The sequence below is a fragment of the Vigna angularis genome, chromosome 11, assembly GCF_016808095.1.
Source record: "Vigna angularis cultivar LongXiaoDou No.4 chromosome 11, ASM1680809v1, whole genome shotgun sequence".
Taxonomy (NCBI): domain Eukaryota; kingdom Viridiplantae; phylum Streptophyta; class Magnoliopsida; order Fabales; family Fabaceae; genus Vigna; species Vigna angularis.
Window position 1 is genome coordinate 26,458,413 of NC_068980.1, and position 116,789 is coordinate 26,575,201.

Genomic DNA, 116,789 nt, shown 5'->3' on the forward strand with positions numbered 1-116,789 from the left:
CATGATATATAAGGGTATTTTTGTCTACTAAAATCTGGTACACATTGCTAAAATGTACCAACTGAAAAATAGGCGTACGCGCGTTAGCAAATATATATATATATATATATATATATATATATATATATATATATATATATATATATATATATATATATATATATATATATATATATATATATATGTGTGTGTACACATGTATAAAGCAAAACATTTAATTTGTTTTCTAGATTTTTAAGATGATTAAATGTCATTTCTCCTCTTTAAATATTGCCAATTAGAAGACTATAAATATTAGTTCAAATTTACCTCATCATAATTTTAATAGTTATATATATATATATTTTTGTTCAAATCCTATTTTCTTTTTTCATTGTATGGGTGAGTTATATTCTTGTATATGAGATTTGAAAGATGAATCTTTTGTTAGTATAAAATAATGATGATATGTTTGGTTCTTGGATTAGTACTTTTAGGAACAAGTTAGGACATCCCTAACTCATATTCTCTTTAGAATAATTATTTGAAAAATATATGAAATTTAAAATAAGAGGAGTTTACCTAAACTCATAATTGGTGTGATTAAGATATTGAGAAGTGTTTGAGATATTATGAAAAACATTCATTACTTATGGATGAATTAAAATGTTAGAAATGAGAAAATATTATATTAGAAATATACAAGTGAAAGGATATATTTGAATAGTTAACATGATACTATTTTATGCATTTGTAATTAATTCATGTGGTATATATAAACCCTTTAGTTTTGTGGTTGATTATTTGAATAAGAATTATTTCGTGTTATTGCTAGACTGTGTTAATTTTTTACACTATATTGAAGGTTCAAAACCAATAAAATTATGAGAGATTTATATTAAAGTAAATAATTAAAGGAAAATCTTGTCTTAATTCATTTGGATATTAAAACAGTGACTAATATTGTGACAAGTACCATCACTCAAATAAGGAGGATTGTGTATTAGATTCTATGGAGTGTATGTGTAATAAACCAATAACATGTATTTGTTATGGGTCGTATTCAACATGAGTATTCTAGAATATGTCTTAGACTTTTATATTTTTATGATGTGTGATTTTTTAATTTTGTGGAAATTAAGAATGTGTGTTTACATATCTTTGTGGAAAATCAAAATGCATCTGTAAATATTATATAAAAACAAGATATGTGTAATCATCATAATATAGTCTATATCCTTTATAATTGTTATGAATACAATATTTTTATTCATTTATGTGATTTAAACCAACATAATGAAATTATGAAAAATATTAGAAAAACATTTGACATATATGGTATTGGAGAAGCTTGCTAGTAATATGTGATAATCTCATAACATTAATACTCATGATATTGGCTAGTATTAAAAATATTGATTTTACATTGATAAATTGTATAATACTTAAATATTTGAAAATATATTATAATTAAAATTTATAAAAAAATATATATCATAACTTATAAATGGTAGATAATTTATATCATGATACAAAGATATTTTAATAATTGATGATTTCTTTAATTGAATAAAAATAATAATTGCAATGATTGAAGACCACAAAAATATCTATGAACAGATACATTGGAACTAGCAATGATTTTTGTAACCAGTTTAGCTCAGTTTTGTTGCAGAGAAGATAAAATATATGTGGATCTGCAGAAGCTGCGGATTCAACACGTGGGGTCTTCACAAAAGCTGTTTTTAATATCTTTTTCTATACATTTTTATTTTATAATTATTAATTTTCATTCTATAATTTCGTTAATAACTTTTAGTAATATTTTTTTAATTATACTTTTGTATTCTCAATGTTCGAATTTAATATTAGAAAATGTTACTGGACACTCTCAATTTTTCTACACTTATAAAACACCTATTAAAAGTTAATATTTTTATTTTTATAGATATTTTTTCTAAATTAATGTATATTTTAAAATAAAATACTATATTTTAGTGCTGAATGAGACTATTTTACAAATTCAGATGTCTATTTATCATCACTCTTCATTAACTATTTATGAATATATTTTTTTCTATAGATATTTTTAAATGAAAAGGTAGATTTCTATAAATTTAAATTATATTAAATATTAGTTATTTAGTACAAAATTTTATATTAGTTTTTATAACTTGTTAACTATTGTAATTGATTTAAAAATATTTTAACTTTTTTTCCTTAACTTAATTCTTTTCAAGTGTGAAAAATGTGTCACTTTATTGTGTGGCCAAAAATGAGTCTAAGTTGGATTCAGCCGCCATAATTAGTGGATTGAGAGCCTTTACCATCCTTTCAGAACTTCGATTTACATTTTTTTATAATATTTAGTCATTTTTAAATCTTTTAAATATATATATATATATATATATATATATATATATATATATATATTTAATTAAGTAGATGCTTTATAAAATTTTAAAAAGTTAGTTGATATATATATAACTTGATAACTTAGGACAGTTAATTATTTTACATGTGAGTTATTCAATTACAGTCAATAATCTAATTTTAATTTGCAAATCTTTAAAACAACATAATAAAATAAATTAATCCCTCAAATTACATTTTTATTTGAGAGAAAAAAAAAAGGTGAATGGATTAGTCCCACTTGCCTAACTCTAGACATTTATGTTTTTTTGGAGCTTTCATTTCTAAATTTTCTTCTTGCCCTTTCACGTTTTATTGAAATGATAGAATTAACCTTTATATATATATATATAGAAATATATATGTATTATATGGTTTCTATGTAACTTCTTAAAAGTATTAAATTAATTTTGTTGATAAAAATACTTTTATGTATTATAGATTTTAAATTTTAAAGTTAAATATATTGAATAATTTCTAGTTCTTTTATTTTTTATTTTAAATTAAAAATAAAAATAATTAAAATATCGTTGTATTTAAAATATATTTTATGTAACATCTTAAAGTATTAAATTCTAGTTGATAAAAATACTTTTATAATCTAAATTTTAAAATTAAATATATTGAATAATTTCTAATTTTTTTATTTTTTATTTTAAATTAAAAATAAAAATAATTAAAACATCACTGTATTTAAAATATATCTTATGAATAGAGATTTTTTTATCAATTAAAATTGGTACACTTTATAAGAAGTTACATATATCGGAAACCATAAAAAAACACACAAAATAAATTAAATTAAAAAAAATAACAAAACCATAATCGTTAAAAGTAAAATATAAACAGTAATTAAAATAAATAATTAAATAAATAATTTTAAAAAATTAAAAAGCATACATCCTAAACAATAAAACACAATAAATAAAGATATCAAAATTAAATTAAATAAAAAAATATAAAAAGTAAAAATAACAATAATATATATATATATATATATATATTATACCGAATTTTGAAATTAGATTAAAGAGTGAGGTTTATCAGATTTCAAAAATTTGGTAGTTAGTTCAAATTCAGTAATCTCTGAATCAGATTTTAAAATCTGAAGAAACCTTCCACCTTTCAAAATTTTAATGAAACCCTTAATTAGATCCTATTTTTCTAAATCTTTGGTCTTATATCTTAGATCTCAATTTCTATGTTCTTTTACACTATAATAAATATTTATAAACAAATGCAAACGAAGAAATTTAAAGGAATGTGCAACACTTAGTTAGAAAAAAGAAAGTATAAGAGTAAACGTGGGTGGGTAATTATAGGAGAGAGAACATTTCCTTTTAGTTACTCAGAAAGAAAGGTAATTTAGGTATTTAAAAATTGGAGGTGCATGAAGGAAACTGAGAGCTGCAAAAGGAAAGACACTTTTTTTCGTACCTCCATAACTTTCTTTTTCAGCCCGTAACATTTTTTTTTTCATTTTTTTTCTAAAGTTTTTTTATTTTCAGATTAAAAAAATAATTTAAATTATATAATTCAGAAAAAAAAAACTTTCGAATTGTATTATTGTATTTCAGATTACACACAATTAAAATGACGTACTACTAACATTATCATAATTAAAATGACGTAAAATATATTTAAATATACTTAAATATATTTAAATTTAATGTACTTAAATAAATTTAAATTTTAAATATAATCGATTTTACTATATTTGGACAGAAAATGAATTAGATTTATTGTAATGACTCCATTATAGTAAATAAGTCTATTAACGAGGTTACCAAATAATTAATATTAAACACGCCGTTTAAGTATAGACAGTATAATTATAGCATGTACAATATGCTTTATAATGTAATTTAGGGTTATGCATTGTAACAAACATGCATTATATTTGAGATAAACTAGAAAGTGGGTAAGAAGTAACAACTAGCTATCATGACTTTTAAGACTTATGTTTTTTTAATATTAATGACTTAAATATAGAACACTACCAAAATAATGTATTTTAAGGGAGGTTTATTTTTGGCGGTTTTGAAAACCTCCAACAAGTTCAGGCAGTTTTTATAAAAACCATAGTTAAGTTATGAATTTTTAAAAAAAAAAAAAAAAATTCGGCCCTTTGGGAAGGAAGAGCTGGAAAGAGCAAAATAATTGTTTTTTTCCCCTAATTTGGCCTTCCACGCGCACATTTTCATCTTCCTAATTTCTCTAATCTCATATACACTTTGGCACGCCTCTTCCTCATGGTTCACCGCAAAGCTGCTGTTTGACACCGTTCTTTGTCGTTCACTACACTGGCCTGAGTTCTCATCGTCCGACTGAGTCGCGTCCATCGTCTGACTCTTCATTCATTGTCCGCCATTGTTGCATGAGCTTCGTCCGTCACAGTTAAGTTCTCTCCTTTTGCAATTCCTAATTCTCTCGTCCTCTTAGCCTCATCTAAATTCTCTTTTCCATCGTCCTATACTCTTTCCAAAACCCTAGAAATTGGGAAACCTCATTCCATTCAAATTTAGTGGTTATAATATCATGTAAATCGTTATGGTTAAATTGATTGATTTTTGTGTTATATTGAGCATGTTGTGATGTATGGTCTTGGTTGGAATGCATATATGTTTTAGAGTTCTTGTTTTTCTTTCTATGTTAGGTATGTTAGGTACTAGGAACGTAAGCTCGTGTTGAATCGCGATTTCTATAATCCTGATTCAAGAGAAAGACATCAGGAAGTCCAGTTTTAAAAAACATTGATTTCAGAGCAGAGCCAACAGAGAGAGAATTAGAAGCGTGAAACAGAAATATAAGTTCAAGAAGTTTGATATTTTGGTACAAAATTTAGAAGCATACACGATTAAAGGTCATTTTTCAAAATGAATAGATTAAATACTATCTAGAAACAGAACAAGCATCTTCTTGTTATAATGCACAAAATAACTTAGATTCTTAAGGAATGCTTCCTTATCTTCATATTTGAATTCAATTACTTATTCCAGTGTGGACCTTACATAGAGATCTGTATCTTAGTAGTTTTTGTTTTATAGACCGGAGATTCACGTCTTGAGGTTCGTGAGCGTGTGTAATATATCAGAGATAAGCTTTTAGAGCTTCACGAGGTAAGTATTTGCTACTGTAATTTGCTACTGTAATTATTTGGATGGATGATTTTTATTCTTTTTCACACTTGCAGATCAATAAATAGTTTAACACTTGTACTGAAAAATTTGATTTAATTCCCGTTCAATCTGGAAAGTAGAAAAAATGTTAGCCATATTGTAAAAAAGATACAGAAGAGGAATGAATGTCATTGTCAAATGAAATAGGTTATTGTGGTTTTGATGTATTATAGCTTACTTCAGGCAGTATGTCTATTTCATGTGTATCTTGAAATGTATGTTTTACATCCTATTTGAAATTAAATATGATTTGATATTTTCTTTTTATTGGAATGCATATTGTTTTCCTATTTGATATTATGTATTATCATCAATTCCCACGTATCTCAGACGTTTGGGTTCTGGTGTCGTATTTTGTTCTGATCAAATATTAAAATGCATGCAGCTTCTTTTCTTTCTGGGGGAAAATTGACCAGACTTCTAAGCGCCACATGTCTAGGGAGAAGACAGATATAATTTTGAAAGTAGTTGTAAAGCATTTCTTAATTGAGAAAGAGGTCACTTCTACTTTGGTAATGGACTCCTTGCATAGTGGATTGAAGGCTCTTGAAGGCCAGACTAAAAACCAAAAAGCTAAAGTGAAATGGCTGGATGCTGAAGAAATACCAGCACCAATTGTTCATGTTGAGAAAGACATGTTTGTACTGGTGGATTATGTTTTACTGCTACTTGAAAGGGCTGCAATAGAACCATTGCCTCCTAAAGATGAAAAGTGCCCTCAAAACCGGACAAAGGTAAGATGTAGAATTATGTTTGTAATAGTCACTGTGGAATTTTGTGTTGATGCCTGATCTGATAACTGGTGACATGGTTGAGCACTGATCTCTATGAAATGTGATGGTATTGGGCTGAGGTTTTTAGAAGATGTAGTTGACAAATAAGAGCATAACAGAATATGTTTGAATGGGGTCTAGACTAGGGAGAAAAGAAAACTGAAACTCTGCTATTATATTCTGAATAGCATTATATTTAGGATTGATTTTCGCTCAAGTACTACTACTACATCAGCTGGTCATCTGAACTATTAACCTTTAGAGTTATTTGATTTATGCTTTTATGCTTCAATTTTTTTGCTTGTTTCTTATTTTGTGTGTATTTTATTCTGTCATTTTAGAATGATTACACGTGTTTTAGAATTGCTTTGAAAATTTATAATTGAATAATAACAATTTTGTAATATTTTTTTTTTCAAAAAATGTCTCATAGTAAACATATATTGGTAATCATCATGTATTCAATTACTTTAATTTAAAAATTTAATGAGATTTAATAATAAGGGCCCTGCTTGTTTAAACTTTAAAAAAGTGAGTTATTATGATTTTTTTTTTAATTTAGCTTGTAGACATGTGTTACACGTCTTGCATGAGTAACCACTACAAAATTAACGTATTTTAGAAGGGGTTTATTACTGGGGGTTTTGAAAACCTCTCTTAATTCCTACGGTTTTTGTCGAAAACCGCAGATAAATTGTAATTTTTTTTAATAAAATAAATTCCATGGTTTAATAAGAAACTGCCATAAAAGTATTTTTTCGTTTTGCCGCGCTCATAATTTACATTTCGTCTTTCTCGAAAATAACTTTCATTCTCACACCGTGCCCATGTTTCATCTTCTTCTTGACCAGAATCACTGCGAGCATGGTGGCGACGGTACTGGTGCGGCCAGCTCCACTCTCCACTCCTTCTTCTTCTTCTGCACCTTCGTCAAACGGTTGAAGCTGTCGTCATCCAGCTCTCCTTCATCGACGACAGTAGTTGCTTCTGGCCTGACCGGCATCGTTGTGAGCTCCCTCCCTTTCTTCATTCGATTTTTTCATCTGGTGGGAGGGGTTTTGCTCTTCCTTCTTCATTCTTCCCAAATCTGGTTCCCTATGAAGGATCTAGCGAGGCGTGTCACCGCATTCGGTATCGGTCAGAGTAATCGTCGTGCGATGCAACATAGGGTTTTCATCCTCCCTTTCTTGTGCTAGTAAATTTAAATTTGATTTGAGTATAATGTGATGGTGAAAAGGATATATATTTGGTAATGGAGACAGAGAGAAAAGAAAACCTTGTTCCTTTTGTGATATCCTCTGTCATGGCTTCCTTGTTGAGCATTCTAATTTTTTTTTTTTACATTCTTCCATATATTTTAGAGTATGAATGAATTCATAAACTTGGTTTTGTTTTTTGCAGCTCAACATCAATCACGGTATTGAATAGTAATTCTTATTAGATAAAAAGAGCTAAGGTATTGAATAATAATGCTTATCAGATAAAAAGAGCTAAGGTATACTAATTATTATTATGCAAGACATATTGACAAACAGGTTGTGTTCAAACCATGTGGTTAATCTCATTTTACAATGGTAGTTTAAAAAAAGACTGAGAGTTTTTCCTGATGCCAGTGGGAAAGTGAAGATAAAGATATCAAAGAAGGAGTTGGCATAACTTTATGAGAAGCAACACCCGAGAGCTTCTGCAGAACAAGTTCTGCTTCGCTTGATAAAAGCCAGAAATGATGTTAAAGTAAAGGCCCTGTATAACGAGCTTAATCTTAAGGTTTGAACTTCATCTACATCTACCCCATTAATAATTCCATAGCCTTCTTCTCTTTGCATCACTTGGTTTCTGTCTTTTCAAAAGTTTGTTTTAAAGAATATTTTTTTTTAACATCAGTCAGTATTTTATTTTAAAATGTACATTAATTATATCAGTAATATGAACCTAAGGATAGTGATGCTGATAGAGAATTTGAGGTGATGGTCCTTTAGAATTATACTTGAACATGTATTTCCTGGGATATGATATTTCTCTATATTGTATTTCCTGGGATATGATATGATATTTCTCTTTATTGTATTTCCTGGTATATGATATGATATGATATTTCTCTTGATTCTCTTGATCACTTTCAAGATTAATTGTTACAAGCCCTGGAACTAACAAATAAGATAATTTCTGAATGCTTGTTGTGCTTGTCTTGTTTCTCCTATACACACTTCTCTTCAGTGGAAATCATGCTGAAACTGGTATTTATATGAGAGCTGGAGGGGAGCTGGTAATCCAATGGAATCTTGGATAGAACCAATAGAAAACCCAACTTAATCCTTGTGCGGTGACCTGAAAATTAGATATTATTCTTTCTTACTTTTGTTCACCAGTGGACCCCATTTTCTAGTTCCATTTTCCATTCTCAGATAGTACTTTCCATTTGAGTTCCACAGCAGTAATAAAACTTCGGAAATAGTCTACTTTTATTTCCATGCACAACCTTTTTTCCACACACATCATGGGTTTCCTGTGCAGGAATTGCATATAGATCAAAACATTTTTAACATTTAGATATGTAAAAAAAGTTATGTGAAAATATCAATTTCTAAACTGCATTAGGTTCCAGAATTGATCCTTCAAATTTTAACCCAATATGCATTTTTATTCGTTTGCCAGGTAAAAGTGGGAATCATATGCTCACATTTGAAGGAGTATTTCCTTTTTTTTTCTGACTTGGTTCTGGAGAATCTGATATCCCTCTCGACTTGGAACAACCATTATTTTTGTTTTAGAGGAAGATTCTTAGAACTTAGAAGCCTAAATTTGTTTGTTTTCATAAGGCTTAACTAGTTATTCTAACTTTTAAGATGTATGTTTCCAAAAATTTAATTGAGAGCCATTATTATCGAAAAACTATAACTTTACAAATTTGTTTTTAGTGTGAATCATATAAATTTTCATTTTCATTTGAGATTTTTGTTATATTAAAATAAATATTAGATGTGTCCTATACTTTGGACATTAGCCATATCCTGATGTCCATGTTAGTTTGTGTCTGGTGTCTAGATCAGAGTTGGTACTTCATTATAGTTGTACCAGCTTTAAATTTATTCCCTACATGAGAGAATATTAAGTACTAGTCCCTACATTTGTATAAAAGATAAGTTTTTGCCTTGTACCCAAAACTAGAGATTTTTCTTGCAGTGTAAATCTGCTACTAAGCCTTGCATTGTTTAATTTTCTTCAAAATTTTATTAGGGACTAAAAATTACAATTTTCTCGTATAGACTTAAACTTAAAATGAGGAAACGGTTGAGACCCAATGAATAGTTTAAATTATTCTTTACTGATATTTGCTTTCCTATTTTCTATTATTTAATTTCTTACATGTATTTCATGTGTCTCCTTTAATAGAGATAAGGCGTTTCTATGGGGTGGAGCATGGTGGGGGATATGATGCTTGGAGAAAAACTTCAGCTTTAGCTACCCCTTTTGATTTTGACAAAGCACAATCCACAAAGCCAAAAGGTCATTGTGTGGCTGTGCGAGTGACTAGTGAGGACCCCGATGATGGCTTTAAGCCTACGAGTGGCAAAGTGCAGGTTAACTACCAAGTCCAACATCAATATCATCTGTTGCTTCATTCATCTTGTAACATGTACTAAGTTCAAGTATTTGTGCAGGAGCTTAGCTTTAAAAGCAAGCCAAATGTGTGGGCATACTTCTCTGTCAAGGTAAGCCAAATGAGTTCATTCTTTTATATTCATCATTAGATATTGAAGCTGCGTTTTAAAATATTAACTAATTATTGTTTTATATTTTAGGTATTTGAAAAAGGAAGCATATCAAATGATGGAAAAAATGAAGAAGTACCAAATGACGAAGACAATGAAAAAGTATCAAATGATGAAGACAATTGAAGAAGTACAAAACTATAATTATTATTCATAACATGTTAATTTTAAATTTTAAGAAACATTAATTGTATTTCTAATGTTTACAATTTATATAATAATATTTTGGTTTATATTTAATGTTTACATTTAATTTTGGTTTCATATTATTTAATTTTGGTTTATTAATGATAATCAAGTCATTTGAATAATAAAAAAAATTAAATTATTTACATTTCCGGCGGTTTTGGAAAACCCTCAAAAGTACCGGCGGTTTTCATAAACCCTCAAAATTACCGGCGGTTTTTTTAAAAACCCCCACTACTACCGGCGGTTTTTCAAAACCCCCGCTAATTGCGGCGGTTTTTAAAAAAACCGCCGGTAATTACTTAGCGACGCAGGTTTTCCCAACGGTTTTCCTAACCGCGGGTAACATATTTTCCGGGGGTTAAAACCGCCGGAAACGGAAAAAATAACCCCCGGTAAAAATCTAATTTTTTGTAGTGAACTTGGGAATTTTAAGGGCAGTGAAATATATGAATATGGCGCTTTTGGCTTTTCAGTTTTGGTTAAAGATATACTTGGATTTAGTTTCTATTATATCATATTTTAATATTTTTCAACCATCAATAGTTCTTAAATTCGTCTAATAATTTTTTTAAAATATTATTAACTAATTATTGTTTTATACTGTAGGTATTTGAAAAAGGAAGCATATCAAATGATGGATAAAATGAAGAAGTAGCAAATGATGGATAAAATGAAGAAGTAGCAAATGATGGATAAAATGAAGAAGTACCAAATGATGAAAATAATGAAGAAACTATAATTATTATTCATAACATGTTAATTTTAATTTTTAAGAAACATTAATTGTATTTCTAATGTTTACAATTTATATAATAATATTTTGGTTTATATTTAATGTTTACATTTAATTTTGGTTTCATATTATTTAATTTTGGTTTATTAATGATAATCAAGTAATTTGAATAATAAAAAAATTAAATTATTTATATTTCCGGCGGTTTTGAAAAACCCTCAAAAGTACCGGCGGTTTTCATAAACCCTCACAAATTACCGGCGGTTTTGCTTAACCCCGGTTATTGCCGGCGGTTTTATTGAAACCTCCACTACTACTGGCGGTTTTAGTAAAACCCCCACTATTACCGGCGGTTTTTCAAAACCCCCGCTAATTGCGGCGGTTTTTTAAAAAACCGCCGGTAATTACTTCGTAACCGCGGGTAACATATTTTCTGGGGGTTAAAACCGCCGGAAACGGAAAAAATAACCCCCGGTAAAAATCTAACTTTTTGTAGTGGAAGTAGGATCGTTAATTACGAAAAACATTTTCTAAAATAAAAAGTAAGTTGTCTATTTCATTTATTTCAAATTTCTTATACTATTTTATCCTTAATATTAATTGTAAGATTGAAGTTAACAAAATTGATAATTGATCAGTGAAAAATAATACACTATTTACGCATGCAGTTCATAACATTACAAGTATGTGTGCCCATAATATTCATGCATGAGAAAAGACACGATTGGATTGGATAATAGATAAAATGATAAAAATAGAAATAGATTGGAGAGAAAAGAGAGATGAAAGTGAAATTGTTTCGTTTAAGAAAACTACACTAGATAGTACGTATAAGGAGATAAAAAGAAAATTTAGAAGTCTATGATTGATGCAAATAATAATAAAAAGTGTTTCAATGAAGAAAATTTGACGATAACCAAATTTCGCTTTGATATCAATTATTTATTATTATTTTTATTAACATAAAGTATTATTATTAACATTTTAATTATTTTTATAATTATAGCTATTATTTTATTATTATTATTAGTAATAGTATAATAATAATTATTAATAACCAAATTTCGCTTTGATATCAATTATTTATTATTATTTTTATTAACATAAAGTATTATTATTAACATTTTAATTATTTTTATAATTATAGCTATTATTTTATTATTATTATTAGTAATAGTATAATAATAATTATTAATATTAGGTTTAAATCCTCAGACAGTCCTCATATTTGTTGAAGAATTTTACGTGGATCCTCTTGTTTAAAACGGTTTCGATTGGTTCTTAAATTTTATAAAATCATAACAATTAAGCCATTTTACGTGGATCCTCTTGTTTAAAACGGTTTCGATTGGTTCTTAAATTTTGTAAAATCATAACAATTAAGCCATTTCCGTTAAGTGGTCAAAACCAACGTCAAGAGATGCTGACGTGTTGCATAATAAATATGCTAATGTTAATGATTTTATTATGTGAAATTAATATTTAAATTAAGATGGTCTATTAGATTTTTCCATGGCGTTATGTATTTGGTCATTGTAGTTAAAATAACATATTAGGGATTTTCTGCAGTTCAGATTAAAGATTTGTGAACTGAATAGGGTTTAGAGAAAGAGAGATTTCAAAAGGGAATTAGGGATTTCAGATTCGAACAGGAGACAAACATCGTGAAGACATTTGAATGCGAATCAAAAAGAAGACGAATACCTTAGACTTTTGAAAGACGTACTGAACATTCATGGTAGTTGAGGTTAGTTTGATTTCGTGCTTCGTTTTCTGTTGCGTTTTCATTTTAGGGATGGAAAATGGGAAATGGGGTTTTGCGTTATGGTATGAGTATTTATTTGCAATGTTTTATGCAGTGTAGTCCCGATATTGGCTTTTGAAATGTGTATAAGTGTAGATGTTGTGGTTCCTTATTTCTTTTTCAATTGTGTAGAACCAGTGGTCCCATGTTTGACTGTTTCGGTGGTGGAGACATTAATTTATCCCCCATTTGCGTGTTTGAGTGGTAGGGAATGTAATAATAATAATATTTTCTGGGCATAATGTATCGTTGCAAAGACTTTGTGAGATATATATAATATAAAATGGATGAGGAATATATTCAAGTAGTGGTCCACCATACTGGACACTTTGTAAGGGATGAAAATGAAAAATTGAAATTTGATGGAAAACAGTAGAATGGTTTTGTGATCCAGACATGTGGAACTATTTTGGGATCTTAGCTTCAGTAAAAGACTTAGGACATATAGATGAGAAGGAGCTTTGATACTCTTTAGGAGGTCAATCAGTGTTAGAAGATAGGTTAGAACTATTGACTAATAACCGTGGTGTAATGCATATGCTTAACATAGCCACGTTAAATGATGTAGTTCATCTATATGTAGTTCATGATACCATGGAACCAGAGATAATAAAATTGATTGATTGGGGTGAGTTAAAGGAAAATGAAGGTGGGAAGGTGGATCATGATGGTAAAAAAGGAGTGGAGGAGGGTTGTGAGGTGGAAGGTAATGGTCATGTTGAAGTTGCAAAAGAGGTGGAAGAGGGTGATGGTGGACAAGATTGTAATGGTGAAGTTCCAAGAGAAATGGAGGAGGTGATGGTGCAAGAGAAATGGAGGAGGGTGATGGTGAAAAAGAGGCAAAGAAGAGTGGTGGTGATGTTGAAGGTGCAAAAGAGGTGGATGAGAGTGGTGCTGCAAAAGGGGTGGAAGATGTAGTTGGTGATGGTGATGGTAATACTAATGATGTACATGATTTTGAGATACATGATGTACATGATTTTGAGTTACAAGATGTAGATAAGGATGTAAGTGAGGAAGTTGAAAGTGAATTTCTTGAAGGATGAAGGAGAATGAATTGGGTGAGAGGAGCACTACGGTAATAAGAGCGGGAAATGAGATAGGAGGAGGAATTAGTGGGGTTTGTTAGGAGTTTGGAAGAGGAGGTTGAGGTTATCTATGAACAACGTAGTCAACATTTTGGATAGCATGACAACGTTGGAGAATTAATTCTCTTCACCATTGAACATATGTAGAACCAATTCTCCTTCAACAAAATGTGTCAAAACTAATTTTTCACCACTAATAACAGGATAATCGATTCTCCTTCAACAAAATGTGTCTAATTCTCTTCACATAGAATAGTCAATTCTTTATAATTCAACAAGTTTAGGCAGTTTAGAATAATATATTTATCATCCAAAACTAAAAAAAGCGCAATTCAAGGTTTATTACATTTTAAATGCCAATTAGCACGTTTAAATGCTTCTTAACTATGGATATGAGTTAAGTAGGTTTGATTTTCGTTACAATTATTGACTCCATTATTAGGCTGCATTGTTTGACTATCATTTGTTGACAATAAAGCCATATGTAAGATAAAAGGGTTTTTTATTTACTCTTAATAATGTCTTAAAATTACAACATAAAAAAAGAAAGTAGTAAAGAAAAATTACCATTTGTACAAAAATAGCTGTGTACACCTATTTATATTTATCTTTTACTATTATAATTAACACTACATATTCTTATAGATTAAGACAATATACCAAATAAAATATCCTATTATATACTAATACATATTATAGATTAACAGCGGAGTAAATCTAATCCGTCACAACCATAATTCTACTTTATCTTTCTTCCCCTTTGTTTGTGCATGATTATTAGTTATAAATCAGAGTGAAAAGTGACCATTATTTGTCTGAACAATGAAAATATTAGCATATTTTATTCTTAATACAATAAAAAAAAAGTTAATCTCCTTAATTTTAATTGAATTTTATTAATTATTGAGATAATTAAATATGTTTTACGTTAACTTTTCTTTAATAAATATATGTGTCAATTAATAAATATTATACACATCTTTAATTATTTGAAAAAAAAAATGTCAGTAATTATTATAACTGGCTATTTACTTCATACAATAATATATATATATATATATATATATATATATATATATATATATATATATATATATATATATATATATATGATTTAAATTTAAGAAACCTAGTTTCCATGGTAAGTTACAGCTTTTACTTAAAAGAGATGGACTGTTTTTTTTTTCTTGATAATAAAGAACTTAAATATGAGTGAGTTTTGAGGGAGTGATGTTTCATACTGCTAAATGAATTTTTGAACTTTTAAGTATAAATGAATCCTTTACAAGAGAACTAAATTCAATTTTCTTCACTTATAGTGAATCAGATTTCAATTTTATATTTTCTTCCTATTATATTAATGTCCACCAGTGCAATTTTATATTCTTGCAGTCCAAAGAAGAAAAAAAAGCAACAAGAAAAGGAACTTAATTAACAATATCTAAAACGACAATGCGAAGACTAATATCAAAAGCTGTTGACAAAATGTACAAAGTGTAATTAATTCATAAAGTATGATTTAATTTTTAAGATGTGTTCATACTTTTTTGAACATTTCCCATTTTTTTTTATCATTTATCATGTTATATTATTTTAGTAAATTAAAATTAAAATTTATATTAATTTTTGTTTCATATATTTATTAAATAAATTGGTTCATGTTTTTAAAATTTGAAGTATAAGATCATAGATCACATAATAACAGCGGAGTAGATCTAATCCATTACAACCATAATTCTATTCTATATTTCTTCCATATTGTACAGTATGATTATTAATATAAATAAGAGAAAAACATAAACATAATTTGTGTTAACGATGAAAACCAAATCAATACAATATTATATAATTTTTTTTATGGAGTTGGAGGACGACGAGGAAGAAAGTTGTGGCCTATGGGATCACCACCTCCCAGGAAGCCAACTTGATGGTACCCAAAAAAAAATTGAAAATGAATAATCAGTAATCCACATAAATTAAACATTGATACTAAAGAAATATAAATAATGAAATTAAAGGTTTTTTATGATAAAAAATAATATAAGTTTTAAATATAAATCATTTTTAGCATTTCTCTTTAAGATGTTCTTATTTTTAATCTCAAGCATCTTCATTGATAAGAGAATCAGAATTAGCAAAATCATCTTCATCAAAACCTTCTCGTAATAAGGCATCTTAGATAGAAACTTTTTTCAAATACGTGAGAATATAAGACGAGAAGTAGATATAAATAGAGAAGAAAAATCTTGTGTGTGCTTTACCTGTCAATTTCATGCATAGAACATAACACTAAATTCGCTTATAATTATTGAAGGTCTGATATGACTTTAAATATAATGTACGATATATAATGTATTATCACTACTAAAATACAGTATTTTAAATTTATCGATCTGTTTTCAAAATAATAGACTTAATAAATATTTAATAAATATGTAGTCATATTTTTATAAATAAAATTTTATATTTTAAATTTTTTAATTTTGTGACATTTAAATTTTGATTTTAAATTTGTTAAAATATAACTAGATTTAATATTTGTATACCATATTTAAATTAATATTTTAAGTCTTTTCGAATAAAACAAGACTTTAATTTTATATCAATTAAATCTAAATTTATTTTTAACTTACTTTTTCTTTGCATAACACATAACATTTCTTTCTTCACTCTCCCGTTCCATGTCTCCTCCACACCTGTTCACACCCTTGATAATGCTAATTCTTACCATTATTTAAGCATCAATTTAGTAGCAAAATCAATTCTTTTCTAGCCTGTAACTTGCTTAATCCTCTCTTTTATCTTAGTTTTATAATAATTGTGTTTTGGGTTACTTTGATGTAATTTCATTTCTAATCCCTTATTTTGTAGCTAATAATGTGTTTGGAAGAATCTCCAACAATGTATAGAGTTGAACCAACCACAAGAAGCAAGCAGATCAGTAGAAAAAGAGAAAAAAAATGCAGTGCCGAAAAATAGGCTGAGGGCCCTTGGTTCAGGGGAGCTGAGCACCACTTGCACAAACTACCAAAAGCTGATCTCTAGTGTGCTCGCGCTGAGCGCCCCTTAGCAGAGGGCACTGAGCGCCATTTTGCTGTCAAAATTTCTCCCTAGGCGCCCCTCTAGGGGCGTTAAGCCCTTCCAGGGGCGCTGAGCGCGACCTTCGCTGATGTGTCAATTTGAGTTTATTTAAACCTAAAACGCGAAGGGGTTTGGGTCTTTGGTTTCTTGGAGGCGCGAATTCACTATTTGGAGCTCTTGGAGGCTGAGTGGAGCATGTGGGAACATCTTCTTCTTCCTCCTTGGGTCTCCTTCTTCTTCCATCTTCCATTATTGTAAGCTTAAAGGCTCTCCATGGAAATGGAGAGCCAAACCCATCTTGTTGGGGTTAGTTGTAGCCTTTGAATCTTGTGTAATTGTTGAATGATTTGAATATATATATATATATATATATATATATATGCCTATTTTATCAATTGCTAGTATTCTTGTTTCCAATCTTAAAGTTTGCATGTAATGGGGATGTTCATGACTTGATTTTGGGGTTTCATGGGTTATGGGGACGTAAGATGGAACCCAGAACTAAAACAAGAGTCCTTGTGGTTCATTGATTCTAGGGATGGAAGAGAATTCACATGTTGTCTTAGATCCTAGTTCTTAATGTGGGTTTTGCTTGTTAATTAATCAAGGGATTAATAGGTAAAAGCTAGGCTCTTTCACCTAAGGGATTAGGGCTAGAGTAATTTTGTGAATTGACTTTAGTAATTTAATGGAAAGGAGATGAAATTGTGTATGCACAAGAGTAAATTGGTGAAACCTAACCTTAGCAATGTCACTTCATATCATTTCTAGTCTATTCCATTCTTAAGACTCTTCAAGCACCAAAGTCCAAACTTGTATAGTTGAAATTTTATCTTCTTTGCACTTGTTTTTCAATAAATGTGATGATCTTGAGTCTATATGAGTTGTTAATAGCCATTAACTAGTATTACACGAGTCTCTTAGGACGATACTTGGTCTTACCATTTTATATTACTTGAACGATTTGGTACACTTGTCAATGAGTTTAACAACCCTCCACCTTCATCTTCGCGAGATCTCTCTGCCTCTGCGTCCAAGGGCACATATGTCATAGTTGTCGCTTCGTTGTTGCCAAAGTTCTACCAAAGATACAGTCCCTTATCTGAAATCTCTCATCCTTAAAGAAAATATTCCAAATCCAAGAAGAAAATTTATTTAAAACATAGGATCATAGACTAAGGTATCCAAAGATAACAAAAATTTAATCAAGTTGTATGATATGACCGTCCGGCCAACTTAGGACTAGACGGTCCCACCAATCAAGAACATCTGGTAGACCGGTCGGTCAGACAACATGAACCGAGCGGCCAACCTTAAACAAGAATTATGATTGATGATGATTAACTTAGGCTAAAGCACGACCATTACCAATTGGGCCGTAACTAGGCCAACACTAATCCAAAGCTCATTCCGAAATTTATAAATACAAGTTTGAGGTATTATGATAGGTTGGTTGCATTTAATACACATTTATTGCTAAGACTGTCAAATCTTTGCTAATTTTGATATCAGAGTACCTTATCAGGTAACCTCCCAGGCCGAACAAAGTGAATGATCGAACAATGATCTGTGCAAGGATTTGGAAGAACAAAACTTGGAAGACTTAGAACCTTGACTCCACAAACCAAAAGACATGGTCACTTTTTTTCAATTGATCCACTAGGATTGATGACAAAACAATACTAAAACTAAGAGGAGAAGAAAATCAATATAGAGTAAATAAAAACTTAGTTTGTTTGAATTTGATACTAGTAGACTTAGAGTTGGGATGATCTCTATACGGAATCTGTAACACCCCTTACGGAGTGCTACTAAAAAATAACAAATCCAAACTTTTAGAATGAAAAGTTTAAAAAAGTTTAAAAAATATCTTTTGAAAATATCTACCGAAACAACTTTAAAAAAGTTTAAAAATAATTATGGAATTGAATAAATCAATATAACACAAAAATATTGAAACAAAAGAAAAAAAATGAAAATAAACAATTTTAGAATGAAAAGTTCTTGTTGGATAGTGGGTTACTTACGTGGTTTGTGAGGCTCTCAAATCCAAAGGGGCATATTAGTATTCGAGCCATGCTTAGAATACAAATTCATGGATGGAAATCATTATTATGTTAAACCTTTGTTAATAGTAATTGTGTAGCACCTCTTTATCATCAAATTCAATAAGAACAATTAAAAAAATAATATTAAAATAAATTATAAAATAAAATATAAATTTATACGAGTAAATATACTATGGTGATAAAATATATTTATATGGATCAAAATATATAAATGATATTATTTTTATAAAAAAATAAACCCGCTCAAATTATTATCTCTATGGATTGCATAAGAAAATAATAGATTATCATGTGCCATATTATCTTAATTTAGAAAACTAACATGTCCATATATACAAATGAGTATATACATGCAAATGAAAACATGCAACAAACATATATACAACAAACATATATACAAATGAAAACGACAAAAACGAAAGACTTGTAAAAAGACTTGATACAAAAGCTACAAAAACGTCCTTATTCATCTTTTAACATTTTGCAAAGACCTTGACTTAATAAAAAGGTACCGTCATTAACTTCTTAAATCTATTACTCTATAAAACTTTAGTCATTACATAATTTTCTTTTCCTGTATAAATCTATACCGGTACACGAATCATGTTCTTAAATTATTATAGATGTTTTGTAAATTAAAACTAATAGAATCTATATTTTTTTTACTTCAAGTTCAATGGTATCTAAGGTATTGTTATTTTGAAGTTTGTGTTTTTTTTTTCATTTAAAAAATATCTTGAAAGATTAATAGAAAGAATAATACATATAAATTATTATTGACATCGACTCTTATATAATGTGAAAATATTAAAAATATCAAAATAAGTCATTCAATTAAGATATAAGTAGTACGAAGATTCATCTTTAAACTAAGAGACTTTTAGAACCGTTTTTTTTCCGATAGATAACACTTATATTTTGATCTCAAGTTTGTTGAGATAACATCATAATGTCAATCATCATATAAAAAACATTGTCCACTAAACTCAAACTTACATCACAATTTTTGTTCTCATAAGATTGAGAGAAGATAATGTAATGAAATTATTTTCAACCTCATCGCTTAAGAGATGTAAAACTATTAAATATATGAAAATCAATGTCTATTCATAATTCATAATCTAAAAAGAATGAGTATTTATTTTTAGAACCATATTTATCTCTATATATAACATCAAATATTTCTCATTTAATATAATATCTTTAGTTGAAAAGTGTATTTGAAGAAAAATCTTCATTGTCTTTATGTATTAACTAAGTTACTTGTTTTTGTATATCCAATAGTTTGATATTATATTGGAGACGAAATTAAAAATAATCTAAATACACATTTCTCTTTTAATATAGTCATATGAAGTTCACAATTACAATAAAAACATGTCATTTTAACCTTAATGACATGCAATTTGATTTAGTTTACACTAATTACAAGAAAAAACTTCAACATTATTCTATTATAGTATTTATAAAATAAATAAAAATTCAAGTGTTAGTATTCTATTCTAATTTCTAGTTGAATCTGATGATATTGAGTTCATTTCTAATATTTTTATTATTTTATCCAAGATTGATGTTAATTGTAACATCCCAAAATTATACAGTCATCAACCATATACTTAGAATAATTACACGTATTAATAACCCAAAACAGTTTTAAAAGAAAAGGGAAAAGATAATAAACAAATGGCCGAACGGCCTTTCATACATTAAATAACGAGCGTTTACAAAAGAATAAGGACGAACGGTTTACAAAATTGACCGAACGTCCAAACTATTACAAACAACCAAAGAGCGCTCGCTCACAGCCGCTCGACATCCTAAATACACTAACTAGAACCGAACGTTCACTGTTCGGCCTTCACTTCAGCTTCGACGAGGTTGGCGTCCTCCAAATTTTCTTCTTCCAGCGTTTCTTCAAGTAACGCCTCACCATCTGCTCACATCCACACGGATGATCATTGCATTCGACAAGACGGGTATGCATAGACGGGACAACACAATGGAAAACGCAAGGGTAAGCTTATTGAATTTAATTCAAGTCAAACATACAGTTCATACATAACAAACATATCAATTTATTCGTAACACATGCATTCAAATCATACATTAACTCAACCAAAATCCTGATACTAGACCGACCGTCCGGACTGTATGAAACCTGTGTAGCTAAGGCGTCCATGCACTCAGGTGGGGTAACTGGAATGCTCATCAGTATCCACCTGAGGTTAGTCTTTTTGCCAAGTTACAGTTATGGTCTAGACCTCCTGCCATTCCCACGCATGACCTACTCCTCTCTACTTGAGAACGAGCACTCACGGAATATCAGGATGGATCACCATCTAAGCTTACCACGTTCATACAACAAATATCAATATCCAGTCAAGAGTCGTTCCACCCTGGAACGCTCGTTCAAATTCCAAAATCATAATATCAATTCATATATGGTTCGCACATTTTATACTTCCCTCAACATCACATTTTCATTCTATGTTCCACTTTCATAAAAAGACGAACGTTAATTCACTGTTTGGACGAACGCTATTTGAGATCAGAACGAACGCTATTTGAGATCAACGCTCGACAAGGCCGAACGCTATTAAAGACTAACGCTCGACAGAGGCCGAACGCTATTAAGGATGTACGCTCGACAAGGGTCGAACACTATCAAAGACGAACGCTCGACAAAAGAACGAGCGCTATCACGAACGAACGCTCGACATAAGGTCGAACGCTACCAAAGACGAACGCTCGACATAAGGACGAGCGCTACTAATCGTTTGCCTTTTTGAACGAGCGTTCGGTCTAAGACCGAACGCCACTTAGGACGTACGTTTTTAGGTCAAGGCTCTTAGCTGAATTCAAAATCATAGAAATTGGAATTTATATAAGATGAGATATTTAAAGTTCATGTTTTAATAATTTGACTAAAAGTTCAAAGGAATATTATCAGACTTCTCAATTCTCACACAACACTCGTGATGTTTACGTCTGGCCGAAAGCACAACGTAAAACTATATAAGAGGGCGTTCGTTCTCAAAGGAAGTCCTTTCCAAATGAAAGGGTCCGACTAATACAAGAATTTACTGATAATACCGAACGGTCAATGACCGTATCGATACGAACGTTCAATTTCATGCACTTTTCATATAAATCTTCTTTTACAGTAACTCATTTTCCAGTATAACTTTCATGCATTTAATCAATCTTCACATAGTATTTTTCCATGCTTCTCATGCTTTTAATCAACATCATATACTAACATTCAAACAACAAAATCATCCACATACAACGTAACAGACCATTCATACACTCAGCATATAATTCCCAGTACATACATGCAACATTTTCATATATCATCTCAGAGTCATATTCCTAAACTCAAAAGTCAAATATCATAAATCATACTTTCAAACATTACGTAACGCACATGCAGTACAGAGATCATGTGAATTAAATTCTAACAAGCTTCCCTTACCCGGATTGTAGTGCGCGTTCTAAGATGAGTGGTTTCTACTTGTCCAAGGTGACTTTCTATTCTCAACGTTCCTCTTAGACTCTTCCACTAAAAAGTTACAAAAAGAAGACGAAAGAACTGAGTTCACGCCCATGCATGCAGTTGGATCAAAGTTTGCAGAGATTCCAGAAACGAACGTCCAAGTGAACTTACCAGAACTGGAAATGGTTCGGTTTGATGGAAAGCTCAGGACGTCTGGATCTCCTCTACGATTTCTGAAATTGGATCGGAGAAGGAGAACGTGAGTTATGGTAGAGAGAAGAATGGAGGTTCTAGAGAGAAGGTAGAGAATTTTAGAGGTCAGAGAGTTTGAGGAAGGAGATGAAGTGTGCAGAGAAGGGGAAGAGTTTTCCAGAAATTAAGTTTCTCTTCCCAGGCAGGACGAACGTCCACTCGCCGGCTGCCACTTGGATTCCATTAACGCTTTGGAACGTTCCAAAGTGACACTTGTCAGCATGCATGCATTGTGAACGTGAGTGCGTTTTAAATGAAGGGCGTGCGTGTCAAATGGAGGTGTACGCGTGGCAAGGTGCATTTATGGAAGTAGAGAGGTGAATGAGCAGGTTAATTAATGGGGCGTGACAATCCCCCTATCTACAAAAATTTTCGTCCTCGAAAATTGAAGACTTACCAGGGAATAGATGAGGGTATAGGTCCTTCATGGCATCTTCAACTTCCCACGTAGAGTCACCAGTTTTGTCGTCCCACACCACTTTCACCAAACGAACGTCCTTCCCTTTATGCAACCTAGTGCGTTCGTCTTCAATGCGAATTGGCTTCATCTCCAGCGTTCGGTCTTGACGAAGACGAACATCTTCCAGTTCCAATATATGCGAGGGGTCAGACACGTACTTTCGGAGTTGGGAGACATGAAATACCGGATGAAGGTTGGACAATTGAGGAGGCAAAGCCATTTCGTATGCAACTGGTCCAATCTTCCTTGTGATCTGGTACGGCCCCACGAACTTGGGAGATAATTTCTTTGATCGTAACGCTCTTCCTACTCCAGTAGTTGGATTCATCCTGAGAAAAACATGGTCGCCAGCCTTGAACTCTAGTGGTCGTCTCCTCTTATCTGCGTATGACTTCTGCCTGCTTCTGGATGCCTTCAGTCTCTCTTGAATTAATTTCACCTTATCAGTTGTTTGTTGAACGAGCTCTGTTCCAGTCAATATGCTTTCTCCTTCTTGAAACCAACAAAGTGGCGTGCGACATTTGCGTCCGTATAGTGCTTCGAAAGGAGCCATCCCAATGCTGGACTGGAAGCTGTTGTTGTAGGTGAACTCTATTAACGGCAGTACATCATCCCAAACGCCCATGTGATCGAGTACGCACGTCCTCAACAAGTCCTCGAGCGTCTGGATTGTTCTCTCGGATTGACCGTCCGTCTGAGGATGGTACGCTGAACTCATTTGGAGTTTGCTGCCCAGCTCGCTTTGCAACGATTGCCAAAACCGAGAGGTGAATCTTGTGTCTCGGTCAGAGATGATGCTGGACGGCACTCCATGTAGACGAACGATCTCTTTGATGTAGAGCTTGGCCAAGTTAGTCATGGACATCTTCAAGTTGACAGCTAGGAAGTGAGCACTCTTTGTTAGACGATCCACTACTACCTAAATAGAATCATGATTCTTGACCGTACGGGGCAAGTGAGTCACGAAGTCCATTGAAATGCTGTCCCACTTCCATTCAGGAATATCCAAAGGTTGTAGTAAGCCGCCCGGTCTTTGATACTCCGCTTTAGCACGTTGACAGGTTAAACATGATGCCACAAATCGTGCGACATCACTCTTCATTCCTGGCCACCAGAACGAACGTCGAAGGTCTTGATACATCTTAGTCATGCCTGGATGCATGCTAAGACGGCTGTGATGACCTTCTTCTAAGATAATTCTCTTTAGCTCGCCATCATTCGGAACGCACGTACGACCCATGTAACGTAACATGCCGTCCGTTCCAGCGTTAAAATGCTTGGTTTGATCCGTACCGAGCGCACTAAAAATCTTCACCAATTCCTCGTCCTCTCGCTGTTTCCTCCAGATTCGGTCGAACACATCACTTGATATCCTCAAGGTGCAGCATTTAATACTATTCGGCTCCAACTCGAACTGCAACCTCAGGTCTCTGAAACTCTCCACCAAACTTAGCTCTTTAACCATCATTGCCGAGATATGAACCGCCTTCCTACTTAGAGCATCCGCTACAACGTTCGCTTTACCAGGGTGATAAAGCAACTCGAACTCATAATCTTTTAAGAACTCAAGCCACCTCCGCTGCCTCATATTCAACTCCTTTTGATCAAAGAGGTACTTGAGACTCTTATGATCACTAAAGACTTGGAAGACGGATCCATACAAGTAGTGTCTCCAAATCTTTAGAGCAAAGACGACCGCTGCTAGCTCTAGGTCGTGCGTTGGGTAATTCTTCTCATGTATCTTCAACTGCCGTGATGCGTACGCCACTGCTCGTTTCTCTTGCATAAGAACGCACCCCAAACCTTGGTGAGATGCGTCACAGTACACTTCGAAAGGTTTGGCAGTGTCCGGAATTACTAGCACTGGAGCGCTCGTCAACTTCTGCTTCAGCTCTTGAAAACTAGATTCACACCGATCGGTCCAAGCGAACGGGTGATCCTTCCTGGTCAGCTGGGTCAACGGTGCTACTATCTTAGAAAATCCTTCTATAAAGCGCCTGTAGTAGCCCGCCAGTCCAACAAAACTCCTAACTTCAGTAACCGAGCGCGGACTCTCCCATTCCAAAACCGCTCGTACCTTAGCTGGATCAACTGAAATTCCACCCGCGGACACAACGTGACCCAAGAACTGCACTTCCTTCATCCAAAATTCACATTTAGATAACTTAGCGTACAGTTCCTTTTCTCTCAACACTCCAAGTACCACCCTTAAGTGTTCCTCATGCTCTTCACAACTCTTGGAGTAGATGAGAATATCATCAATAAACACCACCACGAACTTGTCCAAATACGGCCTGAAGATGCGGTTCATATAGTCCATGAAGACTGCTGGAGCGTTCGTCACACCGAACGGCATGACCACGTACTCATAATGTCCATAACGCGAACGGAAGGCTGTCTTCTGGATGTCTCCTTCCTTGACCCGAATCTGGTGATAGCCTGACCTCAAGTCTATCTTAGAGAAAACGCTCGCTCCGTGCAACTGGTCCAGTAAATCGTCAATGCGAGGCAGTGGATATTTATTCTTGATGGTCAGCTTATTCAATTGACGGTAATCAATACAAAGCCGAGAGCTGCCATCCTTCTTCTTCACCAATAACACGGGCGCTCCCCAAGGTGACACGCTTGGACGGATGAACCTCTTGTCCATCAACTCTTCTATTTGCTTTTTAAGCTCCACCAATTCAGCAGGTGCCATTCTATACGGTTGAACGGATATAGGAGCTGCCGTAGTTACCAAGTCTATGGTAAATTCAACTTCACGAACGGGAGGCAATCCAGGCACCTCATCCGGAAAAACGTCCGGGAATTCGTCCACAACCGTTCGTCCTTCAGCGTACTTATTGAACGAACGTTCAAAACTCTTATCCGCCAGCTCTCGGTCTTCATGCGTCATGATCAAGAAGCAACTGGCGCCTTCCATTATATCTTCTTTAATTTGAATGAGCGTCACTCCTAACTCTTCTTCACATTCCTCAGGAAAAATCAACTCCTTAGCCCCACAATCTATGAGGATGCGATTGGTATTCAGCCAATCCATTCCCAGAATCACTTCTAATTCCTTGAGAGGCAAACATATTAAGTTTACCTTGTATCTACGCCCCTCTACTTCAACAGAACATCTAACGCACATGGTAGACGTCCTAACCTCTCCAGCCGCTGGGGTTGACACCACCAAGTCGAACTGCATCTCACTCTCGGTTAACCCCAACTTATCAACGCACGCCTTCGAGATGAAGGAGTGTGTTGCCCCAGAATCATACAACACACAGCAAGGAATTCCATGAACTAAGCAGGTACCAGTGACGAGCGTACCTGAGCTCGCTGCTTCTGCACCAGTGATCGCATATACTCGCCCCACAGCTTGGGCTCTTCCACCTCTTCCTTGCTGAGTCCTCCCAGCGTTCGGCGGCCTCATCACTGCACGTCCGCCCATATTACACTCGTTCTCCAGGTGACCATTTCTTTTACAACGAGTGCAATATTTCCCTCCAACCAACTGAGGGCATGAAGATCTAAAGTGAGGTCCTCCGCACTGAAAACATCTGACCGGCCCTTGTTGATTTGCTTGTCCAGCAACTACCACAGCTTGCGAACCACTCGACTGGGCTGGACGAGCGTATGGGGTCCTGTTCCGATTTACATTAGGTCTCGTCATGACTGGTCCTCTCGACGCCTGTTGTTTCTTATGTTGTTCCGCCTCAGCCATATTTTTCTCTAACACTTTAGCCCTCTCAACCATGGCTGGAAACGACCGAATGCACAAACTGGAGATCAACACCTTAAGATCACTTCTCAGTCCATTTTCAAACTTTCTACACTGCCACTGCTCACTCGTCGCCATAGTGTTGAACCTCACCAAGTGCTTGAACTTATTGGTGTACTCGGAAATGGACATACTCCCCTGAACCAATTGTAGAAACTCAACTTCCTTGGCAAACCGGACGCTATCTGGAAAGTACTCCTCATAGAACTTGCCTCTAAATACTTCCCAGGTGATCGGTTGTTGCGCGTCCGTAAGAATAGCTCTAGCGCTCGACCACCAATGACTCGCTTCTCCAGTCAGTAAATACTCAGCGTACGCCAACCTGTTCTCATCCGGGCATCGTTTGGCGTTGAAGATCTTCTCTATATCCCTCAACCACTGGTCCGCTTCGTCTGGGATACCCTTTCCACTGAACTTAGCAGGATGGTGTTGGAGGAAACTCTCCAAGCTCCATTCGGCAGTAGGCGGGGCAGCGTTGGAAGAGGACGCCCCTGAATGATGCCTAGTCGCTGCTAGGATTTCCATTAGTTGTCTTTGCGTGGTTTCAGAGTTGGCACGTGAAGCTTCCAAACTCTGCATGGCACTCTGATTCTGCTGCATTAGGGTGGCATTTTGTTCCATCAGTGTATTGTTCTGCTGCTGCAAGCGGTCTATTACTGTCTCCAACAACCTAGCGTTGTTGGACGCATCAGGCTCGTTAGGTTGGGGTGGAGGAGGGAGTCTAGGTGCCATCGTTTCCTGTACCAGAGAAAACGAACGTTAGAAATGTTTAATAGTTAAAACAGTAACTTATTAAACATACGATAAGTACACAGCAAAAACGCAATGCACTCATAACCTACAGCGTTCTTAAGAGAACAAAACTGCTCTGATACCAATAATGTAACATCCCAAAATTATACAGTCATCAACCATATACTTAGAATAATTACACGTATTAATAACCCAAAACAGTTTTAAAAGAAAAGGGAAAAGATAATAAACAAATGGCCGAACGGCCTTTCATACATTAAATAACGAGCGTTTACAAAAGAATAAGGACGAACGGTTTACAAAATTGACCGAACGTCCAAACTATTACAAACAACCAAAGAGCGCTCGCTCACAGCCGCTCGACATCCTAAATACACTAACTAGAACCGAACGTTCACTGTTCGGCCTTCACTTCAGCTTCGACGAGGTTGGCGTCCTCCAAATTTTCTTCTTCCAGCGTTTCTTCAAGTAACGCCTCACCATCTGCTCACATCCACACGGATGATCATTGCATTCGACAAGACGGGTATGCATAGACGGGACAACACAATGGAAAACGCAAGGGTAAGCTTATTGAATTTAATTCAAGTCAAACATACAGTTCATACATAACAAACATATCAATTTATTCGTAACACATGCATTCAAATCATACATTAACTCAACCAAAATCCTGATACTAGACCGACCGTCCGGACTGTATGAAACCTGTGTAGCTAAGGCGTCCATGCACTCAGGTGGGGTAACTGGAATGCTCATCAGTATCCACCTGAGGTTAGTCTTTTTGCCAAGTTACAGTTATGGTCTAGACCTCCTGCCATTCCCACGCATGACCTACTCCTCTCTACTTGAGAACGAGCACTCACGGAATATCAGGATGGATCACCATCTAAGCTTACCACGTTCATACAACAAATATCAATATCCAGTCAAGAGTCGTTCCACCCTGGAACGCTCGTTCAAATTCCAAAATCATAATATCAATTCATATATGGTTCGCACATTTTATACTTCCCTCAACATCACATTTTCATTCTATGTTCCACTTTCATAAAAAGACGAACGTTAATTCACTGTTTGGACGAACGCTATTTGAGATCAGAACGAACGCTATTTGAGATCAACGCTCGACAAGGCCGAACGCTATTAAAGACTAACGCTCGACAGAGGCCGAACGCTATTAAGGATGTACGCTCGACAAGGGTCGAACACTATCAAAGACGAACGCTCGACAAAAGAACGAGCGCTATCACGAACGAACGCTCGACATAAGGTCGAACGCTACCAAAGACGAACGCTCGACATAAGGACGAGCGCTACTAATCGTTTGCCTTTTTGAACGAGCGTTCGGTCTAAGACCGAACGCCACTTAGGACGTACGTTTTTAGGTCAAGGCTCTTAGCTGAATTCAAAATCATAGAAATTGGAATTTATATAAGATGAGATATTTAAAGTTCATGTTTTAATAATTTGACTAAAAGTTCAAAGGGATATTATCAGACTTCTCAATTCTCACACAACACTCGTGATGTTTACGTCTGGCCGAAAGCACAACGTAAAACTATATAAGAGGGCGTTCGTTCTCAAAGGAAGTCCTTTCCAAATGAAAGGGTCCGACTAATACAAGAATTTACTGATAATACCGAACGGTCAATGACCGTATCGATACGAACGTTCAATTTCATGCACTTTTCATATAAATCTTCTTTTACAGTAACTCATTTTCCAGTATAACTTTCATGCATTTAATCAATCTTCACATAGTATTTTTCCATGCTTCTCATGCTTTTAATCAACATCATATACTAACATTCAAACAACAAAATCATCCACATACAACGTAACAGACCATTCATACACTCAGCATATAATTCCCAGTACATACATGCAACATTTTCATATATCATCTCAGAGTCATATTCCTAAACTCAAAAGTCAAATATCATAAATCATACTTTCAAACATTACGTAACGCACATGCAGTACAGAGATCATGTGAATTAAATTCTAACAAGCTTCCCTTACCCGGATTGTAGTGCGCGTTCTAAGATGAGTGGTTTCTACTTGTCCAAGGTGACTTTCTATTCTCAACGTTCCTCTTAGACTCTTCCACTAAAAAGTTACAAAAAGAAGACGAAAGAACTGAGTTCACGCCCATGCATGCAGTTGGATCAAAGTTTGCAGAGATTCCAGAAACGAACGTCCAAGTGAACTTACCAGAACTGGAAATGGTTCGGTTTGATGGAAAGCTCAGGACGTCTGGATCTCCTCTACGATTTCTGAAATTGGATCGGAGAAGGAGAACGTGAGTTATGGTAGAGAGAAGAATGGAGGTTCTAGAGAGAAGGTAGAGAATTTTAGAGGTCAGAGAGTTTGAGGAAGGAGATGAAGTGTGCAGAGAAGGGGAAGAGTTTTCCAGAAATTAAGTTTCTCTTCCCAGGCAGGACGAACGTCCACTCGCCGGCTGCCACTTGGATTCCATTAACGCTTTGGAACGTTCCAAAGTGACACTTGTCAGCATGCATGCATTGTGAACGTGAGTGCGTTTTAAATGAAGGGCGTGTGTGTCAAATGGAGGTGTACGCGTGGCAAGGTGCATTTATGGAAGTAGAGAGGTGAATAAGCAGGTTAATTAATGGGGCGTGACATTAATAAAATCGATAAAATATTTATCATCGAAAGATAATATAATATTTAGATGAGTACTATAAAGCAAGGATAAAATATCCATGCATGAAAGTAGACATTGGATAAGGGATTGAAGAAAGACTCTAGGAAGGTAATTTTGATTATATTTGATATATATTTTTAATATATAATGGATATAAAATTGCATCTTATTTTTGTTCGCTATATATAATAAATATATTTGTATTTGTTTAAATATTTATTAAGTATTTTATATTAAAATTATAATAAATAAAATTTGATTTTATCAAGTGTACATGATTTTCTTTTAAAAAGTAATTTTAAAGATATGAGAACAGTAGATGATTTTTATTGCAATAATTGACTCCATTATTAGGATACCAGCCTGCAATGTTTGACTATCATGTGTGAACAATAAAAGCCATTTTTGACATGTTACCTAATGCCTACAATGGCTCAACTTTCTTTTTCATTTGGTGTTGTTCAAAGTCCAAAAAAAAAAAAACGAAATTTCATAATTTTTAAATTTTAAAATACATGGACTTTTTAACCATTTTCAAATAACTCTTGTAAACTTTTATAAATTCTTTTAAAAGAAAGTGTGAGAATCTAAAATTTGAATAATATTTATTCTAAACTTGTGATAATTAAGACAATTGATCAATACGTGTTTAGAATAGTGTTTAAGTTAATTGTACCATTTTTGACAAGTTTTAATTTAAATGACAGAATGAAATATTAGTTAGTAAGCTAAAAAAAACATTATTATATGTTAAAAAATTATATCCACTTATTTTTAAAGTTTAAAAAATAAAATATATTAAAATTTGAGAAAAAAAAATTATTTTTATATATATAAATCCAGAGTACAAACATACCTAATATTATATTTATATATTTCTTAGAAACAGTTATATTAACTTTATTATTTAAGGGTAGTCGATATTGTCTAATAAGCTAAAACTGAATTAGGATTTCTGATCTTGAGTGGTCTTAAGTCCACTACCAAAATTAAAATGTAATAAATTTCTTGTACTTATTTTAAGATTAATTATCTTCAATGGATCAGTTTTAATAATAATGTTTCAAAAATTACAATATAGAACTCGTGTGAAAAATAAAAAGAAAGAAGAATAGAAAAATTACCATTTGTTCTAAGAATAACTTTTTACACATATTTTTATTTCTCTTTTACTCTTATAATTACCCCGTGCACACACACACAAATAAAATTAAAATACTAATATTAAAATAAAATATAATCGAAATTGCAATTGCACATACGTACTAAACAATGCTTATGTTTTTGTTATAGATAAAACAGAAACGAGGTACCCGTTGAATTTATTATAACAATGCACACTTATATATTTACATTTTTTATCATGTATGTATTTTAGTAAATTAAAATTAAAATTAAAATTTATTTAATTTTAGTTTCATATATTTATTAAATAAATTAGTTCATGTTTTTAAAATTTGAAGTATAAGATCACATAGTAACAGCAGAGTAGATCTATTCCATTACAACCATCATTCTACTATATCTTTCTCCATATTGTACAATATGATTATTAATATAAATAAGAGAAAAACATAAACATAATTTATATTAACGATGAAAACCAAATCAATACAATATTATATAATTTTTTTCATGGACTTGGAGGACGACGAGGAAGAAAGTTGTGGCCTATGGGATCAGCACCTCCCAGGAAGCGTCCATCTTGATGGTACCCAAAAAAAATATTGAAAATGAATAATCAGTAATTCCACATAAATTAAACATTGATACTAAAGAAATATAAATAATGAAATTAAAGGCTTTTTATGATAAAAAATAATCTAAGTTTTAAATTGAGGGCAATATGGAAAAGTAATGAAAAAAAAATAAATTTAAATTAATATTTTTAATGAATGAAAAATGGTCGTTTAATTATACTTGAATTCAAAGGTAGAAGATTAGAAAAATTTATGAATTAAAGATGAAAGATTAATAAATTGTTGTAAGGATGGTAGGTGACTTACTTGGTTTGTGAGGCTCTGAAATGGAAAGGGGTACCCTTGCAGTTGCCATATTCATTGATAAGAGAATCACAAATAGAAAAATCATCTTCATCAAAACCTTCTCATAAGATGGAAACATTTTTTCAAATACGTGAGAGTGAGAATATAGGACGAGAAGTGGATATAAATAGAGAAAATAAATCTTGTGTGTGCTATTCCAGAACCTGTCAATTTTATGCACAGAGCATAACATTAAATTCGCTTATTATTATTGAAGGACTGATATGACTTTAAATATAATGTACGATATATAATCTAATATATATATATATATATATATATATATATATATATATATATATATATATATATTTGAAAGAGAAAGGTTTAAGAGAAATAAGGGAGGTGAGTAAGGGTTTGGGAGTTTCTTGTGTTTTTTTTAGTTTTGAAAATAAAAATTATTCAAATACCTTTGTCTTTAAAATTTAAAATACATAATATATAAGAATATTTTTGTTTATTAAAATCCGGTACACATTGCTAAAATGTACTAACTGAAAATATATATATATATATATATATATATATATATATATATATATATTATGATTTTAGTGTTTAAATTTATATATAAAATTGATTTTTTTAAAAAATATTTATATAAAATTTCATTTACAAAAATTAACTTAAAGATTCATGTAAAACAATAAGTCAAATCATAACATGTTCGTGCAAACTACTTTAAGAAATAAAGAGAAAAACATAATATGATTTATTCATAATACAAATATAAGAATGTGTCTGGAATCATTTATACTAAACTAATAAGTAAACTCGTATAAAAATGAATTAGTTTGATCAAATTATCACAATAAAACTTAACTCATTATAATTAGGTTAGAATGATCAAATAATTTGAACCAATAAAAACTCTTAATAAAATGATGGAATACGATAAATAATTTAATATATACTTATATAATTTATTAGTAGAATTTGTGATGGATATTTAGTGAGATTTTTTGTAAGTTGGTAAGGTGTAGTTTGTTTTCCTAGCTTCTGGTTCTTAAGCGATGATGGCAATCGTTCTGACCAAACGTTTCCAAGTCACCATCCATTGCCGACACTTCCCATTTTTCTACATATTTCATTTTCAAAAACTCCATTACTGTACCAACCCTGATGGTTACTCATAATTAATTATTCATCTTCCTACGTAATTAACCCTTTGTTTAAGCTCCTTCACACCCAAACATCATCCCTCAAACCCATAAACACACCCACAACACCAAATTATATTATTTACTCGTAAACTAAAATATTAATTAGTAACTGCAACGCTGTCTTCATTGGGCCTGGACTCGGTTTGTTTGTTGCACCTTTATTTTGATTTCTTGCACCCTATTTTACAATTTGACCCTGCCTTTAATTTACTCCATGCACAAACTTATTCATATACCTCCATTACCTTATTACTATATTGTTTAATGACTTTTAAGTCATGACCCACCATATTCACTATGATGAATGTTATACTTATTAGTTGTGGTGCATCTGATGACCTTTAGGAAGAAGTCTTGCTTACTGCATGTTTTTTAATAAATAGAATACCTATAATATTGTTATAAAAATTATGCCGTTGCCGTTATGCGGATATTGCAAAATTTGTAGTGTTGATTTTTTGATTGTGCATGTTTCACAAGAATCGTTGGATCATTGCAACTCCAACCCTCGTACTTCCAACAAAATTGTTATTGTCGTTTTTTTGATTCGCAATGTTTTAATTTATTAAAAACATCATTTTCTCAAAAGATATTTTGACAGATATTTTGAATCTTTTGGATTATGGGCTTGATTCACGAGCTCTATAAATAAAGCAATTCATTAAGTTCAAAACACATAATCAGAAACCATTCTTCTCTCATTCTCTCTTCTCTTGGTTTCATTCTTTCTCTTTTCTTCTTTTTCTAAAAATATTTTGGGTTTATTTTATTATCCTTTTAGAGATCCTTGTTAATTCTGAGATTCTCAAATTTTTTTATGGTATCTTGCACAATACAAAGACAATGATCTACACACCTCAGAAGATCCTTTTTCGTAATCTTTATTCTTTATTGTTAACTTCTACAACAAAAACTTTACACTTCAAAGGAAAATAATAAATTAGTAATAATAAAATAATAATATAAGAATAAAATAAAGTAAAAAGATGGTTTAGACCAATTCTTGTGGACGAGAAATCGCTACATATTTGACTTTGAACAAATGCTCACCCATAATAACAAATACCGACTGCATGAATATTCCTCGTATTTTTAGTTGTTCCTAAACTCCATTTTTCATAAATATAACAATAAATAATACTAGTTGAGATTCTGGAGTCGGATTTTTAAGGAAGAAGGGAAATATTAGTGATATTATATATAAACTTCGTTTGACTATAGTCATATGTTTTAGTTTGTGAATGTTTTTTTTTTTATTTATCAACTTCTCTTAGACTCACTTAAAAATAAATAAATAAATAAGCTTATAATCCATATAAAATTTTTTATTTAAATTTTCCATAATTTTATTTTCATTTAAATGTAAACTATATTTTTAACCCATATTAACTTCGCTATTTCTATAATATAGCTGAAACAAGGCACATCAAGAAGTTCCCAGTGCAGTACTATTTTTCTAGTCCATTATTTGTGTCCTCATAATAAATTTTTGATGGAAAATGTTCATATGCAAATGCTAACCACAAATTCAATAATATCCATTGTTGAAATTTAGACACACTTATTCTCTTCAAAGTTTGGTGTCATAGAAGTCTTAATCAAGTAATACAGATATATATATATAAAAGTTATTTGTTATAAATCAATTATTTACAATACATATATAAGCAGTTATATCTATATGCTTCTGCATTGCAAGTTTTCCTTCAAACCATGGATGATGAGCATAATAATTATGGTGTTGTGGATCATCTTCTCTGAGGAGGAGGCGTATAAAGATAATAATTATGGCCTTGTGGATCATCTGCTTTCTCAAGGAGCCGTCCATCTTAATGGTTCCCAAAACAAAATATCGGTAATCAAAATTATTATACTAATTAATCATAATTTTAAACTAAAACAAAATAAAAGAACTTTGGAGAGAGAAGAAAGAAATAGTTAAAACTTGAATCAGAAACATTAACTGGTTCAATTTCAAAAGATTAAATGTTACTTACATGGTTTGTGTTGGGACATCCAAAAGGGCACCCTTGCTGCTGTCAGATTCAATGATAAGAGTAGCAGAAATATGATAACCATGTTTAAGATAAGCTTCTTAAAGTAAGCCATTTTAGTTTCAAAGGAAAAAGGTATTCACAAATTGTTGCAGTGTGTGATGGTTTAATGGAATGTAGCATGTATTTATACTATACACACAAAGACAGAGATAAAAGAAAAATCTTGTGTATACTATTCTAATAAATTAAACAAATGTTTATTAAATAATATTTAATATTATTTTAAGATATTTGTCTTTGAACCAATGCTCACAAAGAATACCATTATAAGATGCCAACGACATTATGATACGAATCCTCATACTTTTTAAGGTTTGTGAAAACTCCACGTTTTTCAAAAATATTACAATGAATAATACTCGTTGAGAGTGTCAAAGTTTGAATTTTTTTAAGAAGAAAAGAAGAATGAGTAGCATTATATATAAACTTCGTTTGACCGGCGTCTACTATATGATTTTAATTTATGAATATTTTTTTATCAACTTCTCTTAAATCAATTTAAAAATAAATAAATAAATAGATTAACTTTATTAATTTATATCAAATTTTTATGTAAATTTTCTAAATTTTGTTTTAATTTATATATAAACTAATTTTAACCTATATTAATTTTTTTTTTATAATATAGTTCGAAAACTATACACAAGTTCCTTGTGCACGTGCTATTTTACTAGTCCATTATTTGTGTACTGATAATTAAATGTTGATATTTAGACACGTATCATCTTTTGATGTCATAGAAGTCTTTTTTCTGAACTGCTTTTTCAACTTAATCTATTAATAACTAGAGCCTTTTATAACCAAGATTCTTTGAAAATATATTTTTAATTAAGATTATTTTATATATATATATATATATATATATATATATAAAATTTTAACAATTTTCATTTCAAAAAGATACCATAATAATAGGAATACTTATTATTATTTTATAAAGTTATATATACATTGCAAGATTTACATATTCCTTTTTATTTTGTAACATATAAATGATAATATGTTTATCTATATTGTTTCTTTTCATACATAAACAAGAAAAAAAGTTATATGTATGTGTGTATAATTAGTATTGATATAAAATTAGTGTTTTAGACACTATTTTGAACAATTGGTTAGCATTGATAAGGAAACAAGTAATGCAATCAATTTTGAGCTTTATATTTTATATGTATAAATAATTCAATGTTTATTTATATTTATTATTACCAAAACTTTATATTGTATGAATCATTTTTAAATTATAAAATTAGACCAATTTAATAACCTTCCATTTTAATGACAAATATAATAAGTTTTTAATTGATTATTTATTTACCGAAGTATAAGATATAAATGGGTAGTTATCATATATATAATACGCCTTGCTTTACTGTACATTATACACAAATAAATAAATATTAATTATAAAAATTCTATGTTTTAGTTTATTTTCCTTATTGGTGAAATTTGGTAACTTAAAAGGTTCAACTTTATTTATGTTAAAATAATAATTTAAAAATATGAAAAAGATGAATTAAAGTGTGAACAAAACACAACTACATCAAGTGAAAGATAAATATTTTAATTTGACAAAATTATTTATTAATAAATTGTAAATGGAATAATTAATGACAAAATTATGAAGGTTTAATTAGCATTATTTTGGCTCAATACAAGATCAATGTGGTGTTCCAATTAGAAAAATGAATCGAATTGACCAAGCCCAATTCCCTTAAAAATTTTACTAACCAGGGTAAAACAACAGTAGAAACAATTTCTTTTTTACTTTGATATTGATAACAAGAGTATATATATATATATATATATATATATATATATATATATATATATATATATATAATTGTTTCTGCATTGTGACATCAGCTGAGACTCTTTCGTCACGTCTTGCACAAACTGAAGGAGAGTTACTGCAAAAACATGGTGAGGAAGAAGAACAATGAAGTGTTGACTATGTGTAACAGTGTTGGTGGGAAAAGGGAATTGGAGAAGGAGGACGCAAGTGACGTAGGTGTATAAATTAGAGAGGTGTAGTAAGAAAAAAATGGGGTGCAGAAGTAGCAGCCCAAAGAGCGACATGACAGTACATAACAGTACCGAGGAAAAGTGATATTTTTCGTAGAAAAAGGAAAAGTTAGAACAGTAACTTTGCAGTTAGCAGAGAGAGAGGAAAAGAAAGTGTAGAATGGAGTCGAATTATGCAGAGGAGGAAAAAGCATGCATCTCTGCAATGCAGCATTGCTTTGGTCCAATATATTCTGCAGTTTTGAATGCAGCGATTGAGCTAAACTTGTTTGAGATCATAGCAAAGGCATCTCCAACAGGAGTTGGTGTGACAGCGTCTGATGTTGCCTCTCAACTTCCAACACAGCACCCAGAATTGGCTCGCAGGATTGATCGCATGTTGTCTCTGCTTGCTACTCATTCTCTTCTCACTTGTTCAACTCGCACAAACGAAAATGGTGAACCTCAGAGGTTATACCATCTTTCTCATGTTGGTCACTACTTCGTCAAAGATCACAGCAAGGGCTCTCTGGCTCCCCTATCAACTTTTCTTAGTCACCCTTCCATCGTCCATGTCTTGTAAGTATTGCAGTTGCGCAATATAATCTGAGAAAATGTTTTTATAACAATTTTTTTTTAATAATTCTTTTACCACATATATGCAGTAGTTTGTGATTGTTTTAAATATTTTTTTAGAAATAAATTTAAATAAACCAATAAAATAATGATAGATGGTGTATTGAAAAAAAATTATTATAAAAATTATCCAACGTATCAAAGAGTCTTATAACGTAATGCATTCCTATTCTTGTTTTCGTAATGTAGTAATTTTTCAGCTGAAAAGTTCCTCTTTTGAGTTTATGTGTAGTTGAAGTTTACAAAATTAACTTGACGTAACAGCTTGAACTCGAATAAGATAGATTTAGATTTTGAAGGATGTTATTAACATTTTACTAATTAAGTTTATCTCTGATCTGACTTTATAAAAAGCCTAGCTTCTAAGGTCAGTATATGACTCACTTGTACATTTGATACCCATCAAATAAAAATAATTCATTTCACAGCTCAAAATAATAACCAAATAGATCTTGTAAAGATATTTTTTTTTGGGCTGTCCTCTATACTGTCAGGTATTCGTCTTCTACTATCCGGTTTCAATTTTTCAACACTCCAAACACTATCATACAAGCAAAATGTTCTTTAAACAACTTTTTTTTGACAACTTTTTTAAAACAGTGACACGTAATCTATTATCAAAAAGTTCTTAAAAAAAGTTGTTAATATATCAGGATCCATCATATAAGAGAGTTACTCCTTACACCACTCCACATTGCTCCCTGCACCATTACATTTTTTTTAAATTCCAAAACTATCCTTTATATTTTAAAATATCCTAAACTTCCACATCTTTTTTTAAACGGATGTCGATATCCGTTGAAGAAAAATTAACGAATGTGGCACATCTGTTGAAGTTTTCTTTTCTTTTTTTAAATAAAAAAATAAAAAATAAAATATAAAATATGTAAACGAATATCAACATCCGTTCACGGATGTCAACATCCATTGAAGATGAAACGTATGTTGACATCCGTTTTATAACAATGGCAAATTAGGTATGAGGTGGTACAATTGGTCAGAACCTTGAAGTTAAATCTCAATTAATGCAAAATGTGAAAATAAATTATCATTAATATCATATTTATAGAGTTTTATTGACTAAGGATTCAACTAGATAGTCACACTTCTGTGAACCCATCAACTGAGAAATTTATTGACTAAATTATCAGTTTCAGTCCAACCATAAGCTTTAATCATTTAAACCATTACTCCATGCTTTTAGTTAGAGGACACTTATATTAAAGATAGGTAATTTTGACCGAATTTATTTACATTGGTGTTTGGTTTTTTGATTAGGCTGAACTACAAGGAGGCACTTTTGGACTTTGAGAAGGGCTTGTACCAGAAGGTTCATGGAGTGCCTATTTATGAAGGCATATGCTCGGATCCCACACTGAGTAATATTTTTAATGAAGCAATGAGTAATCTTGGCACAATCGAGATTAAGAAGATTATAGAAATGTATAGAGGATTTGATAAAATATCTTTGCTAGTTGATGTGGGTGGTGGCATTGGCCAAAATCTTAATATGATAATCTCCAATTATCCTTCTATTAAGGGCATTAATTTTGATTTGCCTCATGTTATACAAAATGCTCCCATATATTCAGGTATCTTTCCTTTTTCTCTACTTTTCCATTATGCTTTAATATTCACTCTTATAAAACTAGCTATTTCAGATGGAATTTATTGTTTCATTTGTTTATTTACTTTATGCTGAGTGAAATTAATTAAATTCTTGTGAAGGGATAAAGCAAGTTGAAGGAAACATGTTTGAAAGTGTTCCACAAGGTGATGCTATAATATTAAAGGTTAGTCTATTTCTCAAATAGTTTATCTAAATTAAAATTTTTAAAATATGAGTTGTTTATATAAAACATGTACACTATTTTTAATATCAAATATTAAAATTTAATGTTTATAAATTCCTTTTTATATCTCACTTAACTTTTTTTATTTTTATTTAAGTTTGAATTTGTCACTTGAAAAACTGTTTACTTTTGCATAGTTTGTTGATAATTGTAGGCAGTGTTACACAATTGGTCGGATGAAAAATGTGTAGAAATTTTAAAGAATTGCTACAAAGCTTTGCCAGAAAAGGGAAAGGTAATTGTTATGGAGATGATAATGCCTGAAGCAATTGACTCAACAGATGCAGATAAAATGGTCACTGGCTTTGACAACCTTATGTTTTTGGATGCTGGCACTGAAAGAACTGAGAAAGAATTTCATAATTTATCCAAACTCTCAGGATTTTCTCATTTTCAGCTTGTTTGTCGTGTCTTCTCAGCTTTGGGAGTTATAGAATTTCATAAGTGATTATATGTTTATGAGTGTGAGCTTCTTATGTGAATTGCTTTGTGGTTTCTTATAAGATAATCTCTAAATGATAAGAATTATTGTTGTTGTTCACTAGTGCCATAGATAGTAAGTTTGTTTAGCTTTATTTCTTGATTGTTACTTAAAACAAATTTTTTTCCGCTGCGCATGGTAAATCAAGTGTTTAGATCGCAAAACTGCATATCCTGTTACAACGTTATGGTGAATCACTGTTATTTTGGAAAAGAAAATTGAAAACCCCATTTAAGGTGAATGACCTTCAGTTTTAAATTGAATGCTTTAATTGTTAGAAGTCTCACATCGAATAAAGATAAGACTAATTCATAGTTTATAAGTAGGTTTAAAATATATTTGTTGCTTTAGAGAAAAGAATTATGATTTCTAGTTGTTTAAACATGTCCATGAATCAAGCAAACTATTTCTCCTTTTTCTTTCTTAAAAAAATGAACTTACTAATATGGAAGAGACTTTACTACACCTTTATCTTTGTTTTTCTCCTCCTCTCTTTTCTTTTTAACTTTTTTCTCATATTTGATCATTGTTCTCTTCACTTATTTTTTCTTCACTCTCATTCTATTTACTATCTTTTTCAACCTCTCTCTCCTCCATCACCCTCAGAGTTGGTTGTTAAATTTGACTTCTTCCAACTTCTGTGCTAATTGATCCACTTGAGTCTCCAAATTATAGATAAAAGCTTTAGTGTTTTTGTGATTAGAGATGAAAACTTAATTGAATTGTTGACGTGTCTCTTCAAGCTTTGATGTCATATCATGTAAGGAAGGTTGTTGTTGTTGTTTTTGTTGATGTGATGGTCTATTTGAAGATTCAGCTTGTCCCATACTTGGGTAAAACTTTCACCTTGATTATAATTTCCATAATTACCTTGGTAAACTTGATTATCCATATAATTAATTAATTTCTTCTTGAGATATATTTTTCATGGCACATTATCCATTAACATGATCTCCACCACATAACTCACAACTTTGTACTTGTTGTTAATATTGATCTTGACATATGTTTCCAAACTCATGAAAGAAGTGCTGAAATTTTTTCCAGAAGAGCTTCCAATTGTTACGTACTAACTTGTTTTGAGCTAACAATGTATCTTAAATTTGAAGCTTCAATACACCTTTTTTTTGCACTTGAGTCACATACACACAAATACGACAAACATATACTCACACAAACACATAAAGGCATACAATCTCACACATCCATACACACTGAGAGCTTCAGTTTTTTTTTGTTCTTTAACTCACATTAGTAAAAAAATTATCATAAAATAACATTGGACAATGACATTGTAAAAGAAACTCTTTAACTAATTTTAACCAAAATAATCGTAGTCAACATTAATTTTAATATGTAAAATCAACATTAATTAGCTAAAATAATTTAACTAGTATATCAATGGAAAAAATTCATTTTCTAACATGAACTAAAAATTACAGATAAACTTTAGATGAACAATATTTATTAAAAAACATTACCAATTCATATTTTTTTAAATATCAATTAATACGAAAATAATTTTCTATATTTTAGAGTAATGAACTTGATAAAAATATTAAAATTCAAAACTTTTATATTGTTATTTAAAAATAAAATAGCTTAAATTGAAAAAAAAAATCTACATATTTTAATTATCTTGTGAAATTAGTTATCAAAATTTAAAGGGTAATTGAATCTATATCATTCTGAATGGCAAATAAGATGACACTTCTTATATCCATGTTCCAACACTAAAATGCTTCTACATCTTGAGGCATGAGACAACTGTTATGCTTCTCAAATACATTGGTACGTACCAATGTCCAACCCTAGTTTTTATTTATTTATTTTTTTGTATAATTGATCAAATAATTGTCCACTACTTCAAATTTTAGTACATTTCGACATGACAGCTTTTACATTATAGCAAATCTTCATTTTTATAGTCATCACGAACTAGTTGCAATTTTTTTTTAAGTTACAAAACCAACAAAAAAATATATTTTTTTTCTCACCGTTAAGGGAATAATAATAATAATGATTAGTGGCTCAAATAATTTATATCTCCAGAATCTCCTTTGCATGAGGGCAATGACATAATCAAAGTAAGAATGAAGACAAGACCACTCATGACTCATCCCAAACCATTGGAAAGTATAAACATAATAGTAAGAAACATCATTGTCAACCTACACATAATAACGTTTCTTAACTTTGTCTAATTTCCATGGTCCATCAATTATGTTTCAAACCAAGTACTCATCTTAAAATGTAGAAACAAGATTAGACAAATCAAAACCCTAATTAATAGATATATGTATTTGATAAAAGTTTGAATGTGTGGAGCATGTGCATTGATTATATAATTAGTAGGCACGTGATGTGAACCCAAGGGAATAAAGGTGACACTTGAGTCACCAAATCTCTTATAGGGATATGGTGGGGGCATGACAAAGAAACAATGAGCTCATCTTCATAATCATATTATTCCTTACTTCTTTCTTTTGCAACTTGGATTAACTTTTTTTTTCTTATTATTTTTTCATCAACAAAACAATATGGAATAAACTAAATTCTAATTTCTGGTTACTTTAATTTTCATACATGATTTTAGCTAACAAATCTTACACAATCAACAATTTTCATCTTATTGGAAGTCAGTCCCACATCGATATTTATTGCCATTAACTATAACGATATTTGTTGTTTGTTGGACATATTGTTCCATATGCTATCAGACCGTTATCGAACCATCCATTAATGTCTAGTCGCACGTTCAAGATGATATCCATACCTCGGCGTAAGAGGAGTATGTTGGAAGTCTCACATCGATTAGAGATAAGGTCAATTTGTAATATATAAGTGGATACAAATCTCACCTTACAAGTTAATTTTGTGGATTTTAAGTCACTTCTTAACACATCTTATATCTTCAATCATTTCTGTTTTATTCCTTTTTCTTTGTTTTACTAAATTATTTATATCTATTAATAAAGAGGATTGATTTTGTTTTCATTTCAAAATTATTTTTTCATGTACAATATTTTTACCTATTTTATCCCTATTAATAAAGTATCTATTATTTAAGAGGTTTGATTTTGTAACCACCTCATAACTATTTTTTGGTATACATATTTTTCTGATGGATTTTATCCTCATTAATATAAACTATTTTATTATTTTATCTTTTAAATTTTATAATTATTTTTTAAAATTTAATTAATTCGTTTTATTATCACAATAAAATAGAGGCATGTGTTACTACTAATAAAAACAATATTCATTTAAGATAATGACAAGAGATAATTAATTGATTAAAATGTAAAAATAAAGTGTAGAAAATTTAATTTTGACCAAAACTTTTATTTTTTTTAAATAAAAGCTAAATTTGGAGAAAAAATAAATAGGAAGACCGAAATTACACCTAAAGAATAAAAGGGGTGAAAATTGTAATTTAATGTTTTTATTGTGAATATATACTTGTCCATGCCCGATATACTTTGTTTTTTTATAAATAGTTTCGAATTTTCTTTCAATTAATCTATTTTATGTTCTCAGTGAGATAAATAAGTGGTGTATGCTGTTACAATTTCTTTTTTCTTTTACTTTATTTTATAAAAGTAGGGGTGATCATAGGCAACTGTGTCAGAGATGAACATGACTAGTTTAAAGTCTCAACTTTGTTGGAGACAAAAATAATTGAGTTGTGTCTTTTATATATGTCTAAAAGCTATTTTTTGTGATGACGTCTTTCCTTTACTTCAATTTTTTTTTTACTTGCAAATGCTAGGTTTGAGAAAGTTGATGAATTTTTGTAGAATTTCACATTATTTAAAACATTTTTTTATAATGGTGATAATATATATATATATATATATAATAATAATTGTTGGAATAAATGGATATTCCTAGATTTATTATATTCTTGATATTTTTTCATGAATATCAAACAAGTAACCGTTCAGATAATTATTTAATGGATAGATATTATTTGTAATCAACTTGTTATTATCACTGAGCTTTTGGACATGCATGTGTTTTCTTATATTCCAAACTTATTAGATATATTTGCCTCATAGTGATGAGTTAGTAATGTATTACTTTTTGGAGGCAATTTATGTAACATCTTTAGCAATTTTGTGAAATTTTTATCAATTCACATATTTCTTGCTTTAAGATGTTAAGATATGTCAAATATTCTATTAAGGAATATTAGGCTGAAATAATATATCAGAATTATTCTTTAAACCTTTTATTATAAGATTAATTAATTAATCATAATACTCTCAATAAACTGTGTAAAACTTGAACAATTGGGATACAAAAGTTTCTCTGAGTAATTTTTTAGGGTGTGTTCACTTGAGGGAATAGAGTTGAGAGAGAAGGAGTGAATGAATTTAAAGGGATTTGAGAGTAAATTGTGTATTTTTTTTAAGATATTTGGAGGTGATTGAAAATGAATTTAGAAATAAAATTTGTGAAGGATTTGACCTATGTGATAAATCAAAAAATGTTAATTGATAAAATATGAAAATTACAAAATTATCCTTTGTTTATTATAATTAAAAAAATTGATATACTGTTGAAATCTGTATTAAATTGTAAATTAAATACTATAAGATGTTCCTATATAAGCTTGTTACGCTGAAACCTTAATCGGTTACGTGTGAAAACCAATAAAAACACTGTGAAGGTCGCACATAATAATAAGAAAATATATTATTATTCTTATTAATATTATTATTTTCCTTTATTATTTATTCTTAATATTACTTTTATTATTATCATTATTAAAACCATATGAAAAATAGACATAAGCAAATTTACTCGAGGCGGGGCAAAGCCTTGGAATTTGCAGATTTGAAGCTTGCCGGAAGACTCTCCGATCTACCACACTCAGTCGTTCGGATCTCGCAAAGTTTTCACACTCAGAACTCTCAGTGCTCAGATCTCTCTCTCAGATGCTCTCAGATCTCAACGTTTCGAAGTGTCGCCCATCGCAGCTAGCACTCCGTTTTATAGCCAAGGAACCTCACTGTGTCCACAGTTCCGGTCATGCATACCGGAGTCTTCAATAGTACCGGTTAAAAAAAAAAACTGTAGCTTGCGATTTTTGCCACATTGTGGGAGTATGAAACGTTCAATTAGAGAAGATCTCTTGCTATGTGAGTAAGTGAAAAATGACCTGATTTTGGTGTGAGATGTGATATGTATGTTGGCATAGAATTGTCTCTTGGTATGTGGTGGGAGTTGTCCTGATAAGCTCTTTGAGCGGTGGGAACTGCCTGGATAAGTTTAGTATACGAGTTGTAGGAGGCAACTCTACCTAAGAATTAGAGGACAAGATGAGAGAGATGTATCTCAGCTGGTTTTAAAAAGCTTAATTTTCGAGGACGAAAATTTTTGATGTATGGGAGAATGTAAGAACTTGTTATTTCATTTAGTTGTTTTCCATATAAAATAATAATAATAAATATTGTTTTTATTTAATTCTTATCCTTATTATATTTAATTTAGAAATGAAAATGTCTTCTACTTAAAAGTTTGTGTCTGCCACTTGTGAGATGTTCACATGGCCCATTTCTTTATCACCGACGTTTCTTTTCTTCTTCACGAGATGAACTGTTTTACTTTGATTGGTATGTGGGGAGGATAAAGAAATGTAAATTTGGGACAATAAGAACGGGAGGTAGAGACCTGGAACTTGAACTTGATTATTCGGAGAAAGAGGAGGACTCTACAAGGGCGTGGACGATAAAGGAGAAGAGACACAGGATCATGGAGAAGGATGCTACAGTAAATATTAAGAGGTTGGCCATTGAATCTGAAACTTAAGTTTGCTACCTAGATGTGATTTATGTGTTTGATCTTGGCTAAATGAGTAATGTGAGTGTTGAAGTTACGTTTTCTTTCATTATATATTCATGGTTCGTATCACTACTATACCAACTGTAATTGAACCCAAGAAACCGTATCCTCTGTTCTCCATCTTCCTCCCCGGCATTCACCGCCACTCATCTCCTCCACATCTTCCTTCTTCTTCTTCGTCGCGCTCAAAGGCGAGACACAGCATTCTCTCACGTTCTCAACCTCGTTTCCACCGTAACCACTTCACCATCTTCATTTCCTTATCCTCCACCCCAATCTCATTTTCTTCTGCATGCAACCATCAAGCTGCCTATTTCTGCCGCACTTCTATCTCACAGCCCATCACTCCCACCTTCTTCATTTTCTTTTCTCTTGTTGGAAGTCCCACATCGACTAGAGATAAGGCCAAATGATAATATATAAGTGAGGTGCAAACCTCACCTTACAAGCCGGTTTTGTGGGGTTGAGTTAGGCATAAACTCACTTTCTAATATGGTATCAGAGCCAGGTCAGAGCCTATCCTAACGAGTTCTAAGTGGGCATTCTATTCTTCTCTTCCACCCGCAATCGGGCCGCTATCGGACCACCCAATTTCTACTATCACGCACGAGATGTCTATACCTCGGCGTGAAGGGGGTGTGTTGGAAGTTCCACATCGACTAGAGATAAGGCCAAATGATAATATATAAGTGAGGTGCAAACCTCACCTTACAAGCCGGTTTTGTGGGGTTGAGTTAGGCATAAACTCACTTTCTAATATCTCTTCCAACCATATAGGTAGCCACGGTCAACACCAGAGCTTCCTTCATCTTCATCATCACTGTTCATCGCCACCTATCATCAACCACCTTGCCGCAACCACGGTCTTCATCTCCGCCACTGCTACTCAACCTTACCACCCCAGTCATGTTCCGCGAAACCCTTACATCGCTCACGAGCCGCGGGGACTCGCCTTCGCCCGTTGCTCCAGATGTCGCCACCTCCTTCAACCTCACTGCTACGTCGCGCCGCTCGTGCCCAGATTCACGTTTGTTCCTCAGCCGTCGAAGATCTATTAGGTTGGAGGAGAATATCTCTCCCGTGACCGTTGAGGGAGTGAATGGGAGTAACTTTCTCTGCTTCTGCCAACGTGTTGAATCCTCTAATGAAGAGGCTTGCTGAAGCAAATTTGGGGCTCAGCCCAAGGAAGAAAAAGGAATGTTTGGGGCCGTATCTTATGTCCAGTAAAATAGAAATAGAAGCCTGGTTCTCTTTGTTTTTTTTTAGAAAACAAGAGTGAAAAATATAAAATAAATAATAATATAAAAATATAAAATATTCAGAAAATTCCATATATATCAAATTCTCATCAAAGAACCTGAGCCAGAACTACGTAGGCCTTGATTCTCCACCGAAAATGGAGATACGTAGGAGCAAGGCAATGCCTTGTCAGGTTCTTTCCTCACAAATATCTAAATGTTTCCTCAACATCTAAATCATGATCTCTGTTGTACTCGTGATGTACTAGTGTTCTTCTAGAGCTTATAACATTCGGTCTGTGTAGGTCAGAGTGTTTGTGGTTTACTCATTAAGTATTCGATTGATGTTTTATTCATGCCAGTATACTATTTTAATTGATTATTCTACGTGGCTTTAAGAGTGTATGTATGCATTATCATTGTTGGCATTACAGTGAAAGAGTATGTGATTCAAAGTGATGAAAGTGTATGGTTATAAGTGGTTTATGATGAACTATATATGAGATAAAATGAAAGTATGAATGATTAAATGAGCATTCCACGGAGGAACGACTCAGAATTTGATTATTGAGATTTGTAAAGAATGAATGTGGGAAGCTTAGCCGGTTGTTCATCCTGATGTTCCGTGAGTACTCGTCCTCACGTAGAGGGGGTACGTCATGTGTGGGAACGACAGGAGGTCCTAGTCCTAGGGTATCTGGACAGATAGGACGAGTTCCAGTTACTACATCACCCGGGTGCACGAACATCGAAGCTACACAGAATTCATTCTAGTCCGGACGAGTCTGTCTATGAAGTAACGAGTCGGTCTATAAAGTAACAAGTCGGGGTATAAAGTAACAAGTCGGGGTATAAAGTAACAAGTATTGTAATGTTGGTTTACCATGCTTGGATGACTTTTGCATGTTATATGAGTGGATGGAATTATGGTTTAATGAATATGCTCTAAGTATGATTATATGACTTACCTATGCCATATGTATAACATGCTTCTATATCTAGCTCACCCTTGCATTGTTTTTGTTATGTGCTGTTTGGGTATGTTTCTTTGGCGATGATCATCCACTTGGATGGGAGCAGATGTTGTTGCGGAGATTTCCCTTGGAGCAATAGCTGGAGGTTGTTGATATTGCGGAGTAATCTTCTTAGAATTTCTTGATTAAACACTTGTAGTGTTTAATCCTTTCAACTGTTTAAGTTTAAATTTTCAGTTTCTTTTATTTCTGGATGACTGTAATACTACATTTAATTACACGTCATACTCCCACTGTTCTCTATATTTGAATGTTAACGTACTTATTATATAATATTGATTATTATATAATTGGGATGTTACATATATACCCTTTAACCCAAAACCAGTACGTTCAACATGTAATTATAAATCATAACAAAAGACAATAAAAAAATAACAACAAAACCATATTTAAAATTAAAAAGTCTAATATGCAATATTTCAAATTGACATATCTAACTTAAATACTAAAGTTAAATATATTCTTAATACAAAATTTCAAACTTTAATATAAGAAACAACTCTAATTATAAGGTTAAATGTACATATATTTTAAAATTAATTAAGAACTAAAGCACAATACTAACCTATATGAAGATTGTGGTTGTTTTGGGAAGAGGAGTGTAAAAAACCAGTGCTACCAGGTAGAGCAAAGAGGAAGACTTTGGGGTTTGATGACCAATTAAGGAGAAGATAAAGTTAATTAAAAAGTTAAATATATTTTTACTACGAAAATATAATTTCTTAAACTTTAATATATTTTAATTTTTAAATTTGAAAAATAAATAAATTTAATTTTTTTAATCTAATTACATCAATTTTTTTTCTTACGAATAATATGATCTTATATGTTAAAATGTATTAAATTGTATAAACAATTCAAACGTTACTTCAAAATGTCTTTAATATATCAAAAAAAAAATTCAGAACAATTGAGTTAAATTTTTATTTTTCAAGTTTAAAAATTATATTAAAGTTTGGAATATACATAAATTTTAATTTTATATCCAAATTTAAAAATTAAAAATATATTTAACTCTTAATTAAATTATGACTATATCTTTTTAGGAAAGTAACTTTAAAACCTTCCTTAATTGGAATCACAATATATAGATTTTGCACTATTATCCTCTTCTACTTTCCACAAACACCTCCTGCACTTCTTCCTTTATGGAATTATTCTCTGCACATATGTTTCCTTGTCCTCTTAATGAACCTGTAAAAGAAAAGGCTGAAATGTCTCTGTCATGCCTATCTTCATATCTTCACTTCCTTCAACTTTCCTCTTGGATTCTCATTCATTCAATCTACGAAACATCATTAAACATTTACAACGTAAATCTTAGTTTTTATCTCTTAATCTAAGTATATTATCTCTTCTTATAACTAGTAAAAAACCAAGAAGCATTTTCATTTATTACATTATTAATAATAACTTCAAAAAAAAAATACAGATATACTTGATGAGATTTTTCAACAAAGAATAGATAAATTTAGATAGTTGCGAAGAATGGCATAGTGTGAAAGAGAAAATAGTGGCATAATTAAATGATTGAAAGGTAAAAGTTCAAACAAATATTGATTGAAAATCTGAAATTGCAAGTATATAATTAGAGGGAAATTTTATTTTCAACGACGAGCATAATTAAAAGAAGATTTGATCCCGTGATCGTTGTGGTATGTGATGATTCCAATTGAAACGAAGAATAATTAGGTTTTGATTTTGACTTCACAGTGTACCTCACCCAAAAGATTTTGGAAAAATGCATATATATCTCATAAATTAAACAGTATACACAGAATTAAAAGTTAAAAAATACTTCTTTTCAAATAATTTTAATATAATAAATAATATATTATCGAATAAAAATTAAAAACTAATTATATATAAATAAATATCATATAATTATAGAAAATTATAAGGTGAAAACAAAATGTTATGTTGAAAGTCTCATATACAAGTGAATACAAATCTCATCTTTCAAGTTAGTTTTATGGGTTGAGTTAGGTTTAAAATTATTTCTAATATTGTATTATAATCATAGTTAAAGTTTATTCTAATAATATATATTATTTGATGGACATATATTATTTTTAAACAATTTTATAATAAGTGCCTGTCTAGCAATGGAAAGATGAGATTAAGTTGAACGTGAGATGACAGTGCAAGATTATTGCATATAAATAATTATGAAAATCTAAGCACGTGGTCTGCCCATTAAGGAAAGGTGACACTTGAGTCACCATATCTCTATATTTCGGATCTCAATCTCCTCATGATGCTATAACAACTATATAAATATATATAGATAAGATAGATAGTCTAATACCAACTATGTTTAGAGCAATAGACAAACACTATATACATCCTTCGTTAACTTCTCTAAATTTATATGCTTTTATATTTCTATTTATCTATTAATTTATATATATGTTATGAATCTATGTGTATTTGTTATAAAAATCATAGATTGTTTTTAGCCCAAGTTTAAAAATGAAAAATCTCCTGCTCAAAATTTACTTATCGAAAATGAAAGAGAAAATGCACTAAGTAAAATATGTCGATATATCTTGTTCGCATAAATCTAATCTTTAACTTGTTTTAAATTTAAAGGAATATTGGAGTTGGGTTTTCGAGATGAAAAAACATTAGCAACTTCGTTCATATGAGTAGACAAACATTCTTGCTAGTGTCGGAAATTTTGACTAGAGAAGACCTCAATTTTTGATACATATGAGAATGGTTTTGCAAAGACTATCTGAGTTTCAGAAATAATATTTTGATTCTCCAGAATTAGGTTGTTGATGGCAGTCAAAAATCCTTAATATTGTTGTAAAATGTTCACGATAATCACGAACAATAATTTCTTAAGATATGTAGATCCATTATTCTTAAGGTTTTATCTATTATGTGTTATGCAAGTCTCTCATAATATAACTTAAACTTCACGAAATTTTTTTATGAATATCAAAATTAGTTCGGAAAACAAAATGAGTTTTCATGCGCCTACAAAACTCCAAAACTTTGGCAAAGCTGTTATTCAACTTTTATAACAAGCATGACATTGAATTGGGTAAAAAAGTTTTAACTGAGTTTCCTCCAAGACAGGGTGAGTTGGAGTTTTTATACAAACAAAAATTTTTAACACTCATCTTCGTAGCTATAGGATTTTACCAAGTACAAAGACACCTTCAAGAAAGTCATCACATCATTTTTTATAATTTTAACTGCATACACTAGTGCAAAATAGTATATAACGTCACGCGTTCAACGTCCAACAACTTAATAGCCAACTTTAAAAATGACCGGTGACATTTTTGTAAATAAATGAAATTATTAAACGTCGTTTAGAATTGTAATTCGACGTCAATTTGTTATATTGTGTAAATTTTATGAAAATGTTTGCCGCGATGGTGAAAATGTATTTTCGTATGACGTTGAATTCCCTAAAATTAGACATCAAAAGTATATAAAACGTCGAATGCCCCCGCGTTAGACATTAAAATGTTAGTGAATTCAATAAAAAATTGAGCGGAAGATTAAAAATTCATTCACTTTATCTCAACGCTCGATATTTTCTTCTCTACTCAAACTTTTTTGGAACGAAGTTTGACGACCATCAAATGTAATTTTTCTTTCATTTGTTACAAATGCATGTTAATTAACTACTTTAGGTATTATTTTCCTTTGTTTTGATCGATTATTTTCGTGTTTTTGTCCTTAATAGGTGGTTCTGTCGTCTCTCTCACTGGTGACAACACTTTATTCCGACAAACCCACCTTTTGAAGGTTAGTTTTCGTTTTCGTTTTGAAGAACTTATTTGTTGAACTTATTTGTTGTTGTTTTTTTGTTGGATTTGTTTGTTGTTCACGATAATCACGAACAATAATTTCTTAAGATATGTAGATCCATTATTCTTAAGGTTTTATCTATTATGTGTTATGCAAGTCTCTCGTAATATAACTTAAACTTCACGAAATTTTTTTATGAATATCAAAATTAGTTCGGAAAACAAAATGAGTTTTCATGCGCCTACAAAACTCCAAAACTTTGGCAAAGCTGTTATTCAACTTTTATAACAAGCATGACATTGAATTGGGTAAAAAAGTTTTAACTGAGTTTCCTCCAAGACAGGGTGAGTTGGAGTTTTTATACAAACAAAAATTTTTAACACTCATCTTCGTAGCTATAGGATTTTACCAAGTACAAAGACACCTTCAAGAAAGTCATCACATCATTTTTTATAATTTTAACTGCATACACTAGTGCAAAATAGTATATAACGTCACGCGTTCAACGTCCAACAACTTAATAGCCAACTTTAAAAATGACCGGTGACATTTTTGTAAATAAATGAAATTATTAAACGTCGTTTAGAATTGTAATTCGACGTCAATTTGTTATATTGTGTAAATTTTATGAAAATGTTTGCCGCGATGGTGAAAATGTATTTTCGTATGACGTTGAATTCCCTAAAATTAGACATCAAAAGTATATAAAACGTCGAATGCCCCCGCGTTAGACATTAAAATGTTAGTGAATTCAATAAAAAATTGAGCGGAAGATTAAAAATTCATTCACTTTATCTCAACGCTCGATATTTTCTTCTCTACTCAAACTTTTTTGGAACGAAGTTTGACGACCATCAAATGTAATTTTTCTTTCATTTGTTACAAATGCATGTTAATTAACTACTTTAGGTATTATTTTCCTTTGTTTTGATCGATTATTTTCGTGTTTTTGTCCTTAATAGGTGGTTCTGTCGTCTCTCTCACTGGTGACAACACTTTATTCCGACAAACCCACCTTTTGAAGGTTAGTTTTCGTTTTCGTTTTGAAGAACTTATTTGTTGAACTTATTTGTTGTTGTTTTTTTGTTGGATTTGTTTGTTGTTGTTTGGTTGAACCTGTTTGTTGTTGTTGTTTGGTTGAACCTGTTTGTTCTTGTTGTTTAATTGAACTTATTTATTGTTTGTTATTGTTGTTTACTTTTGATACTACACTACACGTTCATACTTCATGTTTTATAAAATACTAAAAACTGAAATTTGTTGCTTTTCAGGTCTCATCGAATTGTAAAAAAGAATCACAATTAAACAAAAAAAATTAATTTGTGAACGTCCAATTGTTCTATGTTCGACGTCAATTTAACGTCTTTCGATATGACGTCGATCTCGAATTCGACTTGAAAGACTAGAAAATACTGACGTTATACGGTGTTTTTGTACTAGTAATATATATTTTAATACATTATATATAAATTTATAATTATATTATAATATACTAAAATTAGTTAATAACAATGAAAAATTACACTTTTAAAGTAAAACTAAATTATATTATTTTAATTTGAAGTTTGAGATGGATACATGCAGTTCTCTATCTTTACTTTTAAAAATTGGATAATGCACAACTTTATTAAATAGATATTTTCATCAAATTGAAAAATATTAATTATTAATGAATTATTTTTTATTAGTAGAAAGACCAAAACTCAACCTATTCAACTCTTTATTTTTTCTTTTCATTTTTTACAGTAAAATAAATTTAATATCTCTTATTTTATGTTAAAGTTAAAGCAAATTTTGGAGTAGAAATTCAAAATTTCATTCCATCTCTATATCATATATAGTACTTTCTTTCTGTTTATTTTTATTATTATCTCTCCTATTTCACTTTGAAGTGCACAAATATCAAAACTCTCTTTTGTTATATATATATATATATATATATATATATATATATATATATATATATATATGATCCACTGAAAACTACCTTGGAATCATCGTGGGATAATTTTAGGGTTTGTGCCAACACATTCGAGAGGAAAAAAACAAAAGAAAAAGAAAAATTATGATCATCTTTCATAACCTTTAAAAACATTTACGATTTTGCCAAAAAATAAATGAAAAGTTAAGACAGGAAGAGAATTTTTTTGGTGTATGCATATAGACAGATGTATTTAGAGTTATTCAACCTATTAGAGGGATTTATTATATATATACACAAAGAAGAGAATTGTAATGGGGAAGAATATGTTTCATAATCCATATTCCATACACTTTTAATATAAACTTAAAAAATTATACACTTCTCGTAAAAATAAAATAATTCTATAAAAATGAATCCCAAAACTTTATAATTTCAATAGTCTCTCAAGTCACTACAAATATTGATATCAACATGTGACGTCAAATTATAATAGAAGTTGCAAATTTTGTACAGAAATGATGAACTTCATACAACTTATATCTTATTTTTTTCTTTTTTTTATCAACGAAAAGAATATATATAAATTAATGTCCCTTCCCTCGTTTATCCCATTAGATAATTGTAAATTTTCCATGATCAACACATTCATACAAATTGGGCAACAAACAGCAAGTAATAAACAAAAAATTATACAGGTTTCTAATTTGGAGATACAAAACACATGGCTGTCCCTAGGATAAGGTGGTCCAAGATGTCTTTTGGCCATCCTACAAGAAAACATACTATTTGTATTTATATAAATTTTATTATTAGTTGGTTATGTGTATTAATTAATAACTCAAGTATTTTTTTTTAAATAGAGTTCAAACCCTGCTATATTTTAATTTTCTAGAAGGCTCTTAAAAGCTTTTAGAGAATTGATACTCGTACAAAATTTTATATAATATCTGTTTCTTTTTGTGTGTGTGTGTACGTGTTTATGGCTTCCCAACATTATGTATAACATGTAAAAGATGAGCAGAAAGGTGAGATATAAAACATACATTCATACAATGCGGCTGGACAAATAACATTTCTAAATATTAATTGGTTATTAATTTTAATTAAATAATTTGTCTTTTAATTTACCAAATTTAATATATAAAACATTATTCTCGAATAATTGGAATCAGGTTTCTTATAGTAAACAATATAGTATTATTATTATTTTTTTATAACTATTTTATTTCTTATTAGAAGTATTATTGATTTTTTTTTAACGAATGATCTCGTTAAAATATTTGACTTGTAGTAAGTTATATTTTGATGACTAATACCCTTATTAGTTTAAAATGAAGTATTTCATTTGAGATTTATCTTAAACCTAAAACTATGTTAGAGTTAGCACTTTATCCTAAAATTAGGTCAATTCAATGGTAAGGACACTATGTCCTACAAAGAAATGAAAAAAGAAAGCCTAAAACTATGTTGTGTCCTTCCATTAACTATTTAGTCCTTCTTCTTACCACTTTTCATGAATGGTCCACCAAAGAGGGAATATTTTGACATTTCTTCATTACTTTTCTTTATCAATTAGGCGTGCACCAATGGCCTTCCCTTATTATCATGGACCCTAATATTAGAGGTGTGGTGACCACTATAGTAGATTCAATCATCTCTAATTGGTGGGACAATAGGGTTTCATACCATCATTCTAGATTGGCCAATGGCCACTTTAAATCCAAACAATCTAAGTAAATGAGGCTTAATTAAATGTTTTTTTCTTTTTTGGAAGGTTGTCATCCAAATTTCTTAACTCATTAACTCCTAAAGTATTTGAAGTTCAATTTTAGGCTTTAAAGAAAAAAAAATTCTTTATATTTCTTTAAATTTAAAATATGTTACTTTTAGTCCTCTAAATAACTTTTTTTAAAAGAATAAAATGGTTTGGATAATGCTTAAAGGACTAAAAATTAGTGTCCTTCAGCAGCATATCTTACCCTAACTAATTTTATGTAATTGTAGCAACCATCCTTGAAAACACCTTTTTATCTTGTTTCATATTCAATGTAAAGTAACATGTGTAGCTTATCATTTATATAACTATTTATATTGCAATTAGTTTTAGCTTAAATGTTATTGGAATATGGAAACTTTTATCACCTTGTCTTCTTCTTCTTTTTAATCCACTTAACTTACATATTTAAAATAATCATATTTCAAATGCATTATCTTTTTCGATTTGTAACAAGACACATTCTAATTCAAACACCAAATAAAATAAGAAAATAAAGTAAGAAACTTAGGAACTTATCATTTTGAGATTTGTTTTATTTTTCCTTTTACTTTTAATTAAAAAAATACTAATTTTATTTCCTATTTAAAAATTATATATAGTTTTTGTTACATACATTTCTTTTTAAATCAATGAAGCGAGAATAATGCATAATTTATAAATAAATATCAGTATATATAAAAAAATGGAATAAAAAACATTTTCTTGAATTAATAAGATATAATGATTTAACGGAAACACCATCATCACTTCAAAGAACTTATTAAGATATATTTTGATATTATCTTAACCGAATTAATTCAATGTAATTATATTTTATAATTATACTTTACTAATATATTATACTTTGATTTTGTTTTTTTTATCGATATTCAACTATCATATTAGATGACCTGAAATATGAAAGATTGAAAATAAAATGATCTTTAACATTTTTATAATCTTGTTATGCTGCAGATTGAATTCAGAATGGAGAAATACATTACATTCTAAAACTGTACTCATTTTTACAATTGAAGATAATTCGAATCTAAACATTATGAAAATGGACTGTTCCAGTTAAAATATTTGCATAATCAAGTAGATATTCATGGGCTTGACTTATAAATGTTCATGCCTCAATAAAAATTAATTAGTTATGTACATTTTATTACTATTATTATTATTTCCTACTGTCTTGTGCCTAATAAACCAAAAAATATAATTTTCTAACCTAATTAAATAAAAAGGGCATTGGAATAATTTGTAGGTTACAACGTGCTTTAAATTAAACTAAAAGATTAAAAAATTAATTTTCTTATAAAATATTAAAAATATTCAATGATGATTCTATCAGTGCCCCCAAACAGGTTCACGACCCTTAGATCAGATATTATTTCACAAACTGACCAAAAAAAAAAGTAGAATCTGGCCAAATATGAATTAAAATATTCTTTTTTTCACAAACGATTTTTTCTTTCTTTCTGATGCTGTCAGATTACTTGCATCAAAAGATCAGAATGAGAAATATTTGCAATATTTTAATCACTCACATGATCGTGCTCCAATTATAATATTTATCATTTAAAATAATAAACTTTGACCCCTGAAAGAAAATTGGAGATTAGAGAGGCATAATTTGAAAGCAATTTTATATATATGCCGGTGACAAAACAATTTCTGAGGCAGAAAAGACAAAATGGTATTCTTTTATATGACAGCATATTTCTAAAAGGAAAATTTTGGAATATGAAAGACTTGTAAGTTGTAACTACCCTTTTTTTTCTAAATTATTTTAATTAAGTTTATGTTCCTGTTAAACAAAATAAAAATAGGAACAAATCAGAAAAGAGCTTAGAAACTATATGTGAAAATATAAATATAGTTTGACAAATATAAGGGATTTTTCTTTTTTCTTTTATTATGATTTTGATTCTATACGCACAATATTAAAACCTTAGAGCTATATCTGATTTTGTATATGGATTAAGATCGATAATGTCTACATATATTTTATAATCATATCTTTCCCTTTTCCGATATAAAAAAATAGTTTTGCAACACTATTTAATTACAAAATCATTGTACACATTTTAAGATGTTTAAAAGTAATTGCTTAAGATTTTTTTATAATATAGAAAAATGAAACATTAAAATCAATTAAAAAATAAACAGATATATATACAAATCATCGTCCTATGTTAATTTCTTGAAAATATAACTTTAACTTACAACAAACTAATTTTAGTTTACAGATAAATTTATTTGATATTCCACTCTTATTTTCTTTTCTTTAAAGTTATTATGTGAAGTTCATCCAAACAATTTCTTAGTGAAAGGCACCATATTGCAAGTGTATGACATATATATATATATATATATATATATATATATATATATATATATATATATATATATATATATATATATATTATGATTGAATAAATGAGAATGTTCGAAGAAAGAGCAACAGAGAGGAGTTTGAAAAAATTGTATAAATAATTTAGGTCAATATTGGCTCTTAGAAAAAGAGCAGAGACAAAAGATTTGATTAGTAAAAAGAAAATAACGTTTTGTTTGTATATATATATGGTAGTGGTACGTGGGTGTAATAGTGGTAAGCATGTAATGCACGTGCATGGAATAGAATAGAGTTCACACGACTCTGAACAGTGAGAAGAATGACGACAACAACGTTTGATAATTAAGAATAATAGTTTGGTCTGATGAAAGGGTAATGGATTAAGGAGAAGAGAAGAGAATAGTTTTTTGTCTTTAACCCTAAGCAAAAGGGTGAAATAGAATAATGAAAAGAATAGTAATAATGAACAAGTCAGATTTTGATGTGTTTGGTACAATAACAGCACTTTCTTTGCTTGTTTTTCAATTCAAAAATCAACCCAAAAGATCCGCCAGATTCTTGATGAAATCTGTCGGATCTTGCTTTCCAAACTGTCAGATTTCCTTCGTGGATTTTCTATCTTCTTGACCATGATGTGCCCCCTTTTAAAATCTCTGCATGCCACCCTCTTTCATCACATTTCAGCACTCTTTTCATCTTTTTCCCTTCTTCTTTTCTTCTTATTCTTCTTATTCTTCTCCTGTTTTCGCCTGCAACTGCACACATCGTTATCATAATAATCATGGGTATGGCTGCAGAGGCACAGTTTCATGTTTTGGCTGTTGATGATAGCCTTATCGACAGAATGTTGATTGAGAGACTCCTCAAAACCTCTTCTTTTCATGGTAATTTTGATGTGTGCTGTCCTTTTTTTGAAAATAAGGTTTTTTATGTTTGTTTATCAGATGGGGTGATTTGGTTTTGCTTGATGTGAAATCCGATTCATTTTGGTATGTTTTGTGATTACAGTTACTGCTGTGGATTCTGGTAGTAAGGCTTTGAGGTTTCTTGGTTTGGTTGAAGATGAGAAGAGAACTGAAGAGCCTCCCACCATTGCTTTACAAGCCAATCAGGTTCAGTTTTACTGCAAAATTTATAAAAGATGACACATAGTTAGAATGATTTATGAGATCTAATTAATCCCTTTTGCTTATTGTAATTGCAGGATGTAGAAGTAAACCTGATCATAACTGATTACTGTATGCCAGAAATGACAGGATATGATCTGCTGAGAAAAATCAAGGTAAAACTACTTGGTTTTTTTATGGGACCTGGTTTCAGAAATAACATGTTTTATGTGCCTTTAATGATGGAAAATCTGAAACCAATCTTGTGATTTGTATGTTGTATGAATAACAAAAAGTTATTGATTTGCAGGAATCTAAATCTCTTAAAGACATACCAGTGGTGATTATGTCCTCAGAGAATGTTCCATCAAGGATCAACAGGTGAGGGAAAATACCTCTTATGAACAAAATCTTAACATCAAGATATTTGTTTGAAAAAAAGAAGTAAACAAATTTTAAAGGCATCAAATTGCAAGATATTTAACAGAATGTTCTTTTGCTTATGGCAGATGCCTAGAAGATGGAGCTGATGAATTCTTTTTGAAACCAGTTCAACAGTCAGATGTGAACAGGCTGAGACCTCATCTGATGAAATCAAAAGTTAAGGATGAAGAAGAGGAACAGATCAATAACAAAAGGAAGGAAACAGAAGAAGAAGAAGAGCATTCCCCAGATAAAACCAGGACAAAAATGGAGCCTCAAAAAGTGGTTAATTGAAGTTAAAAACTTGATGAAACATCATAGATTGTACCTAAAACATTTACCTCTCCTCTGCCTCACCAGCTAACAAGTGAGAAGAGTAGATCGCACCTCAATCATACTAAAGAAATCTCTAGTATAGCACCTGACAAAACAGATTTCATTTTTCATTCAATTTTCTGACACATAATTTATACTTTTTCTCTTATATCTCCAATTCACCACAAGATTTCTTTTTTCTTGCCTGTTAGCAACCCCTTTCGGAAGGTAAAATGTTTACATAATTTATATAAATTCTTAGATTTTCACATTATTACCGTTATTGTTGAAAGACCAACGGTAGAATGATATATTTTTATATTCATTTGGTATAAAGTATAAAATTAAAATAGTTATAAAAATGTAAAGTTTTAAATTTTTTCAAGAAAAAATAGAATAAAAATAAGTAAAGACAGTATCAAATGAATGTAAAATGTTTAGATTAATGGTATTATGATATAAATTTACATTTATTTGACACCGTATAAAGGTAAAATAGTTAAAGTTTTATATTTCTTTTTAAAAAAAGAAAAAATAATTAAAAATAATGTTAAATAAATATAAAAAATTTAAGTATGTCAAATATAGGTCCCAAGTCATAATTCAAAACTAAATACAATGTGTAAAAACACCAAAAATAGGTTGCCAAATCATAATTCAAATCAATCCGAATCTTAGAATTTCAAATCAATATATATAGACTATTTTTTTTAAAACAGATCCTGTTGAATGGCAGTTTAGTTTACAGAGAAAGGGAGACTGTATTTTAAAACCAATTGATAAAAAATAACCTATTTAAAATCAATGTGTTAATATTTTAATAATATTTTTTAATTTAATAATAATATACGTGTAACTTTTTTGCCTGAAATATTTCACTTTAAATACAAAAGAAATTTATATATAAATTTTCTCATAAAGCTTATAGAAATGAGAAACATCATTGTCACTATGAAGTCTTTCTATATATGCGGTGGTAACAAGTATGAGACGAAGTATTACGTAAGAATCAACTTTTTTTCAATTAAAACGTGTAATTATATTTTTGTTCCCTATAAAGTAAGTGAGATTTGATTTTGGTTTCATGAGTATCAGAAAATTGACTTTTTAGTGTTGGAAAAAGTCTTCCACTATAAATAAATAATCCTTGGATAAATTTATAAAATAATTGATATGGTAACCATTTTTTCATAATAACTTTTTCATGTCGACTTATTATTCTATTATTTTGTTTGAATGTATTTTTAAAAAAATATTTGAAACGAATATGTGTATCTTGTATCAAAATGTTATAGAAAAAGTTATTAAAAAAATATTTTTCAAATTTATATACATACACTTTATGAAAATGTCTTTTTAACAATTTTTGACAACATACATATGATGACCTGTGATTGGTTTGTTTCAAAATAAATTCAAATAGAACAATAAAATTATAACAAATAGCTATTGTCAAAAAATTGTTATAAAAAAATGGTTAACATTATGTCAACTTTTAAGATATGTATTGTGACTCTTACTATTAAGTTAACAAAAGTTTTAGTTACGCAGAATTTTCATCAACAATTGTATTAGTCGATAGTAATTAAAAAAACAGTATTTTTGGTTTAATATATCTTTTTCGTAATAATTGTTGAATATTTTTCTTAAATATTTCTTTGCTCACTTTGATTCACATGAGATTAATAAGAGAGAAAGCATAAAATTGGAGGATTAGAAAAATCCCTCTTATTATCTTTATAATGATAAAAATATACTGACAACAATAAGATAAAAAAAATAAAAAAGACTGCATTAGAAGCCTAGTTACAAAACTAGGAACTACTCATAAATACAATAAGTAGTAATTTCCAACATAATTACTTTTTACTCATAATTAATACTAACATTTTCCCTCCAGTTATAATATATAAATTGTACATTTCGAGCTTGTAACATATAAACCCAATCTAAAGTCTTCTTCAAAACTTGGCTAACACATCAACAAGTTAATCGCTACAAATAATTCTGTATTAAAAGTACACATAGGTTAAATATGTGCTGTGAACATTACGTTTTGGTAATAAAAGAATTAAAAGTACCATTTATAAAACAAAATAGACAACTACTTATACTTTTCCAAAAGTTATTTATGTACGTTTTTTTTATGATAAAAAATTATTATTATAATTATAAAAATGAATAAAAATTATTTTAAATCATTTTTATTTATTTTATAGATAATTATTTTATTATAATAATTTTTTTAGTTTAAAATATAATAAAATTTTAGGAAGAAAAATTATCAAATTCAAAGAAATGAATAAATTTAAAAAGAAACAGTCACTTAAAATATTAAATTAGTAAAATAATTTTTTTATTTAAAAATAATTAAAAGATAAAATAAAAAGGTATGTATACTAAAAGAGATAATTACATAGATATTTTTTTATTAAACACATTATTTTTACAATTGGTTTTTTAATCTTATTAATTAAAATAGGATATTATTATTGATTTGAAAGTTTTTATTTGTTGCCTCTAATTTATTTTCTAAAATATAGTTCTGTTACCAACTACCTACAACGCTATTTTTAATTTAATAAAAAAAAATTATAGAATATTAAAATTAAAAAGGTTTCGTAAATTATATAATATTTTTAATGTCATAATTTTTAGTAGGGTTAAATATGTTTTTAGTCCCTGAACTATCAGGCGATTTTGTTTTTAGTCCCTGCTCAGAACTTTGATGGTTTTTAGTCCTTATAGTTTTGAAACTCTGAGTATTAGTCCTCAAAAATGGACGGTGTTAAGTTTTTGTGAATGTGGCAAACGGAGATGCCACGTGATCACTGATCTCTCTGCTTCACTCTCTGCCACGTGGGATGTTTAACTGTTGAACCGAGATTAAGTCAATACGCTCTAATCATCCTTTCAGGATCTGCTTCACTCTCATCCACCACCCAATGCTACTCCGTTCGCGGGTCCAGGCCCAAACCTAGGCCCATCCAATCCGTTCAAGCAGCCGACAACTCCGTCAATGTAGTAACCGACGGCAAACAGCAGCAACCGAGGCACGAGGCCAAGTGGGCCGTGGACAGCTGGAAGTCCAAAAAGGCTCTCCAGCTCCCGGAATACCCGAACCAAGAGAACCTCTGGGCGGTGCTCAAGAGCCTGGAAGCGTTCCCTCCCATCGTCTTTGCCGGAGAGGCTCGCAACCTTGAGGAGCGCCTCGCCGCCGCCGCCGCCGTGGGGAACGTGTTCCTACTACAGGGTGGTTCGTGGAGAAGTTTCCTGACTAAAAGAGAAATGTGGGGATAGGGGTTTAGTGGTGCCTTGGTGTGACCCATTGTGGGTGGAATTCCACTCTGGAAGCTGTTTTTGCTGGTATTCCAATGCTGACATTCCCTCTTTTCGTGGACCAAGTTCCAAACAGTAGACAAATTTTGGAAGTGTGGAAGAATGGGTGGGAGTTGAAAAGATCAGTGCTGGGCAGTGAAGAATTGATATCAGAAAAAGAAATATTGGAAGTGATTGGAGAGTTTATGGATGTTGATGTTCGGTGGCCAGATGCCCGTTATTAAGGTACCATCACACCAACTCCACTCTCTCGTTTGTTTCTCAAGACGCTTCAAATAAAATACAAAATGATGATATATAATAATGGGGTTGTCTTGGAATGTTCGTGTTAGGTGGGACGTATGGCGGGTCAGTTCGCGAAACCGAGATCGGAGCAGTTGGAGGAGAAGAACGGAGTGAAACTCCCCAGTTACAGAGGCGATAACGTGAATGGAGATGCGTTCGAAGAGAAAGCCAGAATTCCAGATCCTGAAAGGATGATTAGAGCGTATTGACTTAATCTCGGTTCAACAGTTAAACATCCCACGTGGCAGAGAGTGAAGCAGAGAGATCAGTGATCACGTGGCATCTCCGTTTGCCACATCCACAAAAACTTAACACCGTCCATTTTTGAGGACTAATACTCAGAGTTTCAAAACTATAAGGACTAAAAACCATCAAAGTTCTGAGCAGAGACTAAAAACAAAATCGCCTGATAGTTCAGGGACTAAAAACATATTTAACCCTTTTTAGTAACTAAAAGAAATTATCATTAATTATAAAGTTACTATTAAAAAATATTTATAGTTTTAATTACAAAATAAAACAGAGCATAAATTTGGAATATATGATTAAAAATATTTATTTTTAGTAAAATTACAAAAAAAAAAAAGAATATCACACCAATAATAATATCTTATTTTAGATTTAGGTAAAACTTTTGATACTTATGAGTTGGGAGGTTTCACACACACATATGTGTATATCTCCATAGTGATAAGATGTTGTCCACTTTGGGACAAGCCCTCACAGATTTGTTTTTGATACCACTCCAAAAGGTCTCTTATCAATGGAGGTATGTTATGTGTATATAAACTCATGTTCATCTTTTATTTTATCCGATGTGAGACTTTGTTTGTACCCAACACCTTTAAATATGAAATTTCGAAAGATCATGTTAAAGATGATGATCCTAAAAGAAGTAAAGAAAAGAAAGGTAATAAGATTTTAAAGAAGTGGAAGGTTTGTGATTCCAACTCTTTTTTAAGTTCTAGTGATTTAGAGGAAGAAGTCAACAACTGTTTGATAATAGAAAATGAATCAAGTTATAACAAAGTTAGTAAGTTACATGATTATGATGAGTTCATTTTTGCATTCCAACAATTATATGTTTAATCTGAAAATTGTTTCCGCAGCTTAAGTTAGAGTATAAGGCTCTAGAAAAGAAACTTGAAAAATCTCGAGAAGAAGATCTCTTGAAAAATAAAATTTCAATTCTTAAGGAAGGAAGGATTATTTTTATTGCTTGTGAAGCTTACAAGACTCTTGAAAACATAATTATTGATCTTAAAAAACTCTTGCAAAGTTTTCAAAAGATTAGAACAATGTTTTGTCAAATTCAAGAAAAAAAGTTTTCAAAAATGAACAAGGTTTTAGAAACTAGAAAGTCTTATAAGCTTGTTTTTGAAAATAGAGAATATTCGTGTAGGCCAAAAATTCCAACTTGTTTCTACTACATGACAATGAGATATATATAGAATTAAATATTTTGATGTTCCAATTAAAGGAAGATATAATTGAGTTTCAATAATTAAGTAATATCTCTAACTCCAAATGCCTAAATAAGTTTTTGGGAACCACAATTTTTCTATTTTACAGGTTAATTTCAAAATCAAGAAAGTTTTTATTGTATCTTGATAGGTTTAAAGATCTTAAAAGGAATTTAGGCATATTTGATGTTTGTAATGTGTCTTAAATGGTGAAAATAATCACTTTTTTCTCATATTTCGAAAATCACCGTTTAACATTCGATTGTGTCAAGTTGATAATTGATTATTGATTGAATTAAAATTTTAAAATGTTGTCGACAATAATCAATTATTTCAAGTCACAAACTATTATCATTTTGGAATAATTGATTATTGTGCAAATAATCGATTATGTGGGAATTTAGAAATTTTTGAAAAATATGGAATGAACTAAAATAAACAATTATTATTAGTCATAATCAATTATTTTACATAGTAAGATTTGTGTTTTTAAATTTTTTTTATTGTTTAAGAGAGTTTTGGAAATTTAAACAATTTGCAAACAACTAGATGCTTCATAAATAAAAATTAGAAAGTTAAAGATAATTTTTTAAATGATGTAACCTTCCCTTAAATAAACTCTTGTTTTCTTTAATCTTTAGAATCACTCTTAGGTCTAGGGGAAGTCTTAGATCTAGAGAGGAGTACATGTTCTTGAAAGGTTTATTTTTATAAAAAAAAAATATTACACGTAGGGAGAGTTTTTATTCTTAATTATTTTTTTTATTATGAGAAAAGAAAGGATTGAAAAACTTTAAAGCTTAAATGTCTTAAGAAATAGTTTATTCTTAGTATGTGTGTTTATAGGTTCATTACAAAGGCTTTAAGAAAAAATTGGCCATCATAAAAAAATATAAGAAATTATTGACAAAGGAAAAGATGAAAATAGAATCTAAGGATTATTTGGAAAACTAGTATTTTCTTTGGTGTAATGTTTTGCTTTTGTAATATCTTTATAATAATTTTGTAATAATTATTAAAGTATTTCAGGTGAAGTCTAAGAAGTCACAAAGTAACAACATTAAAAGACTTGAAAAAAAGTTTTTTTAATATATACAATTGTCTTATGATAATAGATTATTATAAAAAAAATTATTTTTGAAAAATAGCTTTCGAAAGTTATAACTCGACCTTTCATATTCTTAACTTAATTTCAAACTATATTAATTAGTGTTATTAGTCTCTTATTTCAAATCTGAAAAAAAAAATGAAGTTAAAAAACTTTTCAAACACTCGGAAACACTAAAAAGGGACTGCAGAGACTTGAAGGCACCTTCTTCATATTTTCTTTTTATTCATTTTTCTTCTTTAATTCTTTGTTCTAGCTGCTGAATCAGTGAGGAGTAAGAGAGGACCTCATGTTATACAGATCATACCATATGAAAATCAGTAAGTCTTCAGGGACTTCCACCAGTAAATCAATATAACAGTGCCTTTTTTTTTTACAGTATCAAATCACATTGAGATCGAATTTTATTGGATTACAGTTTTATCTTAAACTGTTCATGGATGACGCGCTGCCATTTACCATCAAAATCTGATTTATTATGCAGCCAACAATTTGCAATTATTGTCTATCAATTGGGTCCTTCCACATTGTCATTTTGTATTGCAAACCGGAGAAAAAAAAAATTCAGAAGATAAGGCAATACACAGTAGATGGGTTTCTGTCCCACTTAAGTGATAACTGAAAGAAACATGGATTACAATCTAAAGGGAAAAAAAGGGTTTCCTGTTTTTTTGTTTTGTTTTTTATATTCTACACCAAAACTTGGATTCTCCTTTATGCCAAACATCATGAAAAAGGATTGACAAGTAAAACATAATGTTAAAAGTAAACTTTAAACTTAACTCAATTCTATAAAACCATAATCGATATTAAACTTCCAATATATCCATTCACATTAAGATATATACATATCGAAATAAACTTTAAACTTAACACGACCAATTTACTAAATAAGATTTGCACCAGTTATATACTATAAATTGTCTTTATTTCTAGTTGATGTAAGACTTTTAACACATAAAATACATCTTACAATTCTTGAAGCGACAAACCATCAATCCCAAGCAAGAAAATAAAGATACAAAATTTAAATAAAGGGATGCAAAAAGTGCAGAAAAACTTGAATATCATCACAGATTCAGAACTTCTTGAGAAAAATTTAGACACGTGAAGAGAAACTTACTTCCACAAGCAATATGAACCATGGAGCCATTGCTAGAAAATGGTGATTGACACAAACAAGTGGTTGCTGCCTTCTTCCCCAAACATAAAAAAATAAGTCATGCAGAATAAGAAAGTGGAGCTAGAGGAAAGTGAAGAATGGACATTGAATGATGATATCTACGTGAAAAAAATAAGGCAAATGATAGGGGTGGATTTTTAAGCTTTTTGGTAATCTAAATGAAAAGAATGGGGAGGCCAGAAAACATGCACTAGAGAATATACACGGAAATTGGATTAGTGAACTACCACCAAGTCCTTGGCTCAATTAATATACCTGAGATCATTTGGATTAAAGGCAGAGACAAGAACTAATGGGATATGGGCAATTTTTGACCATTCTCCACCATGTCCTCTAGCACATCTTCCTTCTAGCCTTGAGCAATTATATATGCAGAGTCGTTGTAAAGATACAAGGTTCCGAAATCCATCAGGTATTGATTTCAAACCATAGCAATTACTGATTTCAAGACTCAAGAGTGATGAGAGATTCCCTATCCAATCTGGTAAACTGTTGCCACAATATCCATCTATTACTAGTCTTTTTATTGAATGATGTGGCTGCAGGCCTTGCAATATCTTTTCATCCTTCATTTGATTTTCATCTTCCACCCATCTGTTTTTTTCCTCCTTACGTCTTTTTTCAATACGATCCGTCCAATAATTAGTCTCACCGAGCCCCCACCGTAATTCCAAATCTTGAAGATGTTGCTTCTCCAGTAATATGTTTGCAGACTCAACCACTGCAGCATTTTCTCGTAGGGAATTCAACCTTTTAATTACTAATTTCCCTCTAAGGTTGTTTAGCGCACTCAATGCACTTATATCAACGTTTTTACTTTTAGAGTCCAATAAAAAATGTGTCAGTGTTTGAAGATTGGTCAATTGTCCCAACCCACATGGCATACATCTCAATTCCCCACAATCATTCAATTCAAGATGCCTAAGACTTTTGTTGATATCTGAGGGTAACTCTTCAAGTTTGCCACATCCAGAAAGTTTTAAAGTCTGCAAGTTATGTAGGCTAGTAACATCTGGTGGAAGACTTACCAGAAACCTATTCATTGAAAGATCAAGATATCTCAATTGCTTCAACTCTCGAATACTATGTGGAATTGTTATCAAATTCAACCAACAGAGTGTTAACACCCGTAGGCACTTTATGCTTAAGAGAAAAGGAAATTGAAGACTTGGCGGAGGACCCAAATTTTGTCTTGCATAAAGTGACTGTCCAAGAAAAATAAATGTCCTTAACTTGTTGGAAGATGATGATGTTTTCTCTGAAAAATGTAATGAAGTACAAGAGGACAAATAACGTGTTCTGTTTTCAATGTGCTCTCTTTTTCCTTCAACAAAGGCGTATTCTTTTCCAACCACTAGCTGTGCTAGATCATGTATCAGGTCATGCATTTTACAAGTAAGAATGTCACCACAATCATCTAAAGTCACATCTTGGAAAAGTGACATTGACAGCAAATTCATGAAGTACTCATGACCAACATCTTCTTCGCATCTATTGTCTCGTGATGGTTGAATGAACCCCTCAGCCACCCATAACTGAATGAGTGTTTTCTTGTCAAACACAAAATCTTTTGGAAACAATGAACAATAAGCAAAACACTTTTTCAAAAATGAAGGAAGATGATCATAACTCAGTTTAAGGATTGCAAAAATTTTGTCCTTGTGTTGATCTATCTTTGAAAACTCAACTTCACTAAAATATAGCCAATCACTCCGACCCAAGTTTCGAGAGTACAAGAGGCTGCCAATAGTTCTTATGGCCAGGGGAACCCCAGCACATTTTTTAACAATATCCCTTCCCATGGCTAACAACTCCATATCATTTGGTTCTTTCCTCCCATCAAAAGCCACTCGAGAGAAAAGCTTCCAAGATCTTTCTAAATCCAGACCTTTCAAGAAAAGGGGTGGATGTGTGGCCATTATTTTCGCCACGGTCCTACTACGTGTTGTTACAATTATGGCACTTCCTTTACCTCCTTCCATTACTAAGCTCTTGAATTTAAGCCACAGTTCCCTATCCTCATTCCACACGTCATCCAGCACAAGTAGAAACTTTTTTCCACCAACTTTGTTTCTGAGATCTTGCTGCAGTTGCTCAATCTCACTATTCTTATCATTCCCAATCATCTTTTCCGCTATTTTCCTCATGTCAAATTCATCTGAGACACACACCCACATTTTCTGCTCAAAAGAGCATTGGATAGCATTGTCATTAAAAACAAGTTGAGCGAGGGTAGTCTTACCTAGTCCTCCAAACCCAACTATGGCTAATACAGACACATTGTCTATCGCACTCACTTTGGTGTCTAGCAAATAACTTTCAAGAAGTTTCTTTTCCTCCTCTCTCCCAATGACATCATCTTCTCTCACAAAAGAGTAAGTTTGTCTCTGCTTCCTATATGCTATTGGAGTCTCCATATGGCGGTCAGTCAATTGCAAAGTAATCTTGTTTTTAGCAATAGCATCTAGCCTCTTCTGGATTTCTTTCATTTGATGACCTAATTTAAAACTATAGACAATTTGGTTTTCTTGGGAGAAGAAAACCTGTATCTTTCTCAAGATTTTTCTAGCACCTATCACTTTTCTTTTCATCGCTTCAGAGGAGATATCATTGAGAAGGTCATCTGCATCATAAAGTACATCTTTCAGCTCCTCCAACCAATTACTGATTTGAAGGTTGTTGGCCTTTCCCTCTGCATCCACGAGTACAGCCTTTATTGCAGATACTGTGCGCTTCATTTGCTGTACGTCATCTTTGAGATTCCAAATGATTCCAAACTCCTCTTGAGCAAAAGAGATCAAGTTTTGTAAGACCATCTGAGCAATTACTTCCATCCTTTGCCAGATGAAGTTTGGTACCAACATTAGTAACAACAATGTTAGGGATCAAACAATTTAACAGCCAAATGTAGTTTTGGACAGCATTAGATATCAAATAATTTCACAACCATAACAACAACAAATGAATCCTATAAAAAATAAAGTGCGGCCAGCTACATGGGTGACAGCCACCATAACGTTCTGTTATAAATCATATCATTTTCATTGTGAGCAATATCCTCATAGTGTGGGTGTTACCTCTCCTGAAAAAATCTTCTCCATACACACAATCAGGGAATCAAACCCTTTAATTTGCTTAAAGAACTCAGTTATCTATGATTTGTGTTGATATGTTATAAATCAGATTTGAGGACAAATCATTGACCTTAAAAGTCAAATAGTCTTGTTGCATTAACATGAAAGGAGCAGACAAAATTCCAGTTATGATGATAATTAGTTGCATGCTTTATAATGAAATTAAGTGGTGGTATCTACAATAGAACATCTTAATGGTTCAATACCTAAGAAAGTTAGAATTAGAGAGACAGAGAGAGAGAGCTGACCTGCTTTGGAAAAAAGGAGTGTAAATGCAGAGGCAACAGTTGTGGGCAAGTGTTGAAGATATTAGAGGAGCCACCTATATAAAGGAAATAAATATAATATAATATAATATTATTTTCACACGTAACAAATTTTTATACATACTTTAAATTCATTGGGTTACCTTTTAACTATAATGGTTTAAACTAACACCTAATCTGTGCATATGTTTAAGGGAATAAATTTTTAATAAAAAGTATGTAATTAAATAAAAGTTAAATATTTATAGTATCATACTGTTTTATTATATGTTTTTTTTTTCAACATTGAAATTTATAAATAATACTACAAAATAGACAATATCCAATAGATAACGTTTTTTTGACTATATTAATGATATTGACTTCATTGTGATTACTACATTGCTTGATTGATGTTTGGATGTATTTGGATTCTATGATTTTGATTTTTTATGATTGTCCAGATACAATGTGGTGGGAAACAAATGTTATCCACTACACTTGAATCTGTTTTGCATATTACTGGCAGATCACCGGCAAATAGAGGTCATTGGTAATTACGACGAATATAGGTCATCATTAATAACCGGAAGATATAAGTCGTTGGTAATTACCGACGAATATATACTGTCGGTAATTACCACAAATCATTCTGTCAATAATTATTGGCAGCATATATCTATCAGTAATGATTTTTGACAAGACATTACCAACGGATCTGAGTTAGTTGATAATTTGTCAGAAAACATGCAATACCGACGAATTTTGGACGTTTTTAACGGCTTATATTTATCGATAATTGCAGGTTTTTGTGGTGATGGGATGAACTAATAATCAATTATCATTAGTCATAATTTCTTATCTTACAAAATAAGACTTGTGTTTTTAATTTTTTTTATTATTCGAGTGAGTTTCAAAAATTTATAATAAACAACTAAATGCTTCATGAATGAAAATTAGAAAGTTAGAGATCATTTTTTAATTTTTTAAATGATGAATTCCCTTAAATAAACTCTTATTTTCTTTAATCTTTAGAATCGCTCTTAGATATAGGGAGAGTCTTAAATATAGGGAGAGTACATGTTCTAGAAAGGCTTACTTTTATAAAAAGGAAAAAGAAAAATACTACATGTAGGGGGAGATTTTATTCTTAATTATTCTTTTTTTATGATAAAAAAGGGAAAAAAAAGTTTAAAGCTTAAATGTCTTAAGAAATTGTTTAATGCTTTCCTCTTTTGTAGTATGTGTGCTTGTAGGTTCATTACAAAGGTTTAAAATAAACTTGACCATCATAAAAGTTGACAAAAGAAAAACATGTTGGACATTCTTCTTCAAAAAGTTTATCATGAAATAGAAGTCAAGGATTATTTGGAAGACTTGTATTTTGTTTGTTTAATGTTTTGCTTTTGTGATATCTTTATAATATTCTTGTAATAGTAGGAATGTGATAATCAATTATCACTTATGATGATCAATTATTGTAGAAAGAAATTATTTTTAAAAATAGCTCTCCCCAATTGTAACTTAACTTTTCATATTCTTAACCTAATTTTAAAATTTGGCTTTATAAATGAAGTAGAGAGTTCTCTTTCAAAATATAGGAGTTGAGTTATAACTCTTTGTGGAAAAGCATTGAAAACCTAGTATGAGTAGAGAAATAACTTTCATCAAGTATGATTTTGAGTGATTGAGTGCTAAAGTTGTTGCTAGGTGAAGCTATTTATCTTTTGTGTGACTTAAAAAAGTGTTCATTCCTTGTGAATTTTAAGAGAGATGTCTTTCATCTCTTGTGTGACTTAAGAGAGGTGTTCCATCTTTTGTGGGATTAAAAAAAATGTTTCATTCTTTGTAATTTCAAAGAAAGTATTCTTATTCTCTTGTAATTCTTCAAGTGAAAGTATGTTCTTTTTTAAAATATTCATTCAATAAGTGTTTGTTATTTAAGTTATTTTTAATGTTTAGTTAATCCTTACTTTAAGATTGATTAACAACTTCGTTCCATTCCATTATAAAATTTAATGTTATTATACTATTAACTTTTGAAAGTTGTTTTTCTCTTCTGTTAAAATTATATAATATTTTTAGTGTAATAATTTTTAGTAAATACAAAAAAAAAAATATTATTGTTTCTATAGATACTATGAAAGAATCATGTAGTTTTAACACAAAATGAAACTCAGCATAAATTTGGAATATATGATTAAAAAACTACTTCATTTTTATTGGAATAACAAAAAAATTATTGCGTCAATAATGATAACTTGCTATTTTAGTAAGTAAAAAAGGTGACAATAAAAATACAAATTTATAAATATATATTTAATTAAGCTATGATTAGGATTACTAGTATTAACAAAGTAGGGGTTAGCGATTATAAAATTTGACAGTATTAACTTTGATACATATAACAAGTTAATTAATTAGAGTCTTACAGTGGTATCGTGGTTAGTCTTAAAGCATAGTTTTCAAAGTTGATGTTGAAGATCGTGTCTGATAGAAAATGAATGAAAGAAGAAAAAGCAAAGAATGATGAAAGCATAAAAGACATTTTATATATGATGAACTGAGAGTACAAAAGCATCATGTTCTGGTTACTGATTGATCGAAAGAGAGACAGAAGATGCTATAATTTAAGAGAGATGATTGAAGGTGCGAAATATTGATGGAGGCTACAAAGATGAAAGTCTTTATTCAGTACATAGTTAACGTGATACGTTGCATGGTTTAGAAGTGGCCATTTTCTTCAACGGGTGGGTGCTTACCATAAGGGGGCTTGTAGTATGGCTTTGGTTTGGGTTTTGGCTTGTAAACTGGTGGCTTTGGCTTGTAGACTGGTGGCTTTGGCTTGTAAATTGGTGGTTTTGGCTTGTAGACGGGTGGCTTATACTTATAGGGTGGTTTGTAGTAGGTGTCAGACTCAGATTCAGCAAGGCCTTGAGGGCTGAGGATCAGAGCCAAAAGGACCAACACAACCAAACATAAGAGGGAATTAGCCATCTTCATTCTCTTATTGCTGCTGCATCTTACTCACTCAATCATCTGCTTTTATAGTCTGCCTTCACGCACGTCTCAATCCAATTCATTTATTGTTCACTCTGTCACTCTGTCAAAATGTCAAACAGTTGGTGTGCGTTTTTCTATGGCCACTGGTCCCATTTTGTATCTCTCGCTCTTAATAATACCCTCTATGTTTATCTCTTCCACTTACTTTTTCTTCATTATTAATACCATTCTCCAATTTTTATCATTAATTCTCATCTAAATTCGACCACTGTCGGATACAACAAAACAAAACACTTTCCACTACCCTATTACTCATCCAATATACTCTCTAGTACATACATTCACTAGACTTAGTTGTTTTAATGGTTTATATATGTACTTCATAACTTTTTGAACTAAATAACACATGTACGTATGCAGAGTTGGCTTGACCCTATTCTAATAACATATTTTTTAGATCAATGCTATCTAATGACCTACTCTAACAGTATATTATTAGATTAATCTCCTGCATAGAAGCAAAATCGTCTAAGAAGCAAAATCATTTAAGAAAAATTATACTATCTAGCAAATTATATTTTGAATTTTATTAAACAATACTCAACCACATATTGTTATAGGAATATAACGTCTTATGCAAAAAAAAAAAATATATATATATATATATATATATATATATATATATATATATATAATCTAAACGTTATTGAAAATATACATAGAACATAGCATTTATCTAGATAAATATAGTCATTTGATTAAACAAAATGCTAGCTCAAAACTTATGTTAAACGATCTAAAACTTCTGATTGAATATATATACTCTATACCTTCTGAACTAAATAACACATGGTTGATCTAATATCAAAGCAATAACCTTGCTTGAACATAGACGCAAGTTTACACAAACACTCTCATAAGACAAGCGTCTAGAAGAAAGTTTCTCTTATTAAGATTATTTATTAGAATATATTACAAAAACAAGCTAGCATCTTATGAAAACAAAAATCTATCTCTTATATAACATTAAGGTTAAATGAAACCTTTATTCAATAAAGTGTTATATCAAGAAAAGTTTTCTAGAGAAAATATCATTTGATGAATGACTATTAAACGCTTTAGCCTATGTAAAAGTATCTTATATTGATACCATCTTATCAAAACGCATGTTATATGTTTTACCATCAAATGATGCTTTAAAGTGATTTGACATATATAAGAATGCTTTGAACATGTAATGTATCGTACGATCATCAACCGATAAAAAAATTTAATGTAGTATGGAAAAATAATTTTGTGCTTGCATACATTGCTCTATTTATCTGTGTAGGAAATGACAACACATAACTTAACTCAGAAGCTCTGCAAAAAGCCTTAGAAAGACGTTGAGAGATAAGAAAAAATTCTTAAAATGTTTCATCAAAGCTTCTTATACAGGTAGACCGTACAAGCTATTTACACGAAAATGCTTTGCTACTCTAGCAAAAGAGAATGAGAAGAGTGATGAGCAAGAGTGAAAAAAAGAGCCATCATCACATATTTATCATGTTACTCCATCTTGAAGCCTACAACATCTAAAGCTTTCAGAGAAGAGAATAAAAGAAGGCTTTATTGAAAATCTACTCTGAAGTTTCTCTCCGTGCTCATAACTTCTAATGTAAATACACAAAAAAAAGAGAGAAAACTATAGAGTCAACAAAAATCAGTAATACATGTTGTAAACCTCATACATACAAGTCTCATGAAATTTTTTCTTTTCTTTCACCTATTTCTCTCCTATGCCTCCAAAACCTTCTAACATCTCCCTTTTATCTCAATTTTCACATCTAATTTCTCATATTTTTCAAAATCAAATTGCATCACAATGAAATTGAGGAGCTAAGGAACATTTTGTATCGATGAATTTCATCTTTTGACTAAGTTCAATTTCTACCCCTTTTTCATCAAAGCAATATGTTTTCTCTTTTAAATGTGTCAATCATTTAGTCTATTTTTAATTTGTATTCATAATTATATATATGGAAATCTACGATTCACTAAATTTGATTAAGAAATTTAAAATCAATTGTAATTGTGATTGATGTAGTAGACGTATGTAGAATTGTTTTGGATGTTGGCTTAATAAAGAAAAGCTAAATGTCAAAATTGTGAAAGTATTAAAGGAAGAAGAGAAATTTGGTTTTTGGTTGTTTTAGGTTCTGTGGCAATGTATAATATAATGGTATTGAGAAGGGTTGAGTTTTAGTTGGACCTTTCTATCTATCAATTATTGAGAAATTAGTACATCTTATGTAATTAAATTTGTATGTGATTGTTGCACTAGGTCTAGAATCATTTTAACGTGTTTAAAATGTTAAATAACTTTAGAATATATATTATATTGGTAGTTACTGTTTTAGCGTGTGTGTATGACTTGAATTATTATGTTACATCGAATCTTGAATGAGATAGATTATAAAAGTATCATATACCTTTGTGAAATTTGTAAGTGTAAGGATATTTTATCTTATTCAATTTTCCCAATTTTAGTTGTTGGGGTTTTGGGTGAAAGTTGGTTATAGAAAGATTTGAAATGGATATTATCAGATGAAAGTTAGATTCATATGAGATATGTGTTATATTGGAATCTTTTGAATAAGGTTTGATATCCTAAATAACAATATGGATATCTATGTTTGTAATGATGTATAATTGATAGATGGTAACTTAGAGTAGATGAAAGCAGGACATTGATGTGGTTTGAGAACACAAAGTTAATTAGATTGATAAAAGTGGGTGTGTGATCTTTGGTATATTGACATTTAAAGCATTTAGATGTGTTTCAGTTTTGTTTGTGTTGGTATTGTTGGGTGTTAGTGTAAATTTCTTGAGAAACCAGTCATTGACTTGCTATCACTGGGTTAGGCCTTGAACACCGTTGAGCATCATAGTTAGTGACATTATCCCGACTCTACTAGTATCCAACTCACATAGTGAAAGATATATCTACATGGTGAGAGTCAAAGGTAGTTTCACTTCAGACTAATATGAAATAGATCACACTTAGGAAACTAGTGAAGTTAACTATGTCATGACTAGATGAAGAATATTGGTTTTGTATATGGTTATAGCAAGAAGAAATTGGTAGTAAGTATGACAGGTGTAGAGTCTCACGAGTCTATTCAAAACTAGTTTTCCAGAAGTAGGATCTAGATGTATTTCTTTGTTTGAACCATTTGGGTTATTATAAACTTGAAATTTTGGATAAAATCGTGTAAGCTGAAGTTGGATAGTTGATTTTAATAAAGGTAAACTGTTTTGTGTTTGAGATTTTAGATAAAATTATGTGTACGGATGAGATAGTTGATTTTAATAAATGTAAATTATTTAAGTATTTGGGATTATTTTTTATTGACAATATTCACTGAATATGAATAAGTATTTAAAGGTAATATATGAGAAAAATAAGAAAAGTTAAATTAAGAATTAATTTCATCTCAAATATAAATTGATAATTTTTCTAATATATAATAATTTTGTTTATCTTTATTTTATTTATTTTAAATACATTACTTTACTCTTGTTTTATTTTTATATTTTTGTATTTTTTAATTTTATCCTATACAATGATTGCATATAGAGACAAGAACAAATGGAGATGGTAGGGAAGGCCTATAATAGTAATTAGCTCACCTGAAGAGATATATTATCTTCTGGACAAATATATAAATTATAGTCCATTTATTTTGAAGTATATTAATACTTGCTTTTATTTATTTTTTAAATAATTATAGGAATATATTTTACATAAAACTCTCTTTTCAATACTTAACAAATTATTAACACTTATGTTAGTATAGCCTGAACATATAACTTAATAAAATTAGTACAGAAAGAAAAAACTCTGATAACGAAATTACTAAAGTTTTTCAACGACTACACAATCAGAATGGGACTATAGTCTTTAATATGAGAGTAGCAAATTTCATATTCTCTACCTATCCGTTGAAATTTCAAACGCTGTCGAAATTTAGCCAAACAATGAATAATATACTCAATATGTTGTGGCCAAAAGCATTGAGCAGAAATGTCAAAGCACATGAATCAGTCTTGAAAAGTTGAAACAATTATACAGTTATGGAGGATGAGTTGCAGTCGGCTTCTTCTACTGTGATATTATTGCAAAATTATGTGATGGAAATGGCATAAAGCAGAAAAAGACACTTTCATCTTATACCGAAAGCTTTTCAATCAGCAGGAAATATATTAATTACAAATATGTCTTCACATTTAATTTTGTCTGTTCTTTACACGTTTTTTAGATTTTTTTTTCTCTTTTATTAGTTTTATATATAATTCAGTTCAATAATTGAGTTTCTGTATTTTAGGATAAATAATTAGTTTAATATAATAATTGTTGATATATACTCTTTTAGTATAATAAAAAAATTATAATTTCAGTATAAAATTTTTAGTCCTTTTAATTATATTAATGATTAAAATAACTAAATAGTGTTTGTTTTCTTACAAATTATTATAAGTTTATTATGAAAAATTACTTTTAATATGTAATTAGTTATAAAAAATTATTAAAAGTTTAAATTGTGTTTAACCATATTAGCAATCAATAAAATTCAGATAAAATTAATAAATTTAAAGTTGTTATTGATATTATAATTTTTTACTATTTCATTTTTTTAAGTCACAATTTTGATTCTTTTTTTCTATTTTTTTTATCAATTTTAGTGTTTAATTCTTAGAAAATTCATAATATTGATTAACTTTAAATTGTTCATATGTTTAATTATTTTATTTTTGTGTTTTAATTAATGTAAAATAAATAATATTTTTTTCTCTCCAAGACGGGTGTCATACAACCATCATTTCCCCCCTTTCTATTTCTCACACTTGGTATACTTCAGAATTTTAATTTTTATTTTGAGTTTTAAAATATACAATTTGAATATAGTTTAGAGTATAAAATTTGTATTTTGGATTTTGTAAGTTAAAATGTATTTTTTAATTTTATAATCTAAAATAATTCAAAATATAAAATATATATTTAAAATTGTACATTTCGGAATAGAGTGACACAAGACCCATTGTGAACCATGAGGCTAAAAAGAAAAGCAAAAAAGAACATGTTTCAAAAAGAGGTGTGAACTCCTTTATAAAAGAAAAAAGAGAAAGCATGTAAAAAGGAAAAAGACATGGATGAGGTTGCATGTTCAGGATACCAATGTATCTACTTTGATTTTTTGTAATTTTGTATATTGTGTCTATCTCAATCACTATATAATCAAATATTAGAAAATAAGAAATAAAATGTATCTTCTTTCTTTTGTAAATTTGTATATTGTGTTAATCTACTTTTGTATATATATGTAAAGAAGTTGATTTTTAAAATTTTACATAATAGGATGAAGTCATACATGAGTTAAAATCCTTTTAGATGGTACGATTACAACTAAATTAGATTTCTTTTATTTGAAGTTGTATGAAGTGACACGACTTATGTTTTTTTTTTTTTAATACCCTCTTTTGTTCTCAGTTGTGTTCGGTTGTATCAATTTGATCATTGATTTTAAAAAAGTGTCTACTTGATTCTGACTTAGTAAAATTTGTGTCAACGTTATCCTAAGTTAGGATTTTTGAAGATGGTGATGACATGGCGGCCAAGTTTATACTGTAAAATCCACCTCAACTCTCATTGACACGTTACCAATTTATACTACCATATCATCAATTCATTAACACCGTTAATGTTTTTTAACGGAAGGGACAAAATAGACACAAAATTTTTCAAGTCAAGACCAAGTAGACACTTTTTTAAAATCAATGACTAAATTGACAAAACGGAACACAAGTGGAGACAAAAGAGGCTATTAAGCCTTTTCTTCTTTTTAAAGTGAAATTATTATATGAAGGTTTCCTTAAAAACATTTTTTTAATATTATAGTTGAAGTCATATGAAATGGTACAACTTCAACATTTTTTTAAGTGCAGTCTTCATTATGAAAACTTCAACTCAAAATATTTTTTTATATCGAAATAGTTTTGATTTTGTTTGGAGTAAAGTGATATTTTTTTATTTTATTATGTTTAATGATATTTGTTTTTTGTTTTTATTTAATTAATTTAATGTTTAAAAATAATGTAGTTAATTGAATACAAGACAAAGATAATAAAATATGTAAAAATTATAGTAATATTAGAAAGACCTTGAAGAAAATTAAAAATGCATTATCAAATAATCGTCTTAACATAAGCATTCATCCGTTTGAATCAATATCACATGATAACAAATACTGTATTAACCTAATGTTTCATAACATATAGAAACTCTGCTGTTTCATATCCTAATAAAATGTGTTGTAAACAATCACGAACATTAACTATTATTCGTATTCATAATAAAATGAATTAATCAATTAAGAATAAACTAAAAAAATATTTTTACCATAAAAACGAAAGTCACAATCACAAAAATTGTCCATACAAAAGTAATAATCATTTTGTATTATTTATTTATACACTTTATTAAATTTTTTATATTAAATTTTATCACAGTGATAACTTTGTCATGAATTCAGTAAATTAGATGTGTCCTAGGGCCAAATAGTGTTGTCGGCAACAATCCGAGATGGTTCTGTAATTATTAGAGAGTATACTAGAAGTGTTTTGTTTGTTTTGTTGTATCCGACAGTGGTCGAATTTAGATTAGAATTAATGATAAAAATTGGAGGATGGTATTAATAATAAAGAAAAAGTAAGTGGGAGAGATAAACATAGAGTGTATTATTAAGTTGAGGAGATACAAAATGGGACCAGTGGCCATAGAGAAATGCACACCAAGTGTTTGACATTTGGCACAGTGACAGAGTGAACAATAAATGAATTGGATTGAGACGTGGGTGAAGGCAGACTATAAAAGCAGATGATTGAGTGAGTAAGATGCAGCAGCAATAAGAGAATGAAGATGGCTAATTCCCTCTTATGTTTGGTTGTGTTGGTCCTTTTGGCTCTGATCCTCAGCCCTCAAGGCCTTGCTGAATCTGAGTCTGACACCTATTACAAACCCCCCCATAAGTATAAGCCACCAGTCTACAAGCCAAAACCACCAATTTACAAGCCAAAGCCACCAGTCTACAAGCCAAAGCCACCAGTTTACAAGCCAAAACCCAAACCAAAGCCATACTACAAGCCCCCTTATGGTAAGCACCCACCCGTTGAAGAAAATGGCCACTTTTAAACCATGCAACGTATCACTTTAACTATGTACTGAATAAAGACTTTCATCTTTGTAGCCCTCCATCAATAATTCGCACCTTCAATCATCTCTCTTAAATTGTAGCATCTTCTGTCTCTCTTTCGATCAATCAGTAACCAGAACATGATGCTTTTGTACTCTCAGTTCATATATAAAATGTCTTTCATGCTTTCATCATTCTTTGCTTTTTCTTCTTTCATTCCTTTTCTATCAGACACGATCTTCAACATCAACTTTGAAAATTATGCTTTAAGACTAACCGCGATACCACTTTAAGACTATAATTAATTAACTTGTTATATTTATCAAAGTTAATACTGTCAAATTTTATAATCAGTAACCCCTACTTTGTTAATACTAGCTAGTAATCCTAATCATATATATTTATAAATTTCTGTTTTTATTGTCACATTCTTTACTTACTAAAATAGTAAGATATCATTATTGACGCAACAATTATTTTCTCATTCCAATAAGAATAAAATAGTTCTTTAATAATATATTCCAAAATTATGCTGTATTTTATTTTGTAATCAAAATTACATCATTCTTTCATAGTATCTATACAACTAATAATTTTTTTACTTATTTACTAAATATTATTACATTTAAAATATTATATAATTTGTTCAGTCTTAACGAAACCTTTTTAATTTTAGTATTCTATAATTTGTTTAGTATTAGATTAAAAATATCATTGCAAGTATATTGGTAATAGAAGTTAATTAAATATTAAAAATAAACTGAAATTATAAGCACTAATAGAATAGTTAAAAAAAGAACACAATCCGAATAATCATTAAAAACTAAAAACACTTTCTTTAAAACTACAAAAAAATAAACATTATTTTTTTAATTTCACAAAAGAAACATTTTCTTGAGTCACACAAGAGAGATGAAAGACACATATTTTAAAATCTTCAAGAGATGAACACATTTTTTGTGTCACACAAAGAATGAATAATTTTATTTAACAACAACTACAACACTCAATCACTCAAGATCACATCACTTTATCCAAAATAAGTTTTTAAAACTTTCAACATAGAGTTATAACCTAACTCCTGTAATTTTGAAAGAGAGCTCGCCACTTCATTTCTGAAGCCAAAATTTGAAATTAGGTTAAGAATATAAAATGTCAAGTTGTAACTGCCGAAAGCTATTTTTCAATTTTTTTTAAATAATCGACTATTATAAGTGATAATCGTATATATTTAAAAATCTTTTTTTCCTTCAAGTGTTTCAATGTTGTTACTTTGTGAATTTCTAGACTTAGCCTAAAATACTTTAAGAACTATTACAAGAGTATTATAAAGACTTTACAAAAGCAAAACATTACCACAAAAAAATACAAGTCTTCCAAATAAACCTTCACTTCTATTTCATCTTTAGACTTGGTATCACCATCAAAATAAACTTTCTAAAAAATAATGTCACTAGTAAAAAAACAGCGTATAACGTCACTAGTAAAAAAACAGCGTATAACGTCACACGTTTAACATTTAACCACGGAATAGTCAACGTTAAAAATGACTGGTGGCATTTTTGTAAATAAATGTAATTATTAAACGTCATTTAGAATTGTAATTCGACGTAAAATGATATAAAACGTCGAATGCCCCAAAAGGCTAGTGAATTCATTAAAAATTTGAGTGGAAAATAGAAAATTCATTCACTTTATCTTAGCGCGCGAGACTCTCTTCTCTTCTCAAACTTTTCTCGAACGAAATTTGATGATCATCACATGTAATCTTTCTTTCATTTGATACAAATGCATTTTATGTATAATTTTCGTTTGTTTCGAACGATTATTTTCATGTTTTTGTCCTTCATAAGCGCATTCTGCTTTCTGTGTCACCGGTGACGACATTTTTTCCCAACGAACTCACCTTTTGAAGGTTACTTTTCGTTTTCGTTTTGAATAACTTATTTGTTGAATTTGTTTGGTTGAACTTGTTTGTTGTTGTTGTTGTTTAATTGAACTTGTTTGTTGTTGTTGTTGTCTGATTGAACTTGTTTGTTGTTGGTTATTGTTGTTTGTTCTTGATACTACGTTCATAGTTCTTCTTTATAAAATAGCAAAAACTGAAATTTTTTGTTTTTCTGTTTTTCAGGTCTCATAGAGTTGTAAAAAAGGATCACAATTAATTAAAAAAACAAAAAGGTGATTAATATCGTATATTAACAAAATTCGACATTAAGTTAGCATCGTATATTGACAAAATTTGATGTTAACATCGTTTGCAAATTCGCTGTAAAAGCCCAAAATATTCGACGCGATTTTTGTACTAGTTAGTCCAATATATTTTTTTTTGTCAACAATCTTTCCCTTTTTTATGATGGTCAAAATTTTGCTTAAAGCCTTTGTAATGAACGTGCAAACACACATAGAGGAAAACATTAAACAATTTCTTAAGCATTTAAGCTTTAAACTTTTTCTCTCCTTTTCTTTTATCATAATAAAAATAGAATAATTAAGAATAAAAACTCCCCTACATGTAATATTTTTATTTTCTTTTTATATTAAAACAAACATTTATAGAACATGTACTCTCCTAGATCTAAGACTCCTACTAGATCTAAGAGTGATTCTAAAGATTAAGGGAAAAAAATTTATTTAAGAGAAAGTTACATCATTAAAAAAATTATCTTTAACTTTATAATTTCCATTTACGAAGCATATAGTTATTTACGAATTGTTTAAATTTTTTAAACTTTCTCAAACCGTTAAAAAATTTAAATTGCTATTAAAAATGACCTTTAACTTGAATATGTATTTCTTTTTTTTTTGCAATAGATAGCAACTATGTATAATAAGGTATGATATTTAAAATGTTAAACTAATTTTGTGTATTTAAATATCAATTATAGTTTATCTTATCTTTAGTTTTTAAAACATTACATTGTTTCAAAATTCACAAAATATTTATAAAGTTCAATGTTGAAAAAAAAACCAATATATAATAAAACAGTATGATAGTATCTATATTTAACTTTTATTTAATTACATACTTTTTATTAAAATATTTATTCCTTTAAACATATGCACAGATTAGGTGTTAGTTTAAAACATGGTAGTTAAAAGGTATCACAATGAATTTAAAGTATGTATAAAAATTTGTTACGTGTGAAAATAATATTATATTATATTTATTTCCTTTATATAGGTGGCTCGTCTAATCTCCTATCTTCAACGCTTGACGACAACTGTTGCCTCTGCATTACACTCATTTTTTCCAAAGCAGGTCAGCTCTCGATCCCTGTCTCTCTAATTCTAACTTTCTTAGGTATTGAACCACTGAGATGTTCTATTGTAGATAACACCAATGAATTTCATTATAAAGCATGCAACTAATTATCATCATAACTGGAATTTTGTCTGCTCCTTTCATGTTATATGCAACAAGACTATTTGACTTCTAAGGTCAACGATTTGTCCTCAAATCTGATTTATAACATATCAACACAAATCATAGATAACTCAGTTCTTTAAGCAAAGTAAAGGGTTTGATCCCCTGATTGTGTGTATGGAGAAGATTTTTTCAGGAGAGGTAACACCCACTACTATGAGGATATTGCTCACAATGAAAATGATATGATTTATAATAGAACGTTATGGTGGCTGTCACCCATGTAGCTGGCCACATTTTATTTTTTAAAGGATTCATTTGTTGTTATGGTTGTGAAATTATTTGATATCTAATGCCTGTACAAAACTACATTTGGCTGTGAAATTGTTTGATCCCTAACATTGTTGTTACTAATGTTTGTACCAAACTTCATCTGGCAAAGGATGGAAGTAATTGCTGAAATAGTCTTACGAAACTTGAAGTCTTTTGCTCAAGAGGAGTTTTGAATCATTTGGAATCTCAAAGATGACGTACAGCAAATGAAGCGCACAGTATCTGCAATAAAGGCTGTACTCGTGGATGCAGAGGGAAAGGCCAACAACCTTCAAATCAGTAATTGGTTGGAGGAGCTGAAAGATGTACTTTATGATGCAGATGACCTTCTCAATGATATCTCCTCTGAAGCGATGAAAAGAAAAGTCATTGGTGCTAGAAAAATCTTGAGAAAGATACAGGTTTTCTTCTCCCAAGAAAACCAAATTGTCTATAGTTTTAAATTAGGTCATCAAATGAAAGAAATCCAGAAGAGGCTAGATGCTATTGCTAAAAACAAGATTACTTTGCAATTGACTGACCGCCCTATGGAGACTTCAATTGCATATAGGAGGCAGAGACAAACTTACTCTTTTGTGAGAGAAGATGATGTCATTGGAAGAAAAGAGGAAAAGAAACTTCTTGAAAGTTATTTGCTAGACACCAAAGTGAGTGTGATAGACAATGTGTCTGTATTAGCCATAGTTGGGTTTGGAGGACTAGGTAAGACTACACTCGCTCAACTTGTTTTTAATGACAATGCTGTCCAATGCTCTTTTGAGAAGAAAATGTGGGTGTGTGTCTCAGATGAATTTGACATGAGGAAAATAGCCGAAAAGATGATTGGGAATGATAACAATAGTGAGATTGAGCAACTGCAGCAAGATCTCAGAAACAAAGTTGGTGGAAAAAAGTTTCTACTTGTGCTGGATGACGTGTGGAATGAGGATAGGGAACTGTGGCTTAAATTCAAGAGCTTAGTAATGGAAGGAGGTAAAGGAAGTGCCATAATTGTAACAACACGTAGTAGGACCGTGGCGAAAATAGTGGCCACACATCCACCCCTTTTCTTGAAAGGTCTTGATTTAGAAAGATCTTGGAAGCTATTCTCTCGAGTGGCTTTTGATGGGGGGAAAGAACCAAATGATTTGGAATTGTTAGCCATGGGAAGGGATATTGTTAAAAAATGTGCTGGGGTTCCCCTGACCATAAGAACTATTGGCAGCCTCTTGTACTCTCGAAACATGGGTCGGAGTGATTGGCTATATTTTAGTGAAGTGGAGTTTTCAAAGATAGATCAACACAAGGACAAAATTTTTGCAATCCTTAAACTGAGTTATGATCATCTTCCTTCATTTTTGAAAAAGTGTTTTGCTTATTGTTCATTGTTTCCAAAAGATTTTGTGTTTGACAAGAAAACCCTCGTTCAGTTATGGGTGGCTGAGGGGTTCATTCAACCATCACGAGACAATAGATGTGAAGAAGACGTTGGTCATGAGTACTTCATGAATTTGCTGTCAATGTCACTTTTCCAAGATGTGACTTTAGATGATTGTGGTGACATTCTTACTTGTAAAATGCATGACCTGATACATGATCTAGCACAGCTAGTGGTTGGAAAAGAATACGCCTTTGTTGAAGGAAAAAAAGAGCACATTGAAAACAGAACACGTTATTTGTCCTCTTGTACTTCATTACATTTTTCAGAGAAAACATCATCATCTTCCAACAAGCTAAGGACATTTATTTTGCTTGGACAGCCACTTTATGGAAGTCAAAATTTTTGTCCTCCGCCAAGTCTTCAATTTCCTTTTCTCTTAAGCATAAAGTGCCTACGGGTTTTAACACTCTGTGGGTTGCATTTGATAACAATTCCAAATAATATTCGAGATTTGAAGCAATTGAGATATCTTGATCTTTCAATGAATAGGTTTCTGGCAAGACTTCCACCAGATGTTACTAGCCTACATAACTTGCAGACTTTAAAACTTTCTGGATGTGGCAAACTTAAAGAATTACCCTCAGATATCAACAAAAGTCTTAGGCATCTTGAATTGAATAATTGTGGGGAATTGAGATGTATGCCATGTGGGTTGGGACGATTGACCAATCTTCAAACACTGACACATTTTTTGTTGGACTCTAAAAGTAAAAACGTTGATATAAGTGAATTGAGTGGGCTAAACAACCTTAGAGGCAAATTAGTAATTAAATGGTTGGATTCCCTGCGAGAAAATGTTGCAGTGGTTGAGTCTGCAAACATATTACTGGAGAAGCAACATCTTCAAGATTTGGAATTACGGTGGGGGCTCGGTAAGACTAAATATTGGAGGGATACTATTGAAAAAAGACGTAAGGAAGAAGAAAACACATGGGTTGAAATTGAAACGATCCTGTATATAGAGGAGACAGGTTTTGAAAATCAAATGAAAGATGAAAAGATATTGCAAGGCCTGCAGCCACATCATTCAATAAAAAGACTAGTAATAGATGGATATTGTGGCAACAGTTTACCAGATTGGATAGGGAATCTCTCATCACTCTTGAGTCTTGAAATCAGTAATTGCTATGGTTTGAAATCAATACCTGATGGATTTCGGAACCTTGTATCTTTACAACGACTCTGCATATATAATTGCTCAAGGCTAGAAGGAGGATGTGCTAAAGGACATGGTGGAGAATGGTCAAAAATCGCTCATATCCCAGAAGTTCTTGTCTCTGCCTTTTATCCAACCGATCTCAGGTATATTAATTGAGCCAAGGACTTGGTGGTAGTTCACTAAACCAATTTCCGTGTATATTCTCAAGTGCATGTTCTCTGGATCACTTAGATATCATCATTCAATGTCCATTCTTCACTTTCCTCTGGCTCCACTTTCTTATTCTGCATGACTTATTTTTTTATGTTTGGGGAAGAAGGCAGCAACCACTTGTTTGTGTCAATCACCATTTTCTAGCAATGGTTCCATGCTTCATACTTGTGGAAGTAAGTTTCTCTTCACGTGTCTAAATTTTTCTCAGGAAGTTCTGAATCTGTGATTATATTCAAGTTTTTCTGCACTTTTTGCATCCCTTTATTTAAATTATGTATCTTTATTTTCTCTCTTGGGATTGAAGGTTTGTTGCTTCACGAATTGTAAGTTGTATGTTATATGTTGAAAACTTACCTCGACTAGAAATAAGTAATTTATAGTATATAAACTTTATTTTGTAAATTGGTTTTGTGTTAAGTTTAAAATTTACTTCAAAATGCATATAAAATATGTGTTGAAAGTACAATATTGATTACGGTTTTGAAGCGTTGAGTTAAGTTAAAAGTATACTTTTAACACTACGTTGTACTTGTCTTAGTTTGACAATCCTTTTTCATGATGTTTGGCATGGAGAATCCAAGTTTTGGTGTAGAATATAAAAAAACAAAAAACAATAAACCCTTTTTTTCCCTTTAGATTGTAATTCTCCTGGTTCTGCATTCAAAACATTTCCATGTTTCTCAGTTATCACTTAAGTGGGACAGAAACCCATCTACTGTGTTTTGCCTTATCTTCTGAAGTATTTTTTTTATCCGGTTTGCAATGCAAAATGACAATGTGGAAGTGCCCAATTGATAGACAATAATTGCAAATTGCTGCCTGCATAATTAATCAGATTTTGATGGTAAATGGCATCGCATCATCTATGAACAGTTTAAGATAAAACTGTAATCCAACAAAATTTCATCTCAATGTGATTTGATACTGTAAAAGAAAGGCACTGTTATATTTATTTACTAGTGGAAGCCCCTGAAGACTTACTGAATTCCATTTGGTATGATCTGTAGTACAAGATCTGTATAACATGAGGTCCTCTCTCACGCCTCGCTGATTCATCAGCTAGAACAAAGAATTAAAGAAGAAAATTGAATAAAAAGAAAATATAAAGAAGGTGCCTTCAAGTCTCTGCAGTCCCTTTTTGGTGTTTCCGATGACTGGTGTTTGAAATCTTTTTTAACTTTATTCCTTTTTTTTAGATCTGAAACAAAATACTAATAACACTAATTAATATAATTTGAAACTCTTCCATTGAGTCAACCATGATAGGTCCTTTTCACCTTTTAATCTTTTCAAATTCAAGAACAAGACATAACTTATTATCTTTCGGATGTAATCATTTGGACACTTGGAGTGAAATTTTACCTTTGATACAATTCATCTATAATAACAATCGCCAAGAAGGCATAGGTTGAATGTTTATGAAGCATTATATAGGATGACCTTTATGTTGGTTTTAGAATGGTGTGTTAATACGATGATACTTAATACAACAAACAAAATAGAGAGTCAAAATGATTCAAGAAAGGTTGAAAACAATCTCTAAATAAGCATAAATGCTATCCAAATGGAAAAGGAAGACCTTTACAAATTTTATGATGGTGAACACGTAAAAAAAAAATGTAATCCCAATTATCGTCCTGCAATCTAAATCAATACATGTAAAGAAAAATTATCTTTAGAATTAACATTCTCAATTGATGAAATATCAACTTGGTTGGTGAAGTTTTGTAGGGTATCATATTTGCAACTAACTTAGCCATCTCATGTTGCAAGTACATTTTGACACCTTTCATATATTTGTATTATCATAAGTATACTTGTTTTCTTTATTTTTCTTGAGATCTTCACGTCACTTCTTTTATAGAAAAACACTCAAGATTTCATTAAAGTGAACTTAATTAACATTACCCACTTACCCTCATTATTACCATCTTGCAGAACGTACGCATTTCATAATAAATTTGAATTCCATGGGGGCATCTATTAGTTCAAAGTTTCTGGAATATATATATATAGTATGGATTTGATTGGATAAATCTTCACAATATTTTTATAGAAAAAGAAATTAAATAAACCATTTTTTTATTTTAAATTAAAGTTTATTTATGGTTACCTTGATGCACTTTATTTTATAAGTTCTTACCCAGAAATTTAATTATTGAAGTTGAACCTGTAATTGAAACTGTCTCGCCACTGATTCTATGCTCACATTAATTCAGTAAGTGTTTATCATAATTTTAGGAAAGCATGGAGAGTGAACAGAAATTTCATAACCACCTCGTCTCTTGTCAGACTTTCATTCCATGCACCAATCCATTATACAAACTGATTTCAAAGTTTTGCTGCAAAAATATTGAACACTTTTTGAATTAACTAAACTCTTCTGTATGCCTTGTACACATCTAGAAGAATCAACGAACGAGAATTCAGAAACCGGTAATGACACGTCAGCAAGGAGATAGCGGGATTTACAGTATACTTAGCTCCTCAAGAACAAAGCTTAACCATAAATGGTAAATCAATGAACGATAACCTTCACAATCTGAACCACAAAAGTCTTTTTATTAATAATTCGCAGTACAATTAAGAAGCATAGTTTTTATTTGATTTACATTCATAGAGACATATGTCTGATGGTCTTGTCTTGACGACAACATCATAACTAACAGAAAGCATTGAAGTGCAAGAGCAAAGAATACTGATTCATTGCTAGGAAGTTGTAAACATGACAATGCAAGAAAACACAAAGCAGATTCTCTTATTATTTAAGCAGTAACAACATAAGATGTTGCATGTTCTAGGCATGTTGCATGTTCTAGGCATGGTTGTTGTCCTCCACTGGAGGGTACTTTCCATAAGGAGGTTTCTTCTTGCAGGGTGGCTTCTTGTATGGTGGCTTGTAGAAAGGTGGTTTTGGCTTGTAAATGATGGGTGGCTTAATAATTGGAGGCTTGTAAATGATGGGAGGCTTAGGCTTGTAAATGATGGGAGGCTTAGGCTTGTAAATGATGGGAGGCTTAGGCTTGTAAATGATGGGTGGCTTAGGCTTGTAAATGATGGGAGGCTTAGGCTTGTAAATGATGGGAGGCTTAACAATGGGAGGCTTGTAAATGATGGGAGGCTTTACAATTGGAGGCTTGTAAATGATGGGAGGCTTTACAATTGGAGGCTTGTAAATGATGGGAGGTTTTACAATGGGAGGCTTTACAATGGGAGGCTTGTAAATGGGAGGCTTCTTGATTGGTTTGTCATAACTAGCAAAACCTTGAGGACTGAGGATTAGGGCAGCAAGAAGTAACACCAGAAAGGTTGAAAAGGAAGCCATGTCAAGAGTTGGTGTGCATAACAGACTGAGTAATGTGTTCATATATATAGTAGTAAGGAGGGGTCAATGTAGGTGTAAGTTGTCAATCTAGGTTATTAATGATTTCCTTTGTCACACTATGATATTTGCGAAAGTTCGGTGTGATTATTCAAAATTGATTAAGAAATTATTATTTGATACATTTTTATATTTCTTTTATATTATTCTATTACTTTTTACTTAATAATGTAAAAAATGTTTTTATAATGACTTTTTATATCGACTAAAATTCATCAAGTATAGAAAGTCGTACAATGGTAGTATCGTAACTATGAAAAGTTTTTTAATATCGATTGCACTCATAATTGATATAGAAAATGACAGTGAAAAAATTGTAATAATTACAAACTTTTCTGTATCGATTGCACTCAAAACTGATACAACAATTTGATTTTCTATACCAGTTAGACCTAGAACCGATATAGAAAGTGGTGTGGTGGCAAAACTACAATATTGGACAAACTATTCTATATCGGTTACACTCACAACCAGTATAGAAATTCACTTTTTTATACTAGTTAGTCATTATAATCGGTATAGATATTGTTTAATATTCATCTCCTTCTTTTTGTGCTTCATTTTTGCAAAACTCTCTTTCTCTTTCTCTTTGTGTTTCGCCTTCATTCCCTCTCAGTATCTCTACGTTGGATTCCATTCATTTTCGTTCTCTCTACACTTCCATTAATTCAATGAAGTTCACTTGTGCCATTGTTGGTTGTTGTCGATTTTGTCGTCGTGGTCGTTGGTGGTTCTCGTTTTTGTTGTCACGGTGGTCATTGGTTACTGTCGTTTTTATCATCGCATTGGTCATTGAAGTTTCCACTATTGTGGGTCAAGCTGTGGTTCGTCTTTGCATCGTTGATTGGTCTAGTGATGCCCATTTTCGTGGTGGTTAGTGTCGTTATTGTGGTGGCATTGTTGTCGCTGCATTCATTCCTTCCTCTCACGTTGAAGCTTTCTTGGTTGCATTATTAGGTTGTAGTAGTGTGGTGGGTCGCGCTCGTGGTGTAGTAGGTCACGCTGAAGCTTCCTTATGTGGTGTGGTGGGTTGCGGTCCTTCCAAAGCTATCATGGTGTGGTGGACCGCTACTCATGGTGTTTTCTGGATCATTTTGTTATAGTTCAAGGTAAGTTTCAAACCTTAATTTACTATTGTTGAGGATGTTGTGTTTTGGGGTATTTACTGTTGCATTACATTTGTTGTGAGGAAAGTTTGATATTGTGAGGTACTCCATTTTTTGGAGTTTTCCGTGTTTGTTTTATTTGCATTCAATTTTGGTGTGATTACCCTTTTATGTTACAATTGATGAGAAAGCAGTGAGGTATAGAAATCAATAGGTTTGAATCCATGCAAAGAGGCTGCAAGTGAGTGAATTTTTTGTTGTGATCAAAATCACCAAATAAATTATAGGAAAAAGGAAAGTGGAAATCGGTATGAGTGCTAATTAGTAAGAATGTTTAGAAATGAGATATTAGTCTCTTAAATACATTAAAATGAGACGTATTGAACTAAATCCATTGATTAATTCTTTATATTGTGGTTTGGTAGGGTTAAGTTCACAGATTGTACTGCATGTTTAACTGTTTCTTAGCTCCACCTAAGAGCAGAGGTGTTGGTTTTTACATATAATCATGAATCGAAGTTGGATAAATTTGATACGCACAACAAATGAATATAAAAGTGAAGTAGAACAATTTCTTGAATTTGCAAAGATTTTGTAATTGTCATTCAAGGAGTCGGAAATAAAGGTGAAGAGTTGCAAAAGTACCTCTTAGAGGCGTTTGAAAAGGAAAAAAACAAGTCTACTTAACACTTTATTTGCAACAGTAAGTATGTTTTCTTTATTAATAAAATTTTATTTATCTAAATGTTATTTCTTACTATTGTTGTTTGAATCTGTAGGAGTTATTAGCAATTGCTAGTAATTCTTCTTAAACAGTCTTTTGTGGTTCTCTTGTGTTCATTACATAAGAAACCTCACACTTTGGTAATTAAAAATACACTAATAGCGTAATTTTTTAATAATTTATTTGTTATTATATACACATAATTTAATTTTACTAAATTTCATACTAGACACTCATTTTAATGTACATTTAACTTTTACAAAGTGATTGATGCTTATTCGAGATTGTAGGGAACAACATATTTGAAGTTGCACCAATTGTAAGTAGTTAATCTTTCAGACTATTGAAATACAATTATACAATTTATGATACTTTACAAATTTAACTTGTAGTGTTCGTGTTAACCGGGAAGCTTTGAGTGTAGATATTATGTAATGAATCACATGCAGAAAATTATATCCGCAAATGTTGTTGACTCATGAAATTTGGTAACTTAAACATTTTATAACTAACATTTTAAGTCATTATCAATATAAGTTAACTCAAATTGTTCATTGGATAGATATTTAGTAAGGTGTCTCCAATAAAATAAGAGATTCTAAAAAATGTTAGGAACAATGAGTTGCATTTCTTTTAAGTATTAATATGTCATATTAAGTAAATATTAGATGTATTTATTATACACTGAAGTTAGAAACTATTATATGAATTGTTCTTAGTCCAAAGAATTTTATAAATACTTGATCTTAGTGAATTTTTTAAAATAAAGGATTTATTTGAGCTGTGAGTTTTTTTAATCAAAATTCATATGATCAAATCCTAGAAAATAATCGTATAAAATGTACTATAAGACATATCTAACCATAAACATATAAAGGTCTTTTTATTCATAATTTGCGGTACAATTAAGAAGCATATATTTTTATTTGATTTACATTCACAGAAACATATGTCTGATGGTCTTGTCTCGACCAAACATCATAACTAACAGAAAGCATTGAAGTGCAAGAGCAAAGAATACTGATTCATTGCTAGGAAGTTGTAAACATGACAATGCAAGAAAACACAAAGCAAATTCTCTTATTATTTAAGCAGTAACAACATAAGAGAGGATGTTATATATGTTCTAGGCATGGTTGTTGTCTTCCATTGGAGGGTACTTTCCATAAGGAGGTTTCTTCTTGAAGGGTGGCTTTTTGTATATTGGCTTGTGGAAAGGTGGTTTTGGCTTGTAAATGGGATGCTTATAAATTGGAGGCTTGTAAATAGGATGCTTCTTGATTGGTTTGTAATAAGTAGCAAAACCTTGAGGAATGAGGATTAGGGCAGCAAGAAGAAACACCAGAAAGGTTGAAAAGGAAGCCATTTTTAGGGTTAGTGTGTTATCAGACTCAGTAATATGTTCCTATATATAGTAGTAAGGAGGGGTCAATGTAGGTGTAATGTCTCAATCTAGCTCATTAATGATTTGCTTTCTCACACTTTGATATTTGCAAAGTTTGGTATGATTATTCATAATTGATTTAGACCCTTTGGTCCCATTTGCCATTGTAGCAAATAAGAACCTGGACACAAACTCTATATTTATCCATAAAGATAAAGAAACATTAAAAATAAAAAACAGATTTTTTTTTTATAAATTAAAAATAATTTATACATAAGTTGTTTCAAATACAGACTAGATTACATTTTGATTTATATTTTAATGATATTATTTTAATTTATTTAAATACAACTATTATTTTAAATTAAAATTCGTTACAGGCAAGATTAAGTATAGTATTGTTCCTTTCGAATCCAATTGAAAAAGTCGAAACTTTGTATTAGAAAATATCAATTTGAGGGACACTCCTTATCTTGTCATAAGACTTATATAATAAATGCAAGAACCCCACAAGCCTTTGCAAGTTGAAACAATTATAAATGGTAAAGTTAAAATGAGTTGTATTTGGTTGCTTGTGGTGTGCAATCGTAGCATGTGTTCTGTCTCAATCAAGATGTTAATGACCACGTTATATTAACAGTACAGTGTAATTTTAAAATGGATTCTAATACGTTAATAATTTTTTCATAATTTTTTAATAGTAAATCATGTATGGCTCGTTTAAATTTATTCTGAAAAAATATTTTAAACAAACTAATTACGAATCACACATAAATGTTATAAAATTTTTTTTTTTAAATTATTAAAAATATATTTTTATTTTTAAAATATTCATTTTATTTACTTCAACTTTTTTCCAAAACTCGTATATACGGGTTTGTTACGTAACCTCTTAAAGTATACCAAAATTTAGCTAACAAAAATATCATCATATATTAAAAATAAGCATACTTTAAACATAAGGGTGTTTTGGTCATTTTTATTTTTAATTTAAAATAAAAAATTAAAAAAATCAAAAATTATTTAAATAACCTTAACCTTAACACTTAGAATCCACAATATACGAAGGTATTTTTATTAACTAAATTTTAGTATACTTTAAGAGGTTACATAATTAAGTTAGCAAACTCATATATATATATATATATATATATATATATATATATATATATATATATATATATATATATATGAGTTTCTCTCCATCACTTTCTCGGAGAATTTTTCTAACGAAGTACATGGTGTAATTTTTTACCACTCTCTCAAAAAGTTTTACTGGTGAAGTGCACAGTGTCACTTTTCACCATTTTCCCAAAGATCATAACTAAAGTCTTTAAGGTCAGTTCCTAAAGTCTCATCACCTCTAACTGAGAAGCACACTTCACATTTGCATCATCATATAGCATATGGAGTCATCACGTTTACACTAATACATTTCATTTTATATTATCGAACAATCTCATAACTTAAACTTACATCATTACTACATGCAATATAAACATCGCATTATATCCCTCAACCAACATTCTAACTGACCTATGATCATATTTTAGCTCAAAAGATGTTATCAAATCAACAATGCAACAACACATGATCACACAAAATGGTTTCACACAAGGTGTCGACTCATACAAACCATCTGATATATCTAGTAGGTTAGGATGGGTCTAAAACAACTCGACCAAGGTCTAAAACATCTTGGCCAAGGTATAATACAGCTTGATCAAGGCGTGATATAGCTTGATCAAGGTGAGATATAGCTCGACCAAGGTCTAATACCGCTCGACCAAGGTGGAATATAGCTCAGCCGAAATCTAATACAGCTCGGCCATGGTCCGAAACCTCTTAGTCAAGGTCTGATACTTCTCGACTAAGGTCTGATACATCTCGATCCAATTTTTTTATTTTTTTTTTGTTTAATTAAAAGTATGCACCATTTCCTATGCAGTTCACCATATATCTCATCCATATTTTAGAATTTAACCACACCTATGTAGACCCATAAATAAATAAATAAAAACTCATGATTTCATCCTAATAAATTGCATCACTTAATATCTAATTCAACCTGTTTTAAAACAATTTGATATGTATACCATTATAAACCAGAATTAACCATATATTGGGTGATAATAAAATGATTAATGCCAAAAAAACTTCTACATCGCATGATGGCCACACTCACGGAAAGCCACCCATTAGTTCTCACAAATATTTCAATAAGAAAAATAAATATTTTTATCATGGCATTCACAAACTATTGCCATCTGAACTATCATATCTCTTTTGTTTTATTTATCATTTTTATATGATTTAATACTATTTTCCATATTTCTACTCATAACTAAGAAAATAAAAATAAATCAAAACATCATAAGTAAAACTCAAACTCAAGACTTTATCCTTCAACACAAAACTTCTAATTAAACAAGCTATTACAATATTTTAACATAATAATAATAATTTAAAAACATATTATGTAAATATTTTTCTTTTGACAATAGTACAAAAATTGCGTACAACATCGAATATTTTTTATTTTTAACGACGAATTCGCGAACGACGTCATATCAGGAGACGTTAAATTGACGTCAATTTCAAAAAAATTCGACGTTAAATTAACGTCAAACTTTGTTAATATACGATGTTAACTTAACGTCAAATTTTGTCAATATATGACGTTAATCAAATTTGTTTTTGTTTTTTTTAATGAATTGTGATTTTTTTTTACAACTCTACGAGACCTGAAAAGCAGAAAAACAACAAATTTAAGTTTTTGATATTTTATAAAAAAAGAATTATGAACGTGTAGTGTAGTATAAAAAACAAACAACAATAACCAACAACAAACAAGTTCAATCAAACAAAAACAACAAACAAGTTCAACCAAACAACAACAAACAAGTTCAACAAAAAAACAACAAACAAGTTAAACAAATAAGTTCTTCAAAACGAAAACAAAAATTAACCTTCAAAAGGTGGGTTACTCGAAATAAAGTGTCGTCACCAGTGACAGAGAAAGCAGAATGCACCTATGATAGGATAAGAGCATGAAAATAATCAATCAAAACAAACGAAAATCATACATAAAGTAATTAATTAACATGCATTTGTATCAAATGAAATAAAGATTAAATGGGATGGTTGTCAAACTTCGTTCGAGAAAAGTTTGAGAAGAGAATAGGGTCTCGCACGCTAAGATGAAGTGAATGAATTTTCAATTTTCCGTTCAAATTTTTATTAAATTCACTAACATTTTGATGTCTATTGGGGCGTTCGATGCTTTATATCATTTTAAACGACATTTAATAATTACATTTATTTACAGAAATGTCACCGATCATTTTTAACGTTGGTTATTCAGTTGTTGGACGTTGAACGCGTGACGTTATACGCGATTTTTGTATTAGTGTGACTTACATAACGCAATTTGTAAAATAGAATAAATTTTAATGTAGTTGCCAAAACCAATACTTTCAAAAATATAAAGACGAAACAAAAACAAAGTTTCGACCAAAACCAATTTCGAATTTTACTTAATGAACAAAAACATATTTTTCCATTTCAAGCTCAAACTCATTCATGTAAGTAACAATTTGTTAGTGAAAAAAGTTGAATTTTGAGCAAAGTGCCAAATATTCGTTGCCTTCACCGACAGCCAAAATTGGTGAAGGTTGATATTATGTTCTCAGCGCTATGTCTCACACATACTTCCAAATATGTAAGAGGTTTGTTCTTCAAGACTTCGCACCACAACATATTATTACATGATTACAAATTTTCCACGGTCCCAAATTAAGATAATAAGTGTGATGATAAATAAATTCATATCATAAGATTTTTTCATTTGTTAATATTGGTGGAGAATATATATATATATATATATATATATATATATATATATATATATATATATACGAAAATAGTAGTGAACACAAAAATATATTAGTCTCTAGCTTATTAGATGATTAGGAATGTTTAGTGGGACAAAACAACGAACATTTGGATACCTATTCTACTTAAACAAATTTATTATTTTAATTTTGTAAATCTTATAATACACAAATTTAATTATGATACATTCTAATCTCTCTCATTATTATGATGAATAATTGTACGGTAAGATATTTTTATATTTTTATATTCATTTGACGTAAAATATAAAAATAAAATATTATAAGAAATAAATTTTTATATTTTTTTAAAAATAATGTTAATAAATATGAAAAAATTATTTATGTAAAAGTATTATTTTTTCAGTTAAAAACTAAAACGATAATGTGATGTGATGAATGGTGATGATTGAATGGAATCTTCAAATCAAACCACCAAAATCCACGTGTCATCCACAGCGAGCTTCTATGTGACATGCCACCATCAATGATTCTTCTTTATCGCTCCACATTCATTTTTTTTAAGTATTCCATCCCTTTCATATACTTTCTCTTCGATGAAACAAACAACGTTTTTTTTTTCTACTTAATTAAGGTTTTTATTTTAATAAAAGTAGGTTTAAATGCTTACTTCATCCCTATAAGAGATGAATTTTTGTAGTAGCCAGTTTTAAAATGAAGACATTGGATCCCTATGTTATGAAAAGTATATGAATAAGGTCCACAAAGAAAGAACAAGTTCAACAAATCATCAATGAAAAACTGAACAAGAAAAAAAAAAGTTAGACAACAAAAGAGATAAGAGAAAAAGTACGACCACATTAGCATGGACTTAACGTCATTGCTGTCAACTTAATGGACAGGACCTTATTTATACATTTTTCATAACATAGGAACCCAATGTCTTCATTTTTAAAACCGGGTACTAAACAGAAATTCGCCTCTTGACATGAAGACGAAGTAAACATTTAAACCATAAAAGTAATATATATTTATTAAGAGAACGATGTTATTTTATTAAAAGTAATAAAAATTAACTAAAAGTAAATTTGTGAGAGTTTGGTCAAGGGTGAACAATATCTTACCATTGTGGGACTTATGTGTTCACCCTCTCTACAGTGTGGAAGGGACTCACCACTACAATACTCTTTATCTAATACAACTTTCTCCTTTCTTCATTCAGTCGCACTTTTTTTTTTCTAAGCTTTCTTTCTTTGTTCTATAAATTTTTCAAAAATTTTTAAATATATTTATAAGTATTCATAAATATCCATATGTTTAAAAGAATCATGAATACTTTTCAAACAAATATATAACGAGTAACAAAATAGATATAAAGGGAAATTAAATGGTGAAAGCTAGTGCCATAACTAAATTTGATTCAGGATTTGTGTGTCATTCATTTTTTTTCTTTACCTTTATTCATTTTTTATCTATTATTATCTTTTGATCTATTTAGATAATTATATTGATCTAGACATTAGATAGGTGAACATTCCTAACTATCCACAAAATAAATCAAAGTGAACATACTTATAAAGCAAATCGATTAAAAACTCTGGATAACACAAAATTAAGATGAACAAAAACCCTTTTGCTAATGTATCTTGAATTTTTTATTCACTAATAATTACACAATTACTTGCACATAATGAAATGGATATATGCATAAATACATATGATATGACATTTGTTGAGGTCAATGGTTGAGAACAACATTGTATTTTTCAATCGATCAATTTAAATTCAAATTATTGACTCCAAACTGTCTACAAGATCACATCAAATCGATTGTACTCAATCCTTTACAAAAGAATAAGCAGGACTCTTCGAGTATTTCATTTTCCTTTTTTCTATAGTTTTTTCAAAAACTTTTAGATATATTTATAAGTATTCAAGAATAACTACCTATTTAAAAGATTCATGAATATTTTTCAAATAAATATTTCACAAGTAACGAAATAGATAAAAGTTGAAATAAGAAGGTGAAAGTTACTGACATAACTAAATTTGATCCAAGATTTATGTATCATCCATTTTTTTTCTTTACCTATATTCATTTTTTTATCTATTATCTTTTGATCCATATAGGTAATTGTATGGTGACGAATTGAACTAGACATTATATAGGTGAACATTCTTAATTATCACAAAATAAATCGAAGTGAACATACCTATAAAGCAAATCGATTTAAAATTTTGGATAACATGAAATCAAGATGAACAAAAACCCTTTTGCTAATGCATCTTTGATTTTCTATTCACTAATAATTACATAATTACCTGCACATAATGAAATGGATATAAGTATAACTACATGTGATATGACATTTGTTAAGGCCAAGAGTAGAAAAGAACATTATATTTTCCAATAACTAAAACCATCAACTATCAACAAGATCACATCAAATCGATTGGACTCAATCCTCTACCAAAGATTAAGCAAGACTCTTCCAATATTTCATTTTCTTTTTTTTATAATTTTTTCGAACATTTTTAAAACTATTTAAAAGCATTCATAAATAACCATATGTTTAAAAGAATTACAAATATTTTTCAAACAAACATCTAACAGATAACAAAATATCTTAAATTTTTTATTTACTAATAATTACATAATTACCTGCACATAATTATGGTATATGATGTGACATTTGCTAAGACTAAAGATGGTGAAAAACATTGTATTTTCCATTAACCAAAATGGTCGATTTACAAAATGGTCAATTTAAATTCAAATTATTGAGTCCAAACTGCAACAAAATCAACTCAAATGAACTAGATTCAATCCTTTACAAAAAAATAAGAAAAACTCTTCCCGTATTTCATTTTCCTTTTTGTATAATTTTTTCAAAAGATTTAAATAAATTTATAAGTATGCATGAATTACCGTGTGTTTAAAAAGAATCAGTTATTTTTTAAACAAATATCTAACAAATAACAAAATAGATATATATAGATATAAGGTAAATTCAGATAATGAACGCTGGTACCATAGCTAAATTTGATCGAGGATTTGTTTGCCATCCATTTTTTTTCTTTATCTTTATTCGTTTTTCTATCTACTATCTACTATTATCTTTTGATCCAAATAAATAATAATATGATGACGAATTAAACTAGAAATTATATAATCTTTTGATCCCTATAAATAATTGTATGATGACGAATTAAACTAAAAATTATATAAGTAAATATTCCTAATTATCCACAAAGTAAATCAAAGTGAACATACTCATAAAAATTGATTAAAAACTCCAAATAACATAAAATCAAAATGAACGGAAACCCTTTTCTAATGTATCTTGAATTTTTTATTCACTAATAATTACATAATTACCTGCATGTAATGAAATGGATATAGACATAAATACATGACATTTGCCGAGGTCAGAGGGGAAAAGAACATTGCATTTTCCAATAACCAAAACAATCGATTTAAATTTAATTATTGACTCCAAACTGCCACCAAGATCACATCAAATCGACTGGACTCAATCCTCTACAAAAGAATACACAGGAATCTTCCAGTTTTTCATTAATCACTGGCAAACAGAAGTGGCGTTGTGAAGAGCTCCATGATATATTTTACAAAAAGAATGGTTTCCACGCTTTTGAATGCAGCACCATATTTCATTAGATGAGCATTTCTAAGACTATATCCAGAAAGTGAAACCATATTCAGGGGCAAATGTCCACAAAACCTGCTCTACGCAAATTAGTTAGAACTTGCTTGATGTTGATCAATCAAAACACCTGCAGTAGAAACAGAAAAATATATATTATCATAAGAGCGTAACTTAAATACATTGTTACTATAAGGATTTTACATTGGGAACCAATTAGAAACCATGCGGCAATTCATATTGGAAGACAGTGCAACTCAATACATTCTAATTAAATCTTTATACAAAAATAATAAAGTTAGTAGATAAAAAGAGAAGATTTCATTTAAATCCAAAGTACATATATTAAATGCAGTTAAAAAACCGTACAAATTGGTGAGGGTAAGTTTAGAGAGTGGAGGTTATCTATAGGTCAGAGCATGCAGTAAGTTTCAACATGGTGATTATAGAGCTCGGACATACAATATTTCATTGAACTTATTAAGAGTATATTTGGACAAGCTTATCCAGAATGACTTCTACCAAGAAAAAAAATGACTTATGCAAGTTAAGAATAAAAATCTTATATAAATTATACGAAAGATTCTCCGAATTAGTTAATACATAAGATAATTTTAATTTGTAGAAAAGTTTTATTTTTTCTTTATACTTTTCTCTTCTAGAAGTCCTAATCTACAGAGTGAGAAATGCAAGTTGCATTTAATTATTCCAGTCTAACTAGTAACCTTATAAACTTTCATGGACCAAATTAAGGTATTTGGTAAACAAGTTTCCTACAAAAGCTTATAGCTACCCTAAACTACTTCAAATAGCATATAATTTACATAAGCCTGTAGCTATTTTTTCCTTCCACTTATATTCTTTCTATTTTAATATACTTACTTTTTACCCTAGGTCTCTTAATTGTTCAAATTTAACTATTTTTTTAGTTATTATTTTAATTATTAAATGTTCTCTTTTTACTAATTCTTGGGTATTACACTATTAACTTTAAAAAAATATTTTACCTTAAAAACCAACAACAAAAACTTTATCCTACTCTATAGTTAAGACATGCTAAATGAATAACATGACGCCATTAGGCTAATCTAAAATGATAATAATAACCTAACATGTTTGTCTATAAAACAAAAATAGAACACACGAAAAATTCATCATATAACTCATGTTACCTTACATTTACTAGTACTTCAATAATTAATTTTACTAAACAATTCTTAGTTTTTCCGAACATAGTCATAACCCTTTCACCTTTTGTTTCCTGTCAAAATTTCAAACAAAGAGTTAAGGAACAGAAGTCAAAATGCAATATCACTCATCTTTCTGCTGAATCCATATTTCCTAACAGATATGGGGAAAACACTATGAACAAACCTTCTGGACATTCTGAATTAGTATACACAGATCTTAGTTTCAATAGATAACTGCTTTCCGCAAAATCATGCAATGATTTATATCCTCGTCCCCCGCCATCATCCTCAGAGTCGGCAACATCCTTAATTGGCGATCTTCTACATTTATCAGCTTCCTAGTTAAACATCAAGAAATTGAAACATAAATAATAATTGCTGAAGATATAATTTAATTACATTAAATTGGAAAATATGATATGATCACATAAACTATGGAAATATCTGAGAAAATGTTTTGCAACACTAGTTATTAATTTTGTTCCTTATTATTGTATCTCTTCTTCATTATAAATAAGACTACTCACACGAGTACAAGATAAACAACGATAAGCAATCTTTCCAATATAGTATCATCCATGACCATTTTAGTCACTGATCCCTTGATAAGCCATGACCTTTTTCCCTAGAGGCAATGGCCCTGTCTCTGCCACTGTGACTTTCTCTTTCAGGTAAACAATACCCGCTGCAACATTTTCACTTTCCAGCAGCCACCGAGCATATTTTGCTCTCTGGCAGCCACCGCATGCTCTGAGCATTTTTGCTACACAGTAGTAGTCACACCTTCCAAGCACTTTTGCTCTCCGACAATCGTCACATCCTCGTACCATTTTTTATCTTCTGCAATCACCACATCTTCCTCGCAACTTTTTCTCTCCAACAGCCACCACGTCCTATGAATATTTCTTCTCTTTAACAGCCACCATGCCCTCTAAGCATTTTTGCTCTTCAACAGCTGTTGTGTCCCCTGACCTTTAACACAACCCTATCATCAAAGTTTACCCTTCTCTGACAACCACTATGCTGTTCAACACATGGCCAACAGCTGCCATGTGCCACCAGCTCCTTAGCATATGACCTTCACACCTGCTCCAAATTGATGCATGAAGCTTGACTTTGTCAGCTCCAACAACAAACTGGCTTATCTGCTTGCTAAGTCTCTCAAGGAGTCTCATGTTGATGATATTTATCACAAGCTTGTCTCATATGAAACATATGTTCCAACTTGAAAGGGAATGTTAAAAATATGATTTAATTACATTAAATAAGGAAATATGATTTGATCGCATCAAATAGGGAAATAACTTAGAAAATACTTCTCATTAGTAGTTCTTGAATTTGTTCGTCACTACTATATATTCTCCATTATAAATAAGAGTACACTCACATGTGTACAAGATACACAATGACAAGCAATCCTTTCAATAATAATAAAATCTAAACAAAAGCAACTGCGGAGAAAATTTTCGGCAACAAATATGAAGGACAACATAAACAAACAACACATTCAGAAAGACCTATCATCTAAGGTTAAGGTATTACACTCAAATAAAATGGCGTCAAGTACAATTTATAGAGATTCACCTGTAAAAAGCCTAGCATTTGCTCTTCAATTGTACCATGCATTGCTAGTGTTTCAACATGAATAGGACGAGAAGCACCCATTCGATGAGCACGACTAATTACTTGCTCCTCCATACTGACAAGATTTTGTTCAAGTCAGAAGATAATGAAATTGGATAAACATTCCAATTTGAGTCAAAGTAGAAAGATCCAACAAATTGGTAAACCAAAAGATTCACTGTCAATCACTTTATGCATCGCCATGGCTACAGTTGGCAAGTTGAATTCCAAAACAGAAAATTCAGTATTGACAGATAATGTAAATTAAGCACACCCTGGACCACAATTTTAAATGACTAAACCATTTATGGCAAAAAAGTTCACAAAACTTTAACATGCTCATGACGTTAGAATATCAATTTATTTCTCAGCCAATAAAAAAATATTCCATGTTTGTAAATTAGAATAGTCAGATGTATTAACCTTCTGTCCCAAATTGGCTCCATTAGAAATACATGCGTAACAAAACTCAAGTCCAGACCCAATGCAGCACTTCCATCCATTAGAAGCGCCATACAACTTGAATCATGCTGGAACGTGGCTAAAGACTTCTTCTGAAAAAGGAAAAGTTAAATTAACCAAAGGTCAGAAACCAAAAGTAAACTAAAATTTTCAGAAACAACAACCAAGAATTCCAACACTATACCTTGTTGCTGGAATGCATTGGGCTATACATTCCAGCATATTTGATACCAGCAATAGCTAACTGCCAAAGAGAAACAAGTCCAATTTAATAGTGAGATCATTTGCAAAAGCATCCACAAATGCCAAAAAAGTAAAATAGAAACACTTCACAAAAGACAATACACAGCAATGCACCTGCTGTTCGATGACATGTATATGCTCAAGAAATTGAGAAAATATAAGAACTTTCTCAAGGTTAGAATTGGTTTTTGTGCCGCTCTTCAAACATTTTTGAAATGCTAATTTATCATCACTTCTATGCACAGAGAAACTATTCTCAATAGGCATCTCATCATTGTTATTGTCTGCACAGAAGCTGGTCTCTTCGTTGGTTCCTTGCAAGGCTTTCAACTTCTGGACAAGATAGGAGACTTTAGTACTAGATGTAGATTGCCAATCTGGATCCCAATTATCCTGGGTTCAACAATCAACATTGCATATTAGCTTTGTAAAACAGAAAAATGGAAGGAAAAGATGAATGTGAATGCCAACTGAGCGCTTCATAAACCATGCCTGCTTATACGACGGTTGTAGCTCAATAAGATCTTTGGGTACAGGCCACTTTGGATTAGGATTTTCAGGTCGGGGAAGTCTACTTTGCATCTCATACAATTTACTGCAGCCAGGACAAGTACACTTCGTATGGTCAATAGAAACACAATCAAGGCACAACAAATGCCGACATGGTGTAATGACCGGAAGGCGGCACCATTCCTTGCACCTTCACAATTTATTTAGAAAGAAAAGATTAATAAGCAGCAACAACCAGACAAAAAAAAAAGATACAAGAAAATACAAAACCTGGGTACTACCTGACACAGTGACCACCATACAAGAGATTACATCTTATGGAGGTATACTCTCCAGAAGTAGGATCCAGACCACTTTGTACTAACATATCCATTGTTTCTTGAATATCTTCACCAGCATGTGTAACCTTAATATGTCCAGCAACACAGCACGAAAGCCTGACATTTTTTATAGTTGCCCTACGAAACTTCCACTGCTTTGGATTCAGTAGACTCTCAACATGTGAGGGATCATTCCAATCAGCCATCAATATATTACGCCTTACAGTGATTACCAATTCATTGTAACTTCTAGCATGCTCCTCATTAAAATCCAGATAAACAACTTTCTTGATGCATGGTGGGATGCTTTGTAAATCTGTCTTTCTAGCACTAATCATGCATTTGTGAAGCAGATCTAACAGACGAGACCTTCCTTCCTCCATTTCTGCTTCAAATGGCCTGAGCACACCAGCTTCCCATGACTTTTGATTCAGTCCATAAGATTCTTCATGAAGGAACCTTAGCAATGTTTGCAGATGTGGAAGTTGGCTGTTAGGAGTGTTAGGTGTAGGAGTTCCTGTTAGTATCCATCGATTAGAAGCTATCAATGAAATGGCCATTTGCAACTTGTTTGTTAAGTTTAGGCTAGACCCAAGAGTGTGCCCCTCATCTAAAATTACCCGAAACCAATGTACTTGCATCAAAACACTCCTCTTACGAGGGCCCCACTCAGCACTCAGACGACTAAAAGTGGTTATGACAATGTCGTAATCCCATGCAAGACAATGCACAGATGGCTTCCTGTGATCAGTCCAAACATAAATCCGCAATTGACCAGGCCTCACATGCTTTTCTATTTGTGTTTTCCAATGATCAACCAAGTTTGCTGGAACAACTACCAGGGTAGCCCTTGACAAGTATAACCTAACAAAATCTATAGGCTCACGGAGTGCCATGCCAAGGGCAGCCACATCAAAAGTCAAATTGTTAAGATGTTGAGGATAGAACCACTTGCACACACCTTTGTCTACTCTCTTTAAGAGGCCAAATGCTTGAAATACTTTGTGGAAGGCATTAAAATGTCTGCCAGATGCAGTACACGTGTTTAAAATAGGACCTCTTATTCCATTTGTTTCCATAGCTGCTAGCTTGTCTGTTGAAATTTTAGCCAACCAGGCCAGGGCTTTTTTCGTCTGAGAATTTATCAGTGAGTAGTGCTCCTTAAGCACGCTGGTGAAAAAAGAAACATTTTGTCTGTCACCACCATGAGTTCCTTTTAAGTGAAACCCTGGCAAGTATGTTATCCTAGATGTAGAACGAAAATGTTGTTCAGGGACACTACAACTTTGATAAAGAGGGTCAGGGTTCATACTACAAAACCATGCTGCACTAGAACTAGCCATACTATTGTCTGCCAGCTTTCGCCACTTGTGACAAGCATCACACTGAATCCATGTATCACTGTACTCAAAAGGATCACCTTCAGGCTTCCCAGGCAGCTTCTTTTGAGATAAATGAGGTGTAACATCTGAGGCATGATTTGCTTTAATTAATCCTTCAGTTTCTCTTTCCTTGGATATTATAGCTTCCTCTTCGTTTGTGAAGCATAGATTTTTCTTTATACGGCTCAAACTCCTAGTATACTGATTTGAATGCATAGATTCCTTAAACCGTGCCTCCACAGGTGATTTGTTTACTTCCATGGAACATGAACTCTGAAGTTTAATCATGTGTTGGTCAGGATTTGACATTCTGGCTTTTTTGGAGGAGTATTCATGGTTATCATTAGTTCTACTGATATATTGGCTCACGTTCCTTTTACCCAATGCAGAACAACCAGTTATGTTATTACCACTGATCTCATAATAACCACATTTCTGATTACCATTATGTTGACACCAGACAACTTGTGCCTCATCTGGTGGATCTGCCAATGTACCTCGTGTCTTCATAATAAGAGAGAGTGCAGTTACAGTCTTACCCAAACCAGGTTCATCACAAAACATTCCTCCTCGAAAATCCCTGATGGTGGGAGCTTCCCCAGTGACAATTTCACCAGAAACGGTATTTACATGGAAATTAAAACCATCTTCAGTTGAGAGAAATGCATATAAAGGGTGTGGCGAAAGCTCAGCATTTCGCTCACGATGCAACATCCACTCAACAGCTGTCAGCTGATGAGGAAACAGATTTAACTTTGTACAAGGCATTACAGAAGCAGCCAATGATCTTAGATGATGACACGTTTCAGAAACCCTAGTGAGGTCCATTGGGTCCAGGGAAGATAAAATTTTTGTTAAAATATCATCAGATAACTCCCAAATGCCCCATCTGCATGAGTGATCCATAGGAATTATTTTGGAGCTATTAAACATCCGTTGTTTTCCTACGCCAGGTAGTGTCTTGAAAAGTTCATGAAGTTCAAATAGGCTTTTCCTTGAAGAACTGCTAACATGGGGATGGAGCTTGCAACAAAGTACATGACAATCAGAAAGGTTCCAATTACTCTCATTTGCTCCATGAGTCTTCCTACAATAGTCTGGATATGAAAGCATTGAACTTCGCTCATCCCAATCACAGCTGCAAACATTTCTAACTGTTAGCAAACTAAAAAGTCAACAACATGTGTAAAGTATATTACACAGGAAAATGAAGGCAATAGATTAGTCAATTTAAATTATTATTACAAAATTATGAGAATATAACTGGTGAGTTTAATAGAGAAGGTATTAAGTTTGACAAAGGTTAGAATTTATGTAAACTTGTGAGAGCTCCATAAGAGCTTCATAAACTCATAAGTTACTTTACATGAAAAAAAAAAGTAGTATCCATAAATAGCAAATTAATGCAATAGTTCAACACGATAATTAAGCAAAATAGTTAAAAAATAATTCCACAATAGTAAAATAACTACATTCAATAGTACATGACTACTATATAAGTATAAAAGCACACCAAATAAATAAGTTCATACAATGACAGCATAGATTCTTAAACTCATATACCAATTAAATAACTAGACAGAGACATCATCAGACTCAATATCATCAAACAAAAGAGCATCAAATTTTCTAATTAGCTTATTTTTCAATTTCAAGTTATACATCACATAAACCAAACCATTCATCTTTTTCTGATAGAAACAATTACTTCTCTTTCTATGAATGTATAATAAATATCAAATTCGGTAAATATATAAACCAAATACAGAAAACTATAAATTATAAATAACTTCAATGACTATTTCAAATAAGCTCCAATTATGCTCACACCCAAAAGAGCTAAAGTCAAACTCAACTCAAATAGCAAACCACTATAACTTTGAAGTTCTATCCCAAGACATCTCCCACCATTTTCCAAGAGGCAACACTTTCCTACAATCCCTCGCATGTTCCATGAAAGAAAGTCCTCTAACATAATGAAAATCAGCAAGCTGCAAACTAATTTCTTTTTCTTTATGCAACATCCTTTAACCAATATTTCCATGCATACAAATCCTCTTTCACCTCAGAATCATCATGCCAGGTTCATATTGGAAATAGGTGTTGAGGTAATAGGCAAAGAAAGAATCCATATATGAAACAGAAGGATCTAGAATACAACCCGTCTTCTATTTGATACCTTTTTGGTATTGCTTTTTTAAATCTTCTTATTGTCTAAATCAAATACCGATATGTTTAACCTTCCTTTTTGCGGTAATAGTTGCATGCAAAGGCTTGTGAAGTTGATCTTTCCACCTTTCATCAATGATTTTCCAAACAGCTTCATAACTACTTTCAATACCAACTATCCTGTATTAGAAATAATTTACAAATAAGTAATTAAATTCCAAAGAATTTTTACCTTTTCATAGTATTATTAAAGTAGTACTTAATCTTCTCTTTTGCACAATTTATCTCTTCATATTTGCAAACCATTGCGGGTTTTATATTTGAATCCACCAATATTAGGGTCACCATAAGAGGGGTACCAACTTTGAGGTATGTGGTTACATTCTTCCAAAACCAACTATCCAATACTATATTTTCAACTTTTCTCCCCTCATGTGAAGATCAAAATTTGCTTGTTTTCCACTCTTCAAAGCTAAACATGATCAACAATGGTATTTTCAATTCATGAAGACAGGCCAAAATCATAAGTCGCTACAAATATAGTCATATCCGGTCTTATCAAGTCTCTTCCTTTTGTGAACTACTTCAACAAGCTAATTAACATTGTTTTACATAAATGTAGCTGTTGATCATTCTTACCTTTTTGATAGTAACTTGATGAACTTTCAAATTCTTTTCAAAAATCAAATCAAAGTTATTGGCAGCACATGGAGTCCAATACAAATGCTGCTTTTTTCATCAACAAATCTCCAACTGCCTTAAAATTTGAAGCATTACCATTCACCTGCACTACATTTTCCTCTCTCACAAATTCCACAATATTATCTAACATCTTAACATTCTTTTCTCTTGCTTGTGATAGTTTGCAATATTCCATGAATAAAGAAACATAGTTCCTTAGTATCTCATGAATAAAGAAACATAGTTCCTTAGTATCCCTTGAATAAAGAAACATAGTTCCTTTAGGACTACTCACCAAAAAGTTACAAACAAAAACACTTTTTCCTCTCTTTAACAAATTGAACTGCTTGCACTACATTTTCCTCTCTAACAAAGTCCACAACACCCTAAAAACTTTATCTTTTGTCTTTTAGATGCTCTAAGTATCAAATGAATAAAGAAACACAGTCCCTTTAGGACTATTCACCAAAAAGTTACAAATAGAACACATTTTTCATCTATCCACCCATTAGACATAATTGTGCAATTTGTTTTCTTCCACTTGCCCAAAATTCTTAAAGGATTAAGTCAGCTTTTTCCACTGCTTGTTTCAAAAGCTTCTCTAACATTATAATGAGATGGAGGTTTATAGCAAACTCCATATTTACCAATCATTTCAATTTTTTGGCAAAAGTTGGATTTTAATTACGTTGAAGGGAATGACACTCAGGTAAAAAAAAGTAAAACCTTGAGCATCAACTTCTTCTTTACAACCTTATAATCATTTGATTTATAGTTGCTTGAACTCTCGTCTACTACTACTAACTCTTTCTTTTCCTTTAAAACCCAACATTTGTTGTCTTTCTTCAAACCCTCTATTTTCTTCCTAGTCTTCATTAATTACATTCAACCTTCTTTTCTTCAAAAAAGCTTCCTTGGTTTTTGCAACAACTTCTATAATCAAAATTTTTATTTCGTCTGAAAAAAAAACAGCAGAATGTTCAGAATCCTCTCTGGTTTCCAATTGATGTGGAATCTCCATTATAGGGTGCTTGGCTGTTGGGGAGTTTTGGGGCACTCTTGGGTTGTTCTATCTTCTCTATGTGTTGGTGCTCGCCAAAGGGGTGCTTCAAATGTTCCCTGTCATTATGAAATGGCTTTAAATACAATATCAGTGGCAACAAACCCAAAAAGTTTATCCAAGTGGTGGAAGCAAACCCCCAAATCTAGTAATGGAGAGAAGATTGATGTGGCATGGAAGCATTGTGTTTCAATTATTCAGAATGCAAGAAAAATAAAGTGTAAATACTATGACAAGGTGCTTAAAAGGAGAACTATTGATTGAAGATCATTGACAAGAACTTTGAAGGATGTTGGAGAATGTAGAGTCGTTCCTACAGATGTTAAGAAACTAATAGGGGAAAGTTCCTCAGTTACAGCAAAATCTGAATAAAATGTCACAGTTCAATAAATAAGGGGGTTGTAGCATTGCTAAAAAATCTCCTTCTTATTTTTCATCTTTTAGGGCAACTTCTTCAATCTTTTCCTCACCGACCAATTGCTTCTTCCTCACTACACAATATTGACCAAAAAGTTTACCCCAAGGAAGGTCCTAATACACATTTTCTTGATACACATTAATACATATTTTCCTAATAATATTTTAAAAAGAAAAAATAGTGAATGATGAAAAAACTTTCTGATCTTCCGTTACATTTTTTCCCTGTACAAATTTTCCATTGTGCAATTTTTCCAGAAAAGCAGGGTTTTCCAAGAAAACAGAGCATTCTCAGTGTGACAATAATGTTGCTACAGTAACAGAAATACGATGAGGAGAAGTTGAGAGGAATGGATGATACAAGCATCTTCTCTGCCACTGAGGAGGATTTTGCAGGCTCTTCATTGAGGCAACACGTGCCATTCAACTTGTGATAAACTTCTCCCTGATTTGTCAGTTTCAACATCTGATTCATTTTTTATTTATATTTATTTGTCACACCCACTCTCATAATAGTTTCAGCCTATATTTGACTTCAACCTAACTCAACCTCAAAAATTGAGTTATAAAATAAGGTTTCTCTTCACTTGTATACTATAATTTGATCATATCTCTAACCATTACGTATGCATAGCTTAGCCAAAATTGTTCATGTAACTTTCTAACACAATCTAAAGTTATTAACAACCAAATTGCACTAAACGAGTAACAATTTCTGGAACACAACACAAAGGAATTCCGAAGCGAGAAGATGAGAACCTCAAATGGCGAAAAATGGCGGCGGCAACTGCCCCCGACCGCGGGAACTGCCAGCCACTCCACACTTGAATAGGAAGATACACGTCAACCAGCAACACAACCCTAGGCGACTCGACGCACACCACGCGTGCGTCAACTTTCGCGCACTTGCGAGTGACCATAGCATGGAGCTGGTGAACCACGCTCATGCTCCCATTCACCATCCCAACGCTGTGCGTCCTCTTGGCTTTCGATCCTCCTCCGCCGCCGCCGCCGCATTGAGATGAATTCACCACCGTAGACAAAACGACGCCGGTTTGGGAGCGGAACCCGACCTCACCCCCGTCGCTAAAGATTTCGCAGCGCTCAGCGAAGGCTGGATCGGAGTCGCGGTCAGTGGCTGTGAGAACCGCACAGAGGAAACCGCAGAGCTTGTGGTCCGCGAAGGAGGTGTCGCTGGACATTGTGGGAAGGAACCGGAGAGCGAAAACTAGGGCATAGAATTCAAGATTTGCACCGAAGACCAGAAAATAAAAATGAAGAAAAGAAGAAAAAATTTGAGGAAAGAAAGATTAAAGAATCGTCCACGGATTAAAACTCAGTTTTCGAAACTAAGGAAATAAGAAAAGATAAGTTGAATAAAAATGATAAAACGACGTTGTTTCAGTGCGTGATGATGACATTGTTTCGGAGTTTTAAATAACCCTTTTGTCCTTTCTAAATCCATTAAAATTTCAATTTTATTTTCTCACATTCTGACCAAACAAATATTTAGTTGTTGACGTACTTCTTTCCCGTCGCTCGCCATGGTTCTCTGCACTCTCCTCTTTTTTTCACTTCCTTTTTTTTTCATTAGAAAAATACAATGATGATGTAGAGTAGTAACGTAACAGTGTCTATAGATTGAGAGAAGAATCTAATGGTAAAGAATACTGTCACGAGAGTTTCTGCTTCTCATTTTTTTTAATATTAACTCAATTAAATATGTAATTCTTATATGAGTAATTAAATTCTTTAATTTCTAAAAATATTCAACTAATTCATTTTTATTAAATTGGTATTAATATTGTATACATACACATCTTATACGGTTTTTAAATTTTTTTTTCTTTTAATTTTTCTATCATATGTCAGCCTGTATGTATTGCTGTGTCACCTGACACATAATATGTGACAATGACATTTTAAATTTATTATACATTAATTTAAAATATATAAATATATTTGTCTCACTAAATTTATAAATAAATAAGCTAATCAAGTAAAATACATTTTTTGAAATTATTTTAAATATTAAATTTTTAAAATTATAATCTTATTTTATATTAAAAAAATATAAGTTTAAAATAGGATTTTTACTATATATATATATATATATTTATATAAAAATCTATAAAAAATTATTTTAATATATATATATATAATATGTAAGATTAATTATTAATTTGTCTTATTTTGATAAAGAACAAACTTGTTTCACTAAAAAATTAGTATTAAATGGAGTCAAAATTTCAATTATAGAAAATAAATTGAATTGTCAAGTAACACTATAACATGCATGACAATGACTTAACACAAACTAGGAAAAAAATCAAAAAATATTTGAAACAAATTTTAAAAATTAAAAATATTACAAGTTGACATGTGTCATATACGAACACAACATTAATGCTAATATAACAAAAATGGCTTAATTAAATACTTTTAAAAACTAAAGAACTTAATTGTAACAAATAAGAATTTATTTGGATTTTTCAAACAAACAAGACTTTCAGCCATCTTTTAATATTTTTTATCTCTCCATCTTTCAAAACTAAAACTTTTTATGTGGTAGATCAGACAAATCTGCAACCATAACACAAGAACAAGACAATAAAAGAAGAGAAAGAAATAAACAACACAAGAATTTAATGTGGATCAACATACAATGTGTATGTCTACGTCCATTACTACATTAGGAAGTATTTGTATTTCAGTGTATTTCAAGCTTTACAAAGGGTTGCTTATATAGCAAAATGGAGAACAACATATCACCGTACTAAGCGATGTGAGGCTAAATTAAATTCCACAAATCACTAGTTATGTTTTTCAAGGACGTGAACATCATATATACAAACTAAAAAAGTCTCTATATGACCTTACACAAGCTCTTAAAGCTTAGTACAACAAGTTAGATGTTGAGACAATATCGTTTAGAGAAACTAGACTGTCAAGCAACTCATGTTTTGAAGTTTAAAAAACAACACTCAACGAAATATTAATTATAAAATATAATACTCAATGATGACATGTACTGAAGGATAATACTAGATAAAACATTTCTTTGTCAGATATACCAATATATCTAAGATATCAAAGAAGATAAACATAAGGAATACAATACTTGAAGTAAATGAAAGCAACATCTAATACAATAAAAACATAATCTATGTAAACCTTGAGCTCAACGTTAATGCTTAAAATTCAACATACAAATGTGGAAAGTCACCAAGCGTTTGATAGAATGTGTTGTCTAGGATATCAGGGTAACGCGCTAAACATCATCAAAAAATATATATAATTATTTGATATCTCAAACATGTCAATGACATAAAACATATAAAGCATCAAACAATATAGAACTCTTAACAGAGAATCTAATCAACATAGCACTTGAATAAAGCAATAAGGCATCTGAACATCAAGCTATGTTGAGTATCATATACTCAAGCTTAGATGATGTTATGAAACAAAAGACTTAAAAGATCATATCATAACATACCAAATGTTTTGCCTTCAAACAATGCATTTATCAAAACGCGCTGACATGTAACAAAATGTTTTGAACACGTAACATGATTAACGATCATAAACGTTTAAAATATTTAATGTTAAAAGAAAATGTGTCTTTCTGTTTGCATGTTTTGTTCTTGTTATTTGTGCAGGTAATGTTAATGCTAAAGTTTTATTCAAAAAGGTTACACAAAGGATAAAAAGATATTGAGAGATAAGAAGATATTCTTATAATGTTTCCTCAAACTTTGCATTAAAAAGTGTACAAGCCACATTTGAATGAAAGATTAATGAAACATTGTCATGCTGCAACATAAAGGAGATAGAGAAAAAGAGAACATGCTCAAGAAATATCATTAAACACTATCTTTACTTTACCTCAAACCTATATCGTATGATGTTTTTCAACCTAAGAGGAAGATGTGATTTCTTGGACATAAAAGAAACAACCAATAATAAGTTTATCCACAATTGAAACAGAGTTCATAGCAACTACTTTTTTGTGTTTGTAATGTGTTCTGTTAAGAAGAATTTTAGAACTGGAACGTTGCCAAGAAGGAAAGAGCTACTGTACTATTTTATGACAATGCTTCTACCATTAAGTTATTCAAAAACCCAATCTTGCATGGAAGAAATAAACGTATTTACGTGAGATTTTATTTCTTTAGAGATTTATGCAATGATGTTGTTATAAAGTTAGATTAATGCATCACAAAAGGACAACTCACAAATATAATGCATTGGGCATGCTTGAAGAACCAAAGATAAACTGTTGCAAGGAGCATACAGTTTAAGGGAGGAAATGTTGACTGTATTTCCAGATTAAGCAGTTATTCTTTGCAGTTTTTTTCTTTTAAATAAATTATTTATCAATTATAGAGCTAAACCTATAAACTTGAATCCTTTATACATTGATGAATAAGATTGCAAAGACTTGCAGTTTTCTCTGTTCTTAAAAAGTTAGCCCTGTGTGAGTTAACAGTGAAGTGGAGGTTTCATTCACTTTTACAGAGTATCTCACAATATCTGAAATAATACTCTGCAGACGATTATTTTCTATCAGTTTGCGATTAGCTCAAGAAGGAGTTCGACTGGCTGCAACTCTAAATCATATTTTTGGTTGATGT

General features: G+C 31.0%; 10 protein-coding genes and 2 long non-coding RNA genes across 23 annotated transcripts; 5 read left to right on the forward strand and 7 right to left on the reverse strand.

The window, feature by feature from the left end:
• Positions 1 to 4,495: 4,495 nt before the first annotated feature.
• LOC128194845 (uncharacterized) lies at positions 4,496 to 10,275 on the forward strand. Of its 8 annotated transcripts, XR_008246289.1 has the most exons (9): positions 4,496 to 4,787; positions 5,439 to 5,510; positions 5,956 to 6,304; positions 7,195 to 7,512; positions 7,745 to 7,760; positions 7,957 to 8,110; positions 9,737 to 9,924; positions 10,006 to 10,056; positions 10,147 to 10,275. XR_008246289.1 is itself a non-coding variant. In XM_052871325.1 (4 exons), exons 3-4 carry the CDS (start codon positions 6,002 to 6,004, stop codon positions 7,537 to 7,539), a joined length of 648 nt encoding a protein of 215 aa, XP_052727285.1. In that variant the 5' UTR covers positions 4,496 to 4,787; positions 5,439 to 5,510; positions 5,956 to 6,001; the 3' UTR covers positions 7,540 to 7,603. The 8 variants fall into 8 exon arrangements, 1 of the variants encoding a protein (XP_052727285.1); XR_008246292.1 differs by lacking the exon at positions 7,745 to 7,760 and having other exon boundaries at positions 5,425 to 5,510; XR_008246288.1 differs by lacking the exon at positions 7,745 to 7,760.
• A 13,932-nt stretch (positions 10,276 to 24,207) lies between these two features.
• LOC128194681 (uncharacterized) lies at positions 24,208 to 27,786 on the reverse strand. The gene is made up of 5 exons (XM_052870247.1): positions 26,464 to 27,786; positions 25,891 to 26,349; positions 24,931 to 25,770; positions 24,471 to 24,867; positions 24,208 to 24,392 (listed from the first exon to the last, which is right to left on the reverse strand). Exons 1-5 carry the CDS (start codon positions 27,784 to 27,786, stop codon positions 24,208 to 24,210), a joined length of 3,204 nt encoding a protein of 1,067 aa, XP_052726207.1.
• A 4,170-nt stretch (positions 27,787 to 31,956) lies between these two features.
• On the reverse strand, positions 31,957 to 32,729 carry LOC128194774 (uncharacterized). Its single transcript, XR_008246134.1, has 2 exons — positions 32,485 to 32,729; positions 31,957 to 32,182 (listed from the first exon to the last, which is right to left on the reverse strand). It is a non-coding gene; the product is annotated as an uncharacterized LOC128194774 (long non-coding RNA).
• A 2,551-nt stretch (positions 32,730 to 35,280) lies between these two features.
• On the reverse strand, positions 35,281 to 35,827 carry LOC128194798 (uncharacterized). The gene is made up of 2 exons (XR_008246167.1): positions 35,684 to 35,827; positions 35,281 to 35,514 (listed from the first exon to the last, which is right to left on the reverse strand). It is a non-coding gene; the product is annotated as an uncharacterized LOC128194798 (long non-coding RNA).
• Positions 35,828 to 37,916: 2,089 nt separating this feature from the next.
• On the forward strand, positions 37,917 to 40,712 carry LOC108332558 (isoliquiritigenin 2'-O-methyltransferase). Its single transcript, XM_017567882.2, has 4 exons — positions 37,917 to 38,326; positions 39,662 to 39,975; positions 40,112 to 40,176; positions 40,391 to 40,712. The coding sequence occupies exons 1-4, from the start codon at positions 37,929 to 37,931 to the stop codon at positions 40,682 to 40,684; spliced, it is 1,071 nt and encodes a 356-aa protein (XP_017423371.2). The 5' UTR covers positions 37,917 to 37,928; the 3' UTR covers positions 40,685 to 40,712.
• An 18,409-nt stretch (positions 40,713 to 59,121) lies between these two features.
• On the forward strand, positions 59,122 to 60,693 carry LOC108333437 (two-component response regulator ORR9). Its single transcript, XM_017568876.2, has 5 exons — positions 59,122 to 59,536; positions 59,661 to 59,764; positions 59,857 to 59,934; positions 60,069 to 60,139; positions 60,268 to 60,693. The coding sequence occupies exons 1-5, from the start codon at positions 59,434 to 59,436 to the stop codon at positions 60,473 to 60,475; spliced, it is 564 nt and encodes a 187-aa protein (XP_017424365.1). The 5' UTR covers positions 59,122 to 59,433; the 3' UTR covers positions 60,476 to 60,693.
• Positions 60,694 to 67,604: 6,911 nt separating this feature from the next.
• LOC108332453 (putative disease resistance protein RGA3) lies at positions 67,605 to 71,304 on the reverse strand. The gene is made up of 2 exons (XM_017567718.2): positions 71,257 to 71,304; positions 67,605 to 70,709 (listed from the first exon to the last, which is right to left on the reverse strand). The coding sequence occupies exon 2, from the start codon at positions 70,706 to 70,708 to the stop codon at positions 68,117 to 68,119; it is 2,592 nt and encodes an 863-aa protein (XP_017423207.1). The 5' UTR covers position 70,709; positions 71,257 to 71,304; the 3' UTR covers positions 67,605 to 68,116.
• Positions 71,305 to 73,977: 2,673 nt separating this feature from the next.
• On the reverse strand, positions 73,978 to 74,250 carry LOC108332557 (repetitive proline-rich cell wall protein 3). The gene has a single exon (XM_017567881.1). It carries the CDS (start codon positions 74,248 to 74,250, stop codon positions 73,978 to 73,980), a length of 273 nt encoding a protein of 90 aa, XP_017423370.1.
• Positions 74,251 to 81,214: 6,964 nt separating this feature from the next.
• On the forward strand, positions 81,215 to 81,487 carry LOC108332555 (repetitive proline-rich cell wall protein 3-like). Its single transcript, XM_017567880.2, has one exon. The coding sequence runs from the start codon at positions 81,215 to 81,217 to the stop codon at positions 81,485 to 81,487; it is 273 nt and encodes a 90-aa protein (XP_017423369.2).
• Positions 81,488 to 85,364: 3,877 nt separating this feature from the next.
• LOC108334161 (putative disease resistance protein RGA3) lies at positions 85,365 to 88,382 on the forward strand (the record flags this gene model as incomplete). Its single annotated transcript, XM_017569845.2, has 1 exon — positions 85,365 to 88,382. A coding segment is annotated over one exon (2,559 nt), but the record flags the coding sequence as incomplete, so codon positions are not given.
• A 2,413-nt stretch (positions 88,383 to 90,795) lies between these two features.
• On the reverse strand, positions 90,796 to 91,305 carry LOC108334162 (repetitive proline-rich cell wall protein 3). The gene has a single exon (XM_017569846.2). The coding sequence runs from the start codon at positions 91,303 to 91,305 to the stop codon at positions 90,796 to 90,798; it is 510 nt and encodes a 169-aa protein (XP_017425335.1).
• A 10,384-nt stretch (positions 91,306 to 101,689) lies between these two features.
• On the reverse strand, positions 101,690 to 113,527 carry LOC108333898 (F-box protein At3g54460). 5 transcript variants are annotated; one of them, XM_052870353.1, is made up of 10 exons: positions 112,912 to 113,521; positions 106,405 to 108,963; positions 106,106 to 106,313; positions 105,728 to 106,006; positions 105,555 to 105,614; positions 105,332 to 105,462; positions 104,870 to 104,984; positions 103,470 to 103,623; positions 103,273 to 103,356; positions 101,690 to 102,225 (listed from the first exon to the last, which is right to left on the reverse strand). In XM_052870353.1, exons 1-9 carry the CDS (start codon positions 113,352 to 113,354, stop codon positions 103,343 to 103,345), a joined length of 3,963 nt encoding a protein of 1,320 aa, XP_052726313.1. In that variant the 5' UTR covers positions 113,355 to 113,521; the 3' UTR covers positions 101,690 to 102,225; positions 103,273 to 103,342. The 5 variants fall into 5 exon arrangements, with proteins under 5 accessions (XP_052726313.1, XP_052726312.1, XP_017424883.1 ...); XM_052870352.1 differs by having other exon boundaries at positions 103,268 to 103,356; XM_017569394.2 differs by lacking the exon at positions 103,273 to 103,356 and having other exon boundaries at positions 112,912 to 113,519.
• Between the last annotated feature and the right edge of the window lie 3,262 nt (positions 113,528 to 116,789).

Excerpts from the sequence above, each read along its gene's own strand:
- LOC108332555 (XM_017567880.2), top strand. The coding sequence starts at position 81,215 with ATGGCTAATTCCCTCTTATGTTTGGTTGTGTTGGTCCTTTTGGCTCTG.
- LOC108333437 (XM_017568876.2), top strand. The coding sequence starts at position 59,434 with ATGGGTATGGCTGCAGAGGCACAGTTTCATGTTTTGGCTGTTGATGAT. Across the intron at positions 59,935-60,068 it reads ATCTGCTGAGAAAAATCAAG|GAATCTAAATCTCTTAAAGA; the intron begins GTAAAACTACTT and ends ATTGATTTGCAG. Across the intron at positions 60,140-60,267 it reads GTTCCATCAAGGATCAACAG|ATGCCTAGAAGATGGAGCTG; the intron begins GTGAGGGAAAAT and ends TGCTTATGGCAG.
- LOC108332558 (XM_017567882.2), top strand. The coding sequence starts at position 37,929 with ATGGAGTCGAATTATGCAGAGGAGGAAAAAGCATGCATCTCTGCAATG. Across the intron at positions 39,976-40,111 it reads AAATGCTCCCATATATTCAG|GGATAAAGCAAGTTGAAGGA; the intron begins GTATCTTTCCTT and ends ATTCTTGTGAAG. Across the intron at positions 40,177-40,390 it reads GTGATGCTATAATATTAAAG|GCAGTGTTACACAATTGGTC; the intron begins GTTAGTCTATTT and ends TGATAATTGTAG.
- LOC128194845 (XM_052871325.1), top strand. The coding sequence starts at position 6,002 with ATGTCTAGGGAGAAGACAGATATAATTTTGAAAGTAGTTGTAAAGCAT. Across the intron at positions 6,305-7,194 it reads GCCCTCAAAACCGGACAAAG|AATCACTGCGAGCATGGTGG; the intron begins GTAAGATGTAGA and ends CTTCTTGACCAG.
- LOC108332453 (XM_017567718.2), bottom strand. The coding sequence starts at position 70,708 with ATGGAAGTAATTGCTCAGATGGTCTTACAAAACTTGATCTCTTTTGCT.
- LOC108332557 (XM_017567881.1), bottom strand. The coding sequence starts at position 74,250 with ATGGCTAATTCCCTCTTATGTTTGGTTGTGTTGGTCCTTTTGGCTCTG.
- LOC108334162 (XM_017569846.2), bottom strand. The coding sequence starts at position 91,305 with ATGGCTTCCTTTTCAACCTTTCTGGTGTTACTTCTTGCTGCCCTAATC.
- LOC108333898 (XM_017569394.2), bottom strand. The coding sequence starts at position 113,354 with ATGTCCAGCGACACCTCCTTCGCGGACCACAAGCTCTGCGGTTTCCTC. Across the intron at positions 105,615-105,727 it reads TACATGTCATCGAACAGCAG|TTAGCTATTGCTGGTATCAA; the intron begins GTGCATTGCTGT and ends TCTCTTTGGCAG. Across the intron at positions 103,624-104,869 it reads AAATGCTAGGCTTTTTACAG|GAAGCTGATAAATGTAGAAG; the intron begins GTGAATCTCTAT and ends ATGTTTAACTAG.
- LOC128194681 (XM_052870247.1), bottom strand. The coding sequence starts at position 27,786 with ATGGCACCTAGACTCCCTCCTCCACCCCAACCTAACGAGCCTGATGCG. Across the intron at positions 24,868-24,930 it reads TGTATGGATCCGTCTTCCAA|CGGAGGTGGCTTGAGTTCTT; the intron begins GTCTTTAGTGAT and ends AATATGAGGCAG. Across the intron at positions 24,393-24,470 it reads GAGAATTATCTTAGAAGAAG|GAATGAAGAGTGATGTCGCA; the intron begins GTCATCACAGCC and ends TCTGGTGGCCAG.